The sequence below is a fragment of the Erigeron canadensis genome, chromosome 3 (genome assembly GCF_010389155.1).
Source record: "Erigeron canadensis isolate Cc75 chromosome 3, C_canadensis_v1, whole genome shotgun sequence".
In the NCBI taxonomy this organism is placed as follows: Eukaryota; Viridiplantae; Streptophyta; class Magnoliopsida; order Asterales; family Asteraceae; genus Erigeron; species Erigeron canadensis.
The window spans coordinates 21,078,326-21,222,504 of NC_057763.1; the positions used below are offsets into that span (position 1 = coordinate 21,078,326).

The 144,179-nt window shown below is 34.0% G+C and overlaps 6 protein-coding genes and 3 long non-coding RNA genes across 13 annotated transcripts; 8 read left to right on the forward strand and 1 right to left on the reverse strand.

The window, feature by feature from the left end:
* The first annotated feature begins 29,589 nt into the window (after nt 1–29,589).
* Nucleotides 29,590–40,239, forward strand: LOC122593609 (mRNA-capping enzyme). The gene is made up of 18 exons (XM_043766033.1): nt 29,590–29,753; nt 31,002–31,194; nt 31,825–31,966; nt 32,067–32,218; nt 32,312–32,395; nt 32,519–32,581; nt 32,768–32,899; nt 33,288–33,494; nt 33,582–33,701; nt 36,490–36,539; nt 36,903–37,065; nt 37,153–37,290; nt 38,000–38,122; nt 38,213–38,311; nt 38,531–38,620; nt 38,713–38,794; nt 39,103–39,233; nt 39,837–40,239. The coding sequence occupies exons 2-18, from the start codon at nt 31,039–31,041 to the stop codon at nt 39,963–39,965; spliced, it is 2,061 nt and encodes a 686-aa protein (XP_043621968.1). The 5' UTR covers nt 29,590–29,753; nt 31,002–31,038; the 3' UTR covers nt 39,966–40,239.
* Nucleotides 40,240–45,713: 5,474 nt separating this feature from the next.
* Nucleotides 45,714–54,194, forward strand: LOC122592385 (protein DEFECTIVE IN EXINE FORMATION 1). Its single transcript, XM_043764597.1, has 13 exons — nt 45,714–45,900; nt 47,047–47,157; nt 47,260–47,342; nt 47,519–47,636; nt 47,732–47,889; nt 48,839–49,365; nt 49,445–49,515; nt 50,142–50,398; nt 50,495–50,676; nt 51,059–51,342; nt 52,145–52,262; nt 52,358–52,540; nt 53,638–54,194. Exons 1-13 carry the CDS (start codon nt 45,773–45,775, stop codon nt 53,953–53,955), a joined length of 2,538 nt encoding a protein of 845 aa, XP_043620532.1. The 5' UTR covers nt 45,714–45,772; the 3' UTR covers nt 53,956–54,194.
* A 7,338-nt stretch (nt 54,195–61,532) lies between these two features.
* On the forward strand, nt 61,533–69,440 carry LOC122594004 (mitogen-activated protein kinase-binding protein 1). Its single transcript, XM_043766477.1, has 20 exons — nt 61,533–61,617; nt 61,714–61,941; nt 62,622–62,730; nt 62,863–63,237; nt 63,323–63,378; nt 63,593–63,803; nt 63,906–63,961; nt 64,101–64,344; nt 64,639–64,802; nt 64,882–65,003; nt 65,092–65,193; nt 65,328–65,466; nt 65,548–65,634; nt 65,707–65,872; nt 65,961–66,304; nt 66,393–66,529; nt 66,954–67,069; nt 67,305–67,582; nt 68,103–68,162; nt 68,897–69,440. The coding sequence occupies exons 1-20, from the start codon at nt 61,570–61,572 to the stop codon at nt 69,263–69,265; spliced, it is 3,411 nt and encodes a 1,136-aa protein (XP_043622412.1). The 5' UTR covers nt 61,533–61,569; the 3' UTR covers nt 69,266–69,440.
* A 6,192-nt stretch (nt 69,441–75,632) lies between these two features.
* Nucleotides 75,633–78,344, forward strand: LOC122594239 (protein OCTOPUS-like). 2 transcript variants are annotated; one of them, XM_043766710.1, is made up of 2 exons: nt 75,633–77,745; nt 77,973–78,344. In XM_043766710.1, the coding sequence occupies exon 1, from the start codon at nt 75,798–75,800 to the stop codon at nt 77,727–77,729; it is 1,932 nt and encodes a 643-aa protein (XP_043622645.1). In that variant the 5' UTR covers nt 75,633–75,797; the 3' UTR covers nt 77,730–77,745; nt 77,973–78,344. The 2 variants fall into 2 exon arrangements, with proteins under 2 accessions (XP_043622645.1, XP_043622646.1); XM_043766711.1 differs by having other exon boundaries at nt 77,978–78,344.
* Nucleotides 78,345–84,211: 5,867 nt separating this feature from the next.
* LOC122594365 lies at nt 84,212–85,764 on the forward strand. The gene is made up of 2 exons (XR_006322976.1): nt 84,212–84,911; nt 85,353–85,764. It is a non-coding gene; the product is annotated as an uncharacterized LOC122594365 (long non-coding RNA).
* A 2,416-nt stretch (nt 85,765–88,180) lies between these two features.
* On the reverse strand, nt 88,181–91,080 carry LOC122593268. Of its 4 annotated transcripts, XR_006322812.1 has the most exons (6): nt 90,902–91,080; nt 90,276–90,368; nt 89,153–89,226; nt 88,740–88,915; nt 88,352–88,645; nt 88,181–88,251 (listed from the first exon to the last, which is right to left on the reverse strand). It is a non-coding gene; the product is annotated as an uncharacterized LOC122593268 (long non-coding RNA). The 4 variants fall into 4 exon arrangements; XR_006322810.1 differs by lacking the exon at nt 90,276–90,368; XR_006322813.1 differs by lacking the exons at nt 90,276–90,368; nt 90,902–91,080 and adding an exon at nt 89,400–89,467.
* Nucleotides 91,081–110,880: 19,800 nt separating this feature from the next.
* LOC122594160 (protein NRT1/ PTR FAMILY 8.2-like) lies at nt 110,881–113,530 on the forward strand. The gene is made up of 4 exons (XM_043766632.1): nt 110,881–111,042; nt 111,146–111,363; nt 111,922–112,472; nt 112,677–113,530. The coding sequence occupies exons 1-4, from the start codon at nt 110,937–110,939 to the stop codon at nt 113,506–113,508; spliced, it is 1,707 nt and encodes a 568-aa protein (XP_043622567.1). The 5' UTR covers nt 110,881–110,936; the 3' UTR covers nt 113,509–113,530.
* A 3,033-nt stretch (nt 113,531–116,563) lies between these two features.
* Nucleotides 116,564–120,531, forward strand: LOC122594159 (protein NRT1/ PTR FAMILY 5.5-like). The gene is made up of 5 exons (XM_043766631.1): nt 116,564–116,659; nt 116,750–116,814; nt 117,966–118,180; nt 118,484–119,025; nt 119,452–120,531. The coding sequence occupies exons 2-5, from the start codon at nt 116,790–116,792 to the stop codon at nt 120,317–120,319; spliced, it is 1,650 nt and encodes a 549-aa protein (XP_043622566.1). The 5' UTR covers nt 116,564–116,659; nt 116,750–116,789; the 3' UTR covers nt 120,320–120,531.
* A 10,550-nt stretch (nt 120,532–131,081) lies between these two features.
* Nucleotides 131,082–133,091, forward strand: LOC122594477. Its single transcript, XR_006323018.1, has 2 exons — nt 131,082–131,277; nt 132,509–133,091. It is a non-coding gene; the product is annotated as an uncharacterized LOC122594477 (long non-coding RNA).
* The last annotated feature ends 11,088 nt before the right edge of the window (nt 133,092–144,179 follow it).

Below are 144,179 nucleotides of genomic sequence, written 5' to 3' on the forward strand. Positions count from 1 at the left end.
GAGTCTGATTCAGAGGCTTGAGACAAAAGACATGTACTCTCAATCTCAGGATTAGAGATACACAATGCCATAACATATATATCCCTTTTCCTTAGAGCCCTCAACAGAATCCACTCTTCTAGAATCACATATCTAGGTTTTAGGATAAGTGCTTCCTCTTTGGTGAAATGAACAGGATTTCCTTTGTCACAAATTTGAGACACACTCATTAAGTTGTGATTTAACTGTTCAACATAATTCACCTTCTCAAGCTTGATCTTCCCGTTAAAGACATCACCAACACCGGTAATTGAGCCACCCTTGGGACCAGGAAAGCTTACATATGCTCCCAGAATCTCAACAAAGTTTGACAGTAATGATTTATCTCCCGTCATATGTCTTGAACAACCACTATCGACATACCATATGCTTATGGCCTTTTTCAATAGCTCATGTTGTTCATCTGGAATATTCATTCTTGCCATGAAGCTAACCAGATCATCTAAGTCAGTCTCTGTTGACACCTCAGATGTCTTGACTTCAACTTTATTGGTACATACTACATCCTCACTACCAAGACTATCAACAACAGACCCCACACAATTTGTTTCAGCCAATAGAGCTTTATTAACATGTGTTCAGCCATTGTTTTTCTCTTGATGACGATTCATCACCCCTCTCGTGTTGTCATCATATTCAGTCTGATAGTTTCTTTGTCGTGTATTGGAAGCAATTTGTGCTATTCCTCCGTTTTTGAAACTTTGATAAGTTACATTATTCTTATCAATATCTCTAGGTTTCTGGCATTCCCTAGCAAAGTGTCCAAATCCCCCACAATTAAAACACTTTACTTTTGACTTATCAAAGCCAAGCTTCGAACCCACGACCTTTCGCCCTATTCTTAATAAGAACCGTTTAGCTCGAAGAGTTAGCATAGCCATTTGCCATTGCAGATCCATCTCTTCTAAGTCCAAAGGATCAATTTGCTCGTAGTCTTCCTCTATAAGACTAGGGTCTGAAACCTTTCCTTGAATAAACTGTTCATATGATGTCACGAATGACTCAAGAACGGATAAGTGACTTTCCGCACATTTGACACTTATAGGCATGGTGGAACTAGCACTGGAGGTAGGATATCCACGATTGCCTAAATTGTCGCTCTGACTCAAAACAAGACATATGTTCCCTTCAGAGTCAACAGAGATCCTTTGTAAGTCAACATCTTCACTCAGTTAAGCCTTTGTGCTTCCATCAGGGGAACCTGGACTTACATTGATCGAAGGCTTACCGTAATAAAGCTTGGGAATCTAAGCATTATTATATCCTGTTTCCCTCCTCTTTTGTTTCATTTCTTGTCCCCTAAACTTAGCAACTATTTGAGTTAGAGACATGCCGTCGAAATCTGCTTTCTCTTGCAAAGTGGTAATATAATGATTCCACTTTTCTGGCAAAGAGCTCAAAAATTTCTCGACCTTCTCTTCCTCAGAGTACGTAACCTCAAATGCTTGCAACTCTGCTAGCATATGATAATATCGTGTAACTAGTTGATCTAAGTTTTCACTTCTTAACCCATTAAATACATTATACTAATGCTTTAGAAGGTCTTTTCTATTCTTTTTAAGAGTTTCATCCCTTTCACAATGATTTTTTAATGCTAACCAAAGTTCTTTAGAAGTATTGAATCCGTTAAACAAATGTAGTATATCTTGTGGCAATAACATTTTTAAACATGAAAGTGCCTTTTTCTCTGCCTCATATAATTTCTTATTTGATTCAGTCATATCTTGATAAGCATATACTTTGGTAACACCACTGTCCTCATATGTTGGGGCTTTATATCCTTCAGTCATACAAGTCCACATTCTAATATCGGTGAATTGCATAAAGGATTCAAATCGACCGTTCCATGAAAGTATTGGTCTATGATCATTAGTTTGGGTGGTGAATTACCCTTACCAGTCTTATGGTCCATTAGTATTAATTGGTTAAGATAGTTTGCTGCATTGTGTATGTGGTTCAACTTATAAACACGTAAATGACACAAGAACACGCAAACTGGGAACACACAAATGAAACACGCAAAAGTGTAGGGACACGCAAAATCCAGGAACACGCAAAAAGTCCAGGAACGCGCAAAATCTGAGAACACGCAAATTGGAGAAACCCGCAAAATTCAAGAAACACACAAAGTCTCAAGAACAAGCAAAACATAAGAACACACAAATGCCTTGGTAATATCGAAACGTGCAAAAAAAGGTACTAGTGTTCAAGAACACGCATAGTACACTTTTCAAGAACATACAAACACCACTTTCACACAATTTCTTAGATCCCGAGCCCGATATTGCTCAAGGATAAACGAGATTATGAGAAAATGTTACTAGGATATAGATTAATCAATATTTGGCAACAAGTTTGAACCTTTCTTTCAAAAACATACCCAAAGATTAACTTTCACCTAAATCACGTAAATAAAGGGATACCACAAAACCGTTGACAATCTCTAACCAAGGTTATGAAAACTTGTCGCTCTGGATACCAGTTGTAAGTCCCTCGGGTCTTGTACTCTTATCTAGCCAAAGATCGACTTAAGGATATGTCGAGGTGCGGAAATTCCTCGAGATAACCCACGGTTTATATATCTACCTTTAGATGATATATATATATATATCACTATATATATATATATCTTTTACGTGATGATAAACACTCCGGGAACGGCTCTCCGGATGCACCTTACCAAACACGTGGTAATCTGCAGTCTACGAGCCATTTGGGGGCCGGGTGTGTGTTTGCGGTTCGTGCATGAGACGAGTATCACCAACAAGAAAAGCTTATGCATGTTCTTAAGTTTCTCTCTCCAGGATTTGCTCGTTCTCTCTCTACACTCTTGTTGGAACATGCATGACACACACCCTCTATTTATAGGCAAGTGACCAGGAACACGCAAATGGCATTTTGCGTGTTCTGAAACGCGCAGGCCCAATACTATATGCGTGTTTCTTATGGTCAAGGCCCATTAGGGTTTTGGCCTGTTTTGCGTGTTTCCCTGAACACACAAAACTTTTAAGTGTTTTTGTGGTCAAGCATACTTTTGCTTGTTTCCACAGAAACTCTCAAACCATTTAAGAGTGCATACTTTTGCTTGTTTCTTAGAAACTCTCAAATGACCATTTGAGTGTTCTTACTTTGAACAAGCAAATCTTTTGCTTTTTCCTAAGAACCCTCAAATAACACTTAGGATATGGTGAGTAAATGTCTTTACTGCTGTCAAGACGCAGAACCGACATTAACTCAACTAATTCTTTAACTGCTATAAATATACGCAGAACTAGCATTAGCCTTCGACAACATTTCAACTGCTGTAAATACGCAGAAACAATGTCGTCTATATTACCTATTGGAAGTGTGTATATAAGATAATGTTTATACTGTTGTAAATATGCAGAAACACAATTATCTTAACTTCCCTCTAGAAGTACATTAAGTTAATATCTCAACTGCTGTTAATACGCAGAAACAATATTAACTTAACGACTCTTTATATGTTTTGTCTAAAACCTGCAAAATACAAATAATAAACAAACATATAAACATAAGTTGGATCCCAATTGGCTCAACAAAGTATGCCAAGGCAATATTAAGACAAACGGTAATTACAAAATAATTACAAGACTTGAACTTATATATAAATATACTACACATATCTAGAATGCTCATGTCACTAAGAATCATGCACTAACAGACAAGGTAGCAATCATTAAAGAAAAGCTCAAAGCCGCAAAAGATCGACAAAAGAGTTATGTGGATAAAAGGAGAAAGCCGTTGTAACAACCCTCTCTTTTAATATTTCATAGGTGCTAGTTATGTTGTCTATGATCCCGTAAGCCATAGTTCTAATTAAAGTGATGAAAATGCAAACGAACAACAATCTTGTTGATTAATCAATCAATTTATATAAATAAAAATATAAGTCTCACAAGTTGAGATAACAATCAAGAATTCTTATAAATGCCCAACAATTTAATCACCAAGCCAATTGGAGCAGATATGGACATGAAAATAAAATGACTATCTCAAAAATATATTTATAAACTAATATGTACCTAAAAGTGCTTGAATAATAATAATAAGTATATATATATATATATATGCCTATTATAAGTACAAGTTTGTGACAAGAGTTAAGTAACAAAGTAAAAAATAAAAAAAATAAAAAAAATATATATACACACATATACATACGAAAAACCAACTGGGTTGGATTAGTGGTTGGAGCTCATGCCTTTGGAAACAGAGGTCATGGGTTCGATCCTCATGCCCAGCAAGGCTGGAGGTCCTTTTCTACCTATGGTAAAACCTGGAAGCAGCCTCTCTACCTTTGGTAGGGGTAAGGCTGTCTACATATCAACCTCCCTCATACACCGTCGAAGATGATATTGGGACCCAAAACCCGTGGAAGACGGCATTGGGAGTTACTTACTTACACACATATACATACGGTTATACATAAATAATGGGAACACATTTTGTACTTTAAAAAGCCTACAATCTAGTACCTTAAGTACTTATGCATGAACTTGTACATACATATATCACTTACATGTACGTGTAATAACTAACATAACCAAATATGCTTTTAATTTCTTAACAAAACTCACAGCCACATACATATATATGAATGGGATAAAATTGTACCATGAAAGCCTAAGTATAGTACATGTACAATTGCTTACAACATATACATACATGCATACCTATTATGTATAAAATTTAAACCAAAACCTCTTCCTTTTCCCTTGCATAACTGGCCCCAAACCCTTCCCCATGTCATTCAACCAATCAAATTACAACTAGCATTTTATTCTTGTAACTTCCCAATGCATGATCTCACATAACACTAAACATCATCCTTACACTCTCCAAAACACACACATAACTCTCTCTCTCTCTCTCAAAACTCTCATACTTCATCTTTTTCTTTCATTTTCAGATTAAAAAAAAGGGTAAGAAACAAGAACAAAAACTCAAGTTTAAGATCCAAGGATTTAACTAGTTTAAGACCCAAAAGTGTTATTACTTATCAAAGGCTTGTAAAGTGATTTATTCCTTGAAAGATTGAAATGATTTCATATGTTTTTGATGAATATATTTCTGGAAATTTTTATGACAAGAAAGTTTTTATATTGTTGAATGATGTATTGATAGAGATTTGTTGTTAAAATGATGAGATGATTACATGCATGCTAGAAATTAAAAAGGTTGGATCTTTTGTTGGATTGTGAGATGATTATAGGCTTGTTCTAAGTGAAAGTATGTTTAAAGTTACCATAATATTCTGGAAAAATTCATAAATTATCAAGGATGCAAAGATTGAGATGAAACAAGTTGATATAAGCTAGAAATGACAAACCGAAAGCATGCAAAAATGCATATTTAGCACACACTTGCACCAAACTCAAAAGATCATGAAAATGTCACAAAATTACTGTAAATAATTCATTTCAAATGAATAAAACTCAATTCATATGACTCATGACAATAACAAGCTCAAAAACCACCTTTTCGGGTCAAATAATCACTAACCGAAAGCTTTATAATGCACATATCACACCACCACCACTATCATGACTTGGACCATCAAAATATAATGAACTTTATGGAAATAATAAAACAAGGACAAAAATCCATTTTGAAGTACTCGAATTGCTTAAGAAATGAGGCTAAAATCACTATTTCGGTAAACGATTTTTAAGCTAAAAGTCCTCAAAATAAGCAAGACACAAGGGAAGTTGAAATTATATGAACTTGATATGATAAGGCCTGTGCTTATAAGGAGGATCTTCTTGGAACTTCTTCAGTGCCACATCAGCATCACATAATCCAGGACTCTCCTCAGGACACTCACTGTCTATAAGGACAGCTTATTCAGAACTTCTTCGCCACATCATCAATTCTTTTATATTTATTTTAATTAACAAAATATCATTCAAATATAATTAAAAAAAACATATTTTATTATTAAACAAACAAATTACATTACTTAAAAATAAAAGACAACACAAAATTTTAAAAAAAAAAAACATTACAACATTTATTTAAAAAACACCATTCAAATAAAAAAAAAACACATTACAACATCATTTCTTCAACGTTGACGGTAATTTTCTGGGAGGTTCTAAACATGTTCCACTAGGGCATTAAAATGAAATGAGAGGTTTGTTTGATAAATTGTTTGTGTGTTAAAATGAGAATAAGGTTAGTGTTTAAATAAGAAAAAAAAAAAAGTTACCATTAAAAGAAAAAAAAAATCAAACGACTAGATAGGGTCCCACTTGAACGTCTTCGAACTTCTTCACCAAGAACTGAAACAAGGACGCTGACTCGAGGACTCTCACGGCCTATAGCCGTCCGCGTCTTGGGCTTGCGAGGACGCTCGGGAGAAGGTGTTATAAGCACCAGCCTAAACGTTGCCTAGAAAGGCCTGGGATTTTTGGGGTAAAGGTTGTATGTTGATCCTTAAGAATTTTCATGAATTATTGGATTTAAATGGTAATTAAAGAGCATATAAATAAATAAAAAAATTATGTAAATCATGAATTTGGTAAAATCTCCATAACCAATGATGAAAATGGATAATATCTACTGGATTAAAATTATTAAAAACTAATAAGTATGTGTTACATAATTTAAAGGTAAATAATTAAGTAAAAATCACTAATTAATTTCTATTATCAAATTAATGAAAAAATTATGTAAATAAATATATATAATCATCATAATAAAAGTTAAAAAGCTTAAAAGTCAGAATATAATTCAATCAAAATTAATCATGGTTTATAAAGTCAAATATGACATTTAAAAGTAATTTTAAGGAATTATTTAATTAATAGATTAATAAAATGAATAAATATTTAATTAAATAATATTAAACGAAATAAATAATTATAAATCAGAAAAATATTCATAAATATCAATATTATAAGATTACTAATGTCAAATATTATGATTAAGCAAAGCACACAATGGACACCATATCAATCGAGGCCAAGTTACCGAAATTCCAATAAACGTACAAATAAGTATAATGAGAAAATGACTTTCTCCACCAAATCTCTTCTAACCAAATAATGTGAGCAACATAATGCACTTGAACTCCATAATTAAGCAACAACCAAAGATGGGCAAGTCTACTAGTTAGCATCTCATGATCTAGCGCACTAGTTCATGTCACACGAACTTACGTCGTGAATTTATATATTATGGTTTAGGCTTGTTCGGGGAGCAACATAACTAGGCAAAGGAATCACATTTGATCAGCCCCCTTCACTCTCGAATCAAGTGAGTCATAGCCCCCTTTCAACCCTCTTATGTGTTTTACTTTCGGGGTAAAAAGCATGATAAATAAAATTGTTTTCTTTTATGAAATGATACTTGAAAGGATGTGTATGATATGGAATTTATGGTGTATGTTCAATGTGATATTTGTTATATGATGAGCTTGAGTACTGTCAAAGTCTAGTTCCCACTATACTACTATTAACTCATAGAGGTCTGTAGTTAGAGAGTTGCGCAACTAGGATTCGTCCCCTCACTCACGAAAATGGTGACAGGTTGATTGGTCGCCTTCAACGGCTGCCAACCTAGGGGTGCTCTAATCTACTTTATATTTAATGGTCGTCTCCATGGCACGACCCAATTATGGTTAACACACATGATTGATAGCATGTGCTTTTATTGATATTATTTTGGTTTGGACGTGAAAGGGTCTTAGTAGTGGCTCAAGTTAAACTCATCGTTTATGTTGAATATAAAAGTTATAAATAATTATTTTGGGATATGTTTTGGACTTCATTATGGTTGTTGAACATACGTTTTGGGCAAGTAAATGGTTGGAAACTCTTGGAAGTATTATGACTTATGGTATAATGTTTTTTGGTTAAATGAATGTATGTTGTTAGTATAAAACCTATGAACTCACTCAAATCTCGTAGTTGACACTTTTTCTTCATGCTTTTTAGGTTTAAAGCAGCAAGTTAGCACTATGGACCGCCTTGTGAATGTTGTTGTAACACCCGAGGTTCGAATTCTTTAAGCATTCATGTAGTCGTAAGACATTTTATGCTAGTCATTCAATGAGAGTCAACTTGTGCTATTCGTTTAAGGCAATCGATAGTCATGTAACATTAAGAAATCAAGAAACACTTAGAATATGTCAATCCTATATGATACAGGTTTCCAAAAGTAATTTTTGAAAGTATATAAATATTGGTTTAATAATTTTCGAATTTAGAGTTTAAAGAAATAATTCATAGTATTCATTGTTGTATTTTTATTATTATTATAGATGCAATTTCTGAGCACCTTTTATTGTCCGTCGCAATGCAATTCTAAGGGCAGATTATGATGAAGAGAAGGCATCATCAAGGTCGTGATGACATCATCATCACCTCATGATGACGTCAACACGAGGCAACTAGTTCGTGTGAAGATGTGCGCAGCCCACGAACGAGATGGAAGCCCAGCCCATGTAGCAGCCTATATATACTAGAATTAGGTTACAATTTACGTTTAATGGTTTGAGTTGCAACAGAAACTATTCAACACGCACGGGGTAGAGATCTATACCCCGTGCCAGTCAGATGTATACTGATTTGGTGATTATAATCTTATGATTAATGATATTCACGAGTTTTACATCTGTTCTTATCTCTTATTCTATGAGTATTCGTGATTATATGTTCATATTTAATCAGAAACCTCAAAGACGAATCTAAGTGGATTCCGCACACTTAGATGTTGTTAGATCATGATTTAATCGATCCAAACCGCACTTTCAATTGGTATCAGAGCGGGAGAAGCGATTTTGCTTTCAATCACGATATTAATTGAGGATTTTTTGCTGAATTCGTGAAGATGATGAAATTCGTGTGTAACTTCGTGCTTACGTCAGCACGAAGTTAGTTTTGCTTAGTGCTTACATCAGCACGAACTTAGTTCTTCGCGTGAATTCACGACTTCGTGCTTACATCAACACGAAGTGAATCAAGTTCACGATGACGTCATGACGAAAGGATTTCAATTCGTGCTTACGTTACCACAAGTTCATGGACAAGTTATCAGGAATCTTGATTAAGTTCGTGTATACGTCATCACAATGGAGGTTTTCCTTCGTGCTGACATCACCACAAAGATAGTCACAAAGCTATCAAGTTCGTGTTTACGTCATGTCTTAGTATTCTTTACTACGAGTTGACGTCATGCTGAAGGTGATATATCGATCTGAAACAGGTTCGTGTTTACATTAATACGAAGATGTCTACTTCCTTGTTTGAATCTTATAACAAGAAACAGATCGAGTAAAGAGGTTCCAAGTTTGTGTGCAGACATATCTTATGAAGCACACAAGATAGGGTAGTAGAAAAGCCAAAAAAAATAAAAATAAAATAATAATAATAATAATTTTTGCTCATGGTCTTAAAATGTCATGATTCATGGAGATTTGAAGTTTGGTAGCAATCGAAAAATTTTCGGTCCGTTTTTGTGCGTTTTCGGCACGTTTTGGATGGAAATTTTCGGCAATTATCAAATTTTTCCCACAGCCTTTTTTTTAATAAAAATTTACGTGAATACCAATGTTTCACGTAAATGAGTTTTCCCAGAAAATTTGGAGGGAAAACGGGTATACCCTGTTTGGTGAAGAGCTTTATACGTCGTGAGCTCTAAGTATTTTGAAGAACCTCAATGAGAGATATTGTAACCTATTATAGGCTGATTTTCAGAGTATTTGCCGAGAAAAGGGGGGAATAAAAATTTCAAGAATGTTATTCGGTTTTCTCCGCAAAACTCTGATATACTCGAGACAAAGTGGTGATCAAAGTGTTATTCTTTTAGAATTAACAATTGACGGTGTTTACACTTTCGAAACTCTCGAGTAATGAAGATCATAGTGTTTTTAGTTTTGATTAACACTATTCAATAAATGATCTTCTATATAGCAGCTGTTGTCGAAGTATTGGAGCAATGAAGATACGAGACATAGCTGAAACTTTGTTGAAGTATTGAAATGATGAAGCTGGTTATTTGTTGTTTGAGTATTTGAAGATTGAACCTATCTATATTCCATGATGTAAGGATAATATTCAGGCGATATATAAGTTTCATTGCGAGATTAAGATCTTTATGTGATTGGCGGTTTATATAACTGAAGGGGAGATCCAATAAGAAAGACTTCAGGTGATTAGTAAAGTTGTGGAGATACAAAACGGAGTTTGATGCTGCTATAGTTGAGACAGGGTCCATGGTATTACATTTTGTGATGGAGGTTGTAGAGTTTCTTATCTTTGTGATAGCTGGTTGATTTGATGCTGATTGTTGGAAATTCAACTTCTCTATTCTATGCCGATTAGGCAAGGAGAGCGACAATCCTAAGTGGAAGGTGGCAATGCTTAATTCGGAGGTGGTTAACTTTTGAGGGGGAGAACTACAATGAGATGTGTTGGGTTAGTTGGTTGTCATAGAGGGACAGGGACTTTGCAGTTTGAAGATCAGGATGCGATATCAAAAAATCGAGTTTCAACAAGAAGACTTGATATCATCAGTTAAGGTAGAACCAGTGGATTCAGGTTGTTCGGTAGCTATTGATTATCGGAGTTCATTTAGAATTGATTGCAACGGAAAAAGGGGAGTCTGTAGATGCAATTTCTGAGCACCTTTTATTGTCCGTCGCAATGCAATTCCAAGGGCTGATTATGATGAAGAGAATGCATCATCAAGGTCGTGAAGATGTCATCGTCACCTCATGATGACGTCAACACGAGGCAACTAGTTCGTGTGAAGATGTCCGCAGCCCATGAACGAAATGGAAGCCCAGCCCATGTAGCAGCCTATATATACTAGAATTAGGTTACAATTTACGTTTAATGGTTTGAGTTGCAACAGAAACTATTCAACACGCACGGGGTAGAGATCTATACCCCGTGCCAGTCAGATGTATACTGATTTGGTGATTGTAATCTTATGATTAATGATATTCACGAGTTTTACATCTGTTCTTATCTCTTATTCTATGTGTATTCATGATTATATATTCATATTTAATCAGAAACCTCAAAGAAGAATCTAAGTGGATTCCGCACACTTAGATGTTTTTAGATCGTGATTTAAACGATCCAAACCACACTTTCAATTATTATTATTAATTAGGACCTAGGAAAATGCTAGTGATAATATACAAGGAAAAATCTAGTCAAGAACCACAAGAACACCCAAAATCTCACCCTATAAATACCCCCATAACCCTCACAAAAGAAACACACAAAACAAAACACCAAAAACAAACACACAAATCTTTTCTCTCTAGTTTCACCGATAACACATACATATCATCCCAACAAAAATCACTCACCAAATCATTATATTTTTATAGTTTTACACTTCTTAACAACAAAAACATATCTATCTTTGAGGTAATATATCAAAAACCCATACTTTTTATCTTTATATTTATGTCTTACGAAACATTTTTAAAAACAAACTTTATTTTTTGTAAGTCCCAACTACACGTAGATGGTACAACTGGAGACACCTCTATGTCAATAGTGGATTTCTTTGCAATACACTTATCAAATATGGACGAGACCAGTTAAGATGAGTGGTATACCAGGTATATCTGAAAGGTTTACTTATTAAGGTGACAATGCAAATAAGTAAATAACAATGCAACAAATAACTTAAGACATAAAGTAAATGGTGAGACAATATGTATTTTTCATATGTATTTTATTTATTGATGTATAAACAAAATACAAAGGTTGATGCGGAACCAAGATATTACAAGTATGTAAATATCCCAACAACCTATGAAATACAATTGACCTGAACATGAAAATCTCTAAAACAATCGAAACACTTAAAGTTGTGAAGTGATTCTTTTTGCGATTGAGAGAATTTGCACAAGAACACCAATATATATTGCAGAGAGAATTTTTGCAAAGATATATTTTGTGTGTGCAAATGGCTTGTATTTATAGGCAAAGGTTGACATTGGGATGTCAACTTTGCTGTACAAATATGGTTGAGATGCATTTAAGATTGTTATGGAAATCCTTAAAAGGCTATATAAAGTATGTCAGAGAACATACTTTATTTCAACCTGCTTTTGTACTTTATACAAGGATAATTGGTATTATCCGGATAATAGTACACAAAGCAATAAAGCCATTTTCCTCGTAATCAGTGTAAAGGTTTGTAACTCCTTTATACTTAATATCTCTCCAGTTGTTGATCTGGTTAAACTGGTCACTGGGCTTCGCTGCCATGGCCAGTTTCTATCTTCCATTTGATGTCTTTGACTTCAAATGGACGGTCTTCATTTCGTCAGATCTTCAACTAGAGGAAGTCACCAGTTGCATTAACTGTACGCTGCAACACGACTTCACATATTTATGGACAAATCAAATAGTCTCCATATGCAACTGGAGACTGGCCAGTTTTCACTATAACTGGTCCTAACAAATTCCCCCTATTTGTCCAAAAATATGCACAAGTCTTTTCAAGTTTGTATCTATACAAGTGTTAACTTGAAAGGACTTGGTTTGACAAAATCTATCTAAATTTTCCAAGGCATTTTATAGATCATTAAATGCCTTAGAAGTATTTTCTTTTATCTTGTTAGATTTTATCACTTATCTATCTTGTGGGTTACAATCTGGCAACTTGTATATACATAATGTAAAATATTACATAAGTTAAAAGAAAGTAAATAAAATTACAAGTAGATAAAAAATGAAAAGAAGGAAGAATTCAATCAGATGGCCCTTCGCCAGTTCTTCTCCTTTTCAACACCGATCCAATAGGCTGAGTGTCTTCAGTATCTATATGAAGTTTTTCTTCGAGTTGTTCCTTGTGCTCGATTTTATTCTTCAACAGATTCATCCAAACCTTCTCGAACCTATTTTTCGATGCCTTTTGTTCTAAAAAGCTGTGCATCTCCACCCACTCACTAAATCCATATCCAAGTACCTTTGTGTTGTCAGTTTTCACAACTGGTCCTCTTGTGTAACTGACTTCGACATGAAAGACTTTGGTACCTGGCCAGATATTCACATTTATACCATTTATCTTACCAACATGGTTTCTTTTACAAACAATCTGATCATAGAAGGCTCTTGCATTAGATTCATTTTCAATCTTTGGAGCACCAGTTCCAGCAGATTGCACAGCAGCCTTTATGTCTTCATTAGAAACCTCACCAGTTGGTTCGATCCATGTTCTCAGATTTGCATCCCTATGAACAGGCTTGGGCTTGGACTGGGTGGACTTCTTGGGAGGGTTCAATACTCTCTTGACAACCCTATTGACATGGTCAATTCTCTTCAGTATCCCCTAAGCCCGAATCTCTTTGATATTTTCAACTGTACTGTTCAAGGTTTTGGCATCAAATTCTGTTTCATTATCTGGATATACTTTATCAATTTGTATATCCAGCATTTCACTAAGTACACCTTGAATTCTCTGGTCCTGCTTGATCCTATGATATTGTGCCAGTGTGATGCCCAGAAGTGCAGCATCACTGGCATCTAAGGCACCCAAGTCAGAAATCTGGTCCCTTGCCTTTAATTGATTTTCCTTGGCAATTTTTCTCTGTTCCTTGAACTGCTCACCAATTCTAGCAAGTCTTTTGCTTTCAGAAGTAAACACTAGTGGCATTTTATCGATATTGCCAGTCTCAAGCAGACCTTCAGTACCAGTTTTCTTACCAGATTCTTCAATAATCTTACCTTTGCCTTTGTCCATATTCCCCCTGGGATCAACAACATCTTCGAACACCTCAAATTCCTGCTGACTGGCCTCAGTACCAGCAGCCTCAACCTTCTCAGATGCAACCACCATTTGCATTTGGCCAGATGAACTTTCAGGGATGATGGTTCTTGGTGCGACAACCACAGCCTTTTCCCCCTTGGCAACATCTAGACCCTTTCGGATTGCTTCCCAGTCAGACTGGTTAGATGGTAATCTGTCTAGAGGTTGCAACGACTAGTTGTCCTTGCATTCTTTGAAAATAGTGCACATCATCCTGAAAGACCTCCACAGATGATTGACTTCATTGGACTGGGTCAAGATATTAGCACTTGTTTGATTTTGCCCATCCTTTAAATCTTGTAATAGTTTCAAATCATCTGGTGAGAGACCAATATTCACCATTTCCTTCACAGTTTCCTTCTCTTTTTCCTTTTCCACTTCAGTTGTCAATTTTGAGATTGCTTCAGTATGGGATGACACCGTGGCAGCCAGATTATCGAGACTGCCCTTCAATAGATCAACCTAATTAGAGATGGGGGTCAGGTCAACTGAAGGAGGAACAATCTTGGTGATCTCAGACATCACCTTTTTAACCAACTCATCTTCCCTCTCTGCCAGTGTATCCTTTATTTTTTGACCTTTATTTTTTGACCAACTTAATCGGATAACTGCTGCCCAAGCTCAGTAACATCCAGGCCAGGTTTTTCAACCAACAATTTAACCTGCCTCTCCAGTTCCTTCAATTCTGCTTCAGATGACCTAACAGTTGTAGCCAGCAGACTGGAGATAGAGGATGAAACTTTTGTTTGAGTCAAGTCAAAGGAATCTTTCAATGTTGTTGCCAGTTGATTAGCCCCAGTGACCAACTCATTGAGCTTGTTAACAACCAAGTCCTCCTTAGCTGTAAACGTGTTGATAGCCAGATCAACCACCTTTACATTTGTTAGGTGTTCCTTGTGGTATCTGGAGAAGGACTTAGTATTTTTGTCAATCGCCTTTTGAACACCATCCACCCTAGTAATAAGGTTTTTGATGTCGGCAGTAAAGGAGACGAATTGACTGTCCAGTGACGGAGGAGAAGTTGTCACTGGACCAACAGTGTCCGCAATTGTAGTAACTGGTGGAGGCAAAGTAATCGAAGCCTCATCACCAGACTGCCCAGTTGCAGTAGGAATAGAAAAGGAAGAAAAAGGAGCAATGGAAATATTTTGTATAACATGCTGAGAATGCTCAGGTGTGTTATACGCTGGTGGTGGCATATGTCTATTTCTAGACAGAAAAGGATTTATTTGAGTATTTGGAGCAAAAGTAGGATTTATAAGTATTATGGGTGAAACTGAAATTGGAACATCTGGAAGTCTGACCTGATAAGATTGATCCAGTACAGTTGTATCAAGAGAATCAGGTTCAGATTCAATCTCCTCAGAATCTGAAGATTCTATAAGGATATCCCCGTCTTTAATATTCATGTCCAGATCCATGAATGTAACTGGGGGCTGATTAGAAGGGTCAGACTCCTGATGTACCGGGTCAGTTTCCTGAAGGGTAGCATCAGTTTGCGGATCATCAACTAATAAATTAGTTTCACCTTGGATTGAGGTCACTGGTGCCTCAACTACAGTTGCTCTATCCTCAACCATAGCATCACTGGCCGTAGAGTTGGGGATCTCGACCTCTGGTGGTGACTCACCAAAAGCTTCGTCGATCCGTGCGAGAGTGTCAGAATTTTGGCCAGAGACAACTTGTGCTGACACAGACTCTACAATGGGTTGGGTTGACCCAATAATTACTTCACCACTTCCCCCTACACAAGTTATGGAAGTGGTTGCCTGCGGTGTTCCCATTTGACTTTCTCCAGATACCTGTTGGGAGGCATCTGGAGGGCTAGTTGGGTTAGTTTGACCAGCGGCTTGTACTGATCTTGACCGACGAGTGGTTCTAGCCTTTTTGGAAACTGGGATACCTGTTGGGAGGTCCCCAGTTGGTTGAATGGAAACTGTTTGACTGGGGCTGGCTGGGATAGACTGTTGTTCAGGACCAACAACTGTCACAGTGCCAGAGGACGAACCGGTGGGTCCCTCATTGTTTTGAGGCCCGCCCAGTTGCCTTTCTGACTCACCTGGTATTGGTGCATCAGTTTTAGCGAATGCCAGTCGCATTCTTTCAGGAATTGGGACCTCAGTGTCAAGAGAGACAAGTGAGCCCAAGTTCCTTAGCATTTCGGGAAGAGAGAACTCAGAATTTGTATTTTTATATGCCTCTCTCCCCAAAATAAGTTTGAAGCATAAAGAAAGGTACCTGGAGAATGGTATACATAGACCCCTGGTGCCTGTCAGCTTCTTCACTAGACTTCTGAACAAGATGTCAGCAAAGTCTACCCTCAAACCATTCCACAAGCAGTAAGCCATCTCTGCTTGTGCGGAGTTAATCTGGTCAAGTCCACCAGAACTCCCACCCATACTCTCCACTAGATGGACCATGAAGTACTTCCAGGATGGTGTAAGTCCCTTCATGGTCATGGCTCCTTTCATCTTCAGGACGCCATTATCCAGACAGTCAGTATGCCCCATTTCATAGAGCGTCTGGCGAAAATTGATACTCTGGTGAGGGATGACTATAAAAGACTCTCCTTGTCTTAAATAGTTGAGATGTAGGGCATCCCTTATGGTTTCTGCCGTAATGATACATTGAACTGTTCCATTCTTCAATGTAAAAGTGATGGCCGAATTATCATCATTATTCGCCGCTGTGTACCAAAAGCCACAAAGATAATCGTGATACATCTTTGTTGGGTGAGCAGAAAATTGGGGTCCAATAGGACTATCCTTTAAAAATGCCTGGATACGTCCAATGAGGGTATTGGGCCCTTGGGTTCCTTGTAAACTAGCCATCGGATTATTGGGGTTAAGCTTGATGAGCGTAGTGTTACCAGGAGCACCAGATGCTTGTCTAACATCTGGTGAGGGGACATATGGTCCCTTCAAGAGATTTATGTCACGGGTTCTGGATGTTTTAGGTGCCATTGAGAATTAGATATGAAATTGAAATTGAAAGAAATTAGGGTTCTTGAATTTATTGAAGCAGAGAGAAAATGACTTAGAGAATTTTGATGATTGAGAGTAAATGAAGGAATGTGAAAAGAGAAGTAAATGTGTTTAGGAGTAAATATCGAAATGAATTCCAAAGGAAGATACCAAAAAGATTTTTTATAAACCAAATAAAAATTGATTTGACATATTAATGAAAAACATTTTGAATTTGAATAAACTAAATAATTCTACTGCGCAGCATTTAATGCTACGACGGCATAACTTACTGCGTGCCCACTAACTTTTCACAATCCCCATAAAAAGTGCAACTTTTTACCAATTTAACCTTGATACGTCAGCATGAGAGTACAACTTGATGGGAAGTACTCGAGTGCAAGACGTGTCTTCAATATTGACCAAGTAAAACATAACGTTATGAATTCTGGTTGACTACCAGTTTAAGACAGACCAAACAAGCAAACTGGAGAGTTTCCAAGTGCCAGTTTCATCTGGACAGATTCTCCAGATGCATTTTTCAAAATAAAATGAATTTTAATTAGAAAATTATTTTGAGTCTTTTCCCCCTAAAAACAAGATCCATCTAATCAATGACTGGTTTTCGAGTACATCAAGGCGTTCAATCTCCAACCAATCAAGGATCATCTGGACCATCCTCAACTGGAGGGCCTCTCCAATTTAATAAAGATTTAACATACCCAGTTCGCTGATGAGGTGTTTAAAAGTTTTCTCATCAAAAGGTTTTGTAAAAACATCAGCTAACTGTTTATTAGTGGGGATGAAATGAATTTCAATGTCTCCTTTCATAACATGATCACGAATGAAGTGATACCTGATGTCAATATGCTTGGTTTTCGAGTGCATCATCGGATTGTGAGATATGGCAATCGCACTGGTATTATCACAAAATATTGGAGTTCCTTTATACTTGAGATTATAATCAAGTAACTGATTTTTGATCCAGAGAATCTGGGCACAACAACTGGCCGCAGATATGTACTCAGCTTCTGCTGTAGACATAGAGACTAACGTCTACTTCTTGCTGGTCCAACTCACCAGTTTTCCTCCAAGAAAGTGACAACCACCAGTTGTAGACTTCCTATCTATCTTACAACCTGCATGATCTGAATCTGAATAACCCATTAGATCTAACCCTGAGCCCTTGGGATACCAAAGGCCAAGGCTGGGACACCCTTTCAGGTATCTGAAGATGCGCTTGACAGCGTGCAAATGTGATTCTTTTGGGTTAGCCTGAAATCTGGCACAGAGACATGTTGCAAACATTATATCTGGTCGATTGGCAGTTAGATACATTAAGGAACCTACCATGCCACGATATTCCTTTTGGTCAACAGATTTACCATTTGGGTCAGAGTCCAAGTTTAATGGTGCAGAAATAGGTGTGGTTTTCGAAGGGATTGAATCAAATTTATATTTTCTTAACAAATCTTTGACATATTTTTCTTGGTTAATAAAAATACCATCCATGGTTTGTTTAATTTGTATACCTAAGAAAAATGTTAATTCACCCATTAAACTCATCTCATATTCTTGAGACATAATTTTTGAAAACCTTTTGCACATTCCATCATCAGTTGAACCAAATATAATGTCATCAACATAAATTTGTACCAACAAGATATTACCTTTTTCCTTCAAAATAAATAAGGTATTATCTATTGCACCACGTTGAAAACCATTTTTAAGCAGGTGTTTGGTTAAAGTGTCATACCAGGCTCTTGGGACTTGTCGAAAACCATACAATGCTTTCTTCAGTCTATAGACTCAATGAGGATGTTTCTCATCAATGAAACCTGGTGTCTGTTGAACATACACTTCTTCTTCCAGTGTTCCATTCAGGAACGCACTCTTGACATCCATTTGAAAGACCTTGAACTGTAAATGAGCAGCATAAGCCAAAAATATTCTGATGGCCTCAAGTCTTGCAACTGAAGCAAAAGTCTCATCAAAGTCAATGCCTTCTGCTTGACAGTAACCTTTGGCAACCAATCTGGCTTTTTTTCTTTTAACATTGTCATCTTCATCCATCTTGTTGCGGTAGACCCATCTGGTTCCAATCGGTTCCTTTTTTAAACCGGGTGGACAAGGAACTAATTCCCAAACATTATTCCTTTCGAACTGGTTGAGCTCTTCTTGCATAGCCTCAACCCAGCTTGGATCTGCCATAGCCTCGTCAATCTTCTTCGGTTCTATCAGTGATAAGAAGGTGACGTTTAAACATTGTTCACTGGTGGCTCTTCTAGACTGAACCCCACTAGATGGATTTCCAATGATCTAGTCAATTGGATGTGCAGCTGTCCATCTGGTGTAATGTCTAGGATTGTAAGATACAATATCAGTGCAAGTTACCTGGGGATCCTCTTCAATTGTAGCAACTGGTGGAGGATCTGCCCAGACTACTTCAGCATCTTCATTAGAATCATTTAGATCACGATTTGCATCATGAAATACTTCATTTAAAGGCATTTCTTGAAGTATAGGTGAATTTGGAGGATTTTCTGCAGCAATCTGGATGTCTTCAGGTTCTGATATTGGAGTGGCACGAACATCTGATCCAATCAATAGTTTATGTGGTAAATTAAAACTGATGGAGGGATAAAATGAAATGTCACTTGAGGAATTCTTCCTCTCCTTGCTAACTGGTTCCAATCTTGGTTGATTGGAAACATCTTCTGGAGGGCTAACTGACTGATGAACTTGGTCAGATATTCCAAAATAAATCTGGGAAACTTGAGAATTATCAAAGTTTGGTTTTTTGTAAATTGCATCATTGGATTCGTCAAATGTAACATGAATTGTCTCATGAACTTTTAAAAGTCTATAATTATAAACTCTAAAAGCTTTTCTAATATCAGAATATCCAAGAAATACTCCTTCATCTTCTTTGGCATCGAACTTGCCAAGTTGACTTGAGTCATTTAAGATGAAAACTGGACAGCCAAATACATGAAAATAACCAATATTTGGTTTCCTCTTGCGAAGCACTTCATAGGCAGTCTTCCTATGTCTTTTGACATAAACAGATCGATTCTGGGTATCGCAAGCTGTTGACACTGCTTCTCCCCAGAAACTGGTTGGAAGACTAGATTCCGGTAGCATACTTCTGGCAGCTTCAATTAAAGTTCTATTTTTCCTCTCAACTACACCATTTTATTCAGGTGAGTGAGCTGAAGAGAAATTCTGAGAAATGCCAGTGTCATTACAAAAGGATTCAAGTACTTTATTTTGAAATTCTGTACCATTATCACTTCATAGCTGACAAACTTTATGAGAATATTTGAGTTCAATTCTTTTGATGAGTGAGATGATTTTAGCAGGTGCATCACTTTTGGATATGAGAAATACCACCCAGCAAAATCTGGTGTATTCATCCACAACAACCAAGGTATATTTCTTGCCAGTTTTGGTTTGAACATTCACTGGACCAAACAAATCCATGTGGAGCATGTGAAGAGGTTCAGTGATGCTAAAATTCTGCCTTGTCTTGAAACTGGCTCTTTTCTGCTTGCCCATCTCACAACCAGGACATGGCTTCTCCTTTTTAAAGGAAATCTGAGGAATCCCATCAACGAGTTGTTTTCTAGACAACTTATTAATATTTTTAAAATTTAGATGGGATAACCTCTTGTGCCACAGCCAGTTGGTGTCTTCATCAGCCTTGGTATAAAAACATTGCTCTTGAGGGGCAGTTTCCATATCCATGACGTATACATTTCCCTTCCTTGGTGCAGCCATAACCACTTTCCAATCTTTGTTAAATATGGTACCTTGAGCAATATCGAACAGTACCTTATATCCGTCGTCACACAGTTGACTGACACTTATCAGGTTGTATTTCAAACCATTGACAAAGGCAACTTTAGTGAACTGGATCTGTCCATTATTGATTATACCATATCCCTCAGTTTTCCCACTTCCATCATTTCCAAACGTCACCGCCGGTCCATCTTGGACGGTGAACTCTTCCAGCAGGGGCTTACATCCGGTCATCGTCCGTCCAGCTGCGCTGTCCAGATACCAGGTATTCTTTTTACGATCGCCCTGCACACCCACAAAAGAAATTAGTTTCCTTTGGGAACCCATCTCTCGATGGGTTCACTGGACTCACACTGGGAATCCACAGTTTCCTTCTGGGGTTGTGAACTGGAGGCTAAAGCTAGTGATTTTCCAACTTCAGGAGTAAAAGTTTTGGAAATAACAGGAGTTTTACCCTTTTTCTTCTCAGATTTTGTTCCAGATTGAACAATTTGTTTCTTATTTTTCTTTGAAAGGGGTTTTTCAATAACATTTTGTTTTGTAACTGGAGGGGTTGAAGTTCTTTCCAGGTTTTTGATTTTGGCAGTGCAACACTGAACCTGTCTAGACAAAAGTTGGAGTTGCTCTTCCATTCTTAACAAAATATTATTATTTTCATTAGGCAGCTGAGCCTTGGACTGGGGCTCGGCAGTGGTCTTGGTCTTTTGAGTCTTGGGCTCTTTAGACTTTTGAGGCAAAGGCTTTTCACTAGCAGCCTTCTTACCTGGAATTTTAGCCTTTTGGGCTCTAGATTTAACCTCAACAGGGGTGGTCTCAACCGATTCAGTTTTCTTGGAACACTCAGGTTGGTCATAAGGGGTCTCAATTCGGATGCTTTCCGGTAATTCATGAATATCAGGAATTGCAGCTGCCATCTCTTTATCTCCAGCACCAATTGCTCTAATTTGGGCAGAAATGGTCTTAGTGCAAGCATCATAGTTACTCTCAGATGCCCTTACCCAGGTTTTGATAACCATTTGTTCTTTTTCAAGGTCAGATTGCAATTTTTGGTTATCCAGTCCCAAAGCCTCATTCAAGGCAACTGACTCATTGAGAGCCAACTGGACACTTTGAAAATCATTTGCCATGGTTTTTAAATTGTTTAATTCATTTAAAACTGTTTCCAGATACATTTCACCATCAGTTCTAACAGTTTCAACAAATAATAAATCACCATTAAGTGATTCAGCAATGTCCAGTTTTGATTTTGTATCCTGTTCAATATCATAATCATATACCTTTTTCAGTATGATATCAACCCATCCTCCTGAGGCAACATCTTCCTTCACCAGATGTTGAGTTTGCTTATCTTCCAGTGTCATAAAACATACATCTCTGATCTCCTCTTCATCATCAGATGAGTCATCAGAGAGTTCCCATTTCTCTTCAACATTAGCCACTAAACATTTATTTTTCTCCTTTTCTTTTTCAAGAGAAAGGAGAGCAATTTGGGCCTTTAATTTCTTATATTTGTTCTTATAAGAATCATCAGATTTATGGTATGTAATGGCAGGGGGACCAGTTTGATTGTTCATCTGACTAGATCTGCATTCCTTCACAAAGTGACCTTTCTTACCACACTTATAGCAGGTAAGATTGGATTTATCCAGAGAGTTGGAGCTGGAAGCATTATTTGAGCCATTAAATCGATTAGATTTATGCTTAAACCTATTAAAAGTTTTAGCAATCATGACTACCAGATCATCATTGTCAGTTTCATCACAATCTTCACTGATTTCAGTGGTCAGTCCTGAGTTCAAGAAATTGTTCAACATCTCCTTCATCGAATGTGGCTGGACATTCTCAGCAGACATTAAAGCAGCACAAGGTTGGCCAGTCAAGCTAGCAACCTTTGAACTCTGGGCATGATTGATAGCATCCTGCTCAGCCACCAGTCTTGCAGCATTATCTTCAGTGAATCTGAAGCCTCCATAGAGAGATGCAAAAGTGTGACTGTGCAGGGTCTTACCTTGTCTAAGGACAAGAATCATGTGTGCCCACTTGGTTGGAAGAATATCACAAAATTTTTCAAGAAGAATATCTTTATCTTTTTCAACACCCAACCCTCTCAGCTGATTAATGAGGCTAGTAAATCTGGTGTATGTACCAGTTAAACTTTCATTGGGCTGGGCAAAGAAGGTTTCATACTTCTTGTTCAAAGCAACTTTTCTGGTGGACAAGGTGTCATTTCCTCCTTCAAACTGAAGAATTAATTCATCCACATAGACTTGGCACTGGGAAATAACACAAGTGTTGGAATTAAGTCTTCAGGGACAACGCCTAGGATCATGTTTTTCAGTCTGGTATCCAAGTCAACCAGTCTGCGATCCTCATCAGACCAATGGTCTTCAGGCTTCTCCCTAGTACCTCTTCTACCAGTAGGGTCAAGAAGAGGACTAACACCAGAGGACATAGGTATATATGGTCCATCTTTTAAGATTTTCAACATATACCTGTCTATCCCACCAAAATGCAAAAGCATTCTGGCCTTCCACGTGCCAAATTTGTCATTATCCCCATCGAATTTAGGGACAAGGGTGTTGGAATAATGCACGTGGACATGGCTGGGAGCAGGAGGGGTAGGAGGAGGAGGGTTATTGTTAACAACATACTCAGGATTAGTTTGAGTTGTTTGATTAATAGGTGGTGTTTGATTACAAGTTTTGAAATTAGGACCAGAACCATTTCCACTTCCAGTAGCAGCCATCTGAGCAGATCTAGGTTATAGAATATAAAATTCAACCTTTCTGCTTTGATACCACTTGTAAGTCCCAACTACACGTAGATGGTATAACTGGAGACACCTCTATGTCAATAGTGGATTTCTTTGCAATACACTTATCAAATATGGACGAGACCAGTTAAGATAAGTGGTATACCAGGTATATCTGGAAGGTATACTTATTAAGGTGACAATGCAAATAAGTAAATAATAATGCAACAAATAACTTAAGACATAAAGTAAATGGTGAGACAATATGTATTTTTCATATGTATTTTATTTATTGATGTATAAACAAAATACAAAGGTTGATGCGGAACCAAGATATTACAAGTATGTAAATATCCCAACAACCTATGAAATACAATTGATCTGAACTTGGAAATCTCTAAAACAATCGAAACACTTAAAGTTGTGAAGTGATTCTTTTTGCGATTGAGAGAATTTGCACAAGAACACCAATATATATTGCAGAGAGAATTTTTGCAAAGATATATTTTGTGTGTGCAAATGGCTTGTATTTATAGGCAAAGGTTGACATTGGGATGTCAACTTTGCCGTACAAATATGGTTGAGATGCATTTAAGATTGTTATGGAAATCCTTAAAAGGCTATATAAAGTATGTCAGAGAACATACTTTATTCAACCTGCTTTTGTACTTTATACAAGGATAATTGGTATTATCCGGGTAATAGTACACAAAGCAATAAAGCCATTTTCCTTGTAATCAGTGTAAAGGTTTGTTACTCCTTTATACTGAATATCTCTCCAGTTGTTGATCTGGTTAAACTGGTCACTGGGCTTCGCTGCCATGGCCAGTTTCTATGTTCCATTTGATGTCTTTGACTTCAAATGGACGGTCTTCATTTCGTCAGATCTTCAACTGGAGGAAGTCACCAGTTGCATTAACTGTACGCTGCAACACGACTTCACATATTTATGGACAAATCAAATAGTCTCCATATGCAACTGGAGACTGGTCAGTTTTCACTAAAACTGGTCCTAACATTTTTAATCATCAAGCTTGAAACTTTTTATGATCAAAAGTTATATAAACACTAGTTATAGCTAAATCTAAATTTTTGTGCGTTTTCACAAACAAAGTCTATGTCTTTTTAAGGATATTTGTAAATTTTGTTAAACTTATTTCCTTACCAAATGGGTCACGTATTTATAGTCCGTTTTAGAGCTCGTATGATTAATATTGTTTTCTAATAGTGATAAATAACGTAAAAGTGCAAGCTGATTACAAAAACGCTTAACGATTTTGAAGAAAAGTGATTTGAGAGTTATTCATAAAAACACACAAATCTAGATTTGAAGAAACACACATATCCATAAGAACTCTAAAATGGCCATAAACACACATATCCATAAGAACTCTCAAATGGCCAGCAACACACATATCCATAAGAACTCTCAAATGACGGAAACACGCAAATTGTCTGAAACACACAAAATGTCAGAAACACGCAAAATGATAGAAACACGCAAATTGTTTGAAACACGCAAAATGTCAGAAACACGCAAAATGTCAGAAACACGTAAACATTGAGTATGACAAGCTTGCAAACTATTAACCACATTAGTTAACATGACACGTTTTTCTAAAGTTAAAGCGAATGGGGATTCGTAAGACATAAACGGTTACACATACAATCGAAATATTCTATGATATAAATATGTGAATTCATTTTATGTGATTAGGTTGGCTATCAAGCATACATTCTTTTTATCCTTCGCATACTTGTATATTCTTTGTAGCAGGCTATCAGGTGAGTTTTTGTAGCCCCTTTTTACTTATGTTTTGGGGTGAAAGGAATACAAAATGTGTTTTCATATATGTCGTAACTGCTTTCATTGCTTATTCTATGGCTTTTAGACTACTTTATGATATTGATACATACTAGCCATGTCATGTTTATGACTGTAAGTGCACGATTGATACATATCGGCCATGTCATGTTTATGATTGTGAGTGCACGATTGATACATACTAGCCATGTCATGTTTATGACTGTAAGTGCACGATTGATACATACTAGCTAGATACCGTAAGTGCACGTTTATACACGTTCTCATACTTATGTATCGTAAGTAGTTCTAAAGCCACATCATACTACATTATTCATGTATTCACATTTAATGGCATAAAACTTACTCATTCAAACGATAGACGTTTTCAAGTGATTATTCAAGTATACAATCACGATTTCAAACCTACGAACTCACCAACCTTTGTGTTGACTTCTTTAAGTATTCCTTTTAGGTAATCAAGCGAATCGTGGCTAGGAATGGTAGCATGGGACTCATAGCAGACTTCAGGCTTAGGATTTGGAGTTTTGCATGCTTTTTCTTCGTGCTAGTTGGCATTATGTCTATCCGTTTCCCCTGCGTGGGAACTTATCTTATGTATTATTTGAAAGATTGTTGAAACATCTATGTGCACGTGTGCTTTATCTTGCACCCTGAGTTTTCCGCCTTAGTCGGGGTGTGACAGTTGTGTTTGCTTGTTGCGTGTTGGACTAGTAATGCAAACATTTGAAACTTACAAGAACACTGGTGGGAAGAAACAACCTATGAACATGGTGGATTTTTCTTGATTTCTCTTCATAATTCAAAAGAATTCCCCACAAATCAACCACAGAATCCTCTATCAACAAGTTGGGACATAAAGTTTCCAACGAAACTCGAACTGCAACTATTCCATCTTCTGATTTGAAAACAGTATCCCTGTCATAAAAAAGTAGTAATATAATTAAATGAATTTCAACAAAATCGCTAAAACATTATTCTTCTAATCAACATATAATTCAATAGAAGCAAAATGGAAATGAAAGATGTATCATAGAAACATACGTTCCATATCCAAAACATGCAAACAGATGGTTAGCAACAGCATACTCAGATCCTGAGAGACGCTCCGAGACAATACTTGTATGACTCACATATGGTGATTTAAGAACCATTGATGGCTTAATGGATCTCTTTACACAAGCTGCTTCAAAATTTTGAGAACTAGAGGAAATACCAGAAAGTTCATGAAACGATTCTGATATCTTTGGAGGACTTGGTGTTGGAATATCAAAACTCGGAACATCATCAATGGGAAAAAGTTTTTGCCTATTGTAACTGTTCTCTAGCTGCTGTTTCTTCAAATTTAACAATGACATGTCACATGTTCTAAATACCTCATCAACATTCTCAGTCCACCATTGACTACAACATTCTAGTTCTTGCTCTTTAGAAACTTCAAAATCAACAACTTGATCTCTATCATCTACTACAGCCCTGCCACCAACATCTTGAGTTTCCTTCGCATCATCAACTACCTCATTACCAGCAACATTATCAACAACAATTTTCTGTTTGTTACCCTGATCAACTTTATCTACAGCTTCATTCGTACAAACAGCCACCTGATTTTCATCATAAGTAATGTCGTTAAGATTGTTGACAATATCATCATCCACATTATTATCATTACAACCATCCACGACCTTCGGTAGCACATCAGATTTGTTGTTTGCAAATTCAGTGACAATCTGTGCTTCAGATCTTCTAGAACCATTATCACAAACAACATCATCATTTACAAAATCTTTGATACTACTCTTCATCCCATCAAAAGGAGACTTCTTTTCACAGCTTTGATACATCTCCTCCTCTGAATCAACGTTCAACTTCTTTCCTTCCTTGCCACATATCAAATTGACATCTACAACAGGACTAGCATAATAATCATCTGAATCTAGATTAACATGCAATGCGCCTGTGTTCTGATCAAAATCAACATAATCATCGCCATTCATACCTTCCAATCTACCATCATTAGATAAATCTTCCAACACACTCCCAAACTTCCTTTACATCATCTTTTTCATCCTCAAAAACTCCTTTCTTTGACAAAAATATCTCACATATCTTATTATGGTAACTTGTCAGGGTTACATCTCCAGGAAACTTCGATAAGGCATCCTTGATGCTACTAAACAGAAGATTTCTTATCTTGAATGCATCTTCAATCTTCAAACAATCTTCAAACTCAACAACTGATAATAATCATGCATTGTAATATACATATCCAATAAATAAAAAATGAATAATGAACAATCAATTAAGTGGATGAACCACATATAGAACTAATTTTTCACAAAAATAATACCTCTTTTGAATGACTACTGACATCCTTCACTTCATCATTTGCAAAAGATCCCTCAGCTTCTTCTTCCTTTACATCAACAATGGGAATAAGATCCAACTTCCCAAATGAACCCATTGCAACTTCTTTGTTTTCTCTAGCTTTCATTAAACCAACCCAATTCTTGAATATGGGACGCTCTCTAATAACAGGAAGAGAGTCAGATTTTGTGCAGTCTAGATACAACAGTTGTAAAATGGGATTGACACACAATCAACATAGGATCACTAAGAGATTATATAACCAACTAGGAAATAAATTTAAAAAATAATAATAATAAATAAGGAAAACTATATGTAGAATTGGTAAGAGTAAACTCACACAAAGAAAGGTTGCAGGTCCAAAATAAGGATTACTATCTGGAGAGTCTCGATTCCAGTGTTCCTTACTTAACTTCAAATAATGTAACAAAAAACCACACCAATCATAGGACCACGGATCAACATCAAGGTCAACATGATGCAACACATCAAGATTATATCCATTGACCGATGATAACACCATTGTATTCACGAAAAGCAAGAGCACATTCATTATAAAAACCTTGTCTGCCGGAAAATCCCCAGTTATCCTAGAAGATACCATCTTATTCCTAACACATTTGCTAATAACTTGAAATTGTTTCGACCATAAGGTAACAAAATCAGATTTCTTAAGTGATGGAGTATCGAGTATCACAGTCTCACCCTTTGGAATTCTAAAGACGTGTCTCTATCACAAGCACAAGCAATATCACCCCTAGTAGTCTTAATAACCATATTATCCGGATCAAAACTATCAACTACATAGTATACCAACCTTCTTGATAAAGAACTTATATTAAACCCCAATAAAGATCCAAATCCAACATCTCTTAGTGACTGCTGCTTAATTTGACTAAGACCGGTCATAGCAACATAGAGTTGATTTGGTGAACTCCTTACCTTCATTCTACGGAAACCATCTTCCTCATCCAACTCCTTCTTCAAACACAGCTTTTGTTCATTTTGTGACAACTTAAACCTCTTATTCGATGTAACAACAACTTTACAAACACCTGAATAAACAAAACAAAATCTAAGAAGATAATTCATAATCAACCAAAAACTTAACCTATAAAATGACATATTATAGTAACAAAATGACTAAGACACAGAACATCAATTAATACCTTCAATAATGAAATGACTAAGACACTATACATCCAATTTAATCGAATATAAACTACAATAATAATATAATGCTTCAAACCTAAACTACTCGCACTTGGATGTATCACTACATGTAAGAACTAATTAAAACACTACGTGATTATAGCATCTACCATCAGTTAATACATTAAATCAACATCACATTAAACAAATACCGATTATTATCAACAGGCGAACTGAATACATCAAATCAAACCCACTGAATTCATAGATAAAGTAAACAACTCAAAAAATAGAACGAAGTTGATTTAATAACCTGAATCCGTGGAAGATTTCAACGATATGACCTCGAGCTTCACAACTATGGAACGGTTACGTTTAAGGTCAGACATCATCAATAGCCGCTGGAAATTTCCAAAAACTTCGTCAGAAAAGGTTAAAACACAGATCTGATCGAAAAAATGTAAAAATTGAAATCAAAATTGTTCTCACGTATGCACTTAAAAGTCCATATGCAAATGAAAATCCCACTTCTTTTATAATATAGTAAGTATTGATATAAGTATATAAGTATAAGTTAAAGTTAATCTAAAAAATTTGAATATAATATAATATAAAATGTGGATATATAAACACATCATCAGAATAAAAAGATTCATCGAACCCTCAAAAAAATAGAAAAAATAAAATAAAAAAGAAAAATTGGAATCTTGTGATATAGCGCTCGCTCTTGCTCTCTCGCTCGCTCGCTCGCTCGCTCTTTTTTTATTTTTATTTTTTCTGTAGCAGTAGCAGCAACAGCTTCTTCTAACTCTTTTTTCTCCCTACAATCTCGCGATCTCTTTTTTCTTTCTTTTTTTTTTTTTAGCTTCTCTCTGTCTAGGGTTTAGGTGTCACCAAATCCTTCAATTTCTAATAAATAAAAATAATAAATAAATAATTAAAATAATAAATAAATAATAATTAGGAACTAGCTTTGTTACAACGATTGGTAGTGAGTGAGTGCATGCTTCATGGACTGAAATATTACAACAAATTTTGTTGATTTCTCCAGGTTTGTTTTGTATTTTTATTTTGTATATATTTAATATATATATATATATATACATAAAGTATGTGAATTTAGTGAGTTAGGTTATATTTTGGGGGGATAAAATATGACTGGAATGTGATTATTGATTAGAAAATTAGGTTTACAATTGATTTGAGAAGTGTTGTACGGATGGGTTTAGGTTATACTCTGTACGGATGGTTTTGCTGTACTGCCAACATTAACATTGTTATAACGGCGTTTCTAGGCGTAATTAGTCGATTCAAATACCGGGTTAGGGTTTTTTCCCGGGCAGCCTAAGTTACATATTTCTCGATTTACTCGTTTATATGAACACGAGTTATATGGAAAGATAGGATGGTTTTGTTATACTGGCAACTACGTCTGTTTCGTTATTCAGGTTAACCTAGATTAAGGGTAGGAATTTATGATACTAGATAGTTGAATGGAGCCGGTTTTACATTCAACGTCCAAGTGTGTGTGTATGTAGCCCTTTTTTTGTTTGTTTATAAGAAAAGGGGTAAATGGAGAGGGATTCCTGTTTCGGATACCTCGGGGAAGGTCGAGTCTTTGGCTTTTTTACATAGTGATGTTTGAACTTGGATCTCTTCTGTGACCTTCAGAACCCCCACGTTGCTAAGCTAATCCCTGAATGTTCTTTTTTTATTTGTTTATTTGTTTCCCCTAATTATTTTTGTTTTATAATTATTATAAATATGAGTGTGTTTGACTTTACTAGTTCAAATGTTAACTTAAGTAAGAACCTTTTATCGATATGAAGGGCGTTGCAGTTTTTTTGTATCCCTTGTGTGATGCGTTTCTTGGAGTGTATTGTAGTAAAATATCTATATGATTTTGTGGGTTTAGATCAAGTTGAATCTGATGCAAAATGCCCACTTTTTGGCTACAAGGCATAAGCTAGTCAATTTACCTGAATATACGTTTTGATTTGTTCTGTCACGTGACATATGGATTGTCTTGATGACCAAAATCTAGGATTGGAATCATTGTTTTGGGCTAATAACATGAACCGTTTGAACCACATATGATTGACTTCCTGGGTTTGTGAATCTGTTGAATTGTTTACCAAAAGACAATAGGGCTAGTCTCACTGATCTGACACTCATTTGAGATAGAACTTTCTGTTCGTACTAGTGGAGTCACATTGTGAAACTTCAAAATGTAATATCTTGATATTATCATGTTTGGTTGTTGGGGTCTCATACCAATGTGTTTTCTTTCCGTTATTAGGTACTATAGTTATTCTTGAGACCCTTAAAAAGTCATCATGGATCTAAATGCATCCCCAGAACCTGAAGAAGATGAAGAATTTTATGAACCAACTTTCAGCGAGGACAGTGCACCAGAAGAAAAACATAATCAACATTATAATCATCAACAACATGTAGAACATGTAGAGACAGCAGTCGATATTATGCGCCGGGTACTTCCACTCTGTCTATGACTTTTCATTATCAATACTAATTTGAGCATTCTCATTTTTAAATACTTGTGCTTAAATGTTTTAACTAAGGCATATCTTTCATTCTTTGTGGGCTAAGTGCATAAAATGTATCCAATTTATTGTGTGTAAACTAGTTTGTGCATACTTCCAAACTTTTTCTATGTGTGTATCGAAATTCAGATACTTGTTATTTTATGTATCTTACATCATATACCCTTAAGTCGGTTATTTGGCGCTGTTGTGAATGATGTGATAGCTTATATGACTGCCATGTTTGCAGGAAATCTTACAAAGTTTAAATAATTACTAGTTAATTGATGATGAGGTCACGAGATGCACACAATAGTTAGAATTCAAAGTTTAACTCACATTTAAGACGGTTTGAACTTTAAGGCATGATACACAAAGTGACAAATTCACAATAGCAATACATGATAAGCTGCATATGTTTTCATGCACGAAACCCTTCTTCGCTGGTACACATTTACTATGATATTCCTTGGGAACTATTGTTTCATGTAATGGGTCACAAATAACAGTTAATGATGCATGCAATATTGCAATTATAATGTCTTCATATTTATCTCATTTATATATTTTCTTGATTAGGAGCGTGAAGAAAGAAAGCAACGTCTGAAACGAGAACGCCCAGATGACAAACCAATACAACATCGGGCTTACCCATCTATGGAGGATAATTATTTTCATGCAAAAAATCAAAGAACTTATGATAAGAGTAGGCTTCCTCCAGGTAAATATGAGTTTTATAAACGTGAAGATTGAAATTGAGACTTTGTATTGTTGATACACTAATCGTTGAACATACTTTAAAATAATTTATTATATTGTAGGATGGTTGGATTGCCCAGCATATGGTCAGGAAATAGGTTGTATTGTCCCTTCTAAAGTTCCTCTTGGTGAATCCTTCAATGACTGTATTGTTCCCGGTAAAAGATACTCTTTTAGGCAAGTCATTCACCAACAAAGAGTTTTGGGTCGCAAGGTTAGTATGTACAAACCAGATAGATAGAAGATGCTAATTGTTAGAAGCCTGTCTTATATAAAGTGATGACATTTTTATTTGCTTTATTCTCAGCTTGGCTTAGTTATTGATCTTACTAATACAACTCGTTACTATTCCGTTAATGATTGGAAGAAAGAGGGCATCAAGTATGTTAAGGTTAGTTTTGAATACTTTGTCTATTTATAGAGCATGAAATAGTGATTTTTAAGGCTTTGTTTTCCTAATATAATATCATAAGTTAATTTTTTTTTATTCTTGTTTTTTTTTTATCTGATTCAGATTAACTGCAAGGGACGTGGCTCTGTACCAGAAAATGAGGCCGTAAATCAGTTTGTATACGAGGCAAGTTTCTCGTGCCTTCTCTAATCAAAATCTGCCAATCGTCTTCTAAAGGACATACTTTATAAGACTAATTAAAAGAAGTTAATGAAATAGCTTCTTTTAAATAAACAACCAGCTTTGTGAATAAATAAAAGAATTCTTTGAAACATAAGTTTCTACGAGTAACTTAATTTTGTATATAATCAGGTTTCTCAATTCTTAGCTCGACAGAAGAACTCGAAGAAGTATATTCTTGTTCATTGCACACATGGGCATAATCGTACAGGGTATATGATTATTCATTACCTCATGAGAACATTGCCAATATCCGTAACTCAGGTCAGTTACTTGGGTCAGCTGATTTTGTGTTGTGTAAATTGTAGAAGTGGCAATTTTGACTTATTTTCTTATGAACAATGTCTCAATTTGGGCTACAGTTTTTTCTTTGTGTGGTCAAACGGGTAAAAAGCAGCTCAGTTGGTAACAAATCAAAATTCTTCCAAAGTGTATTATAATTTTGAATGCATAAAACCTACCAAAACAATTAACCAACTGGTTATAAAAGGTAGATTATCACAAAAGTATATGTTGCATTTAAATCAGAAATGCTAGATGATAATTAAAGACAAGTACAACAAATTACCTGTTTTGATCCATTACCTATCTGTTCTGCCACCTCTAGTAATTGATATCATGTTATGAATATATCTAATTAGTTGTGTTACAGGCAATAAGGATATTCTCTGAGGCACGCCCACCAGGAATATATAAACCGGACTATATTGATGCATTATATGCCTTTTATCATGAAAGGAAGCCTGATATGGTCACTTGCCCTTCAACTCCTGAATGGAAAAGATCGTCTGAGTTTGATCTGAATGGAGAGGCATTACCGGATGAAGATGATGATGGAGTACCTGTGGAACCTTTCGATGTACATTCTTCTTGTTCACAGTTTATCTATATGTATATAGTATATAAAGGGCATAACATTAATCCAGATGATCTTCATTTATATCAGGAAAACCATGAGACAGAGGGAGTCATGACAAATGATGATGTTTTGGGTGACAGTATCCCTCAAGATCAGCAAGATGCATTCAGACAGTTCTGTTATCAAGTACTAAAACTAAGTGCCGGGGTAAATAAAATTCCTTTCACTATTTATCTTTCTTTATCTTTGTTATAATTATAGAACGTTACGATTCCCTATATTCAGATTGTTCACAAAGCTTCACGCACAAATTTGCTTTTATGGTTATCTTAAGATTTGCTTAAATCAAAATGAAGCTTAAAACATGTTCTTTGTTTGAATGTTTTAAGATATATTTAACATTTGAGCTTATCCAAATGCTGCTGTTAGATGGAAAAACAACTTTAATCTTATAAATATTGATTAGCAGAAGGCAGTCGTTCAACTTGTCTCCCATTGCTTTGAACTTTAATGTTTATTTATCATCGGACTGCTGGCATATAATTATTCTGTAAAACTATAATAGGTATAGCCTTCTTATGGTAAAAAAGGAATATTGAATGTTATTTTTATCTTCATGTTTTGCTATTGAGATCCTTAATGTAAAGAAATAGACTGCTTCTGGGCCTGACTGGAACTGGTTCGTAAAAAGTGTGCAGTTTGAAGTGTCCTAGAACTCAGTCTTTTAAAATACCCTAAAATCTGTGTACGGAAGAAACCCAATTCTTGTGGTTTTACAGAGTGTGAATTATGTAAAATACAATGTTGTTGGAAGGATTTTCCCTAAGAACCAGGATAACAATCTGCTTGTTCATATATCTGACGAGGACAATAGTTTTGGAAACTAAGAAAGCAAATGCCAGTATAAAGTTAGAGTGGCTTTATAAACAATAAGCAAAGTTCAGATAGAGTGAATGAGTGATTATTTATTCGAAACTTTGTTCTCAATGCAGTTATGTTTGGAGACTAGTAGGGCTTAAGTATTTTTCTCTGTTTCTCCCATGTCAGTGTTTTCCAAATTGTATCTCTTATGACACCCTTACTTTTAAAAGTTTGACACCTTGTGGTAACGTATATTTACCTGCTACGACACCACTCACTTGTGCACGAGCTACTTCAATTGAACAAAAAACTTCTGAAGACCCAACTAAGTCAGTATGATCTCGTAGGAGACTTTGTGGCTCTTTGATAACATGACCCTAATTTAGCAATAGCTGTGGAAATGTTGGAACATTTAAAGCAAGATGTCCAAGTTATTTTTGACAAGAATATTGTGAAGTATGCATATGATCATATCCCTATCTCTTGGTTGACCTTGTTATTCATAAGCATATAAATTGACGTGGATATGTGATTTTCCAATTAAGTGAGACTACTTTACTCTTTTTAAAATGACTCGTCAAGGCATGTATACCCATAGAGGGAGCCGGATATTGTTTTAAAGGTTCAGATATAATAGCTTCAAAGTGAGATCTGAACTTAATAAGAAAATGGACAGTTCGATCATTAAGATTGCTTGGAAGTGAAGTAGGATAAATAGGTATTGGATGAGGTTTTATCCCTTTTCGGGTTATCCATAGAGGGAGAGCCATTTTTTGACTCAGATGTAGTGGCCTAACCGTTTTTCCCGGTAGCTGGTTCCAACCACCTTCCTGGCCATCCCCAAGATACTAGGACAGGTTTCGAACCTGAGACCTCTTGTGAGGAAACAGGGCTCCTTGCCACTAGACCACTTGGTGATGCTTTGAGGTAGGATAAAAATATTTTTATATTCAGCACAAAGATTTATGAAGCAAGACTGCAAGAGTAGAAGTCAGAAATAGAAAGTAAATCCTGTAAATTAATGTTTTGGTTGAATCTGATTGGCTAATTAATTTAACAGCTATTGCCTTCAAAAGTTACCTACTCAGGTAGCTAGTATCAGTAATCCTCAAGTGCAACGCCTCAGCTGCTCATAGTCGTCATTGTTTCTTCTGTCAACCTTAGCATTAACAAATGGTAGGACCTTAAGCAATTCATGTTCTCTTTCGGTGGTTTTAATAAATCATAGTGCCTTCATTCATGTTATTAGTTGACCGATCTTTAAACCTTGCCACAACAATTCGTTCTCTGCTGACAATGTTGAAGCCGGTCTCATTTTGCCCTATATGTTCTGCTTCATATCATTATTACACACTCATCAGTTAACTCCTTAAGTTTGTAGGTACAACTTTGTGTGAGACGGCTGCTTCCATAAACAATTTGTGGCTTCATATGATTGTTTTATGTAGGGTTTTGTTCTAATCTAAAAGAAAGTGTCACTGATGGCGGTGGCTATTAAATTTCTTTCGTATTAAATGGATTAGTGGTGTTAGAGGTCAAGTACAAGTGGAGTATATCTCTATGGACTTACTGGACCATTTACCTGGTGGTTACCTAAACTTAGAAGGATGGTCTGTGGGAGGAGGTGGTGAGTTTCAAGAGTAGAGATAGTAAGATGGAGAGAATGGTGATTTTTGTTTATAGTTGTACGAGATCTATAGGCTTGAGATTTTCAAATGGATGTTCCAATGGCTGAAATTCCTAATTTATAATTGCAAGACCATTATCTTAATATTTGGTGTCCCCCTTGATAAATGCATTATATAATATTATTATTATAGCTCTACAGCTATCACAAATTTACCTGAATATCTGATCTAGTAAATAGTTTATTTTCGTGGTGTTGGCATGTATTTTCTGTTACCGCCATCATCAATAGTGTGATAATTACTTGATATTTGTAACCACCTAAATCTCCCTTGAGAGTGTTTTTTTACCATACTACCTTTTTAATATTATTAAAAGAACTACTGCACTAGTACCTTATTGGCATAAAAGCGCCAACTAATTCTGTTAAAGTAAGAGACTAAGTTCTTCTCTTTCACTTTATACGAACATCTCATTTATGGCGCATTTATCTACTCATGCTACTCAGGTAAGAGGGAATCATCAGTTTCCAGGTTCACATCCAGTTTCTCTAGACAGGTCTGATATCTTGACTCTTATTTAGAGGTGGCAAAATTGGTGGGTTGGGTCAATACATATATTGGTCATATTTTGTTATGTTAGTAGTTATTCTGTTACATACGATCACACAAACCCTAATGTTAAAAATCATGATCAGGAGACTGTAAGAAACAATTATATACTCTGTAACTTTAAATATGTTCGACCCATTATCTTTAATCTACTAGTTGGCGTGATCCTTTTTTGAGTCGCTAGTGATGAACTATAACTCGCATTGATCCATTTATAATTAAATAAATGGATCGAGATTAGCATCCCTACTTTTATTCTCATGCTAGTATCTTGTTGGCAATTTGATTGTGGTTATTGAATACTGTGCAGGGAAAACTTGCAGCTTCTTAGGCAGCGGTACTATTATGCTACATGGAAAGCTGATGGTACAAGATATATGATGTTAATTACTATGGATGGATGTTATCTAATTGACAGAAATTTTGCTTTCCGAAGGGTCCAGATGAGATTTCCCTGGAAAATAAATAATGAAGTATGTTTACACCGAGTTTACTTGAATGAAAACTCTGTATTTCATGTTTTGAGGTCCTCATGTGACAAAGATGAATTTTTTTGCAAGGGTTTAGCTGAGAAGGTTCACCACTTCACACTGCTTGATGGTGAGATGATAATTGATACTGTGCCAGACACACGGAAACAAGAAAGACGTTATCTCATATATGATTTGATGGCAATTAATCAAGTCTCAATCGTTGAGGTAAAGTCTAATGATTTGCTAAGCCAAGCACCTTATTGTGTAACTCTTCCTAGTGCTTGTTTCCTAGAAGGGGCCAAATGGCTGGGTTGGTTATGAGTTCGTTTATGCCTAATTCTCTTTTCTCTCTCTTTTTTTTTTCATTATAAATTTTCATGAATAACTAATCTAGTAATATGATGACAAAACGGCATTACTAATGTAACTGACCTTTCTTAAAAGTAGTGAACTGGTGTTTCTATGAATTTAATATTTGGATACACTTCATTGACTTTTAAGTTATCCTTTTTTTTAACCTGTTAGAGAGAATTATACCCAAGTTGACCCATGCTAGGTAAATGGGTTAAATTGCCACCTCTATTGTATCTCTAAAGTTTGATTGTATAACATTGCAGTCATGGCCATGATATGTTTACTTTAATGTACATGTTTGTGTGGAGAAGTATAACTGACTGGAACTTCATTTCTTCTAATAATGGCCACAATTTAACCTATATGTTTGTTACAAATGACAAAATCTTCTTTTGGTACGATTAGTATATGAAGTTATCAAAGGTTGGAATATATCAAAGGTGGGAGTCAATTGAATTTATGTACTATTTGTGTTCCTGCAGTTTATCTAAGACATCATCAGTCTTCTCATATTGTACCATAATAAATTTGGATTCAGTAAATGTTAATAAGTTTTATTTTAACACGAAACATGATACAGAGACCTTTTTATGAACGATGGAAAATGCTTGAGAAGGAAGTGGTCGAACCTCGGAACCGCGAACGCCATAATATATACAGATATGGAAACTCCATGTATAGATATGACTTGGAGCCATTCAGGGTATATACTCAGACTAATTAATTAAAGCTTATTCAGTTGACTTTCATTTTCTTATTTGAATTGGTTACTTATAATGTGAAGTTGTAACAGGTGAGGAGGAAAGACTTTTGGTTGCTTTCTACTGTCACCAAGCTGTTGAAGGAGTTTATTCCAAGGCTTTCGCATGATGCAGATGGCCTTGTTTTTCAGGTTCTAAATCCACACTTTGCTTTGATATACAAACTAATTACTCTCAGTTTTGTTGTATGTAATTGTAATCTGCTAAAAATTTTGTATTATTTATTTCAATACCTTGTCTATGTTACAATGGAAATATCATATAAGAGCATCCAATTGGGATCATTAATTATGTACTGAAATGACCACAATGTACACCTTATATAAGATTCTCAACTGTCTTTGTTGCAGGGATGGGATGATCCTTATGTTCCACGAACACATGAAGGACTTTTGAAGTGGAAATATGCATCAATGAATTCAGTGGATTTCCTTTTCGAGGTTTGATCCTCAAGTTTTATTTTTTCTCTTTACATATCTTTATTCTTTAGGCTAATAAAGGGTACTTAAATCTTCATGCTTGCATCTTTCAGATGGCTGAAGATCGCCAGCTACTTTTTCCTTTTGAACGAGGGAAGAAGAAGCTGATGGAAGGAAACAAAATTGCATTTGATGGTTAGTAAAAACTATATAAATGTGGCGACTTTGACCAATTTGCTAGTAAATGTGTCAATCCATATTATGTATTATTTCTAACAGGTCAAAGAGGTTAGAGCAGGTCAACAGTATATCTATTTAATAAATTATTGTTATAATATATAAAATATATAAATCAGTAATTAAATGTTTTATAGTCTTGACACGTTATAGATCAACCCACCCTACTTTGGCCCAGTACTAAACCCACTTGGCCCAGTACAAACTCTGTATGCTTGTATTTCTAAGTTTTGGGTTTCTTTATCTAGTTTCTTGGTGAACTGCAGATGACGTTGATCCTTCGTCATACTCGGGGAAGATTATCGAGTGTGTTTGGAATAAAGAGGAAGATGTATGGGTCTACCACCGAGTCCGAACAGATAAAGCTACACCAAATGAATTCAACACCTATAGAAAGGTCTCTTACTTAGTCTCTGTCTCTCCATATATCTCTATCTCCTTCTCTATTTCATGCTGTAAACCTTTTATTGAGGTTAGAAGTGGGTTGAAAATGGGTAAAAATGGTTTGATACGGGTTGGGTGACATGGGTAGACGTAAGACGCATTTTGTTTACAAACTTTGCAGCTCTTAAAAAAAAGCTAGTGGGTCAACTATTATAATAAAGATATTATTTCAATAATAATATTAAGAATAAAGTGATTTAAGAGGTTTTTTTGCTCTAGAGATAAACTTCAGGAAACTGTTAACCCAGGCTGATATTTTTTTATTTGACTCTTTAGAGAACATAACCTGATTCAGATGTCAACTTTACTTGAGAAAATGGGTCGAAGTGGTCACGTTTGCTTTCTTTGTCAATTCCGGGAGGCTTTGTTTGTGAGTGAAATAGAAGAACCAACAGGCCTCTGGGTTGAACATAAATTCTTGGATTGAACTAGAAACAACTAAGTTAGCTGAACAGTGGGTGTCTTGACTGTAACTAACAATTACACAATAGACTGTAATTACATAAGTGTAAGGACATATTCGTTTGTAATTTTTGTATGCCAACTGTAAATACAGGTGATGCGGAGCATAAAGGACAACATCACAGAGGAAGTATTGTTAGGTGAGATTAATCAGATAATTCAGTTGCCAATGTATGCAGATCGGATTAAACAGGACAGCAAAGGCCACCATCGTCCTAAATGAGAAAGTTTTATTGATCAAGAAGTTAGCATAGGAAAGGATAACGGGGAATGTTGTGTAATTAGGCAGGGGAGCGGGAGATTGAGTGACTTGATTAAAATTGTTGTAAATTGTGCTGTCTGGTGAGTTTGCATGATCCAGTTGGTGCACTTAATCTAGCTATCATATGATTATGAAGCCTTTTTTTTTAAGAAGTTGCATTTGAAGTATTAGCACAAGGATTAGTAAATGTATATTTTAGTTTTAGTCTTCATGACTAGTTTGCTTTCTTGCGGTATTTGACCCCTTCTTCCCTCTATCCAACTGAACTATGAACCTTGTTATCCTGAGTTGTAAAATGTTTTTATGCTCCTAAAAAAATATGAATTCAAAGGTGTAGTGTAATGCACAAATTGATTTGCGATATGCTCCAAAGCTGTTTAGTGCAACTGGTGCTATGCCAGTGTTTTTGCGTATATGCGAGTTGAATATCCATGCTTGGCAATTATATATATATATATATATATGGTTATCATAGCCAAGAAAAAAAAATAGATTTTAAGTTTGATCTTGACCATCGAAAATAAAAGAGAAAAACAATCTTAGCCATTCAAATACAAAGTCAAAATAAATTCAAATACAAAGTCAAACTAAATTTATATGTACATGGTAAGTGGTCAATTATATCAAAAATTTGAAACTTTTAACAATACAAAAAAGGAAAAAGAAAAAAACGTACAGCCCGTTAATACATGGTAAAACCTTTAATTAGAAAATGTCAAACACAATTTGAAGTCTTTCCAAAATCGAATTAATACGTACCTAACACACTTCGATTTCAAAGAATTTTTATAGTCTATTTCACTATAAAAGCCACAAACACATTCATGTTTCACCATTCATGCTTCTCATTTTATAATATCATCATTTACAAACAACAAGATGAAGAGGGCAAAGGGTATTGTTTGTTTATATTCATGTCTCAACATATTTTCTAAATCCAATTTTGTTTCTTTGTATAAATATGTTATTGTTCACATGATCTATATATCATCGAATTTACATTATTTTTTTAATGCTTTTTTAGGATTTTGAAGCTATCAATCAATCAAATATTTGCAATTGATTTAATTTACGGATATCACATCTGATAAGATTGTCTAAAGCATTAATGTATAGACGGATTGATCTATATATAATTATACATTTGATTGCAATTGATCTATATATATAATTCAGCTACACATTATTCCTTTTATTATGGATATTGGTGCTTTATTTAATTTTTATATCATGATGTAAACAGGATGGTCGTGGTAAGCATAAACTAATAGGCGAGTAATTTGTTCATCTGATTGTTTTTCAAATAAGGGGCTTTTATTGAGAGGGTTGTTGGTGGTTCAAGAACATCTTGCTACGGATGAGCAGGATTATGGCCGAAGAATGAGAGTTTTTGTATTTGTGTATGTGCTAGAGATATCTGCTTTTTTTTGTTGCTAAAAAATTGTTAGGAAATATAGATAGAAATCTAAAATTAAAATCAATGATGAGACACATTGTATGTTGTTGTCGATTTTTAAATAGTCTGTCGATTTCCATAATGATTATGGACCTTATTTTTTTTGTTAAGAGAATTGAGTTAAAACTTATTTTAAGAATCTCTCTATATAATTAGGAGATGATAGGTTTTTGATTATGTAGCAATTATGAAATAATGTCATGTAGGAATTTTTAAAGGTGTCATGCTTACATTAAATTCTTAATTTTAAGCATATCTTAAAAAATTATATTTTAGCCTAATCATCATTAAGTAATTAAAAAAAAAAGAAAAACAAGACGGCCAAAAGTGATTTTTACATGTCGGTTAACTCAAATGATACTATGTTACATGTCGGTTAACTTATGTATACTTATTATTATTATATTATAGTATATATATTCGGAAGAAGAAGATTTGGTTAAGTCATGACTAAGTCATGTGTATCTCTTAAAAAGTTAATTAATGGATGGATTTAGTATACACGGAAGAAAGATTCGGCTAAACATATTCTAATTTAATTTTAATTTAATTCTATGTATATCTCTTAACACTTAATGGATGAATTTCTTTTTCATCAAGATACAAATTTACGTCTTATAATCTCTTTATATATATTTATTATATACATTATTCTTATCATTTATTCAAAGTTTATTACTCTCATCTTTCAGTTTTTTCTATACTCTATGACATCAATCACCATGATTAAGGATATAACCCGTACCAAACGCAATACCATGTTGAAAGTATGTTTTCTTGTGTCATGGATACAACATGAAAACTATAAGAATAAGACTCCGCCAACATTGTTAGTTTTTTTTTTTAAGTTTTATTAAATAATGCTTATATTTTATTGCTCTCAATAGATATTGTTATATTAAGTTTATCAAGAGTATATTATATTGCACATAGTAATCATTCAATCGACATGAAGGGTATATTTGCTCTAAAATTTAATTCAATGGAATTAATTTACAACTTCCGATGCAAATTTTTTTGTTACTAGGATATAGATCATAACACAATTATTTATCTTGTTACTAGGCTAAAATGGAACTGGGTACAATTCACGTTGTGGTGCTGTTTTCAAAGGGGAGGGGATTTGTTCGAAAAATTAGTTTTAATGTGGAAAGATGAGGGCTGCCAGGTGGCAACTTTTTAAAACACTTTTTATTTTAGGATTCTCATTTATTAGGAAGAAAGATTTAGATTTCACTCTTAGATGGTTGATAGAAATTTAAGGGAATTCAATAGAATTAGAATTCAAATTCCATTCTTTGTCTTGTTTGGTTGGATTATGTAAGGAATTTGAATCTAAAACTTTCCTTTAAATTCCTTTAAACACAGAATATAGAATTCCTTCACATATGTAATGGAACGTTTTGAATTCCTTAAGAATTCATAACATAGACCATAGGAATTAACAACATAGACCAAAACACCCTTCCTTTCATCTTCATCATTACTAGTCACCACTTGCACTTTCTTCATCATCTTTACTGTCACACTTCCGTCATCACTCACATCATCTGGCGACCACACACCACTGTCATCATCGTATTACATTCACCGAGACACCACCCCCAGCAGCTCTTGTGGAACAATAGTGAACCTCATGAAAAAAAACACCTGATCAACAAACGATGGTCACCTAGAAGAGAGAGATATGTGACCCTTGCTTAGAATTTTCGGTTGCCGTCGTGCTTAAGATTTCTGGCAGCCCTATTCAAACTCCATGGGGTTTTGTGTTAAACAATAGTATACTTGTTAATCACATTTATTGGATTGGAAAATGAGATCTATATTAGATAGATTAAAGAAAGAAAAGTTAAAACAATAAAAAAGATTGAATAAGGAAGAAAGAAAGTTGTAGGGGAAGGAAAAGAGATTTTGGGAAAAGTGGAATCATGACTTTTGGTATATACATATGTATCCATCGATATATCTATATCCATGTTATTACATTATTATTATTTTTATTATTAGGTCAGCTAAAATGAAAAAATACTAAAGGGTAATTTTGTCATTAGATATGTTTAAATTTCAATTCATTCAGTTGAATTCCGTCAACCAAACACAAATATACTTTGAAAACTTTCAGATTTGAATTCCCTCAAATTCCAATCTTTTGAAAGATTCCAATTCCATTAAAAATATTTTACAAACCAAACACCCCCTTCGCTTCCTTCCCTTTTTATTGCTATAAAATTGAATAAATAGACACACTTAAATGATGATCCAAATCCCCAATCAGACTTACATATTCTCAATTATTCTTACTCTACTACATGTCATCTTCACATTTTTCTATTAATCCTTCAATGATCATGATCAAAAAGACATGTCCTATAATGATGATAATTAAAAAAAAAATCAAAATCAAACCGAACCGAAAAACTGACAATCCAAACCGAACCAAAACCGAATCCAACGGTTTCTGGTTTTCAAAAACCGAAAGTTTCAGTTTGGGTTTCGGTTTTATGCCAAAACCGACCCAATCTCAACCCTAGTGAAAACTATATGTAGTACTGAGCATCATCAAACATTCAAACTGATTGTAATTCAACTAATTATGTCGTTATGCTATACACAGATTACTTTGGTGTGTATATCTTTCACATATATATGCCTATGATACTTTACACTACACTTTTATATTATACTATTTTTACGAACTCTTCGTGTTAACCATTTCGAACATTTTTTTCGGGTAATCAAAATCTGCAAAGAGCGACATGAAGACCTTAACCAAACCTTTAAGTATATCCCATTTGAGATAAAATTATAACACTTCAGGATTATTTCAAAATGTATATTGGTTGTTGGATTATACTTGCTTACTTGATGGGAGTGCTTTGCCCTAGACTTGTCTAGAGTTGTGGGGTTCAATACTTTTTATATGCTAGTCGTGGAAATGATTAACCAGGACCACAAGTCTTCATTTGTGTTGGGCGATGCATGACACGCTGCTTGGTTTCACTTAGTGTTTTTCTATTTTATATCAGTATGTAGTGATAACTTAATGTGATAACTGATAATTCCGTTCGTTATATCTTGCATTTTCGTCTCACGCGAGGCGTGACAATATTTTATTATTTTACTAAATAAAGGCACGTTACTAAGCCAACCAAACCTATAAAACTACAATTCTAATCTTATAACAACAAAAAAGTCCGCAATTAACAAAATTACCAGTAAGTACTAAATAATTTGAACAATTCGTTTGCCTCTTGTAAATAACTATAAAAAGGACATGAGAGGTTTATATTCCTCCATATAGTTTGAACTTTGAACATGCATGTCACATGGTCTCACCAATATTTTAAATATTGGTATATACCGGTCAGTATTACTAGTAATACCGGTATCGGATGGTATTTTGGTATAACTATCCCGATATTTTGTCCGGTACTTTCATTATTCAATACCGACCAATATCTTCGGTATTTTTGGTATTTTTATTTTATTACTTTTTTTTTGGATTTTTTTCAAAATTATTTTTATGATACTTCAATTTTATTTTTTGTTATTTATGAACTTCAAAACTTATATTTTGTTACTAGTCATATGCACGCGCGATGCGGCGGTACGATGGTGATGGCAGCGGCAGTGGGTGCTGGTGACAGCAGCGACGAGTGGAGGTGGAGACGGCGGTAGTGACGTGATTATTAATATAAAAGTAATTGATATAAAAGAATGTATTGTTGTTATTTTAAGGGTTATGAGATGTATGTTGTTAATAAATGTATTTAGGGTATGATAGGTAGATATTTAAATTAATGAATAAATGAGATGGGTAATTTGAGAGGATCAAGTTCTTTTTTGAAAAATAGTAGGGTTAAATGCTTTATGAGGTAGTTAAGATAAGATTAAGATAAAATACCTATTTTCAATTATTTTTTAGTTGATTGTAATTATATTTTAACTATATTCGTTAAATTTTAAGATTTTTATAAAAAAAAACTAAATTAAACTAGCCGTATCGGCCGTTATTTCCGGTAATATCGAATACCGGTAATACCGGAAAAAACCACAACACCGGTACGACTAAAAATACCGGTTTTTAAAACAGAGGGACTAGAGATGGAATATTTGACAAACCAGGGACCATCCGTGTAATTAATTCTCAATTCAGCAGCTAGTAAATCTCTCCAAGAGCTTCTTCTTCAATTCTAATTGAGGTCAGGTCTTATTATTATCATACAAAACAGTCATCCATTCAGTGATTCAGCGAAAATCACGAAATATATATATGTATAACTTTATATAAATTAAATTAAAATCAAATCAAATGAAAATTAGGTTTTCATTATTATATATTGTATCATTTTTATTATTAGTAGTTGACATTCATGGAGAAGCTACTAATAAATTTCGTGATCGTGAAGCCACTGACGATAATTTAGGTTATCCTAATTTGTATGTTTTTTTCTCCTCTTTATTTTATGTATTTTTTATTTAATAATTATTTATTTTGTGATATTAATTATAATTTTTAGCTGATAATCTTTATGTGTATTTTATGCATTTTTACTGATTCTGATTTTCAATTTCAATTGTGTGTGTATGTGTATGTGTTTTTTTGGTTGAGATTGTTTTTGTGAAAGTTATTTTACGTTTTCGAAAAGCATGTCTCAATTTGCGTTTATAAACTCGTATTTTTACTAGCTAAGGGACCGATGATAATCAATTTTTTTTTTCCGCGCGCGCTTGAGTGTGATAGGCGGGTTTAGAAGTAAGTGATTGATTATACGGAAGTGTCGTTTCATAACAAGTCGATTATACTTTGGGTTCCAACAAAGAAATGAAAATCTTTTAAACGTTGTAGTCAAGTAAAAATGGATAAGTGACCCATTAGAGAAGTGAATTCCGTAACACTATGGTTAAAGGGACATGAAGCCGAGATTTGAAAATTTGAACCTTTGCTTCTATGACCAATAGGATACTGTCAAGGGGAAACCTTTAAGTTAAGTATTGGCTAACTAATATTACGTAACATAGTACGGAAAAAGTTTTAGTACATCTAGAATAGTTTTTTTTGATGTTCTAGTAAAGGCATAATCATCTACAGTTATCCATTTTTGAATACTAGTTTTTATATTAAAAGTCAAAATGGTTAGCTTTTGTTATTTCTTCTTTGGAATAAAAAAAAGGTTGTGCTAAGATTTTTGGTGCTAAGCATAATAAAGTGAGAAGCTGCAGGTGTGTTCCTGACTTCCTGCTACCTGGCAGGCAGGTATTGGGCCATGTCATGACATTTTGTTTTTTCTCTTGTCTATCAAAATTAGGATATTAGAATGGACAGAATGGCATTTACGGGAATTTCTAGTGTTTTAATGTTAGCTTATGTTTTTGAATACAAATAAGTACGCACCTTTAAATATAAAACATCTACCTTTTTGTTTCAAGTGAGACTTGTACCCACAGTGTCACCGTTAATAGGTTGTTATGCCAAAGCCCCTTTTGTTTAGTGTTTTAAAACTTAGTGTATTTGGAGTTATGATCAGTTAAGTATATCATTTTGTAAGGCATTATGAATAACATTATTGTTATTGATTTCTGCAGCGACGAGGATGAATTGTTGAATAAACAATGTCCTCAAAATTTGGAGCTAAGATGGCAGACGGAAGTTAGTTCTAGCATATATGCAACACCATTAATCGCTGACATTAACAGGTAAATGAGTATGAAGCACTCTTCTTAACATAGTTTATCACGTCCTATATGTTGCCATTTCTGTGTTGGTGTATGTTTATGTGGTGACTATCTTTATCTCAGTGATGGCAAGCTTGATGTTGTTGTTCCATCTTTTGTTCACTACCTAGAAGTTTTAGAAGGTTCTGATGGGGATAAAATGCCAGGTATATAATTCCTGATTGTTCATTTCACTGCAGTATGTTTGTAGGGGTTTATATATGTAAGCCATAAACAACCTGTTCAAAACTGTTTAGGGGTTTATGCTATGGCATGAACTTTAGGATCCTGCACATCATAGAAAAGCTATATCATAAATCTTATTATTTGTGTTATTTGTCAGGATGGCCTGCTTTTCATCAGTCTACTGTTCACGCCAGCCCACTCTTATATGATATTGACAAGGATGGTGTGAGAGAAATAGCATTGGCTACTTACAATGGCGAGGTGCTCTTCTTCCGGTACAACCCTTTTATAGGTTTTTACAGCATTTTTGGTCCTTTTCTTTTATAAGGGAACATCAGGGTTCAATGTTATTTTGTCTACACTTGTGCAGAGCTTCAGGTTATATGATGTCAGATAAATTAGAGGTCCCTAGGCTTAAAGCCAAGAGGGATTGGTATGTGGGGCTGCTTCCAGATCCAGTTGACCATTCTCACCCAGATGTTCATGATGAGCAGCTCATTCAAGAGGCTGTCATGCATTCCAAACCTAGTACGTAGTTATGTTTAATAGCAGAATGATGGAATAACATTCGTTTAATTTCTCTGAATGAGTACATTTTTTTGGACTCTGCTACAACCCTTCACACCAATTATACTTGTGAGAAATAGTAATTTAACTGATATGAAGTAATTTGTATTAAAGTGGTTAAATCACATATATTTTGTTCCAAATAGTTGCAGAAGGTACATTGGCCAAATATACATTTATATTATTAGTAAAGTTGCTAGAAGGGATTTTATGCAATAGCATAGGGCCAAACTAATATTTCTATGAAATGAAATGATGAATTAAGATATAGTCCTTGGAATGATTTATTCATAAAGCAAATTCAATGCAAAAATATATATCTTTATATTAATTTAATTTCGTTGCATACAGCTACTGGTTATCTTTGAAATGTAAGTGATTATAATATTTTTTTAGTGGTTTAATGAACAACATATAAAAGGCTGGCAAATGGGTACCTGTTAAGACCTGTTAAAGTACCTGTTAAGCAAAAAATGTACTATGCAACTTTTTCTATTTTTAAAAATAATTTTTTAATATTTTAAAGTTCAACATTTAAGTTTTTTGATACATAAAACGAATAATTGTCAAACTCAAATCATCAAAGGCAAGTGTTAAATGAGTCATTTTCGTGTTTTAAAGCTGAGAATTTTGTGCGCACCGAACCTGTTAAGACCTGTTAAGACACGATTTGCCAGCCTTCCGTATGGTTTCTACATCTTTGGTAACTCAAGCATAAGTAGAATTAATCTATAGCAGAGATTCATGGAAGGTTACCGTATAGCATTTCCTTTTAAGTAACTGACGATGTTCGATTGATTAATAAATCTTTATTACGGCCGTCGTTGAAATGTTAATTACATCGTGGAACTCAAAAAGTATAAAATGTCTTTATCTAACCAGCCTACCCTTGCATTAAAAATTCCTACAGACCCCAAAGAAGCTAACCATACATCTGGTGTGGAAGAGCACAAGGGGAAAGAGACTGAAATGCAACCGAAAACGGAAACACCAAATGATACAAAAGTTACGTCTCCGGAAGAACATGTTAGGAATCCACAGAATCAGAGTGATGCAAGTGTTGCACAAGATAAAACTAGTCCTCATATTGAGTTGCCAAAGGACATACATAACACCTCATCAACTACTGCACCAGATAATGTAGAAGGTACTAACAATGAAACAAAAACTGGAAGACGTCTACTTGAAGAGACAACACAGGACAATGATCATAAAGATGTTCCTGTTACAACTGTTGAAAATGAGGAAGGTCTTGAGGCCGATGCTGATTCGTCTTTTGAGTTATTTCGTGACAATGATGAGCTGGCTGATGAGTATAACTATGACTATGATGATTATGTTGATGAATCAATGTGGGGTGATGAAGAGTGGACTGAAGCTCAACACGAGGCATCTCAAAATTATGTGCATGTTGATTCACACATTTTGTGTACTCCTGTAAGTCTTCATGCCAAGGACCTTAGAAGTTTATCTTAGGTTATGTAAGGTTGGAGTGAATTTTTCTCCTCCTTTTCAGGTGATAGCGGACATAGACCGGGATGGGGTTTCGGAGATGATTGTTGCAGTCTCATATTTCTTTGACCACGAGTGAGTTGCCTACTAGTCTACTACTCTCTTAGTCTCTTATTCTATTAATTAATGGTCCTAATTTCAGTTTTTCAGTACAAGAGAAATTTGATAATCTGATACATAAATGTTAATGATATTAGTATTAGTACTTGATTATGCTTTAGTTAAACATTAATGGTCATCTAGAAAGTGGTTTATTGCTGGTAACTGCCACAAGCTTTGATATCGAGTTTGCAAAATCTGTAACTGGCTCAATAACAAGAGTTAGATATTTATCTAACATGCAGATGCTATATTTGCTGAGAAATTGCCCAATGTTAATGAAATTATAATAAGAGAAAACCCCAAGACTGTATAAACGGTACATGACGTGGGGTAAATATTTGTTGATGCTGTCCTATAAATATTATGTCTGCTGTATCACATATGGTCTTTGCGGGATATTGCACAAAAATCATTGAAACTATATATGCAGCATGTTAGTCTTTGGTGGCACAAGCCTTTATTGACCACTATTTAATTGAATCTAAACCTACAACCTTCATTTGCTAGATTATTATATATTTCTGGGCTTAAAGCCATGACATCTAATAGCATTGGCTTGTCATTCTTTTCAACCTTGGTATACTTTTGCTAATTTGCAGGTACTATGATAACCCGGAGCGTGTGAAGGAGCTTGGTGGTATTGACATTGGAAAATATGTTGGTGGTGCTATCGTCGTTTTTAACCTTGAGACCAAACAAGTTAAGTGGACTCAAGAATTGGATCTGAGTACAGAAACTGGGAAGTACCGTGCCTACATCTATTCTTCTCCGACAGTAGTTGATTTGGACGGTGATGGATACCTGGACATTCTTGTTGGAACTTCTTATGGCTTATTTTATGTCCTTGATCATAATGGTAATCAGAGAGATTAAAGTACAGTGCCTTCAATGATCATTTTTTATTGATGTGGTTATTCGTTGAATAATTGAAGTGATAAGTATTTGAATTCAGGCAAGGTAAGGGAGAAGTTCCCTCTTGAGATGGCTGAAATTCAGGGTGCTGTAATAGCTGCTGATATAAATGATGATGGGAAGATTGAATTGGTCACTACAGATACCCATGGCAATGTTGCGGCATGGACTCCTCAGGGTGTAGAAATCTGGGAAATCCATCTTAAGAGCTTAATTCCTCAGGTACAATCTTCTAGTGGGCGTGTGTTTTTAATGGGTCGAAATTTATTGGGTTGTCCTGAAACACTTTTTGTCCAAAACATATTTTTTGTTTCTAGATATTGACCTAGTGTGATGATTAGAATTACATCATTTCAGTGATAAGATAACCTAACCTTTCACATAAGATGATTTATGAGGTTCTATGTGCTGAAAAGATACTATCTTCCTAGCTATTGAATCATTTCAGCTGGTTTAAGTGTGTTTGACTCTTATATCTTGCAAACTTTTCAAACTTATATATTATTTAACCCATTTGTATGTAAGGCTCGACAACTGCCATCTCTGGTTTAAGTCATAAAATGATTCTGTTATTGATAATAATCAAATTTTTTGTTCTTGCTAGGGTCCCAGTGTTGGTGATGTGGATGGAGATGGGCACACTGATGTGGTGGTTCCAACTATATCCGGAAATATATATGTGCTTAGTGGAAAGGATGGGTCATTTGTACGTCCATATCCATACAGAACTCATGGCAGAGTGATGAATCAGGTTCTCCTGGTTGATTTGGCTAAACGCAATGAAAAGAAGAAAGGACTTACCATCGTTACCACATCATTTGATGGCTACTTGTATCTCATTGATGGACCTACTTCATGTGCTGATGTTGTAGATATCGGTGAAACATCGTATGTCCCTTTTTCTACTAATCCCTTGTTATATTATCAAATTGGATGCTCCACAATTGCAGTTTTTTGGGCATTTGTAAAGTTTACTTGTGGTTTGAATAGATATGTTATAATGGGCTGTTCAGGTAGTGATCAAGTTGACCTGAAACAATTTCTGTCTAATTTCTATAAGTTTTAAAATGTAAGTAGTCTGTACATCTGATTACAAAGTCATTATTTATATAATATTATAACTGTTTTGATTAAGATGATTTAGGATTTTTTTGTAAATATACTGTGGGAAAATATTTTGACCCGTTTAACATATTGTCTCAATAGCTAATTTTTTTTAACTCAACCAGTTAGGGATGAAACAAACCGCTAATCTACCCTCGTTAGTAAAGGAGTGCAAGGGCCATCATATGTGTGGCTTTAATTATGTCCCCGTATATTGTTGACCATGGATGCTTGGGGACAATCTTTTTTAATTTGTCTGAACAGTAGAGGTTAAACTTGTACGTAAGCTTGTGCATTTTGCCTGCAAGAGAAGGTTGGTTAAATGACACAGAAACGGTGTCTGTTTTGTTATCTATTATATATCAACTGAACTCAAATTATCAGTGTTGCTTTTTAATATAAAATCTACAAACAATGCATTAAGTTTAAGAGATGATTCTCTTATTGGTTTGATATGTTTGTGTTTGTATTTATAATTGCATAAATTTTTGAATCCATTGGTTCTCAAGTTACATTTGTACATGCTCATCTATGTCTTAATTTCTCATTAAGTTTACTCAAAACTGGTTAATTGTCTAATCCACAGGTATAGCATGGTCTTGGCAGACAATGTTGATGGTGGAGATGATCTTGATCTTATTGTGACAACCATGAATGGCAATGTCTTCTGTTTTTCAACCCCTGCTCCACATCATCCTCTCAAGGCATGACACGAATATTGCTACGATGAGCCATGCATACATCCATGTTACCCGCTTTACTTGTCAATTGTTAATACATATATTTTATGTTCTCTTAGGCATGGAGATCACATAATCAGGGACGCAACAACGTTGCAGCTCGTGTTGACCGTGAAGGAGTCTACGTTACCCCTTCATCCAGAGCATTCCGTGATGAAGAAGGAAAGAATTTTTGGGTTGAAATAGAGATTGTAGATAAACATAGGGTACCATCTGGCTCCCAAGGTCCTTATAATGTCACGGTAAGAACAGTGTTCCCAGTCTCTTTTGAATACTTGAAACTCAATCAACCTAGAACGAACGCAACTTTGACCTTTTACATAGGTGAACAAAAGTAGAGGTGACAATTTCGACCTCTAACGTGGGGTAGCTAAAATGTAACAATCTAACAGGCTAACTACATAGGAGTATAGGATCCCCTAATGATTTTAGTTGACTGAATGTTAATTGAAGTAAGGTATATGTTTAAAACATTAAATAGGTATGACGTTTAAGAAAGGAGGAGGAAAAGTGTTTACAGCCTGGCATCCTGGCCTGACCTGGTCCGTTTTGAACCGTAATGATAGTTGCCATTCTAATCAAAACTCATTCAACTTACCCCCTAATTGTGGGATCTGCACATTTTGCCACCTTTGAATTATAGAAGTTATATGGATTCTTAGATTACCATTTTACCTGAATTGTTGGATCCCCGCCTTCCCCAGAATAATCAATCATGAACTTCTAGGCCCTTATTTTATTTGTTTTCGAAAACAATGCTGTTTTTTAGATTCTTATAAGTTTATTCATATCAAATATCAATTCACATGATCTCTTCGATTTAATATTCTGTTTTGAGAGTTTAAAATCAGTTAATAATCAAAATGATATTAAGCACCTAGATCAAACAACTTGCTAGCAAGCATTGACATCTGTATGATCACGATGGACTGAAACACACTACATTAGCTGAAATTTCAAGTTTTCAACTCATAGAATGAATGGATCTGTTTGATTGTGTTGTATATCAAAGTTTACCATCTAAATTATTTCATGCCAAAAAAGTTAGATTAATGTTGTAATTATCTATCTTTGGTAATTTTAGGAAAAATAGGGTTCCTTCTCAAATCTCAATACAACCTGACTCGTTTCAATTCTAACCAAAATCACCCTTTGTCACCCACCCAGTTTAACAGTTCTGCCCATTGTTGGTTCGCTGGATACACGCATGTTAATCATATTTTGCATTAGCAGTTAGAAAAATCTAGAAACAAATATTTTGTTATTTAATATGCTTTACAGTTTACACTTCACCTAGTCGGCATGATCTTATCTGTTTCCATTCCTCCAAACATTGCAGACATCATTGCTGGTTCCTGGAAATTACCAAGGGAATAGAACAATCAAGAGTTACAATGTGTATGATAAACCTGGAAAATACAGGATGAAGCTCCCAACAGTAGGAGTAAGAACAACGGGAACAGTATTGGTGGAAATGACAGACAAGAACGGATTGCACTTTTCTGATGAATTCTCATTAACCTTCCATCTTCATTACTACAAGTTATTAAAATGGCTTCTTGTACTTCCGATGATGGGCATGTTTGCTGTGCTTGTCATCTTTCGTCCACAGGATTCCATGCCTTTGCCATCATTCTCACGCAACACAGAGTTATAAGTGAGGTATCATTAAAGAGAGAGATTTAGTATGAATGAAGTTGTGATTTGTGTTGACATTATCTAGAATCAGGTAATGTTTGATGGAGTTTTTGACTTTCGGAAGAGATGGTTCATATAGTCCATAGATGTGAGTTAGTGTTAAGGTTATCAAGACCTTTTTGTTTAGCAGCCAAAACATGGTTAATACTTGATAGATGATATGGTTTCTAACCTTTGAAAGCAAATATATTGTCTGTATCTGAGTTTCCATGTTTTTTTATATGGTTCCTAATCTTTTAAATCATATATGGGGGAAGGGAATATGAGGCTGTTAGGCATCCAAGTTGGGTGAAAAACCCCTCACATACCTTTTTTTAAAAGGTAAAAATCATGGGGGGCCATGTATTTATTTAAAATATTAAAATATTAATATGTGAGGGGTTTTTCACCCAAGTTGGGTGCATAACAGCCTCATACTCACTTTTCCCATCATATATTTACATTTTCAAACCATAATTAGTGTGTAGATGTCATCTAGTTATGCTGAAGTCTTAAGGTTGACAGTCAAAGATTTTTGGATGGGGTTACTGTTACAAGTTTAAGTGATCTTAGAGAATCAACGTGTTTCTTACATGGACTTTCTTATGAATGAGTGTTATTTTTACGGGGATCACAAAAGGAAATTTGACGAATTATCACTTTCCTGATCTTAATTAGTATCTAGTAGAGTTCACTAGTTCATCTGTAATAGAGAGGCGTTTCCATCCTTATACAACAACCCATGTACTCACATTCATGAACTTACATTATCAATACTATTTGGATACAAGTTAGAAAATATCTTCTTTTAGAATCTAATAAATTGTGTTTTTTTATTAACAAATATTTGGTTTGCCGTCATTAGGTAATTAGTAATTACCTGCCTAAAAAGCAGTTGTGATTTGTTGTTAAAAATATCGAAAAAGTTGGTGTTTTAGATATAAAGGATTGTTATTGTTATTTTAGTCAATTAACAACATATTACTATTTAGTAATAACTTCAAATTATCAAAATTTCATTAAATACCATTACGAACCATCTCCACTTAGGTGAGTTGGCTAGAGGTATCTTCTAAATCCACTATGTGAGCCCCGAAGGTAAGTTTTTTCCAAAGTATCGGGTTCGAGTCTTGGGTTTCTCATTCAAGGTGTTTTCTATGAGGAGAGAGTTGAAAGTGCAGCAAATCGCTGAGTAAAATTGTCTCCAGAATGTCTTAATCGAAACTAACTTTAAAAAAAAAAACATTACGCAAAATCGAAAAAAGAAAAAAACTTATCTAGATGATCAGAAACTTAAAAAGCATTTACAAAATTACAATGTTTATAAAATATAGATAAAATTGTGAAAGTTATTTTTTTATAAAAAAAAACGACAGTTAAAATATACACCATTAAATTTCATGGAAAAACCCAACAATACAACTGTTTTGAATCTCGTTTTATGAGTAAAAACATCATCCCTCCACACTAGTTCCTAGGGAATCATCAGACATTTTTTTTAACATTCAATCATTGGTTATCTTTGACAATTAATCTTCATCTTGAAAATTATTTTACTAAACAAAACCAATACTGTATCATAATTAATCTTCTAACAATCATCGAATTTGAGGTTTATTTATACAGATGTTAGATGAAAGATTAAAGACTAAAACACATATTAGTACCTTAGACTTGGTTAACCGGGTTTTTTATTACCCCAAACTATTAAAGGTATAGAATGGTACCTTAAACTTGTAAACTCGGTAAATTGGTGACCTTGAATCGGCTCGTTAAGGTACACGACTATGTTTCGTTAAAAACTTGATGAAGACAAACTAATCTTATCTAGAGTGTAAATTTCTAAATCTTCAAGCTACAAATAAAATTAATAAAAATAACAAACTGCTTTTTTTTTTTTATCGTTCAATCAAAAAACAAGCTAACGCTCCATATGATTTAAAAAAAACTGTCGTCATTTCCATTTCTTCAATTACTATTTTTTTCTTGAACGATGTTCAATTACTAGTATCTTATTCTCATTATACTTATATTAATGATCCCTTGGTTGTGGTGGACTTTGACTCATATTATGCAGCTCTTCATCATTGTTTTTTTCAAATAACTATTGAACTTGGAACTGAACAAACCATTTATAAGTGTATATACAGAAAGATGTAATAATAATCTTGGTTCGAATAAAATTTCAAAAGATCGTAGCAACATAACATAGTATCCAACCAAAAAAAAAACGTAACCACACAAGTGAATGCCAAAACTCAATTGTGAAATCATCAACTACTTCTATGCAGACTTGTCAATAGGCATGGAAGCATTTTTCTTGACTCTTTTCTTAATCTTTTTGCCAATTACATGTTCTGTAGTACCTGCATCATGTGAGGCCAAAGGCACCCTAAAAACAAGGTACAATTCATGAACATCAGAAAATTTATATATTCAAGATAGAAATGAATTAAGAGATGCAAAAGTGTACTTGTATTACGTACATCATTAAGACTGCATCCTCTTGCATTATGAGCCACAAAGTTGCAAATTCCACAATGCATGTCTCTTCCATGTCGAGAAAGCTTTGTCTTTAATTTTTTTGGCTCATACTTCCTTTTACGTCTTGCTTTCTTAGGCCTACCCGGCATTGCTTTTGGTAGAGGCGGCAACAATTCCCCACGACCACTGTTAGGCCAGAATGCTTCACTACCCACAACTTCAATTGGATGTCTGTATGCTGCTATAAACTTATCCTTTGAATAACATTTGTCTAGATAATCAGAGGGGTCTCTTGCTCTACTCCTGATGGCTGCAATAGCGTGAAAACATGGAATCCCAGAAAGCGCCCATGCCCCACAACTACAAGTCCTATCCCTGAGATGGACACAATGTTGAGTTCTTCCGTAATAAACCTGAAACCCCTCATCACCATTCCATTTAGTCTTCCATTTACATCCTGCTGCTGAATTTTCTATCAATATATCTCTAATGTTTGGTCCGCAATCAAACCTCCATTTACTCGCAAAACTAACCCTTTTAATCCTTCTATCCATAAGATATTCTCTAATATCCTCATTCATAGAAATTATAGGTTTACTTCTAGCAGATATAAGCACGAAATTCCAGGCTTCAGTACTATTATTGTCTACAGAATCACATTTCGTACCTGATCTAAAAAACGCCCTGCACCATTGTCTAATGTCTTTTTTCTCAAGAGACTGTTTTGCACCACTTTGAATATTTTCAATCTCATCAAGCCTTTGATTCAGTTGTGATTCATTTGCACACTTAGCAACGGCGTAGAATGCTACTTTTAGTTCTTCGCCACGAAAATCCAAATACCAATTTGCATATATGTGGCGTGCACACAATCTGTGTTCCGCTTGTGGGAAAATGGTTTCAAGTGCATTTAGTAATCCCTGAAAATGAAACACCCCATTATTAGGGGGGAAAATGCAAACTTTTATAGTAACGTAATGAATTGAAGTTGAGAAATAAAACAGACCTTTTGCTTATCAGACATGAATGTCCAATCTTGTCCATTTTGAGTTTTAATGTCAATTCTTAAGTGTGTTAAAAACCAACTCCATGAAGACTCTGACTCAATCTCAACGATTGCCCATGCCATTGGGAACATTTGGTTGTTTGCATCTTTACCAACAGCTGTAAGAAACCCCTCGCAAACAGCAGCCAAACATACATACATTCTCTTGAAATATGGAGTTATCCCTTGAGCTATATGCTCGACTTCTATGTGAACAGAACTTCCGGGATTTGTCTCTACTAAAGCTCTTGCATAATCATTCAACTTTCTATACTCACGTACCACATCCCTTTCTAACCGCTTTATAACCATTGCTTTTGCTCTTTTACATTGGTTACTTCTAACTCCAACTGTGCTTTAATAGTGTCTTGAATATGAGTGGATTTTATACCTGGGTGAGCATATATCATAGCCTCCCATTGCTCTGCAATCCATGGTGATTTGAGATGCGAAATCGTGAACACTTTAGAACAAGTGTGCGTGGCATTCAATGTTTTTACTAAGAAATACTTTTTGTTGCCGTGCTCTTCATTTGCAACATAAATCAACCAATTACAATGTTCATCTTTGCATTTTACTCTAACACGATAATTAGCATTTTTTCAACGCCTCCATCCATATAGCAATTACTAAGAAAAAATCACTTTGCATTTTTTCAACCAATTACAAGGTTGTTGGCACAAGGTACTTTTATATACTTCAACCTAGCTTCTATATATATATATATAATGCTCGATCTTTTACAGCAGTCACGCCATCATTCACTTCCGGGCGGATCTGAATTTGGATCAAGCGTCTCATCTATTAATTTCATTAAGTTCAACTTCAGAATCTTCTTGAAGATCATGTTCATCTTCTTCTATCATATGAGTCTCATCTTCCCCATATCCCTTATTTTCCTCATACCCTTCTTCTATGCTGTTATGAATAAGCATAGAGCCTTGGCCTGGTTGTTGAATGCTACTGGTATTCTCGTCATTCATTCTACATAATCATAAGCAAATAAAACTAATAGATTACGTAACTTATTAAACTTCCAAACAAAATAAAATAAAAAATCGTATACATTAACAATTACATCCCAACAATGACAACTTTACGTACAATAACTCCATTTGTTAAAGATAACAAAACCCTTTTTTAATTTATTTTCAATGGAGGACTACACTCTGATCAACAAAAAAAGATATAAAAGGCTATCAGTTAATTATGATAAAGAAACAATTCAATTACCTGATCGTTCTTTATGAACTTTACAATTTAACTGCACTTTTAATTTTAAGGAGACAACAATCTTAGATGGAGAAAGGACGTGAGAGTTTTGGGTATGAGTATGGGAGTTCTATTTTATGTTTTTGGCTTGAAGATTTGTATATTTGCACCTCGTATAGATTAGTTTGCTTCCGTCAATGAATTAACGGATTATTTTATTTTTTTAATACACCAGTATGTTTGTATTAATATTTTAATATGATATTTCTATTTAATATAATATGTTTTAATTAAGATAATGTGTTTTTTAATTTAATATGAATGATGATGTGGTATGAAAAATTAAGTTTCATTGTGTTGGGTTGGAGACAATGAGTTTAGTTTGTTGGTTCAGTATGCTGAAACAGTTTGCTGGCGTGTTGCTGAGGTGGTCGGTGTGCCTAAGCAAACTGTTCTTTCCATTGGAGTTGGCCTAAGGATTGAAGATATATGTTTTCAATTATTTTACTAAACCTATTATAAGTATATCAGGGGAAGATGTTTAAATTATTAGTGAATAAAGATAAGAGGTAATATGATCATTTCAAAGCCTGAATTACTTAGGAGATGGGGTTGTTTTTTAAAAAATCAAGAAAAAAAATAGGACACACGAGTTGACCAAACTACTTTTAATAAATTAAATCAATATTAACCGTTAGTATTAAATTCGACCATCAATCTCTTATATACTACTCGTATAATATATCTCTAGTAACTCACTTAAATGAAACACCTTTACATCAATAATCTACATTATATAATGCGTCACCATTATTACCATCTGTCGCTATCATCACCAACATAGCATGAGTACCTTTAAAAAATAAATAAAAATAAGAGTAAAGATTTGATGAAATGTTTTTAAATTTCAATTACAGTCATTCTTTTTAATCAAACATAAAAAAAATGAAATTCAAATTTCAATTCTAAAATTTTCTTAAAATGATATAAACCAAACACCCCTTAATTTATTTAAAGAAACCCATCCATTTTTTTTTATTTTTGTAGGTAAAAAGAAAAAAAAAATCAAACCGTTTTCATTCTTGAGATTTTTTTAAAAGAAAATAAGGGAAAACATTGGAGAGGAGAGGAGAGGAAAGGATATAAAATTAAATAAAAAAAATTTATTCTCAAGTTGAAAAGGAAATTAAAAGAAACTTGTCATGTCCAACACCCCTTCCACTACCTGCCGCTGATGAACCACCCCTTCCACCACTTGCCACCTATCATAATCAATATATATATATATATACTAGGATTTTTTTATCCGCACGATGTGTGGCTGCTTTAAAAAGATGTTCAATAAAGTGAGATTTTAGTTAAACTTGCTTAAAAAAAATTTAATGAAACGCTTAATATGTGAACAAATGAGTTAATGGAATGGATCAATAATGATCGTAAAAAAAACATATGGACGAACAATCTATTTAGTTTCACTTGATTAAATTAGCAATAACGTATTCATTATCCAATCATTAAACTAATTGTTATATACACTTGTTTTGAACTAACTCTTCATCTGCCATCATAATATTTTTCTCATCATCACAATGAAAAGTTGTATTGTTAAAAAACAAAAGAAAAAAGAGATTATATTAACCATTATCATAAAATTCAAAAAAAGATAAAAGAATTAAACCAAAAATTGTACATAATTTCCATGGTGGTATGAACGAAATAATTAACATAACTCTTTCAGAAAGTTATGATATTATACAAAACTCTTAACTCATATAAGATGAATATAATTTAGTGGTGATAAAAAAGCTTAAAAACTTTAATATTGCCACTAATGATTAATGCGATGAGAGTTTCAACTAACTAACGACCTGAGCAAACTTTCATATAATCACCATTAAAAAAACGAAAGGAACCTCATATAAATGTTGAATAAAAAAGATAATGAAATATCATTAGGTATAGACGTGATTTTTTAAACTAAAGAGAAGATATCATTTTATCTAATGAAAATATCTTAGATTCTTACAATATATATATATATATATATTTATTTATTTTAACATATATAGGTTCATTTGTTTTCTAAATATATAGTTTATTTAAAGAAAAATATGGAGTTGACACATAGTTTAAAATCTTATGTGACAATTTTTTCAAATTAGTTTTAGATTGCAAGAAGACTTTAAAATGCTTGGTTAACTATTGTTTTATAAGAGTTATATATATATATATATAGCAGTGACAGTTTCACAAACCCACCACCTGCCGCCACTGATGAATCACCCCTTCCACCACCTGCCGCCGATCATAATCAATATATGTATATATATATATATAGCAGTGGCAGTTTCACAAACCCACCACCTGCCATGTTCTTTTTCACAAACCCACTTTTCCATATCAACAAACCTTAACTTTTTGGATGAAAAGATCCGATGATTAAGAAACAAGACCTAATACCGATGATTAAGATTGAAGAAAGAGTAGAGAGTAAGGAGATAATTATACGCACACACTTTTCCATCTAAATCAGGTGGAAAGTTTTTGGAAGAAAAAACCCAAACTTTTCCTTTCTTATGCTTTCTTTTCTTATGGGAGAAAAACTCAAGAATATAAAAAGGTAGAATTTCTTATCTTTCTCTTTCTTTTCTTTTGAAAAAAAATCTCAAAAAATGCAGTGTTAATCTCTCTTTATAAAGTATAAATGATGTAAATCCTAATCTTAAATACTAAAAATGATACTTAAAAAATTTGATTTCAATTTGCATTTCCTTCCCGCTTCATTCAGAATCCTCCTCCCTCAATTCAATCAAAACCCTAAAATCAATACTTTTTTCTTTCACTCTTCAATACATGAAGACAAATCGAAAATTCAGAAAGCCACAACCTTCTTATTCCAAGGTAATACAAATACAAATTACAAATTATTATTTATTTAATAATAGTAATAATAAAGTCGGTTTTACTTTCACTTAACCAAAATGTATGTAATTGCAGTTGGAATTAGAAGAGATTATCGGATTAACGGTGTCGAATCGCAACGCGTTAGCTTCCTCCAGCGTTTTCTCCAACGATTCTAAGCTCGTGTACACTGCAGGTTGTGTTGTGGTGATTTATGATGTTGATTTGGGGACGCAATCGCACCTTATGGTGTCTAATCGTTCGCCTAAACCGTTGGGTTGTGTTGCGGTTTCACAAGACGGAAGTTACATCGCGGCTGGAGAGGTTTCGGTTTTATTGTTTTCCTTTAGTTTTTTAAACAATGTTATTAAGTTTTCGTGTTCTGTTATATTGTTTTTTTATGTATTTGTAGTACTTATAATGATTCCGTTGATAAGTTATTTCCGTTGTATGTGTTTGGTGGTATTTTTGGTGACGTGACAACTTATATGAATGACACGTGTGAACAAATTTGGGTGTAAACAATAGTGATTGAAATTTTGGATAAAGACAATAGAATCGTTTTTAGTTGGATACATCCAATAGATTTTCGGTTATTGTTGAATACATTTTCAAGTACTTGTTAAAGTATGATGTAGTTATCAGAAATGTATCGGTCTTTCTTTTCTTCATTTGGGTCAATGTGCTTTTTTTTGTTAATTTTAAAACTAGTGATGGAACTATTTAAAGTCATATATTTGGATTAGTATCAAAACTCATAAGTTCATACACAAATATCACTTGTTTTTGTCAAAGCGACTTCAATGAACAAAGAAAACTACATGCCATGAAAATATGAAATCATAAATTTCTGACAGACTGATAGTATATTATACTTGGGTGAATTCAAGACTTTGTCATCTACGTTACTAATTTCCTATGCAACATCTGCCTGTGATCTTTTCTGATTTTATATGTTAACTGTCGCTTATACTTTGTTTTGTGCTGTGTTGCAATATTCACAGTCAGGACATCAGCCTGCCATAGTAGTATGGAGCTCTGCAACTTTGGCCCCTATTGCCGAACTGAAAGGTCATCGATATGGAGTAGCTTGCACTGCTTTTTCACCCGATGGTTAGTTGAAACAAGTCAGTTATCGCTCTAATATCTTTTTCTTCAATGCCCTGGAACATATTGTGTTTGTCCTTTTATTGTAGGTTCTTCTGTTTTATTGTAGCTTCTTCTGTTTTATCTTATAAATTTCAGGTAAACATCTAGTATCAGTAGGAACCCCTCAAGATGGTAACCTCTGTCTTTGGGATTGGCGAAGTGGGTCACTATTCAAAAAGCTGAAAACATGCTCGCCCTTCTCTGATGTCTCCTCAGTTAGTTTTTCAGCAGATGCAAGTTCCATCTTGACTGCCGGAAAGAGGCATATAAAGATATGGGCCGTTGGATTAAGTACAAAATCTCGAGCCAAAAATGAGGCAGTATCACTAACAATGCATGGAAAACACGTAAATCTTGGTCAATATAAAGGTTGTACGTTTGTAGATATTACATCTCCCTTTAAGATTAATGGGAATGTGGTTGATGAAAAGGGTGGTGATTCTGTACTTGTGTATGCCCTGACAAGTTCAGGTAGATGGTCTGCTTCTTTTTTTCTTTCCCTTAGCAAGTATTTCAATATCTAAATAATATTTATCTTTTTTGTTATAACTTATAGGTGTTCTGTGTGTCTTGCATGGTGGGTTGACAATCACACATTCAGTGAATCTAAAGGTAAATCTACATCCTCTACTGTACTCCGAAGAATATAAACATGCATATCCAAACAAGTTGACACTTCTTGAGCATTCTTGTCCTGTTTTTTATATTTTATTTTCTGCTCTAACATCAAGAGTAAACCACCACAAGTCTGCTAATCAGATGCATGTGGTTGTCGATCTTTTCCTTTGTATAATCTGTCATGTTACATCTACTTTTTAATTATTAGGTTGAGAAGGCTTATGCACTATCCGCATCACAAGAGTTCATTTCATGTGCATGCAACAATGGAATTGTAAAGTTGTACACTGTTTGTTCCCTTGAATATGCTGGAGAATTACCATATAGTGAAGACAAACAAAATAACAATACAACCAACACCCAACTGGCTACTTTTCCAGATGCAATAGCTTGTCACTTTTCTACATCAGAAAAGCTTGGTAAGCAACTGTAGGATACATTTTTAGATTCGTTCCTTATTTTTATTTCATACAGTTTTCCTGTAAGAAATTAAAAATCATTTAAAACTTCCTCTCTTGCAGTGGTGGTTTACAGAGATTGCAGTCTCTATATTTGGAATATTCATGGAAAATTCCAGGTAATTTTTAATACATTATCGATTATATTCAAAAACCTTACTTTGGAAACCTTTTCAAAATGTATTTACATGTTTCTGACTACGTAAATTCTATGTATGCTGACAAACCAGGGTAATAAACAATTGCTGTTTTGTTCAGGCTACCAAATGTTGTGTGCTTGTTTCACATGGTGGCTGTATATGGGATATCAAGAATCTTTCATGTGAAAACATGCATGATTCATCTCTCGCATGTGTTGCTAGAGGTTGCACTGGTGGAGTTTCCTTTGCAACATGTTCAGCCGATGGGACTATTAGGTTATGGGATATGACCCTGCAATCTGTATCAATAGAAAGAAGGTCAACTCTATCCACAGGTCAACATCATGCCACTACTGAACCACGTGACACTTTGTTTGTAGGTAATTTTTGCTTTCCTTCTCACTTTAGAATATCCGATCCAATCGCATATGAATGGGATGATTTGGGTTCTGCTTTATCTCAAATGGGTCAAATATTAAAAATACAAAATGGTGATGTGTTTATCAGGCTAAAAGTCTGACCAAAGATTTTTTTTTCTTTCATGATAGATCTTATTTTGTAATCTCTTTTGACTGGTTACCCAACCCACTAATCATGCCACTTGTAATTGTGCTGTTTATCTTTATCCATTGATCAATTCATGTTTCTTTCTGCAGCAAGTGTTGGAACTTTTGAACATGAATCGGCTGTGTCAGGTGTTATCTCTAAAGGGTATCGAGCTATCGCAGCTAGTTCAGACGGAAAGTACCTTGCTGCTGGTGATTCTGATGGAAACCTACATATCTTTGACTTATTTACATCCGACTATAAAAGGATACAGGTGTGAAATCATAAATTTGATTCCCAGTTTTCTGCTATGCCTTCGTGTACTTAATCATACATATCTGCCATGCTTGTAGGATTCTCATAAAGGAGAAGTTCTTTCTTTAAGTTTCAGCTTACCTGTCAATGACTCAGAAAACTACTACTTTCTAGCTTCAGGTGGATATGATAAAATGATACATCTTTTTGATGTAAAAAGGTTTGATTTATTTTACTGTTACCACCTTGCTCGAAACTTTCAGAGTTCCATCATTCATGTTTGGGTATTTATATGCACTGTCCCTCAGGAATTTTGATCTGGTTGCAAGTATTGATGAGCATTTGGCTCCTGCGTCTTCAGTAAAGCTCACCGGAAATGGGCGCAGAATTATCACTTGTGGTTCTGATAAGTTAGTCTCATTTATGCAGTGATTTAACATATGTTTTATGGCTTCAGATAGGCTAGATATCGTGTGCTAATTAGAAGTCCATCTCTAATTCCGCTACATTGCTCAGTGATTTAATTTATCTTTTGTTTATGTAGGTCTTTAATCTTTTGTGATGTTGCTGGAAGAAATGATGATTATAATATTTCTCTTTCACATCAGCAAAAAACATGTCATGGAACTATAAATGATATAGCCATTGATCCAAGTACACGAATTGCTGTTACAGTGGGACAGGCAAGTGCAGTTGAACTGTTCTAATTCCCTTAATATGTTAGCATGACCCAAAAAATTGAATTCTTTTGTGTGCTACTATAGGATAAGAAGATTAATATGATCGACATCGCCTCTGGGAAAGTAATTAAATCATTTAAGCAGGGTGGAGATTTTGGGGACCCAATAAAAGTAAGTGTTCTTATATGTTGAACTAGGTATCAGTATCACTTGAACTCATTTACTTACAGATTCAATCGTCAGGTTTCTTTGGACGCGAGTTGTAGCTATGTGGCGTGCTCTTACTCTGATAAGTCTATTTGTGTGTATGATTTTGTGAGTGGCGAGATGGCTGCACGTGCAATGGGGCATGGTGAAGGCATCAATGGAATCATCTTTTTACCTGACTGCAAACACCTTGTTTCTGTGAGTTTTATATTCTAGAATGTAAGATAAGCTATAGCCTTGTTTCCTTTATACTTTGTGCTTACAAATAATATAACGGTGTTTTCAGGTAGGTAGTGATGGTTGCATATTTGTTTGGAAAGTACCAGCAGTTTTTACGTCAAGGATGTTGCAGAGGATCAAGGACAGTTCTTGTCCATTGTCTCTAAATGCTATTGTTGAGTCCACATCTATGAAGTCTCTAGCTGCTATTGCTCAGTCCACATCTATGAATGGAAACAAATGCTATGAAGAAAATTATGTCAGACCGCGATTCACACGGACACCTATGCATCGTGAACCTAAAGGCCTAAAAGAGACGCCAACATTTAAATTTAGCATATCCAGGCTTCCACAGTGGGCAAAATCTAAAGTCACAAGTCCTTTTGTTATCCCCTTGGGTCCTATATCATCCGAGGTGCACACACATACATATCTATGACATACATATGCAAAACATTTGAAATATCTTAGCTTTACATACTTTTATTGTACTTTGGTACCAGGTAGTTGGACTAGAAGAACACTCTCCCTTAAAACTGATAGATGAGATAAATGATCCTGATAACCTAGCACTTCATACTCCATCCAACCACAATGATCTCAGTAACAGCAAAGGTTCAACCACCCTTGGAAGTTGCAGGTATTAACACACGGAGAAAAGTATCCAGTGGATCTACAGTTGGCATTTGTGGGTAGGGGTGTCAATTATAATCCATTAACTTATAAATGGGTTGGTTGTTTTTTCTCTAATTGTTAAAAAGAAATAGCTTAAAAGGAAACAAGTCAAATATGCGAATTGGGTGAAAGTCTTCATACTTGTAGTTTTTATGCAACATAATTTTTTTGAAAAAAGTAGATTAGTGTTGAAATAATATATCTTTTATAATAACATTTGCCAGGCTAGCTGTTTATAATGAATTTCAATCTTTTGGACAAAGTCTTTTGGGTCAACACTCAACATATGCCGCCTGTACCAAAATTTAAGCAGTTGAACCATTATTAGACCGTTTTGCCTTCTGATTATATCTCCTCTAATTGTTGCATAATATTTAAATCTGCTTCAGGAGTTTTGCATTGGACAGGCGCTGGCTCACCATTCATACTGTATGCTTAGATCTTTCACATTCTCCTGAGGTTTTCAACACGAGGAAACAAATGATGCCCTTCACTTCAAATTCTTGTGAGGCCATACTAAATTCATACTCTACCTAGTGCTGTATGATGAGCAAATAATTGGAGTCTGTTTCATTTTTTATCCTTTTTTGATTTTTGACATCAAAAATTTATCATGAGTTCATGACCCTCTGTATTCTTTAATTTATTGCTATGACATCAAAGGTTATAATGTGCCTTATTCTAATACAGAGGACCTACTATTTCCCCTACATAAGATTTGTTGGGTTTTTTTTTTGCAGCACAATGTGATGCTTTAGAGGCAACAGACAATGAGTCCGTGAAGCATCCTGAGATCAATATTTCATTAAACCACATGTCTTCCAATAGCAATTGTAAGCTTGGACAGGCTGGATGCGTAAATGTTCATATCGGATTAAATGATTCTGGCTGTTTGAGCCATCAGTATCAGTCGAGTAATGCATGTGTTTCGGGGGAAGAATATGGCAATGAAAATTTAGATCAGCTGCAACTCTCTGCACCGGATAACCAAGTCATTAATAATTCAGAAATTTCAAAGGTGCTCAGTCTCCATTTTAAACTTTTGCATTCTTCAAATAAAAGAATATAATGCCTTGTGAAAATCTTAATGTTTGATCAGGGTAAGGAATTTATAAATTTGTTAACTACTAGTCAGAAACCTTAAATGGTCTCCATTGGTGGCAAAATAGGGAAATTGTGGGCCCAGAATGACAGACTGAGTAGCATCAAGTTGTTACTTTAAGTATTATGTAGAAGGAAATTTTATATCAATCATGTCATCCCAAATTTAAAATTTTGTCAGTTTTTCTCAAGTTTGCTTTATAGAAGACTTTGACCAAGTATCATGTTGTAAAGCATCACGATACTCACTTGTACTCTTGCATGCTTTTAGGTTGCAGTTAGTCGATTAAAATATCACTCCTAGACTTGAAAAGAACCAAAGTTAGTCACAAATTGGTGAAAGTATAAAACTAAATTAATTTTTACACACTGGTACATATACTGTTTCAGTTATGCTAATAGTTTGATAAACTCAGCTTGTATTTCTGCCATCTCAGATAGAGTACCCGTCTTTGACAGAACAAGTAGATTCAGAACTGGGAAGTAGTTACCAACAGGTATATGAGTATATCAACAAATTTTACTCCTCTTTTCCACAAAGTTACCACAATGTTTCAACTTAATTTAGATTTGGTAAAATGGATGTGTTGGATAACAAGTTCAAACTGGAAATTGTTGGTGAGTTGGATCTGAACCCAAAACAATGTGGTTTAAAAAATCTGCTCTGTTTGTAAATAATTAGTGTGTCAAATTGATTCACTGAAATATTTATTCTGATAGCAATCTAATTTTTATGTAAAATGGTTTAGGAGGTTTTATACATTTGAGCAAGGGCAGCCACTTTGTGATATTCTGCCAATTCCAGATTTGAACTACCCCAGACTTGTATAGTGTACCCATCTTGACCCATTTGACTGGTGCGTTCTAAGGGAGTTTTTTTTACCCATTAGAGATGAAAACGTAACCCATATCAGCCATTCTTAAGTAGGCTCAAATGGTCACCAACTCAGCCACTCCACAAAAATCTGATACTTTTTATTATCTGACCTTTATAGTAAGCTAAAGTATACCTAATTGCCTGCTACTAATGAATACTTTTGGTTCAGACATTTTGGTTTTAAGATTCCACTGTAATGTCATTATTTAGTTGCTTTTGACTAACTTAACTAATAGTCCAATGTACTTTTAATCTGATTGTCAATCCAAATGCTTCATTTTCGATTAAAGATAGCTAGCTTGTTGAGTTTCGGTAGCAATTTCGTTAACATTTGTCAATCCTATCATATGGCAGGGTATGATGGGCCCAAACTCACCAAAGAACTTACTAACCAAGAACGACATTGCCTCCCAAAAGAATTCATGTTCTTCCTCGTCAATGTCATTAAAAGTCAAAACAGCGAAGATCAGTGGACAACAAGAGTGTGAGATCACAAGAGATGAAAAGCAAATGTCATTCGACGCTTGTAAGGAAGCATTAAGAAATTTAGATACCTCAAGCAAGATCGCCCTTGAGGCATTTTCCAAACTAAGAGACATACAATCAAAATACAAGAATTCAGAAGGACCGGATTCTTTGTTTTGTTCAGAGGCAGCTGAATTGCTTCCATCAATCGCCAAAAATGTGCAGGAAATTGCCAAGTTTGCAAATTCTTGTGGATAAAGAGGATATCCCATATTTGAACCGTTAGGAAAGTTAGCAGATAGTTTATGACAAAAAGATGTATAAAGGAATGGTGACATTGTGCCTTTCAAATAAAGAAAAGGAAGGGTGACGTTGTTGTTGGGTATTAGCAAATGGCAATTTGGGTGCTAGTTATTAATAAAGATGCAGTTTACCAAAAGATTTTTGGGCTTACTTTTTTGATATCAATACATTGTCTACTGTCGTATGCTTGTGAGGGCAAACAATAGTCATGGGCAGTGGGTTATTTCCCTCTTATTTTTGTTCAAATATAGACTAATTTTGATTAAAAATTAAAAGTTCAATGCATTATATTCAAACTTGAAAATATGTATGTTTTTCTAAGAGTTAATGTCATCAACATGTACGTAATTCTAAGAGTTAATGTCATCAACATGTATTTAACTTTATCAAAATTGTCATCGTATATAATGTATTTTCCAAAAGTATATAGTGTAGTGAGACAATATATCGTTTTCTTTTTTTTTTTTTTATCAAAAGTTACCTATAATTGCTAGAAAACTTATGACATTTTGACCTCATATAGGGGGTGTTTTTATCAAGTTGTGGTATGTCACCTTATCTAAGTTTTGGATATATCATGTTAATTATATTTATAGTAATTAACTTAACGAGTTATTAAATTATCGAGTGTCAATTTATAATATTTTTCTTCAATTAGTATCAGACAAATTATTAATTTTAACGAGGCATTCATTTATTGAGTATTATCGGTGTTTTACGGTAGTAATATTTATTACATTAGGATAGTGTAACTATAGAAAGATATTCTTTTATGATATAGTAAAGGAAAATGATAATGACAGCTCTGTTATTAGTACTTTATTACATGCATAAAAAGTAATATTTTATACATAAAAAGCCATCCCTGAATTTAAGCCATCCCTGAATTTTCGCATGACAAAGTTTAACTTTTAATGCATTCATAAGGGTTGTCATTAACAAAACCCTATAGTAAATTTAGTTTGTCTTAGGTTTAGCCGAATTAGGCTAGATCTTGTTCGAGCGCTCATATTGAAAACTTTATTTGTTTGTCTAGTATAAACAGTTTAAAAACTACACCTACAAATTTTATATAAATTGTAGCTTAGTCTGTTGGCCACGGTTAAAAGTTTGGCTTGTGTTTGTTCAATTAGGCCATAAATCATTTGTTGGGCTAACAACTTGTTTTTTTTTCTTCAAACACAACTTATACTAAAAAAATGGGCTTTAAAAACCCAAATGAAAATAAAAAATGTTAGTGTGAAATCCAATCTCGAAAGTCAAAAGTCACTATAATTTCTTCAATAATTACGCACTTTTATTTACTATTTTAAAAGGTATGAAATTTATTCACAAAATTTTCACATTTATAGTTGTCTCTAACATGAAGAAAAGCAAAAGGCAGCATGATTATCATTAGCTTTTTACTTTTGAAATTTCTTTCTTTTATATATATTTTTTGCATACCTCTTAAGGATGATTTTGATGCATTTTCTACAATATTATATCTAGAAAAAAAAACCTGTTTTCAATTTCATTTTCTACATTATTGTTATTACTTTCCTATAATGCATCCCTACCCTTACTTTTAAGGAGATTTTGATAACTCTTATAATTATTAAAGATTTTAAGTATCACTAACTTAAAACTCAATATTACGCTCCCAAATCAAAACCTTTCTTCCAAAAGATATTCAACATATACACCCATACATGCCGTCGTCATCATTCTCACCATCACCACTCACCACCACCGTCACTTACCAACATAAATTATTGTCGTCACGTCATTTCCCGTGCTGTAAACTGTCGTTGATGCATCGTACTGGACTATTGGTACCACATATGCTAGTTATTATATATTGGCTAATCTTATAGTTCATTAATATTATATATTTAGAGGGTAATAATGAAGAATAATATGTATGAAACATAATAATTTGTTATAATTACAAATGCATTGACAAAATTCCTAGTATATAAGCGTGCGTGTTTGATTGTCTTCCATTATTTCACCTCATCATCATCATCAATCATAAAATTCACTATTCAAATAATTTTATAATCTCATAAAGTAAATGGTCATATTCATCTTTAATAATAAAAAAATAAAAATACAAATAAGAATATAAGGATTCAACTGAATCAGCTAATTATGCATCATATTAAACGCTTATATATGGATATTTCATTTTATCTTGCAATAAAAATTCTGATAGGTATCGTTTAATTCAAAAAAGCATTTTCAGCTAACAATTATGTACGACGCTAGAAATGATGTACGTATACTATTCGAAATATCATAAATATATCAAGCATAATTATCTACCTGCCTACAAACATTTTAATAAAACGCATAACTAACAAGCTTTAACTTAAAACAATCCTTAGAGAAATATTGGTAACCCGTATTAGTGTGTATGAGCAGTTTTTTCTTGGAAGAGGTTTTTGGTTTCAGTCTTTCAGTATCCACAAAGGTCTTTGGTTTATAAACTTATCGCCACTTAAAATCAATAAAACTCTCAATAATATGGAAAAGCAAACACGCAATGGCATCTTTTATGAGTTTTGATCTTAATACCACGACAATGTATGCAGGTTGATGCTTCCCGGTTCTATCTAAATATCAAACATACTTATCTACTTCCCTACAAACATTTTAATAAAACGCATGACAACACGCTTTAACTTTGAATCAATCTTTCCAAAAAGATTTCTCACCCATTTATTGTAGTGTGGAGGAGCAGTTATTTTTTGGGAGAGGTCTTTGGTATCGGTCTTTGAGAGTGGTATCGACAAAGGTATTTGGTTTATAAACTTATAGCCATTTAAGATTAATAAAACTCTTAATAATATGGAAAAGTAGTAAACACCCAATACCGTCTTTTACAAGTTTTGATCTTAATACCACGACAGTGTATGCGGGAGGTTGAAATGTAGACAATCTTACCTCTTTAGGTTGGGAGGTTACTTCCAGATTTTATGTAAATGATTAAAAGAAAAAAGACATGCAGCCTTTACATGGTATGAAAATCGAACCTTTGACCTCTCAATAATACGAGTATCAATGTAAAAAATAGGAATTGGGTAACCTAAAGTAATTGATAGAATTTCAAAAGTTGTATTTATAACGACATGTCAAATTGTCAATAACTAGTCAATCTAAAAACTTGCTTTAAACCTCTCAATACCTTAATACGATCCTGATTATGATCACAGTAATGTTACCATTGTGTAAAACATGATCAACAATGATTCAAATCTGAGTAATCTTGTCGTCGTTTTTATGTTTTCGAATATATATCGATGTACACTAACATACCAATCAACAAGATGTATTAACCTTGTCACATTTTGGTATTATATGTATTAAGCTTTCAAAATATCATTTATAATAAATTTTGACTTTGATATTGTATGTATGTGACCTCTCATAGCTCATAAAGTGATGACGTGATCTTAATATTGATGACGGGTCAAATAACATGACAACTTCTAGGTAGTGTAAACATAATACTACTTGTGAATATAGATGCCGTTAGAAAAAAAAACAAAACACGTGTGAATATAGATAACCGAATACTCTGACACTGACATGGGCTCGCTGATTTCTTTGTCAGGTTTACTATTGCAGACATGGGGGACCCGCAGTATTAGCAGCGACGTCGCCGCTAATACTTTTCATGGTGGTGTTACCCTTTTTGACCTGGTGGTGTTACACTCCTCGGTATATAAATGCATATGAGTTGAAAACGTTGAATCCAGGATTGAAGAATTCGATACATACATATAATAGCAAACCATAGTAAGTTTTATTCATTATTATATAAGCATTCCTAATATAGATATAAATGTTGTGCTTTGTTGCAAAGAAATATATATCCCCTGCAATTTACACTCATCAAACAATATTTTTTTTTTATAAATATAACCAACATATCCAAAATAACAAGACATATATATGTAGTAGATATTGTTAAGATGACGATGAACCGTATAACACATTTTTTTTTAATTATACACTAATAAACGTATTTTAAGATGTTATAATGTATAATATTATCAAGAATATTTGTGATGTATGGCTTAAGAAAAATAATATATGGATCACCTCTGGTGTTATCAAGGAACCTTACGAGTACGATATAATTGAAAACGACACGGTAGGCATTTGGGAAGACACAAAAACAACAAAAAGCTAACATACAAAAACAACTGAAAGCTAATATTCAAAACAAAAACAAAATCCCCTTTAAAACAAAATCTTAAAAAGAAAAAATAAAAAAGATTAAGAAAGCGAAATGAGAGAAACTGGCGTGAATTGCTTTTGCTTTTTCTTCTCTACAGGAATCTTTGAAATTTCTTGTTTCTTTTTTCGTAAGAATAATTCACCGATTAACCTTTATTTTGTTAATAATAAAATCTATTTTACAAACTTTTTTCAACTTTTAAAATAAATTTTCGACTGTTTATATATTATTGGTGTAAAGCATAACAGAGAAAGTATGAAATGACCCAAAAATCACGCCTACGCATGTGTTAACAAATGTGCCTAATTCTTTTTAAAAACTGAAGACAAAGAAATTACATGATATAATTTTGTACACCCTGTTTTTGTTATATTGAAATGCTAATTCAAAGAAAATCTTGTCTAAAGTGGTATAGTAATTGGCATCGAGCTTACCAATGTTTTAAATACAGTCGATATTACCAATATCGAAAGGTACTCTATTACAATTATCCCGATATTTTGTTCGATATTTTTCACTATTCATGGCCTCCAGTATTTTCCGTATGTCCTGGTATTTTCAGAATTGTGAAACTGGTTTTTTGATTTTTTAAAACCATTTTTTATTCTTTTATATGTTTTGAATTTTTAAGAATTATTATTATGATGCTTTAAATTTACTTTTTGGTGTTTGTAAACTTTAAAACTTATACTTGGTGTTTATAAAATTTAAAACTTGTATTTTTACTAGTTTTGAGTGGATTGTAAGTGTATTTTCACTATTTTTTTTATATGTTTTGAATTTTTTAAGAATTGTTATTACAATGCTTTAAATTTACTTTTTGGTGTTTGTAAACTTTAAAACTTATATTTTGTTATGAAATATCTATTTGATATTATTTCCTTGTTGGGGAAATTCAGTGTACAAACAAACACAATGGATATATTGAAATCTCTGAAGGCACGTAATCGCATTTAGATTTGATCAATTTTGCAGTTTACCCAGGCTATTGAATCAGATACAATTAAATTGAGAATTATTGGTATGTTGGGTTTGAGAGAATACAAGAAAAAGAAAAGAAAGTGACCAAATATATAGAAAATACGTATTAGGGTTGTAGAAACCGTCTTTTGCAGTTATTTCAAACTTTTCCGATTATCAAAATTCACCCTTCAAGTTCCAAAAATATAATTTTCAACCTAGCCATGGGCACTGTTGCTTGGTCTCCGTTGCTGTCGCCCATTGGATCCCAATCCTAAAGGCACTACCCAGCCCCTAGTCCTCAAGGGATCGTCATAATAAATTCTGATAGGCATACTATCCGCATCTCCAAACTTATCTGATATCTTATTGTGACGATATCAGTCAACCAGGTTGATTTAATTACAGTAAAATATCCGACAATTGTTTAGTAATATAGATTCAGTTACAACGATGTATCGATTATGATATGTACAAATGAATAAAAAATACTCCTCTTCACGGACCATTGGAAAAGAAAAACCTTATTTGTTTTGTATGTAAATTTGAATAATTAAATGCTAACATAAAGCATACAAAATGTAATGAAAGTAAAAGATATTGAAGGTATGTTAAAATACGTGACTTGTCACTTAGTATCTTAGTAAAACTGCTCTTAAGAGCCATTCCATCCAACATATATAGCTTTTGACGCGTCACTTTACAAGCATGAAGCGTGTTAGAACAAATTTGTAGCCATAAGAGAAGGTTTGGGCGTGTTAAATCTTTAATTACATATATTTTTATTTGTTTTTCAATAATATAATAATATGCTTTCATCAAATTATTAAGTTTTTACTATGATATGGGTAAAGTGATTCAATATATTGGATCACCTTATTATTAGTTTATCTAGTATTAACATGACGATTACAAATAGATTGAGTATTCATTAATGATTTAATGTTAAGAAAAACCGGTCTAATTTGTGAAAACCCATGGGTAGAATTGTCAATATATAAAAAATTAAAAACACATTAAGTAAAGAAAGAGTGCTTTGATTTCCACTTTCACAATCCTCGAATTTGTGTCCCATTCTTGACAGTATCCGTGTTGGTTTACTGTTAAACACCAACACCACCCCTCCTCTTTTCTTTCTTTCTCTTTCACACACATTCACATTCACATTTTAACGTTAACTTTTTTTCCTTTTTCTTTCTCACATTCATTCTTTCATTTCATTAATGCTAATAACATGAACACACTCCGCATCATTTCACTTTTCTCACATTATTCAAACCACCACCACCACCGCCGGTTATGAATCCCACCACCACCGACCAACTACCACCGCCGCCGCCGTTACAACAACCTCCTCGTTCTTCTTTCAGCTGCGACCGTCACCCAAATGAATCTTTCAACGGCTTCTGTCCTTTGTGTCTCTGCGAACGTCTCACCACTTTAGATAACAATAATCCGTCGTCCGCCACCACTTCCACCTCTCGCCGGAACTCCACTTCTTCCGCCACCGCCGCCATCAAATCAATCTTCAAACACAAATCATCATCAACAACATTTGTTCCCAATAATAATAATAACAGTACTAAAACATCTTCTTTTTTTCCAGAGCTTCGTCGCACGAAGTCATTTTCCGCGGCTCGAAACGCGGAGTTAATTAGTTGCGGTTACGAGCCGCAGCGAAAATCGTGCGACGTTCGTAACACATTGTACTCGTTGTTTTCGGTCGAAAACAACGAATACAAATATAATAATAATAAACAAAAACAATTGGGTCAAAATACAAACAGCACCACGACCAGCAGCACCGACATTATTATAGACGACCAACAACAAAAACGAGTGGATACGAATGATTGTGAAATCCGCAACATTGTTGATGAGATTGAGGAAATAAGTGAAGAAATTGCTGAACAAGAAAAATCCTTACAAAAAGAAGAAGAAAATAAGTTTGAAGGTGATGTTGAAGAGATTGTTTTACAAGAATTGAAAACAATGAAAGATCATATACATATAGATCTAGATTCAAATGCTAAAAAGTCAACTACCAGGTCAAACTTCTGGTCAGCTGCGTCGGTGTTAAGTAAGAAATGGCAAAAATGGAGGCGAAAACAGAAGAAAAGTAGTCCTGAAAACGACGTCGTTTCGTCGTCTACATTGCCGGTTAAAAAACCGGTTTCACGGCAGTACCGTGAAACGCAGTCAGAAATAGCTGATTATGGGTTTGGAAGGCGGTCTTGTGATGTTGACCCGAGGTTTTCGTTGGATGCGGGTCGGGTTTCTTTTGATGACCCGAGGTATTCGTTTGATGAGCCTCGGGCATCTTGGGATGGGTATTTGATTGGGAGGACATTTCCTAGGCTTCCGCCTATGGTTGAGGATGTACCTGTTGTTGTACATGTTCCTCGGTCCGATATGCAGATATCGGTTGAGGAACATGTGGTGAAAAATGATGAATCTGTGCCCGGTGGGTCTGTACAGACCCGCGAGTATTACACAGATTCTTCGTCTAAGAGACGAAAAAGCCTTGACAGGTCAAATTCCATTAGGAAAATGGCCGCGGCTGTGGTCGCGGAAATGGACCAAACAAAGGAAAAAACTGTCACAGCCTCAGCAGCTGCAGCTGCGGCCGTGGCAGTATCAAATGCAAAAGTAACGCCTGCTAGTATTGATTATGGGTATCCTAATAGAGGGTTAAGGTTTCCAAGTATTGGTGGTGAGAGGGAATTAGGAAGAGATTCGAATTCGAATTCGTTGAGAGATGATTGTTCAGAAACATTTGAGTTAGGGATAAATGGGGGAGAGAAAAAAGAAGGGAAGAAATCGAGGCGTTGGAGGTGGAAAATTTGGGGGTTTATTCAACGTCGTGGAAGTAACAAAGACGACGACTACGAGGGGTTTAGCAGAGTGAATGGCGTGGAGAGATCATTCTCGGAATCTTGGCAAGAAACCGGGATTAACAAGAAAGTGTTTAGAAGTAATAGTAGTGTGAGTTGGAGGAACTCATCCAAAAAATCAAGTTCTGAAATCAATGGATTTGGAAATGGGAAGAGCAGGAGATCAGTTGGAGGCGACGAATTTGTTCTTGAAAGGAATCGTAGTGCACGATATTCACCTAAACATACTGATAGCGGTTTGCTAAGATTTTACTTGACTCCATTGAGGGGAAGTCGCAGAAGTAGATCAACTAGTAACTCGAATTCCGTTGGCAAGAACATTCTTCGTCCATACTAATCGAGTCGCGCCCAAGGTTGTTATTACTATACTACATTTTGTTTATCTTGCTCTTAAATTTGTTAATTTGAGTTAATAACATTGAACTTATGTCATAATTGTTTGTTACATTTGATCTTGTTCTTAGTATTGTCAATTTGTCATAGTCTTTTGTGGTCATTTTCCTAATTAACCAATGCCCCTATGATTTTATCTACAACAAAGTGTTATTAGCATTTTTTTGAATTTTGGTTTGTTTGGCAGAGTAGGTTGGAAGCTTAAGGCCGGGTTAAAGTCATCCCAAACGTTACAAGCAAATAAAAGATTCGTCGTCAAGATGTCTTTTCCTCACAAACGTAATAAACTGATAATCATCGAGGTCGTCGATAAGAAAACACACAACTTTTGGATAAAAAAGATAAAGCGCAATTGCGAATTGGGAAAGTTAAAGGGGTATGATCAAAGAAAAAAAAGGAAGAGTGGTAAATTGGGACACTTTGTAAAAAGACGGGTTCTTTCAACTGTATCTTTGCTGTGTGTATGCGACCAAAAGTTTCACTTACTCGAATGTAATTTTTTCCTTTTTTCCAAATGGTTTGTAACTTTGTATCTTATACAAGATTCGAAATTATAACCTTTTGCTTTTGAAATCACTAACACTAACAATTATTTTCCATTTTACTTTTATTATTCACGTTTGGTTGTCGATAATATATGGTTTAAGCGATCAGTCATTCAGATTTTACCGATGAGGCAAATATTCTATTATTTGTTAATCTTAGTTGCGGTTTTTCTTTAGATGTTTCGGCCTAGTTTAGAAAACCGACTACACTGATATGAGCAGATGGTGAGATAGATTGTATTCAACAGTTGCCGTTAAAAAAAAAAAAAATTTCATATATTGATAGATTTGTTAAGAAATGATGAATAAGTGACAAGACACAGCATAGTGGTGTTTTTTCTGAGAGAGCAAATTTATCATGTATCTGGGTCCTTTGTTGCTTTTCAGTTTGTCACTTTGGGTAAAAAATTTTATCTCATTCTATGTGGATTATATTTGGTGCAAGTAAACTTGTATTTCATGCTGTGAAACATGTATCTGTACATTGTTCCTTTTGGTGAAATTTTATCTCTGGATAAAGTTATGTTTCAGTCTTTAAATGTTGGGCTCTGAAAGCTGTAGATGTTCCAATAACTTGAGATTTACACATCTTCCCTTCCCGATAATTACTACTTTTTGACCTTCTCCTATTCAAAATACTACATGACTTCTATAAAAACTGATAAATTGTCCTCGTTGTAATAAGAAGAGAGGTTTTTTTTCTTTTTTTTTTTGAATTTAAAACCAAATATTAACGTTTATTTATTTGTTTGTCGAACACATGCTTCTAGCATCAAACTTCTAAATATGTAGAGAATGTGTGAAATTTGGTGTGGAAAAAAAAAATTTAATTAAAAAAAAGGGCTAAACAGTTAGATTTAACGGTTAGATGACCGTTGTCACCCTCTCTCTTTTATCGATAACGGGCATTATACCCGAAATATTGGAACCCGGCGAGAACACGTAAGACACAGAGTGGTGTTTCTGGATGATCACTCCGCCCACCCTCAATGAACTTTATAGAGCATGCATCTTTTATACATACAATTTTAGTTTTATGTTTAGCTACTAAATAGATAAGTGAACTATGTCAATTTGATATGATAAATACTGACGCATTATATTTGTTACTATATTTTTGTGTTAAACCAAAAATTTGTACAAGTTTTTTGTTTAGAGAATATTTCTAACCAAATTTTCAATATTTTGGTTTTTGCTGTATTAATCTTAGGATATATGCCAGACTAGTAAATGAGTAGTAGTAAATGAGTTGTAAATTCGACAGAGACATTTAAACGGATTAGTTGTATTAATAAAAGACTACATTGGGTCAACAATTTGTAAAAGTTTTTTTTTTTTTTTTAAAGGTGAATTTCGTTGAAAACTTCGTGTCGCGATTCGATAGTGAGAGGTCTAGCATACGTTGTCTTAACCAGATCCGCGCTAGAGAGCTCCCTCGAAGTAGAAATACCTATTTCAAATACCCGATAGGGGGAAAACCCCTACTAATCCGCCCGAAGGCACGACGATTAATAGGGGTAAACCCTGCCCTATCAGACTTGAAGCTGGGTAAACCAAGCCAAGCCCTCATAAAGGGACTTCCTTATGTCCTCCCAAGGCTTGAACTCAAGACTTCATGAACGGGGGATGGTCTTTCAACCATTGAGCTAATTATGTAAATAATTTTTGAAACTAAATGATAAAGAAATCTCTATAGTGATAAGGTCTTAGATTTGGGGAGTACAGTACTGAAGGGGTTTTCTAGTATACTAGTCTAGACCATTTGTTGTTTATTTTTGATGGAAATTCTTTTAAAATTGGGAACCTATCGGCCTTTTAAGATTTTCAATACCCATACATGTTAAAAACTGTAAATAATATCCAGAATCATAAAAAGGACCCAATCTAAATCCTCTCATTCGTTTTCACTATTTTATGATAATAGAGATCAAAAGTTTGATTTTAATTTCCAGTAAAATGATTACGAAGTGAAAACCGGTGATTCAACTTTGTTGGTGAGGTTTTTCTTATGTTTTATAGTTTATCGGTAATTGGCATAATTTTTCAAACAATTTTATAAGTTTAGCCGTTAAAGTTTCGGATAGGGTCTAATTTGTGTAATTTCATTTATCTCTATATTGTACTAGATTTTAGACCCGTGTCCGACACTGGACACGGGGTTTACGATATTATCAATATTAGATATTCATACATTTAATTCATAAAAACTTATAATTTTGAAAATATACGGTTCTAAGTGTTATACTTTGCAAGTTGTAGTACAATAACCACATGTTCATCATTGTCATTATTAGCTGATATATATTGATGGGATTGTTTGTCGTTGTCAATCCACAAGGCAAATGCTATAATAATTTCTCTATTATATAATTTTTTGAAACCAATTGAACTCATAATGTGATATTATTATGAAAGATTATTAAGAATTAAAATATAAACATACTTGTGATCCTGTACTTGACATTTAAGTATATGTGTTTGATCATGATACGACCCATAACATGAATATGTTTATTTTCAATCACTCTCCTATGATAATTAGATAACAATTAGGATTGTTTTCATATTGTTTGATAACAATTAAGACTTTTGATTTGAGTGACAATTGTAACTTTAAATAATTAAATATAAATACTTTTTGTAACGTTTTTAAAAAATTTAAGAAAAAAAATTCTCAAATTGATGGCTAAAAATAAATATAAACTTAATATTTAGGGTTAAAAAGTGTAAATTATTGATGAAATACAAAAAATTGTAAATTAATGAGACTTTTTTTACAAAATAATATAAATACCAATATAATAATATATTTGGATAATGATTATTAGGATTTTTAGTATATAGTTAATCTAAATGATGACATAAGCGAGAGTCAATTTGATAAAATTGAGCGATTTGATTGGTTAATAAGTTATTAGTTCAACTGTCTTATAGTATATATTAAGATTAAGATTAAGATTAAGATTAAGATTGTGAACTCTAGCATTTTACTAGGGATTTTTACTTAAATAAAGTTTAATTGCAAGTTAAAAACAAAAAATACCGTCGTATACGTACCCAACTTATACAAAAGTGTTTAATAATACACACAAGAAAAAAGACAAGTATGAATAAGGGAGGAAAAAAGAAGGGCGATTAATCAGTAGACCCAAATCCCATGACAAAATGATTACATTGAGATCTCTCATCTTAAAATCGAAAGATTCAAACACAATAATTCTTTGGCGAGTGAATAAAGTCAAAAGTTCACTCCAACATGCTCCTGCTCCTCTTTGGGAGAAGAAAAAGAAACACACTACCAATCAATATCAAAAACAGAACGAATATTTCAAAAAAATAATAATAAGGTTATACAAATAAAACAACCTTGATATTTTTTGGTGAGCCCAAACTTATTGTACTATTACTCTTATGTGTATTTGAGAATGTCGAGTATATGCATGCGGGTGCGGCGTTAATTCATGATACATAAATGTATAACTATGGAGAATTGGGAAAAATTGCTAAACTTTTCAAATCAAAACATGTTTAACTAACTTTATTTTACATTGAGATGTATGAAAAACACATAATACCTATATAGAATGTCGTGCATATGAATTATTATGATAACTTGACACACTACGTGTGTTGTTATCTTTTTTTTTGTTGTGGTATAAAATAAGGGTATCTCATTGGTGCATTTGATCACAAAATGTTTTTGAAAGATATGTAATCTTTCAAAGTAATTGAAATTCGGAGGAATGAAATTTGACATAATGTTTTTTATTTTTGAAAATTTCAAGTAAAATAAGGAATAAAATTTCTTCATCTATCCTCAAGTAATGAAGATTCCATCAAGTGATAGAATGTTTATATTCCTACGAAATGAGATTTTTTCTTTTCTAAACAACCAAACACACTCAAAAATAAAATTCAATTATATCAAATTCTGTAAACTAAATATAACCATAGTGTTCATATAATATTATAATGGGACAAAAATGAAATTTTTTTTATTGATATCATCAAACAACTTTTATGATATGTAAACTTATAAACATACGTAAATTTTGTGTAAATTTATGTAAGCCGAATACAATTTATTTTATTTGAAAATACATGTGGTAAATACAAAAAAATTAAGAATAGTTATTTAAAAAGAAGAAAAGTACTAAAAAAGAAAAGGAAAAGAACCAAAGCTCAATGTCCAATGCCACCAAGTCACCAAATATGCTTTTTTATTTCTTTGGTTATATAACATTTTAGAAAATAAAAATTTTAATTTGATTGGAACTAATAATTGATGTAATAAAGGTTTGAATTTTGAAAGTTAACGACAATAGGTACAAATTTCATTAGACCAAATCGTCTTTATTAAAAAATCATTGTCGATATCTTTGACTTATATACTCATTAAGCGTAAATACAATGCAAGTTGCAAAGCAAAACTACTTGTGAACCCGATTATAGTTTCATAAGTAATGACTTGTCATGGTATCACCTTTAATCGTCACAAAATGTTAACATCTTTGGAAACAACACAAGAAAATAATGTGAAAATTTGCTTATATTGATCACATTATTGCGCGTGTTGATCTTAAAAACAAAAACTAAATTGAGTTCAAAAGAATAAACTTGAATTAATATTTTAATATATTAATAACTCAAATAACTAGAACAGACATTTTTTATAAAATTAATCTCGCCAAATAATATTATTATTCAAATTTACTAATTAAAAGAGGTATACCGTATACATATGATAGCGATTCTGGATATTGAAGATGACAAATCATGTGTGCATGCTATCAGTCGTATCTCCTTCTTGGGATTAGGAGGATATCAAAACAAAGTAGATGGTGATATGCCATACAAAACCACTTTTTTAAAATACATACATAGATTATTTCGATTTCACATATAACATTTGTAAATTATATTCTTTGTCGTTTCATTGTTTGTACCCTAAAGTCTAATTAAGGCTTTTTTTTTAATGACGAATTCTATTAATCCAAAAAATACACAATTGTTTGAATATGCAAATGAACAGAAATTACATGAAATTAAAAATTTTGCAACCCCCCATTCAACCTCGAGTTTAGGTACCCAATTTTAACCCATAAAATCCAATGGACTGAACGTCTTTAAAATTTGTACTCTATAGGATATTACGTAAACCCAATAAAAAGTATGTGGTGGAACTTGAGATTGAGAAGTTTATGTTAAAATTTTGGTGTTAGCAAAATATTCTTAGAAATGGAGACAAAGGGTTTTCATATTATGGGTTTTCTCTTAAATTTGAGTTGGGTATATGAAAAGAAATGCCGCTGAACCCAAATTTATCGGTAAAAAAAAAAAACTCAATAATTCTAACAAACGGCGAGTATTGTTAAATTAAAAACTCTTTTGAGAGTTGACCCCAACAGCGTTAAAGAATAGATTTCTAACAAGTCTTAAGTAGGCTATAAATAAACCGAACGAACACAAACATAAATGAACAAATGTTCACGAACATAAACGAACGAACGTTCACAAACAAATTATTGAACGTTCATAAACATAAATGAACGAACGACAGCTTTGTTTATCTTCGTTAATATAACTAAACAAACATATTTTTGTGTTCATATTCTTACGTTTAACAAAACCTACAGACACGAATGAATTTTTTGCTAAACGCTTAATGAACTGTAACACCCCAAGTTTTTAAGGTAAAGCAATTAACCCATTTTTATAGTTTTGACATTAAATTAATTTTTTAGTATTTCATTTTTGGTTATGGGTTAATTTAGTTAGAACTTTAATGGATAGTAGATATTTTACCCACAAATGTTGAAAGGGGTCGTGGCATCTCAAGAAAGTGTCAGGCACCCACCTCTTTTCCTTAGTCATCCTTCACTACATCTTCTATCTTCTTCTTCTACCTTCTTCATCCATTGTTTTAATCAAATCTCATCCCTAATTCAATTAAAGAGTTCTTCCAATATCAAAGAATAATAATCTTTCTTTATCTTAGAAATTAAAAGTGAAGGTTTGGTGTGTGTGGGGTGGCTGAAAATTACAAGAAGAAAAGGTGGAGGAGGAGAAATTTCCACTTAAAGTCTTGGAATTTGTTCTTGAATCCTTAAGCTATTAAACCCTTAACCTAGTTTTGTGTTATATTGAAAATTAGGGTTCTTGGTGCCCAAATTTGGGGGTTTTGCTATAAATTGAGATTTTGTATAAAATTTCCCCAAATTCTAGTTTATTATAGTTTGTTATTGAGTTGCTTAATGTATTTAACTATAAATATGTGTGTTGACATGAAAGTATTGATTTTGAGAAAGTGATAATTATCACTAGTTAAATTATTTGGTGATGAAAGTAATGATGTTGATGATGAATGGAATTGAATAAACAAATTTTGAATGAAAAAGCAACTCAATGACAAAGTTAGATGATTATGGGTTGAGAATGCTAGTGAAATGTTAGAATGACTAAGTTGAGTTAGTCGAGATTGCGAATATTAGCTTATATGCATATTATGATGTGATTATAGGTTGAAAGCTTGTATTTGTGCATTGCCATTATATTGAGTTGTTGTTCGAGTCGCGGAGGAGGTGAGTATATTTGCATACCTTTATGTATATGTTGGGTTGATTTTCCATATGATGATGGATTTCATGTATGAAAAATCGATTTGGCGTTAAAGCCCATGTGGGGCAATATGATTAATGGGGCCTAAGAATCCCTTGTGTATGAGGCCTAAGAACCTCTTATTATGTGATTTATGGGGTGTAAGAATCCCTTGTGTATGAGGCCTAAGAACCTCATACGAATGAGGCCTAAGAATCCCAAATATGTGATATTGTTGTGTTGATTTGCTTATAAGGATCCATGTATAGCGTTAAAGTACAAATGTGAGTATGTAAGTATGGCACGACGGTGTCATAAGTTACATATAATAGTCCTTTGTGCGTTGCCCTCCTTCGTGTTCATAAATGTATGCAAGTATATTCACTAAGAATTCGCTTACCCTTTAGATGTTTACCATTTTATAGGTGGTTCCGAAAGAAGGAATTAAAATCTTATTGATTGGAAGTTGGATAGAAGAAAGTTGCTTTTGAAAGATTTGAAAGTTTTGCTATTCTTAGAAGAATGGAGTTTTGGTAGATACTTAGATATCCCTCCTCATTATGGCTCTTGACACACTTGGATATTTGGTAATCTTGTTCTTGACTCTTGGTACATATCCACAAATTATTGTCATGGTTTGGTCTTTTGATTTTAAAAACAAGTATGGTTATTTTGTATAAACGTTAACTTAGGTAAATGACCCGTATGGGTGTGTAAATGATGTTTGGTCAAATAGGTACTTGAGTTATGTTTTAAATTATGTCATGTAATGGTTTGTAATCAGCTTTGATGTGTTATAGAATTTTGTATTGGAGTTTGAAAAAGGTTGTATGTTGATTTTGGTGTCAAAATGCTTTTACTAGCCCACTTTGACGACTTATGTTTTAAAATGGGTCAAGCCTCGATGAAAGTTAATATTTTCGTTTGAAAGTAGACATCTTTAGCTTCAAATCGGTATAAGATATGTCTAGTTTTGAAAAAGGGAAAGTCGTTAAAAAGGGTGGTCAAAAACTGAGTTTAAGCGCAAGAAAAGCGGAATTTTTGCACTGGTGTCAGATCATCCGCAGATTGTGCACATCGTCTGCAGTTTTTGACTCATCATCCGCCAAAATTTGTTTTCGATAAATCATCTTTAAATTTTGTCGAGGCTTCGTTAGAGCTTTCCGTGACTTGAAACTTCTACCGTAACCTCAAATTAACATATTATGAAGATTGTATTTGCTACTTTTCAAAAATAACAACTTTGGTTTTTGGGTGAAAATTTAACCGAAATTTTTCTAAGTATAAAAAAAAAATAAAAAAAAATTTGTCTTATATTTTGGGTCGAGTCGTTTCATGAACTGTCCAGTTCATTTACACGAGTAGTCCCAAGTAGAGAAAATGTATATTGGTGGAACATTACACTAGATCCCAGCCTTGTGTTAAATCTTAATAGCAAGTTGAATGATGTTAATAAGTGGTCAATAGACTCAGGTGTGCACCATGGCACATCGGAAAATGATTACAAGGCACCAACACAGTTCTTTTCGTCAAATTATGGTTACTCAGAAGCCCCCTAATTGTTCCATCGATACTTATAGTAGTTTTGACCAGTAAACCTATGAAGATTTTCACTATATAACTAGGTGAAACTCGTGCGTTGCACCGGGCTATATAGTTGTCTACGTGATTCATAGTAAATGGAATGCAACAAAAACAAACATATTTGATCCAACTTACATAAGATACACTACGCATGCATTGTAATTTCTGCTTGTATTTTTTGTGATGCATGTTATATTTATGTATCCATACGCTCAGTTGACCTTCAACATCTCTATCTAAATGTCAGATGGATTTTTTAATCTAAAAGATACATCCTCTTTCAAAAAGTAAATGCTGTTAAGTTTCAAGTGCCGCCATCATTCAAAAATATATACCTACACACCGTATCTAGTAACCTGCATTGCCTATAACCTTTTAATTTGGAAAAAAGGCAAAAAAGAGGACAAAGTCATCAATATCTATTGCATATTGCACTATATTGACTTCAACATTACGAAACTTCATAACAATATTCAAGAAGCAAATTTAAAACCCAGGAGTTTTATTTTGTTCAAGCACATAAAACGATAGTGAAAAGCCTCAACAGAAAGCAAGTATCAAGTGTCAAAACTTAACATCACATTCGAGGCCATTAAAAACCAAAATCCAAGTTAAATGGAAAACAAATTGCATAATTTAATAAGCTAAGTACTTCAGGGCTGCTTACTACTCCTTTTTTACTACTTTTCATCACACTGGATAATTATGTGGACTATTCCCAGAGTCAGGATGGGGGCGCTTACCATGTGGACGCCGTGCTTACAGTGTCATCCATTACGGACATAGAATCCTAAGACAAAATGTAATAACAAAGTTATAATATGTATTAATAGCATATAAATCGTGCCATTTTTGTGTGTTGATTAATAAGAAGCTTATAAGTAGCACATTCAAACATGCAAAAAAAAAGACATTAGAACTGCATAAAGAGGGAGTAAACATTCTTTTTTACTCAATTGAAGTCATCTTCAAGTTCCCATTCTTAAATGTTATACCCACATTTCAAAAAAACGACCTTATTCGTGATCATGATCAGAGTTGCAATGACAACTACTTATTTATTGACCATGTCAAAAACTGTTAGGCCAATATCAGTTTGATTATAATAAAAAAAGAGATATGTTTGAAACTATCATAGCATTCTCGATGGGGGGATATTTAACTTTGGAGAATGTTAAAAGTAGTTTAGATTGACCAACTATAATAGTCGCCCATCTTATAAAGCTCTTTAATATTTGGTCCATTTTTTTTTCAAGGCATCAAGGTATAGCATGCATAAAAAATCAGCCAAGAAAGATGCTACAAATGATTTTCTAATAGATAATAATGATGTTGATCGATAATACTATTTAGATGATCATCAGCTTCAGACTCTACAAATAATTCACTTAAGATTTTAACTATATATAAACTATGATTATAAGCACAGTTATTCTTCGTCTATCTTATAAAGGCGATAATGATCAACTACATGTTATACTGGTCTGAAATCCTCATAGGTGGTTTCTAGTTAACACCTAAATACATAAGACATCCGTAAGTACACATATGCATATATCAGCTTGAGGTATCGACTTGAATTTATTTTTTTTATATGATATACACACACCATATATATGCATAACTATAGGATCACACTTAGAAGAAATAAATATAGGGAAAATAAACCATGCCTGAATTGCATTTAGATGTAATGTAGGTAGCATTCTGGGCCAGTATATATGTGTCGGCTTTAGCTTCCTAGAAGATAGAGTATAGACCAAAACTCAGCAATAGAATCCTAAAAAATAAATAATGGAACACTATTTATAACATTATCATGTTGGAAGAATGCTTATACCGTGTCAACATTAAAGCCTTCGTGAAAGCCACAATGGTCTGACTATCGTTGGTGAGAGCGGCGACGGTATAGTAATGAAATTCTCCGTTCCTATTATAAGCATTTATTAGGAACTCGAACAAATAAGATCTACCCACAATTTCATTGAGCTCATCGGGGATAATATCAGGATCATCTATATATCATTTCCTAAGATCATGTGTGCTCATCCCAATTAATGTTCCGACATGATTGTCAAATAACGTGAAGGATGTCGACCCGCTGTCATTCACAACCCGAATACAGACTTTGAACCTAATAGAATATGATTGCAAAACATTTTAGGTAGCTCGAATAGTAAGTGTTAGGTAATACAAAATATAATATCATAATATTTAGTGTAACATACTTTGGAATTAGTGATTTGGGGTTATCTCCACATTCTAGGCACCTTAATCCATTACCAGTGTTGCCCCCATTTTTCACCTGAATCACTTTCTTGTTGCAAGACTTGCAAGCAAAGTACCACCATGGTTTATCAACGTCAATACTGTCAATTATTGCGTATATAGCATATTGGCCATCCTAATAAACATGAAAAGCGACTAATTATAAGAAAACTTCACAATAATATTTCATAGGTACAAATTACAAAGATGAACAAAAGTCATATATTTTATCGTTTATGTCAAAGTTACAGCTTATTTGTTTATTGGAACACAACTTATAAGTTACAACTTATATGTTTATTCTGAATAATTGAAATGATATGATGAACTATCAACCATTTAGAATATTATTGCAGATAAATTGATTAGATACCTAAAAATCATGATCGTTTCATTTAGTAATTTACGTCGCGCATCTAAAGGCCATCTTGCTGGAAAAATGAAAACCTGAATATAATATTGAATAAAAAACTCAAATTTCATATTCAAACTATTATACTCCAAGAAAAATATAGATATGTCAAATATATGTTGAAAACAGATCGTACTTTTATATGTATACATGTATATATATATATATATATATGCAAAGAAGCAGAGTATCTCTATATAAATGGTACTTGCTGTTAATTGTCGGATTTTCATATTCTACTAATAAGACACCCAAATTCCATATTCAAACTACTATCCTTCAAAAAAAAAAAGGAAAAAAAAAAACCTTTACATTATGTACTCATATCAAGTCACAAATCACATTAATCCATAAACGATATGCAACAATGATGATGATGCTTTACGACTTCATAAGTGACAAACGCTATGGTCAGCCATACTGCCATAGTTTCAACAAAATGAATTTTGTACCGTTCTTACAATCACCATTAATCTCTATACATAGATATACATCGATCCTGTAAAAAAATTAAAATACATACATACAATATTGACATAATAAAATTTAATCTCTCGTCATCTTATACCAAATGAGATACAAATCTAATTCATCTTCATCAATCTTACTATTGAATTAACAACACCTACATTGAACCAAAATGTAATCCTGAAAAAATTACTTTAAAATGAATAAAAACATTAATCAAAATAAGGTTCATGAAAAATAAGATGTTATTAGGCATCCATGAATGCACTGAATTTTATTAAAGATCATTACTTTGACAACCTTTAGAATCAAACATCATTTAAAAATAAAATTCATGAAATGGGTTTTTCTAACTACAGCCCTTTAGGCTGTTTTTAACAATTAATTACTTCCTAACATAATTTATAATTTAACATAAATGCAGATTTCTTTAAATAACTAATGAGTCCGTTTCTTTTGTTACTTGTCAAAGTTAACATATATCATACGAAATATGCATCTGAACATATCACATGTCGTATGAATATATATATATAAACAATAAAAAACAAGCATGAAAAGTTACGAATGAATCATATACACAAACAAGTAAAGCTAACAATAACGGATGATTTACCAATAAACTAAGACAGGATTAAGATGTTTCTTTAAATGACACGTGGTGTAAAATCTGTATAGCTTCCGTATATCGTACGCGTATTAGCTAGGGCTAGTGTATATCAAAACAAAACATACTTTAATTGAAAAATATAAAAAAGAAGAGTTTTGAAGATACAATACACAAATATATGAATACAGAGATCATATAAAACAAACTGATGGAGAAAGTAAGTTTTATTTTGATAAATAAAAGGTATAGAAAAGTTTTGAGTTTTGATAAAAATAATTAGGAACAAAATGTTGACGAAGAATTATCATGTTTTGAGTTTTTGTGTAAGAATGAAACAAAACGGACTCATCATTTATTAATTTGGGGGAGTTTGCATTAAAATAAAATTATGTTTAGGAAGTAATTAATTGTTAAAAACAGCCTAAAGGGCTGTAGTTTAAAAATCCCAATCATTTAAATGAAAAATCACAAAAATGAGACAAATATATCTTGATGTAGATAGGTTCTCTTATCAATATAAAAATCAATGAACTTCTGTATTAAAAAAAATAGATTACAAATCCATAACTAAAAAAAAAAAAAAGAAACATTGAATTAAAATCTATGATGAAAAAAATGACTTATAAACATACCGTGATTTGTGATAGCAGTATGGAGTTTGTGGGATTATGTTGGTAATGTGAATGATAGCCATTTAAATCAAACACCCAAATCCTAAGTTTTAGGAATTTGATGATATTGTTATCGATTCAAACGCGTTTATATCCGTATATATTGCAAAAATGAAATTTGATTGTGTGAAAATATAATTGAAATAAATCTGAGATGATTCCCTTTCCTTATATCTATTGTGATTCGTAAATGTAGTATATCATTTGCGGTTTTCAAGAAAACAAACAAAAGTTATATTGGCTCAGGTGGTTATAAAGATTACTTCTTAATGTGGTGATCGCGGGTTCGATCCTAGCTACCAAAATTTTTTATTAAAAGATTATTAGTGGTTTATATATATTTAAGTGGACACTCCACATCATCGGATAAGTTGCCTATGTGGTTGCTGACGTGTCACTTGGATCGTTCTGGTGACGCCATGTAGGAAAATGCTGAGGTGGCGGGCTCAGAGAGTGTCGCGTGAGCACTTTCTGATAGCCTTTTATCTATACTATATTATAAAGTAGATTTTCCTTAAATTTTCAACATTGAACTTGAAATTTTCAATATTGATTTTAAGTACTTCTCCAAAATGTCTCTCCTATCTATTCTATATTTATCTAAAATAACTATAATACCCTTTCTCTCTTCTCAAATCTTAACCAATCATCTTTTTTCTCTCTTCTCCATAAATCATTTATTCCTCTAATTCATTCAAAATCTTTCATCTCAAAAACCGTACATCGATAAATTATAAAAATTGCATGGGTGTTCTTAAAATTTCATGTTCTTTCATTAGAGATGTCATTCGATATACTTTCGACAAATTTTTAAATCCGAGGGCGGAGACCGTACGGCTAAGGCATTTGACTATCATACTCTATGACATTTTAATTCCTATAACCTATCATACACTATGACCTAAGTATCACTACACCATCTCACCGTCACAACACGCGGATATTTGCTCTCGTATATATATATATATTATATATATATATATATATATAAGCTACATAGAGCACCCTATTGCATGTAACACCAAATAAAATTTAAAAAAAAAAAAAAAAAAACTGACAACACCCCTTAAAATTGGCATGCTCAGTGGCTCCACTCCGAGTTCAAATATTGATGGATGTAAACCCATGATCCTTGAGATGAAACCCCTTAGAGGAAAACACCGTAACAATTGGACCAGGAGTCCAATGGCACCTAATCACTTGCCTTCATGAACTAGATGGCTCGGTGTGGAGTCGCCATAACCATTTGATCAGCAAGTTAAGAGTAATATCAGTGAGCGAAGCAATACCAACAACCCCCACCCTTTCCTATGATACCAAATGGATCTTTATGTTTCAATCTTTCATATAAAAAGTATGGCTAATGGCGGCCTATTCCTATAACCTAACTATACTATTAAATTTGTTATGTTTTGATTTTAGTATCTGTAAATATAAAACATAAATATATATTTTGACTCTTACACTGTTTTCTTGAGTTATTTTTTAAAGGAAGGGGAAAGAAGAGAAGAGAGGTGGATGGGAGAGAAGGAGTGTATTTCCCTTCCTTTTAAATCATCCCAAAAGTGGAAGGTATAAATTGTAACCAAAATGTATTGAATTCTCCTTCCAACTCTTTTCCTTTCTCTTCTTCTCTTTAATAAAACTTAAGAACACAAATATTTTAAAAATCTTTCATATTCTCTTCATTTCTCTTTAGAAAAAAACTAAAGAACACAAGGTTAGGGGGTGTTTGGTATTGTGATTACAAAACAAAATCTGCGTTTTCAAAACAAATTATGCGTTTTCAAAACTGCGTTTTGAAAAAGCATGTAGGTATATGCTTCCCTAAAACTGCGTTTTCATAGCCAATAATCACTTTTTCATTCAAATATTTTTTAAAATTATTTGTGTTTTACAGACGTAATAATAAGTATGGTTCGAATACTAGGTATGTCATTAAACTGACAGTTATCACATAAAGTGTTGTCATTAGTTTGTAAGATATTTAATTGATGTTACTAGCGAATTTATCTGGGTTCAACCCGGGTGTTTTAATCAAAATTATAAAAATATCAAATATGCATGTAATTATTAATATATTATAAATCGATATGAAGATGATGAATTGAATAACATAATAATTATAAAAAAATAAAATTTTTTTTGTAATAAAAGAGTAGGAACTTTAAATAAGTATTTATTGAGCTATTTTTAATTAAAAGTATTAAAAATTATTTATAACATCATAATTAAAATAAAGACCCTTTAAAAAAAAATGTAGACTTGCCACATCATAATTTTTTTAAAAATACGTTTAAAAGACAATTGTCTTTTTAATTTAGTATAGAGAATAGAGATTAAATGATACTTTTTAAAAAAAAAGGCTTATGTGAAAGTTTTGTCATTAATTTGTAAGATATTTAATTAATGTTATTAAATGATATTTAAAAAAAAAAAAAAAGGCTTATGTGTTATATAAAAATCTAATGATAACATAAATAAATATATGATACTCTAACAGAAAAAAGTAAATGTTTTAGCATTATATTAACTAATCTTTTGAGTCTAGTAAAACCAAGTAATTTGTTGGGTTTTCTATGGATCTTATACAAATATTTGCTTTTGGACCCATAATTCAGTGGAAGTTAACCGATTGAATGTTAGGCCCAACTTTCAAAACTCAAACAACTCAGATAGTAAAACATAGTATCAAACAACGAAACATGAGCCCATGATGTAACATTGCAATATATTACTCTTAATTTGACTATATTTTGTTTACACCACTAAACTATTATTATATCATTGACAATGTATTAGGTTGTAAAACCATCCCCATCGGATATTAATTTCTTGTTCGGTCGGATGTAAAACTAAATATAAAAGTGTTTAATTGGTTTCAGCCAACCGACTGAGTCGGTTAACCGACTGTTGTTTGGGAACGAATATGAATACTACTCGTATATTATGTAGGGCTGAGTATGGATCGGTTTTGGCCCAAAACCAAAACCCAAACCGATTAATTCAGCTTTTCATTTTTTGAAACCGATGGATTTGGTTTTTCAACGGTTCGGTTTTTCAGTTTGGTTTTGGTTTGGTTTCGATTTTTTTTCGGTTTTTATCAATTCAGCTCATTACAATACTTCTACAAACTTATTTAAGTAAAGAGAAAATTTCATTACATACCCCTAAGGTATGTCATAATATTAAATTTCGCCCCTCTCGTTTTTTTTATCATTACATACCCCTATGGTGATTTTTCGTATCATTACATACCTCTCAGCCTAACGTCCGTTTGTGAGTTTCGTTATCAGGGTATTTTAGTCTATTTCACTATAAAAATAATTTCCACAGCAGTCTGTCTTCTTTCTTCCCAGCCCATTTCTTTCTATACAAATCTTCCCAAAACAATCTATATCAATATACATATACACAAGATCCATCAATTTATCTATGTCCCAAATCTATATCAATACACATACACATTATATCCATATACATATATATGTACCAGACCTCTTTCTAATCTCTGTCTTTCTCCTTTGTGACTGAACTCCGGGAAATCACCACCACCGATCGTTACCACCATCTGCAACATCCTTGGGTACAACGAAAACCCCATCCCAACGAAACCCACAACCAGCCACCACCACGCGCATACACCTACCCACCGGGAACCACCAACTCCCAACCAAAAACGAAGCAAAAGGAAGACAGGCAAACGAATCATCTGGATTTCATGTCCGGTTTAAGATGAAGAGGATAAAGATATAGAGAGATATAAATCTCATGGAAGTAACTCCGGTGATGGTGGTAAGTAACTCTTGGTCTTTTTATTTCTTCGCCCATGACTTCCCTCGATCTTTAGGTGGTTTGAGATGGATCACCGACGGATTTGACCGGTGGAGAAATTTGCAGGCGCATAGAGAGACAAAAATCTCCCCTACATAAGTGTTTATTTGATACGATATCTTATAACTTCAATTTGTATGATATCTAGCTATTGGGGATAAATTTCCTTTGTTCGGTTGGGTATAGTGGGCTGGGCCCACTGAAATTCTTCATTTTCTTGCGATTTGTTTGAGTGGCCGAACTGATCGTTGGTTTTTTTTATTTATTATTCTAATGATTATTTTATAATAAAAATAATATTTTAATGATTTTTAATGAATTTAATTTTATTTGGTGGATTATAAAGTTGAGTTTATTTATATAAAAATAAAGTTTGGTTGGGTTGTTAATGGGGAGGTGAAAATTAGTTTTAGTTGGATTGGGTAATATGTAAGAGAGAGAAATTAATATTTAAATGAATAGTATTGTTTGATTGGGTTGTGGATATGGATGGTCTTATAATAACAATGATGTGAGGTGGCGATCAAGTCAGAAAAAGGTATGATACAAAGGTTGGAGGCAACGAATTGGGATATGCATATTAGTTTTTGGGTATTTAAGAGATATAGCCATAGGAATATATTAGATTTTGGATTTTTGTATCTACTTTTTGGGTGTTTTAAGATTATTTTTTTTTTAAACTGATATATGATTTGAAAAGGCGTCTGGTATCCCGACCATTATTTTGGTAACCCGACCAGATTATTAATGACAGAGGGCCCGCTTTTTACTCTATCATATATATCATTATAGACATGGGGACCCACACTTTTTGGTTGGGATACCAAAAAGTGTGGTTGGGATACTAGGGGTGTTTGAAAATCTGGGACAAATATTGGGTTGTGAAAGAGATACGAGTAATAATGATGTTTTGGATATGAAGAAGGAGAAGGTAAGAAGGTGGGTGTTTTACAGAATAAAAGACTAAAATACCCTCATGTGAAATACACATGACAAGGCTACAGCTACCGGAGACTCACAAACGGACGTTAGGGTGAGAGATATGTAATGATACGAAAAATCACTACAAGGGTATGTAATGATTAAAAAAAACGAGAGAGACGAAACTTAATAATATGACATACCACATGGGTGTGTAATATAATTTTCTCTTAAGTAAAAGAACAATATGGAGTTGCATAGAAAGTAGGAGTTGTAGGTGATGAAGAAGTATAGAAGATGATTTCGATCTAAAATCTTTTTAACATCATACAGTTTTAATCAAAATACATAATCAACATCTTTATATATTAAGTATATTACTCGTAACTATATAAAATCTGAAATAGATGTAATGTTTTGCCTATTAGTTGCAGATTTAGAAGTCATGGCGGCTGAAATAGATGTGATCTTATTGGGTGTATTCTTATATTCGGAAGTTACAAGAATCACCCCTGAAATAACATTATATTATTTTTTTCTACACCTTAGTTTAAGACTCCCTCAACATGTCGACCAAACTATTGCACTCTGAATTTTTTTAAGACTTAGACCAATAATGTGCTCTAGTTTATCTAATCATACTTCATTATAATGAATGTAAATTTGGTGAAAAGCTTTGAGAGTATTATTATAAAACTTTCGGTTCGGTTTTCTTGGTCGGTTTTTACATATAAAACCAAACCGAACCATTAAAGTCGGTTTTTAGAAAAATTAAAACCGAAACCAATGGTTTCTTCTTTTGTTCGGTTTCTCGGTTCGGTTTTTCTCATTTTTTTCGGTTTTCAGTTTTCCGGTTCGGTTTTTCTCATTTTTTCGGTTTTCGGTTTTCCGGTTCGGTTTTTCTCACCCCTAATATTATGTCAAGTGGGAGCGCAGACCACATACGTATTTTCATGTTTCTTTTTTTTACATTAAATTTACATTTAAAGTATCATGTACGTATACTCTAGTTTAATTTATATTTTTCATTTTAATTAAGATAATAAATTAAAATATTTTACTTTATTAAATGATGGTGTATCCACCGTCACCCAGGATAAAGCCTCACCCTGAGAAGGCTAAGAGGTCACGCAGGGTATTACGCAGCCTGGGTTAAAGAAGATAAACATAAAAAAGATACGATCATATCACTTCCTTAAATATGGGAAATCGTTGCCAAAGATAAAAAACGCGTATGGAGACTTACCCTCCACGAAAAACCACTATAAAAGGGGGAAAACCCTAAATCATAGGGGAGGACTCTCATTACGAAAAAACCCTAAAAAACATATACTAGATCTCTGGAAAAACCCTAAGAGATCTAAACATATCCAAACCGGCGTACAAGGGAGAAAAACTCCTACCAACAGGGAATAGCCGTTCAATCCACCAAAACACCTCCAACCCCTTTGACCTAATCGGCTGTACAAACAATTGGAGCCATCCTCGGGACAACCGCTACTCATCGCCACAACCTACACCAGAAAAGGTTAAAATCCGGAAAATTTTTCTCAAAAAAAAAATCATAAAAGAACGTTCTGATTCCCTGTTTCGACACTCAAACCCCAGTAATGTATGCCAGCAGAGATTTTGGCAAAGCAAGTACGAAACGGAAAGATCCAGAGGACTCACAAATCCAATCAAGAGATCTATGTTTTCCCGCTTTGGGAGACAAAAAAGCCAACAAAGATCCATTAATAATACAAGCACAGATATTCGATATTTCGGTACAAAGAGTATATATTGATAATGGAAGCGAATGCGACATTATATATGAACACTGCTTCCTGCAATTACCAGAGGCGATAAAGGCAAGAATGACAAACCCCACAGGCCCACTCGCAGGATTTGCCGGAAACAGCGTGTGGCCCCTAGGGGAAATAGATCTTGATGTCACCCTGGGGAACCCTCCGTTTGCACAAACATAAACCCTAGATTTCACTGTAGTACGAGCACCCTTACCATACAACCTTCTCCTGGGAAGACCAACAATTCAACGAATGGAGATGGTACCTTCCACAGTCCATGCCATGGTATTGTTCCAACGAAATCAGGCGTGGGAATGATAAAATCAAGCTATGACCACACAAAGCAAATTAGCGTGGTCAAAAAGTCAAAGGAGGAACCAGAAGAAACGAAGATACCTAGCCTGAACGATCAAGCTCAAGACAATGACAAGGTACTCTTGAACCCAACCTTTCCTGATCAACTAATTACCATAGGGAAGGGGCTGCCAGAAAATTTCAAAAAGAAGTTACAAAAATTGTTACAACAAAACATCGATATATTCGCATGTGAATACACGGATATGACAGGGGTCCCTAGGGTACTCACCCTGGGGGAACAAACCTTTGTTACGGAGCACAGGCTGAATGAACGGAAAAGCATGGAACCCGTACGACAAAAGAAAAGAAGTCTATCAAACGATAGAGATGAGGCAGCATGTAAAGAAGTAGATGAGCTGGTAAAAGCATGAATCATAAAAGAAGCCACGCATCCTACGTGAATTGCAAATCCAGTAATGGTGAAAAAGGGAGACGGAGGCTGGAGAATGTGTGTAGATTTCACAGATATAAATAAGGCATGCCCAAAAGACTGTTACCCGTTACCAGAAATAGATTGGAAAGTCGAATCTTTAGCAGAACATAAATGGAAGTGTTTCCTCGATGCCTATAAAGGATATCATCAAATACAAATGGCTAAGGAGGATGAAGAAAAGACATCTTTTCATATACGCAAAAGAACATTCTTTAAAGAACATTCTTTCATACACGCAAAGGAACATTCTTTACACAAGGATGCCATTTGGATTAAAGAACTGTAACACCCGTCGTTTAAAAATATGGATTTCCAAAAATTTTCGCCCAACGGCGTCAAAGAAAGCGGAATAAAACTTTAAAGACGAAACCAACAAAATCTTTTTGGTTCATTCTTTAAATGGTGTTACTAGCCATATCATCAAAATAAGTTCAATTGGAAACCCATCGGTTGCCCAACATTAAACAACCGATCACAATATCAATTCAATACATAAACATCTTAACGTTCAACAAATGTCTAAAATAAGTATCCACTATGGGTAAACTACAGCCAACTTTAAGATCATCTACCCATGCCTCACATCTTCTCACATCTACCTGCTCACTAATGTTGGACCTGGGGGCACAACACATTTTAAAAGAGCAAGTGTTAGCTAAAGAATTAGCTAAGTAAGATAACATGTCATAAATAAAACATTTGTCCCTTTAAAACTTTATAAAAAAGTCATATAAATCATTAAGGCACAAGCCACATCATACAATACATCTCACATACATATCATCACATGAAACATCTTCATATAGGACGGGTCATCCTAAATGTGCCTACTCATCTTTTTGCATCTTCACATATAACATCTAATCATCTTTATAGTTGTGACATAAGTCACGCATCTCATATAACATATACATCTTTATAAATGTGACATAAGTCACACTCGACTAGATGAACAAACCTTACGGTTGTACATCAATGTCGTTTAGGAATGGCAAGCCAATCCCTGAGTAATCCGTATGTTCAAGACAAGTGGGGCGGGTCAGACCTCCCGTATTACTCTTCACATCTTTGACCATGTTGCAAGCAGCCACCCAAGCAACCACATCTACGCACCCGCCAGGCAAGGGCAAGTACGGGTTAAGCTTAACACTTTCACATCTAAATTACGAGCTCGATTTTCACATCTCATATAGTTTAGGTGTCCACGTTACCTAAACATCATCACATAATCATCTTTTACGTTTGGGCCCTTAAACGTGCATGTGTCATGGCAACTTAATAAGTCTAGTGAACTAGATGAACAAGCCATGTAATCATGCACATATCACATATCATCAACACATATCACATTTCAATTCATCTCAAAACATTACATATCATTTCATATCATATCATTACATCTCATATCATTGCATAACATCTCATAGCATATCATTACATCTCATATCATTGCATAACATCTCATAGCATATCATTACATATCATCTTTCATTGCATAACATAGTTCATCACATAACGTATTTCATAATAACTTAAAGCATTTCATATCATATCATAACATCACATATCTTTGGGGTAGCATTTCAGGCTTCAATATGCATATATATAGCCCATATCACCTCCCGTATAATCCCGATTAACCATAAGTAAACAGGATATCAATTGGGAAGTTATTATATGAAAACTATGTTTTTGTTGAACCCTCATCGTGTCAAAGTAGTGTATCTTACCTCGGAGAAGCACACAACAAATGATAACGTAAGTTACCGAGCTTTGTAAGTATTCCCGACTACCTATAATCATTAAACGACATAATGAGCTAATAAGTACCCACTAACCTATGATCATTACTCAAGTCTAAATACCTATAAACATGACTCATGACAATGCTTGATGCATCGGAGGTTCGTTTAATACTTAAGGCTTACATAACTCGACGAAACTCGACATTCACTCACTAAGTTAACCTTTCTGGAAACTTGACCTCATCATCATCTTTTAAAAGTATTACCAATATAAAGTAAACTCTCTCACGATTCTGTGGATAGCTTATTTGTCAAAAACGGAAAAACGGAGTTACGATTCAAAAGTTATGGCCATTTGAAAATTATGTCGCTATTGCGTCGCAATGAGCAAATTGCGTCGCAACTTAAGTTACTGTTTTTGGGTTGCGCCGCAACTAGCCCCGATTCTGCACAAACCTCATTGTTTAACCTCCAAAACTTAACCAAACACACCCCAAACGACCCTAAACCTTATGAACGACTTTTGCACCTCAAAATTCACTATTTTAAGACCATAATGATGCAATGAAAACATTGATTAACCCCTACTTTATTTGCATCACAATAACAAACATTTTAGGTTATCGAATCGATCAAAACACTCGTTTATGACATCAATTGATCCTCTAATGACCTGGATCAGTTATGGATCTGATATATGATTGAAATGATATAAAATCAATGTTATTATACCTCTACTACCTGTAGATTGCAAGAAGGATGCAAAAGACTTGATCAACACACCCGAAAATGTATGAAATCGCACAAGAATTGATCAAGAAGGGGATGGGGCGGCCTAGGGCTTGGAGAATGTTTTTTGGAACTGAATAATCAAAAGGATTAGGGTTTAATCACCCCTAAATCTGTTGGACACACTTCCCTAAGCTTGCACTTAGGCCCCTCAACTTTACATCTTCACATCTAAGGCTTAAATGACTTGACGGAAATACTTATTGACACATTTAACACATCTTGATCATCTTTGACACATTAAACACATTAACATATACATCATTAAGGCTTTAAAACCCTACACATAATGAAAATTAATCACACATAAACAATAAATCTCCTAAAGACTTAACGGACACGTTGTGTTGACTTAATGACTTAAGTCAACCGTTAAATAAAAGTTCGGGATGTTACAAGAACGCAGGAGCAGCCTACCAGCGACTCGTAGACAAAGCATTCCACAAGCAAATTGGGCGCAATCTAGAGGTCTACGTAGATGACATGGTCATGAAAAGCAGAACGGAGGAAGAACTACTCGTAGACATCCAAGAAACCTTCGACACACTACGGAAGATAAAAATGAAGCTCAACCCCAAAAAATGCTTTTTTGGAATGGAAGCTGGGAAGTTCCTAGGGTATTATATCTTAGATAAGGGAATCCAAGCAAACCCATCTAAGGTAAACAAGATACTTGAGTTACCAACTCCAAAGATAGTAAAAGAGGTGCAAAGCCTAAACGACAAACTCGCAGCATTAAGTCGTTTTCTCTCAAGAGGAGCGGATAGGCAACTGCCATTTTTCAAGACGCTAAAGAACTGCGGGGCAAAAAAGGGATTCGAATGGACAAAGGAAGCTGACGAAGCATTCGAACAAATGAAAAGGCACATAGCAGAACTCCCCACCTTGACATCCCCAAAGAAAGGAGAAACCTTATTCATATACCTCGCAGCCTCCGCAGAATGTGTTAGCGCGGTTCTACTAACAGAAAGGGACAGGAAACAAATGCCAATCTACTTTGTAAGCAGGATACTGCAAGGAGCAGAAGCAAACTACCTAGAGATGGAGAAACTTGTGTTAGCACTTGTTCATGCAGCAAGAAGACTAAGCAGGTACTTTCAAGGGCATCCAATTGTGGTGCTCTCAGACAAACCGCTGCGACAAAATTTAACAAAACCAGAAAAATCTGGAAGGATGGCAAAATGGGCAATCGAGCTAGGAGCATATGATATCGAGTATAGGGCAAGGCACTCAGTCAAAGGACAGATACTAGCAAACTTCATTACCGAACTAAAAGAAACAGGAAATTCAGTAACCCACTCCACTACACTCACAGTCACTGGAGAAGCAGATTCTGAAACCTGGGAATTATATACGGACGGGGCGTCAAGTTCAGAGGGCTGCGGGGCCGGAATACGTTTAGTAAGCCCAATCAAGCAAGAATACACATATGACCTAAGATTCGAGTTTGAAACAACGAACAATGAAGCAGAATACGAGGCACTGATAGCAGGATTGGACCTGGCCAAAGATATGAAAAACAGGAGCATCAAAGCATTCGTGGACTCCCAGCTGGTAGCCAAACAAGTAAAAGGAGAATACGAGGCCAAAGGAGAAATCATAAGGCTATACTTAGGAAAAACAAAGGATCTAATCGAGCAATTCTGAAAGCTTCGACATCGAGCACATACGAATAAATCAAAACAAAAAAGTCGATGCCCTAAGCAAGCTCGCCTCATTAACATTGGAGCACCTGGGAAAGAAAGATCCATATACGAGAAGCAGGTGCACGATTTTAAAGAAGAAGCAAAAAACTGGATGACCCCGATAATCGAATATTTGGTGAGCGGGATACTACTAGAGGACGAAAACGAAGCAAGGAAAATAAGAATTAAAGCTCCACAATACAAGTTGGTGGATGGAAACCTTTATAAGAAGGCATTTTTGACCCCATGGTTACGCTGTGTGGGACCCAAACAGGCAGAAACAATAATTTTTGAAATCCATGAAGGAATCTGCGGACTACATGCAGGACCCAGATCAGTAGCAACAAAAGCACTACGCCTAGGGTATTTTTAGCCACCAATGCATAGAGACGCAACCAAGTTTTTGCAAAATTGTGAAGCATGTCAACTGCACGCAAACATCCCCAGGCTACCAAAACAGGACATGACGTTGGCTATTTACAAAGTGGGGAATTGACATAGTAGGGCCACTACCAAAAGCATCAGGAAAGGTAAAGTTTCTAATTGTGGCTATTGATTATTTCACAAAATGGGTAGAAGCCAAGCCGGTGGCAACAATAAACGGAAAGACAATTGAGAATTTTGTCTGGGAATATATAATATATCGCTTCGGGATACCACAAATGATTGTCTTGGACAATGGGAAACAATTTGCGGAGGGTACGTTCACAGAAATGTGTCAAAGGCTAAACATAAAGCAATCCTTCACATCAGTATATCACCCACAAGGTAATGGGCAAGTAGAAGCAATCAACAAGCAGATTGTGAAAGGAATGGAAAAAAGGCTGTGCCGTAGCTACAGTGGCTGGGTGGATAAACTACCACTGGTACTTTGGGCACATCGTACGACACCCAAACAAAGCAATGGGGAAACCCCATTCTCCCTAGCCTTTGGATCAGAAGCAGTCTTACTTGCAAAAATACAGGTCTCCACATGTAGAACGACAAACGTAAATGAAGAAGATAATAATACAGAAATGCGTATAAACCTCGACCTTTTGGAAGAAAGAAGGTAAATTGCTTCAATCAGGGAGGCTGCGTATAAGCAAAGGATTGAGAGATATTACAACAAAAGAGTTCACCCAAATAGCTTCAAAGTCGGTGATTACGTCCTTCGACTTAACAACGCAAGCCAAGTAGAATACTTGGGGAAAATGGGACTAACGTGGGAATGACCATATAAAGTTGATACAATCATCAGAAATGGCGCCTACAAGCTTTCAACAACATATGGCAACCCCGTCAGCAGGACATGGAACGCAACAAACCTGCATAAGTTTTATTGCTAAAAAAGAGAAAATATATATATATATATATATACATATATATATAAATAAATATATATATATATATATGTATAAATAAATATATATAGAGAAAAAAAAAGAAGACCTTCAACTCTTATGAGCGAATAAAATAAACGTTCTATTTCAATTAAAGTGCACTACTTAAAAATTACAGGCTTGAAAAATTAAAGAACGGTGGGGATGCCTACCGGACTAATACAAGGATAGGTTACAAACCCTCCAGTATGCAAAAAAAAAAAAAAACCACGACTACAGTCTTCGGAATAATAGCCTGGACAAAAAATATAAGAGCTAGAGTTACAAATCGGGTAACAAAAACCCGATAACTAACTTTAAACCGGATAAAGAGTCCGAGTATATAAATATGACCCGACCAACGAATCCAGACATATCTTATAAATATCAAAATCTTCACAAGCAGCTTGGTCGACGAGAGACTTCCCGGAAAGTGGATTCACCTTGGCCAAGTGATGCACAAAAGGAATTACTTTTGTCATTACCTTCTTATACTTAACCTGCAGAGCGGACAGTTCAGAACGAAGAAGTTGAAGTTGATTTTCTTTATTCACCATCCCATCTCGAGCGATCTGCAGCTGGACATCTTTCATATCAAGAGCGCGCTTCAGATTTTGAGCATCGGAGGAACGATCATCGGTAGAAACAGAAACAAAACCATGGGACGCGCCACCATCTTCAGAACGTCGCTTCAGGATTTTCAGATCCGACTTCAATCAGCGAATTTTTATCATATCAATATACGACCTCGCACCAAGCTTAAACTTTTCGCCAATAGTTTTTATCTGGCCATGCTTGCAGAAAACACTTCTCTTTTTTCGGTAACCCCACTTCATTTATTTAAGGAACCTACCAGCAAAAGTGAAACAATAAACCAGATCCAACTGCTCACCTTATATTGGGATACGAGACGCACTACCACAGATTTACAAAAAGGCCCATTAAAGATTCACTTTCGTCCAAAATTGCCCTCTTAAAAGCCTTCTAGAAGACAACGGACTCCTAGGATTAACTCTTCAGCAAAGACTAACAACACGATCTTGGCACATCATATTATTAGTCTGGGGGCTTGATGGTGTATCCACCGTCACCCAGGATAAAGCCTCACCTTGAGAAGGCTAAGAGGTCACCCAGGGTATTACGCAGCCCGGGTTAAAGAAGATAAATATAAAAAAGATACGATCATATCACTTTCTTAAATAAGGGAAATCGTTTCCAAAGATAAAAAACGCGTATGAAGAGTTACCCTCCACGAAAAACCACTATAAAAGGGGGAAAACCTTAAATCATAGGGGATGACTCTCATTACGAAAAAACCCTAAAAAACATATACTAGATCTCCGAAAAAACCCTAAGAGATCTAAACACATCTAAACCGGCGTACAAGAGAGAAAAACTCCTACCAACAGGGAATCGTCGTTCAATCCACCAAAACACCTCCAACCCCTTTGACCTAATCGGCTGTACAAACATTAAATATACTTAATAATCACAAAATACTTTTTAGTTAATTGATGATTTAGTTTCAACTTTAATGATAAATATAATTTTTTAGAAATAAAAAGTATTTTAGATTTATTTTATATAATTTTAAATAAAAGAATTGTTAGTTATAAAAAAACCTGTATTTAATGCTTGGTTGGGTTGTTAATGGGAGAGTAAAAATTATGTTTAGTTGGATTGGATAGATGAAAGAGAGAGAAAATATATTTTTTAATGAAATAATATTATTGGGTTGGATTGTGAATGGATATGGTCTAAATATACTTTCAATTGGTTACATTATATTATATACTCCGTAATCCACTAAACTGATTTGAGCACCAACTTTACGTGCTGCAGGGAGTTCGAGACATTAGAAAGACATTTAAAAGGAATTTCACAAAAAGTTCTCCAGTGAAGCAGGTTTGAGTCCTGTAGATGGGGCAGGGTTTTACCTCAATTAAATGTCGTGCTTTCGAGCGGTTTAGTTGGGGGTTACCCCTCCTATTAGGTATTGAGGGTGAGGGGCTCTCTAGCGCGGACCCGATTAAGACAACGTAAGCTAGATCTCCTATTGCGAGCAAGTATATGATCCACACTTTTCAAAAAAACAAAAACAAAAAAAACAAAAAACAAAAAAAACAAAATATCCTATTAAACTATAAGTTTTTGTCTCATTAATTAAGAATTCTACATATTGATTCTAAATTCTTCAAAGTTGTATGGTAGCTAACTAAGATAATTTAGCAAATTATGATAAAGTTATACAGGGTTGTATTCATATGGAAACAATGGTGGAAACCAAGGGACTAATCTAAGCACTTGGATCAACCATCATCAAAATTCAATCAAACATGATTGGTTACTCCGGTGAATTACTCCGTCGATTGTGCAATCATATTTGATTGGTCAAGCCAATCAAGCTTGATTGGTTACTCCGGCGGATTACTCCGGCAACTGTGCAATCATATTTGATTGGCCAAGCCAATCAAGTTTGATTGGTTACTCCGACGACATTTTCTAATCATCTTTGATTGGTCAAGCCAAATCAAGCTTGATTGGTAATCACTAAGACACTAACGCCGTCGAATCTTCTCCGGCTAATCAATTTCGTTTTCGGGTGGATACAGAACGGGCCAGAGGCCCTTATCCGTTCTAAACTGACCGTCAAGGGACGCATATGGGAATGGTATGAATTTGATGGGCAGCGATCCAAGAGATGGTGGATTGTGATTTTTCCGGCGAGCTCAAAAATAGTGTTTATTGGCTAGGGTTTGTGCAGAATGTGTTTCTGAGTGATTTGGTACAAGTTTCATGCATTAATTCGAAGAAACAACAAAGCTATAGTGTTTTTTTAATTTTTCTGGTGAGTTTTTCAAGTTTTCCGACGAGTATAGATCAGATTAATTCCTGGTCAGGGTTTGTTCGCGGTGTGATGTTCTAATTCGAAGGAACGAAGATTTTATCGACGTTTGAAGGTTTCCAGCGAAGTTGTTGCATTTTCCGGCGATTGTATCGCGGGAGAAGGAGGAGGAGGAATTGGTCGCCGTCACCGGTCAGAGATAAAGGTGGAAATCGCGATGGTTCAAGATCCCGTCGCCGGAAAAACGGGGGATCAGATTGTATGTGTGTGTGTGCTTGGTGGGGGGAAAGAGACGAGAGGAAGGGGAAGGGAGGGAAATCAAGGGTAGGGATTTATTTTTAAAGGGATAATCCAATGGCCAAAATTTGTCCCCTAGTTTCCAGGGAAATTTTAAGCCTCAAATGAACAAAACTCAAGTTATACATACTAACTGTAAATATATAAAAAAAAACACATGTTTATAATGTAACATAGTAAGTGGGTCTACAGATCAATATATTGTCTCTTTAATTATATCATACAGGAAAATTCATATAATTATATATTGTATAGTGTATAACTATATATCATATGTTTAAATTACAAAATGTTTGCAACTTAATATCTCTATCTCTATTATAACATTTGACCCATCCTCAAATCATGAATCCATCTCTCTAATATATACCTTTATTGAATCAACACATTTAACGACTAACAAAAAAACATTGTATAATAAAAAATAGAATTAACTTTCAATATATATTTGTTAACTAATTTTCAATAAATTAGACAAACAAACATTGTTTAATTTTTTTTTCCAATTATTAACTCCTAAAATAATTAACTTTCCCATTATATATCAATTATCAATTACATAGATTAATTGCCACCGCCACCACCTATTGTTGTCACCACCACACTGCCCATTGACGTTGCATTGCTTGAACATTCATTTACCTCATACTCAAAATTAAAAGCCTTTTAAGTCGATCTAATCTATATTTTAGCAACAAGTTGACGAATTAATTTGGTATGGTTTGCCCAATGGTCTATGTGGTTGATTTATTATCTGGATACATACGTATTTACTGTAGTATATTTCGCATAAAAAGAAACATGTTTCCTAAAACATATGAAAGTGGCCATTTAACATAAAACTAAAAATAGAAGTAATTTCAAACCAGAAGAATTCATTTAATATATATATATACACGCACATGAATATCGACATAATCTACACATCTCAACCACTTTAGAAGTTCTCTCTTTTAAGGTCAGTTAATAACTATAAATCGCTACAAGAATTAATTATTAATTTTTTCTTTTTCTTTTTGAGTTTTCCGAATGGTTAATTATCTTTTTTCTTTGTATGTATGTGTGTTACCATGCAAATGTGTATGTATATATATGATCACAATCTCACATATACTGATGCATTTTGTGGGGGGTGATTTGCTATATACATATATGATGTATTTTAGTTTTCTAATTAATCTATTGCAATGATTTAAAGAGATCTAAAAACTAATATTTGTCTATGGAAATATATATAGGTCTAGATATTCTGGTAGAAATGACAAACTGGATTTGTTATTTATTTATTTGTTAATTTTAAAGAAGATCGATATACAAATTCTGTATGCATTCTTAGTTATTCAAAAATTCATTTTATTCATAGTTATTTGGCAAATTTAATTGAGATTTTATGATGTTACCATTTGAGTTTTACAAATTCATTCATTAAGTATTGTAGTAACTGCTATATATGTCAGTTTAATGCACGTAAATCTTTTCGAATATTATTATTATGTCGAACACTCATAGTCACTCATATATACATCATGTCCTAGCTATCAATTTATATGTTTTAATTTGATGTTCTGCTACTTACATTATTAGAAGTGAAAAAAGAAAAAAACTAAATTATATTGGTTGCATGTGTTTGTAAGAGTTTGTGTACATGATTCAAATCTTTGTTTAAAGTTCATATCTGAATCTTCTAATTTGATTCGAGTTTTTGATATTTTTGTATTATATGCGACTCTAGCCAACATCAGGATATAGGTGGTCATGTTATTAACTTTTAAATTTTGGTTATTGGATATATCCGGTATATGCAGTGGCGAAGCTAGAAATTTTTGAGTGGGGTTAGGATCTAAATTTTTTTTTCCTAACGTTATTTTTCAGGTAATATGTTCGGGTCAGTGATTCGATTCGGGTCGGGTAAAAAATTAGATACTATTATTATAAAAGAAAAGTTTTCAATCACGGCAAAACTAAACATTTGTCCAAGACAAGTAAACATTAAAAAGGAGACAAACGGTTGGTACCTGGTTCGATTCACTGAAAAAATTAGAATTCAGTCTTTCGACCTTTAAGAACCTTGAATTCAGTGGGCTAAGTTTTTATTTAAGTAATGAGTTTTAGTTTGGGCTAAGTAATTTTGTTGGCTTATGTAAAATGTAATGGATCAATTTTATTGCTTAGTATATAAAAAAAATTTCACAATTAAGATGGGGGGTCGAAACCGAGTATATTGAAATTTTTCTACACGAAAACAATATGCCCCTACATCGCAAAAAAAATTTCGGGGGGTCGGGCGCCCCTCCCGCCCCTATGTAGCTACGCCCTTGGGTATATGTGACAAACATATAAACTGATACGACGAATGTCACGTTGTGGGTTTGCAACTTTTGATCGTTTGGGTACATTTAATAATCAAGATTTTTGAATTCATTTGATACAATGAATAACCGAATAGCTCATTACACAACATAACTATTTTTGTATAGTTAGTTATATTTTGGTGTCATTATTCCATTTTGATGTATTTAAGTAGTTCACAATAGGTCTCATACTCTCTTTTTTCGAACATTCAGTCGGCACACGACATCGGGGAAACCTCACCATATAATGATGAAACCTTGCATGTACCCTAGACAACGAGATGTTGATCATCGGCCATTACAAGTATTCAGAGGGAAAAACCCCAAGGTTTTGTCATCCCTAAAGATCGAACTCAAAACCTTGGGTAAAACCGAGAGTACCTCTAACCAGTTGGACTGACCCTCATTGGCGGTCTCATACTCTCATGTTTGAGTCCTATCTTAGGCATATTTAAGGATGATCACTCTCATTTAATTTTCACCTATGGTGGGTCCGGGTGAGTATTCCCCTCTAGCTCTCTGGTTGACAAAAGTTTCTTATCAAAGAGTTTAATCTAGGGATCTATTAGGCGAGAAGCTCTCTAGCATAAACTCGGTTAATGGAAACTTTCTTAAACCTCTCAATATCCACGAATAATTTATAAAATAAGAAATAAAAAACTTATAAGGTTAACTAAAAAATTAATAGTACCAATTGATATAACACAAATAGACTCTAAGGTAAACGTCAATATTTAAAACACACTTTTAAAAGGGCTTAATAACTTGAAAAGTATTTTAACTTGGAACATAAAGTTATAATCGACTCCAAAAAAAGTATTTTCGGGGGATGGGGGTTGATACTTCTGTATGTACACCATACAAATTTTGGGAAATTAAGAATTAATAAATTAAACAGTGGAAATGTGGAATTGGCATTTTTTTTTATAAGTTGTTGGATATTTGACAGAGAACTTTTTAGCCTTTTTCTTCCTTTACGAATAAAGTTTTCTTTCGTTGTAGCCTCACTAAAGTATTATGGTCCAAATTGAAATACTTTCGAGGCAATCAGCCAATATAAATAGTAGTGATGATATAGTTAGCGTTACTCCAATGACCAAAATTAGATAATGTATGTCTTTTCTCATGATATAAGTAGATTTCTTTTGCAATTATAAAACGTAAAACAAGATATTTTCATGTATTTGTATGAACACACAGGAAACATGAGTTTTGCAATTGTAAGGAAAAACCATACAGGAAATACGTATAATGAATTAGAAAAATGTATATATATATATATCTTGGGATTATGTCGAATAACAATTAGAAAAAAATGGTATTTATAACAAAATGTGCGATATGCCGATATAGCATACGTTTCTTATACTTTCTTTGGATGTTACTATACATGTTGTGAGGCATTTATATCATTACTAGCTAGTTATAGACATATATGAAGTTCGTCGATATGATTTTCTTATAAAATCTTCGTCGCGTAATGGGAACTTTAGCTATATATATCAACTAAAGTATATGATAAAACAATTACAAGTACATTTTTTATAGCCAATTTATTTTAGTGTTGTTTTTGCGAGAAAACAAAGATTCAATGACAGACGAGGATATCTATACCGGTGATGGGAGTGTTACTCTTGATAACGAACGTGCTGTTAAGAGCAAAACCGGAAACTGGAGGGCTTGTCCATTCATTCTTGGTATGTTTCAACTAGAATCAGTTATATTTGGTTAGATGTTTTTTTTTTTTTTTTTTGTAAGTTTCAATAGCTAGATGTATAACATTTGTTGTATTATCTATAGGTAATGAATGTTGTGAAAGGTTGGCATACTATGGAATGAGTACTAATTTGGTGAATTATCTTGAGGATCGACTTAACCAAGGAAACGTACGTGCGTCGACGAACGTTTCAAATTGGTCAGGAACGTGTTACGCTACACCGTTGCTTGGGGCTTTCATAGCCGATGCATACTTGGGACGATACTGGACTATTGCTTGTTTTTCCATTATCTACTTCTTTGTAAGTTTTTCTTGTTTTTGAAGTATCATAGTAATCATAATAGTTCATTGAATTTCTTTGAATTTCGAATCACGATTGTAGTTAATTAAGAGTATAGTATAGGTAATCTTTATATAATAAAAAATTTTATATATAAGGTTAACAACTGGGCTAAATCAAGTGGTTGGAACCATTGTCTATGAAAATAGTTGTCAAGGGTTAGATCTTCATGCCCAACAAGGCTGAGGTCCTTTTCTACTATTGTTAGAATCTGGAAGCAGGGTTCAGATACATAGGTGACATGAAATTTATACTAAGTCACACGAAAATTATGAAGAGGAAATGTTCTAACGGATTTAATTGCATCTTCTCTCGTATGTATATAGCTGCTCTGCTGAAAATAGTAATGTTTGGCCAATAAAGTTGAGACGTAGGAAATTTTAGTGAAGAATTTATTTTGAAGTGGTTCAATTGAACTTCTTGCTATCATGTATTTCTGCCAAATTTGGAACTATTTTCGTTCAGTTGGAAGGAATTCAAAAATAGCCAAGAATAGTGACATAACATGACTTTGTGCAGGGAATGACACTTTTGACCCTATCCGCCTGCGTGAAAGGACTGGAGCCACGGTGTGACGACGATGGTTGCCACCCAACCTCAACGCAAACTACGGTCACTTTTGTTGCCCTATACTTGATCGCATTAGGAACTGGGGGGATCAAACCTTGTGTATCATCTTTCGGGGCTGACCAATTTGATGAAACTGATGTAAAAGAGAGGAAAAGGAAAAGTTCATTCTTCAACTGGTTCTATCTTTCCATCAACGTAGGTGCACTATTCGCGTCATCCATTTTGGTTTGGATACAAATGAATGTAGGTTGGGGGTGGGGGTTTGGTGTCCCGGCTGTTGCAATGGCAATTGCTGTTGCGTTTTTCTTCTCGGGTAGTCCTTTGTATCGGATTCAAAAGCCTTCAGGTAGTCCTTTGGTTAGGCTTTGCCAAGTGGTGGTCGCGTCGTTTAGAAAGTATAATGTTAAAGTGCCCCGAGATGAATCGCTTCTTTATGAGACTTCTGATAGTGAATCCCAGATTGTTGGTAGCCGCAAGCTTGAACACACTGATAAATTCAGGTACTAGATCGTGATCCTATTATAAATAGGAGGTTATATTCCTACCACTACTTTTGATAAATCTACCACAATGTACAACTTATATACAGGTTATTAATAAACCAGTGTGGTAGATGTATCAAAAATTGTAGTACAAATATCACCTCCCATTATAAATACTCATATAACTTGATTTTTTCACATATTTATACATTCATGATTCAGGTTTTTGGACAAGGCAGCAGTGGAGACAGAGTCTGATAGAAGGAAAAGCACAAGCAATCCATGGAAACTATGCACAGTGACACAAGTCGAAGAACTCAAATCAATCATTCGGGTTCTTCCCATTTGGGCATCTGGAATCATATTTGCAGCCGTGTACAGCCAAATGAGCACAATGTTCGTCCTACAGGGCAACACAATGGACCAACATATCGGTCCCAACTTCAAAATCCCATCAGCTTCTCTTTCAATCTTTGACACAATTAGTGTCATCTTTTGGACTCCTGTATACGAACGTATCATCATCCCCATTGCTAGAAAACGCACACACCATGAACGAGGCTTCACAACGCTCCAACGAATGGGTATTGGTCTGGTGATCTCCTTATTCGCCATGATGGCTGCAGCAACCTTAGAAGTGGTCAGACTAGACTATGTTCGTAAACAGAACCTCTACGACGAAGAAACAATCCCCATGTCCATTTTCTGGCAAGTCCCGCAGTATTTCTTGATCGGTTGTGCTGAGGTGTTTACATTTATCGGACAACTTGAGTTCTTTTACGACCAGGCACCAGACGCAATGAGGAGTTTGTGTTCGGCGTTGTCATTAACGACGATTGCGTTGGGGAATTACTTGAGCACAGTGCTAGTGACAGTGGTGGCTAAGGTGACAACTAAAGATGGTAAGGCAGGATGGATTGCTAATAATTTGAATGAAGGACATCTTGATTATTTCTATGGGTTATTGGCAGTTTTGAGCTTGGTGAATTTGTTGGTTTATGTGGGTATTGCTAAATGGTACACTTACAAGAAGGTAAGTGTGTACCCAAGTTGATTTACTAGTAATGCGGAGTTTAAACAAGTGTTTTTTTTTTCTAGAACTAGGAAGGATGGGTTATTTGTTTCTTCTTGTAGTTTGCTAAGTTTATGTCTAAGAGATTTTTATTTTTTTTTGGTTTATGGATCATTTTAAATCTATATTGTTTTTTTATTGGTTGATGGATTATGTGACAAGGGGAGGTTATAAGATCATGAGTAGAGATGCAGGTGGAGTTGATGTTCTTATGCTTAGTTTTCTTAATGATCTCTAACACATTCGAGAAGAAATCCTAATTATTACAAAACTCTACTCATGAGTTCAAGTTCTGTGACTTCCATCATAAGCATTTATATGATTTATCGACTAATATGTAAGAAAAACTTGTTTTTTTAAAAAAAAGTTGTTACAGTGTTATCCCTCAAAAGACAACAAAACGTACTTGTAAAACGAGCAGTGTTATTCCTCAAAAAAAAGTTGTTACAGTGTTATCCCTCAAAAAAAGTTGTTACAGTGTTATCCCTCAAAAGACAACAAAAGACTAACCCCATCGGTGAGCTACAAGCGAGATCGTCAAATATAATATTATAAAAAGTACAAACAAGCCTCAATCCCTTTCAATCCGAGCCTTGCAGACAAACTAGTTCGTTTCAATTTGCATGACATACGGGTGCTTTTGATTGGTTGACATTCTTTCAATATTTTAATACCTATAATTAATTATAAACATCATCCGTTTTTATTTAATATCTTCATTTTAGGACTCTTTGTAAAACTATAAATATATGGTATTATTTATTTTTCTTTTATGATATTTTGACATAAGTTTTATTAAAAATGAAGCTATCTTAAAAAATATTTTTTAATAAAGAAAATGGTTTGAGTTGAGTTGTGGATGTGAGTGAAAATCTAAGTTTGGTTGGGTTGTATATGACTATAGGTGGAAGAGAGAGAAATCAATTTTTAATTTAAGATCGGGTTGGGTTGGATCACTGATAAGGATAGTCTAAGTTGTTGAAAGCCTTTTCACATGTTAACTTTTTTAATAAGGTAAATTACACTTTTAGTCCCTGAAGTTGACACGTTTTTAACGTTTAGTCATCGAACTCAAAAAATTAAAAAAATATACTAAACTTGCCACATTTTTTTTTTACTTTGATCACTACTTCAAACTTCGTTGTTTTTTGTCCATTAACTTGCCCAAGTTCTTTAGCTTTTTTTTTTTTTACTTTTCATTCTTCTCATTAATTACATAATTAAAAATATAAGAGGGGAAGGAGTGGTTTTTGACTTGGGTAAAATACCCAAATGTTTATTCAATCAATACCCTCCAACTCACCACTACCCAATTTAACCCAATTCTTACCCAAAACACTTGAAATACATACCCAATTCATTAAACTTACCCAAATTCATTTTCTTTTTCTTTTTATTTTATTCCACCAATAATTTAACTAAACATTTTATTAAAAACTGAAGTGCGTTATGCAGGAACATACCATCGGATTCGGATGATGAATCCGATCCGACAACGACACAACGAGATTCCGATGAACTAGACATTTGAGGAGAAAGGGTGTTTTTTTTTGTGTGTTAAAATGATATTTGTGTTTGGTGTGTGTTAAAATGAATGTAAGTAGACATGTATATATGGGGAGAAAGGTTTTTTTTTTTAACAATTAAAGGGGTATGTAGCCGTTGGGGGGGGGGGGGGGGGGTCCACATGTTCCAACGTTCAAATCAACACCACGAGGCTTCACAAACCAATCTAATACCCGAAATCTACCTACCCGAGTCCTAGCCGAACCCTGGAAACGGTGTAGCCGATCGTGGTCGGTGAACCCGAGTGGTAGCCGACTCCCACTCCTTCCCCCCTAAAATGAGTCAAGTTAGTTGTGTGACAACACCATCCTTACTTTGGGTGAGGATTCTCACAAGTTGCCTAATATGAAATCTTGACCGGATCATTTTTCAAAGATGATTTTTGAATCTTAGCCACCAAGATTCAACTACCTTACCACTGTCACAACCAAGATCCGTCACCTTTGTCGCCATATTTTGATTCTCCCGCTGCCACTACCACCATCAAGATCACTCATATTTTTTAAAATCTCTTAGTTTGTTATTTTTTAGTTTGTATGATATTACAAGAATACTCGAACTTGAAGCCTGAATATTTTATTAATCATTAGTTGTATAAATGGTTTGAATGGGATATTGATGTTGGACAAAGCCAGTGAATTTTTGTGAATATCACGTGACCTTATCCAATTTGTAGCACTTTTTAGTTTCTACTCCGTAAATATCATTCCTGCCACCAAGACTATAAATGGCTATCATTACTTACCTTTTTCTTTATGATTTTGATTTTGTTTGTTGGATTTGAATGAGTTTTGAATAGTTTTTATTTTGATAATTTTATTATGTATCGATATACTTATACTAATTTTGTTATGTATATAAGATTTTATTTTATGGTGAAGGAGACAAATAAGATAAATATATATATATGGATCTAACAAAAGACTTATATATAGTTGATGATTTATGTTTGTGATTCTATTTTGTTATTTATGTATATATGTGGGTATGTATAGATTGGAATGGTAATAGATTTGTTGTACTCTTGATTTTGATAATGTAATTGTTGTAGAGGATGGAAATGGTGATAACAAATAAAACTTGCGAATGGTCCCTGTCTTGCATAAAAAGACGTCATTTCCCCTGCACATGCTAAACACGTGCATACATAACGGCACCTTCTAACGGATTCGTCAAAAAAAGACCAAGTTTGTGAAAAATTCTCAAAATGGGGACCCACAATGAAACTTGAAAAGAACCCCTATTGAAAAAAGATACAAACTACATGGACCAATCTTGCAATTAACTTTTATAATTAATACTTTGTTATAATATAAAAATAAAAAAAGGAAGCTACCAATAGAGGAGGTTGGTTGCTTCATGAGACTTGGGTCAATGTCAAATATATATGGTCTTTGTTTATGATTATATATGACATAACTATTCTTCCATAATACATTACAGATAGAGACAGCTTGTTTATATATCATTTACAAATTCAAAATGTCTCTTAAGTTTCCATTTCCAACTGACCAGACTCCACCACAGAGCAAAACAAAAGCTTAAATTGCTTATCCTCAATCCAAGTTTGTTTGTTTGTTTCTAAATATTCCTTTTTCTCAGAGGTCAAAGTTACATATTTCATCATTTTATTGAACTTTAAAATCTATGTGCGGGCCTGGAGGATACATTCATTGATCTAAAGAGTCAACGCATAAATGGCTTCCTTTGTTAGGATTTCAGGTGATTCATACAAACCCATTTTACACTTTTGTTCAATTATTGTTGTAGATATAGATATAGATGTCTTTTTTGTAATGTAGAATTACTAATCTAGTTATTTGCGGTTAGCGCATTTGGCAGAGGCTCTTGTCTCTTGTGTGAAGTGCACGGTTCAATCCTGGCATGAGTGATTTTAGGATTTTAGTTGGGGTGGTTTAAGGTAGAGTAAATTTGCTGTTAATAAAAAAACTAGTCTAGTAATTTTCTTGTTTCTGTTTATCTGTTCTTTATTATTATTATTTTTTTTTTGAACAAGTATGGTATCTGATGCTTTGGTTATAAATTTGAAAAGAACAATTAGATTTTTACAATTATAGATATTATTCTATAACTTTAAATAGTTTGTTACATTCCGACGCACTTAACCCAAGTCAGGTTAACGTTTTGAAGTTATCATACAGTAATGTATGTAGTTAGTGGCAGAAAATGATTTATTTTTACATTAGATGCTTTGTTTTATAGGAAAAATGTCATTTAACTAACCTACATTTTTTGGCCATAAAAGCTTTAGCTGGATGGTAATTGGTACAAACTCTCGTCTCTTTAGGAGTGCTCATGGTTTAATTCCTGACATTGATGCATTTAGGAATTTCTTGGGTAGTTTAGAAGCTGTAGATGTAGTAAATAAAAAACTAGCCTACATTATTCCTATAGCCGGAACAAATTTGTTCATACAGACCCCAGTTGGCTAATTTGTTCTCATTGTAACAATCAATACTGACTTTTGAGACAAATTATCCTTCACATGAACGATTGGGGAAAAACTTAATACTCCGTATTGTTTCGATGGGGACAAATAATCAACCGTGGTCGGGCTTTTGTAAAATAAAGTTGTAAATTGATTATCTATCTATACAATCACATAAAGTATTTATTGGTTTCCGATTTTAAATTCTTCCGTGTAACCCTTTTACCAAACGTCCTTCTCCTCATTAGTCTATGTATCCACGTTACCAAACACATTCTCTTAAACCCCATCACTATTGGAAACTATTCACTGCCTACATTTTACACCTAAATGTCATGGATTCCTTGTCCATATTTCATACTGTAATAGTGTGATTGTGATCGCTTTTTTTGATCCTTTTTGTGTCATCTTTTTTGAATCACAGTACTGACATGGGCGGATCTACTAGCTGCATTTGCAATGTATGTGATGATGACCTACTTAACAAATGTTTGGAATTTAAGTACAACACATGCTGCTGGTATCATTAATATCTGGAATGGGATCACACCAGTGTTGGCCATTATATTTGCCTTCTTTGTTGACGAATTCATTGGCAACTTTAATATGCTTGTGCTCTCTAGCATTTCCTACACTGTTGTAAGCTTTCTCTATGTATAGTTGTTGTGTACACAGAGGCGGTTAAATGTTGGACCAACATAGGTCCATGGGCCTAGGTTAGATTGACGTTTTTTTTACCAAGCATATGGAAAATTATGTTTGGACAAATGTTATCCATAGATTTGACCTAGGGTAATTATAAAGTAAGCATTTTGAAGCATTTGAAATGGATGAATTATAATTGGATACATGTGATTTTTGTTTCTGGATCCGCCACTGTGTGTACAACATATATTTCAATAGCATAGTGAAAACCATGAAACTAAACATAAGTGTATGCAGGGGTTAGGATTATTGGCAATGTCAACACCCCCTGTGTTTGGCCCATGTAGTGACTACAAGGAGCAATGTATTGGGCATTCACAAAAGGTCTTGTTTTATACTGCCTTACCATTGATAGCAGTCGGGATGGCTGGTCATTTAGTCTCTTTACCACCCTTTTTGGATTTACAAACAAAACGTGAAGGTGAAGAAAACCCCCAAACTAAACAGGGAACTGAAGAGGGCGCCGACGAGGATACTAAAATATTTTGGCAAATACCGGGTTTAATGATGGTGGTGGTTGTACTGATAGCTGGAGGTGTTGCACTTCCATATATAAAACCATGGTCAATCCGGTTTGGTATTCCAGCCATATGTACTTTGGTAGCAACAATTCTATTCTTGTCAGGATGTTGCAAGTACCAACGTATAAATCCAGGGGGAAGCCCTTTAAAAACCACCTTGAGAGTTTTTGTGGTTACTGCTCGTAATATTTCTCGACCAAATCCTAATCTTGATCAACTCAACAATGAAGAAGCTGCTCGTTTGACCAGCAGCCTCAGGTCGTATGATTATTTTTGTTTGTCTATTACATTCAAAGCAGAACACTGATATTTTTATTGAAATCTTTAAACTGGGAAAATAGGCTGGCTGGACGAGTTGGGTAATGAGTCAAGACGGGTTTGGGAAGAATTGAGTCATTTTCGAGCATAAAGTTGAAACAGACTAGACTGGTTTGACCTACTAACACTTTTTTCTTCAGTTTTTATGAATCTTGTTACATATATAATGCTTTTTTATTACAAAAAAAATCACTATTTGAATAAACTAAATTTATTTGGGGAATTGCATGCTTAATAGTAGCTGATGGGTGACTTTGATGTCATTAGCTGCTATATTTTAAGATAAAAGATAACCCATTAAGCCTTTGGTTTGGTCAGCTTTAAACATGTAAGCTAATTCTCTTACGGATTTGTGATGAAACACAGCTGCTTAAATAAGGCTGCTATTAAGTTACCAGAAGAACAACAATCAGAAAAGTGGAAGGGATGTAGCCTGCGTGAAGTTGAAGAGACCAAGATTGGTATCCGTATGCTCCCAATGTGGCTAACCTTCATTGTGATTGGTATCGTGCTCTCTATTGGAAACACTTACTTTCTTGAGCAAGCTAACCACATGGACCGTAAACTTGGAAAAATAAAGGTCACAATTCCAATATTCCTTTTGTTCTATACTTGCGCAAGTTCAATATCTGCACACATTTATTCCTTTTTCACAAAGTGTTTGCCAAACAAGAAATACGCTCCACCAGTTGGGATTGCCACAGGTATGGTTTTCTCTGTATTATGTTGCATTACTGCTGCAAAAGTGGAAACCCGAAGACTAGATCGCATTAGGGATAATGGCTTACTAGACAAACCTGATGAGACGATCCCAATGAGTATATTTGCTCTCCTTCCACAGTTTATGCTTCTTGCAGCCGTTGACGGGATTGGTAATAGTAGCATCAATGGTTTCTTCAGGCACCAAACCCCTGAATCCATGCATAAGTATTTGACTTTTCTCACGAAGGGTGTGCTAGGATTAGGAAGCATGGCTAGTGTTTTATCAGTCCATATTGTAGGTAAGGTGAGTGAGAGAAACCAAAAGCCAAATTGGTTTCAGTTTTCGTTAAATAAGAGCCATTTAGATCGATATTATTGGGTGCTAGCTGCGCTAAGTGCGGCTAATCTACTGGTTTATATCATCGTTGCACTTTTCTATAAGTATAAGGAATCACCAGATGAAGAAGATGAAGCAGAAGGTGGACAAATGGATCAAGGTTTTCAGGAGGACAATGCGAAATGTTGCTGTTAAGATTTGGTGTTAGAGATTTGAGTTATTTGTTGTGTGATTAATGATTATTTTTGAGCTGGCTTAAATTCACATAACAATCTACTTCATGCCTCACGCAATTAAATTCTTTGTACAAGTGATTCTTCTAATGTTGTGTGTATTTCTTTGTAATGTAAGGGATTCTATCCATTGTATATGACAATTTTATGGATATGAGTTAGTTGGTTTTTCCATTTGAACTGGTCCAGTCGAGTGGGTCGGATCAAGCTGAATGCTATATGTTGTAATACAGAGCGCTATTTGTCTTAAATTATAGTCAAGTAAATGAGTTTATATACCTTGAATTCAACTCATGTGATGTACGGATAAATTTAATTGGCCCAAAAGTGACGGGTCCTTCTTGGGTAGGAAAATCATGATCATAGATAGAAAGTCAACAAAAAATGGTAGCAATCCCGGCCCCCATTTGAGAGTTGCTACATTTCCTATCATCGATAAAATTAGATGGCCCAAAAGAGAGAGACGATGGAAAATCATGATCGCACCCTAGGGATGGACATGAACCAAGAGGAAGCAAAAAAAAAAAAAAAATCTATGAAAAAAAATAATTCAAAAAGAGACCTAAGTTAAAAAAATCCATAAGAGATAAGTAATGAAAAGTTTAAAGTCAATAAAAAAAAAGGTATTAATCCGAGTCCTATTTGGAATTTGGTACCATTTTTAGGTACCATATCCCGATACCAATTATGGGAACCAAAAAAAATTGTCTATTCTAGTGACGATAGATCATTTAAGACAATTCGAGGAAATATTTAGAAGGTGGCTGACAGTGAAATTTGAAAGTGAATATGTTTCAGCTGAGAAAGATAAGCCCGTTAGAAAAATTGAAGAAAAGAGTATTGAATAACTGATGAAAGAGTTTGTGATATCTGATGGCATTACGACTAAAGATTTTGTTGCTTACATGGCTGACTGTCAGGGTGGTGATCAAAAGGTGAGTTGTTAATTACTCTCTGTTAAGGTCTGTAAATTAGTTTCACTAATGAATATTATGATTTCTAGCCCTAGCAATACTATAGATAGTTTAACTTTTGAAAATGAAAACTTTAGGAAAGAAAATGACTTTTATTTTGCTAAGATTTCAGGTTTAGTTAAACAAGAAAGCCTTTACAAAGATAAAATTTGAACTTTAGAAATGAATATTTTTGCTTTAAAAGAGAAACTTAGGGAGTCGGTTCTTATGGAGAAAGTAGGAAATGAATAGTATGTTAAACTGACTACAGATATTGCTCAAAAGGAAGAGGGGTTAGTTGATGCTAAGGTTGAAATAGTTAAATTGAATACTAGACTTGAACAGATTAAGGGGACTGGATTAATTTGGTCTATAAAATTGCTAGTACACTTTACTCCTAAGGATAAAAAGAGTAGATTATAAGGAAGTTAGCGGTCCTATTAATGATAATTATAGTAAAACTTTGGGCATCCGACTGAGAAGGAAGATATCTTTACTTGTCAACCTTTATCATCTCAAATAGAAGCTTTCACCATGCTTTCTAAATTGTTTGAAAATTCAGTTAGCCGACTGTTAATACGAAAGTTGAGTCGGTTAAACATTTTGTTTGACCATCGGATCCCAAGGATGCGACTTATAATGCTAGTATATGTAATTAACACGATTTCATCTCCAAATTCACAGATTCAAAGGTGGATTTTGTGTGTGTGTTCTTGGTGTTTTAGTGTGTGTTTCTAGAGAGAGAGAGAGAGAGAGAGAGGAAAGATTGAGATTAAGTGTGTGTAAATTTGTTACAGGAATGAAAGTTGTTGTTGTTAAAGTTATGATTTCTAAGGTGTTAAGGATCTATTTATAGTCTAACTATACAATTAAGCTAATTAACACATCTAGTCCCTCATCCTTAGAAATCATTTATCTATGACTTAACAACAAGTAAGTCCACTAACTTAAATTACAATTTATCACTATTTTTGGATTTCTAACATTCTCCCCCCTTAGTGATATCTTGTAATGAATGAAGTACGTGTTAATCTTGTCTTGTAGGAATGAATTTGATGAGCCCGATGGTGAAGACAATTGGTTTGTTGAAACAAGTGTTTGGAGAACTTGATTCAATCTTGGTCTTGGACTTCTTGAAGTTAAATCATGAAGAGATTCTCAATGTTCTTTTTGAACAGAGAACAAGTGTGTGTTCTTTCTTGATTCTTTGAAGATTGTTGAACCATGAATCAGAGTTGTCTTTTGAGGTGCGGAAGGTATAAACTTGGCTTTGGTTCTTCAATCTTCGATTCTTGAGTGAAATTCATCTTCTTGGAATGAAGTATCATGAACTTGTACTACTCTCCTCGATGTATACATTGGAGCTTCTTGAACGAGTATAATTGTATGACTTGAAGATCTTGAATGGAATATGTTGATGAAGACTCTTTTGAAGCTTTACTTCTATGTCTAGAATCTTCCAATCAATCTTTCAACTTTTTGTAGCTTTGATCTTTGTCACATTAACTTGAACACTTTGGAGAGTAAACATTTGAATGAAGTTTGGATAGGTTTCTTATGAAGTGATCATGCTCCCCCTCAATCCATGAGTATAAACATTTTGGAGCATCTTTGAACATTTGTTCCATCTTGAGATAATATCCTTTCATCTTCGGTCTCATTCTTATCTTTGTGATCAATGTAGATTTCCTCCTTTTTCAAAATCAAAAACTCAATCAACTAAAATCTAGTGAAAATCTGAGCTCAATTGACTGAAATGTTTTGAAAATCTTTGACAAGTTAATCTGAAGAAACTAGATTTGAAAATAATCATTTTAATTCACTCTAATTAGTTTAATGATAAAGGGGATATTGGACAACATAGGTCAAATGTATAAATATCCTTCTCCACCCATCTTCAACTGCCATACACCCAATCAATACAACCTTTTCTCCTTGCTATCTTATTTCTTATTTCTTCCCCAATTAATCAATCATAATCTTTTCTCTCCCTCATAATGACAAAGTTGGGAACCAATGTCATTATGCAAACATTGATTGAGAAAATGTCACAAGAAATATGACAAACTAAAACGAGATTCACATGGAGAAATATCAACCATCAACGTATCAACCCAAACCATTAGCCCAACCCAAAGAATCCTAAGGGTAACTAAAATGTAAGGTTGAAGTTGTTGATACAAATGTTATAGAATGGTGTTGGTGGTTTTTGTGTTTGTGAGATGAGAAATGAAAACCGGATAAGAATGATCCGTTAACATATTCAAAAATCAAAAGGATTAATGAAATGACCGATATAAATGTGTTATATTTTTCGGATTTCCTATGTATCATTAAGACATGCACAAAGCAATGTTCTAACATAGTTCGGTCTGCGACTTTTCAACCACTAGATTGCTCCAAAGAATATAAATCATGGTTAGTACAGCCAAAACGTTCGATAACCACAATCTATTATCCTTAAAGACTTTTAGGTAAAATCCGAGGTCACTGTTAGACTTCTCGTTCACTCAATAATCACATAAATGTAATTATGAGACCTACGTTCAACGTTGGAAAAGATGTTAGCATTGGTAGGATTTCCATTTGATCATCGTGGAATACCAATTAAGATATCACTACAAATGTTCCGGCTATATCACATAGATAAGAAATAATATCACAAAGATATAACTCAAATGTGTCTTAAAGAAATGAATAATAATCAAATTAATGATCAATCAAGATAGCTCTAGACACAACGTGATCAAATGAAGTCGGGGACTGGAGCAGAATGTCGCCCTTTTTCAATATCAACATCTTCCAAATGAAGAGTCAATAGAAATGTGAAAATCTCCGTGAGAAATGAAACAAGTATTTGTTAAGAAACACTTGAGTGGTTAGGTAAAGATGTGCATCGCTTCACTGGGTCCATGAAGTCTTTATCAAGATATCAACAAATGACATCCGATAGAAATTTGTTTCACTCGGCGATTTGAGAATTTAGGGAAGGGTATCATTTCTTTTAACCCTTTTCTCACAACATATCACCGTAACCTCTCACTTTTCGACTTTACTCCCTCCATCCTATTTGCACGAAACCATCATCACTCAAAATACCCTTACTATCTAATGAAAGAATTGAATACTCCGGGGTTAGAACTCATCGGCGATGATGAAGTTCATGGAGTGAACGAATCGCTCAAGTGCAAACTAATCACCGAACTTCAATTGATGAAAAGTAATTTTGAAAAACATCAAACGTGCGTATGAAAAGATTTAAAACACATTTGAAGTTTTGAAATCACAAACTCTCCCTTAATCTATGCAAGAATAGATCAAAATGTTTTTCATAGAAAGGTAGGCAAAAATTGGTTTTTGTGAAATCAAAAAGAGTAAAATCTTGGTTGTGATATATACAGAAAAATTTGAGAGTCTAACGTGAACAAGATTTTTCAATTGAGAAACACAAAGTTTTGCTTCATCAACAATGTTAATAATAAGAATACTAAGGAGTACACAAAGGCGTTCGATCCTTTGCATCTTATATCAACAAGTTGGATGCATTAAAACATTTAAGCAAATTTGTTTTGTAAGCAATCAACTGCTAAGACACATACATTTTAATATAAGATCACTTGGAAGTACACAAAGGGGTTCGATTCCTTGTTTTCTTATATCAATCTATATGTATAACAACAGAATCTTAAAAATGAAAAATTCATGAAGATTTAAAATTTGATAATTTTAAATAAAGTATTTGAAGAGCGGGTTACATTTGGACTGTTAGTAGTAAAACTTCTGAAAGTCAAATCATGTTATGAAGAAAACGTTGTCAAATATTTTACAATGAAGGGATGTGACACTGTTTTTACATCTTCTAAAATTGTTTTTGAAAAGATTAATCATGATAAAATTGACAAAGTTTGGGTCTACTTTCAGTGGGGTTACTTTGAAACCGTTTTCTACACTCCCACGGATTAAAGCGAAAGTTAACTTTTCTGAAAATGAGAATGATGAGTCAAAAGTTTTGTTAGAAGAAGAGTCTACTACTATGAAATTGAAAGAGTGGCTAGGTGTGCCATCAGAATAGTCTAGCAATAATGTTAAGTAGAAGCTTCTAAGAAAGTAGGTTGTGTATCTATTGTTATGAACAGGAATATGTTCATAGTTGTTGTCCACTTAGGAAGAAACGTTATGTTAAAGAAAGTTCTCCTAGTAAATCAATGGATACTTAACTATGTCTAATGATAAAACTAAGATTCCTATTCTTACTACTTTTGAACCTAGATCTAAGACTCCTCAAAGACTTGGACAATGAAGGAGTGCTTCATCTAGAAGCCACTCCGGTGGTAGTCCGATTTGGTTTCATTCACCTCATAGAGTTTCTAATAACTCATCGAGTGGGATTCAGCTTAGAAATCATCATGTGATTAATAACCGATCTTCTCTGAACAAGAATGACCATACCAATAATTATCATCATCGATTACTGTTGAATATTTATCTATTTAGTTTTTGGATATCGATTCTATGAATATTTGTGCCCGAATCTAATAAAATATGGACTCTACATAACATCCATGACGCGTGTACATTTTGTTGCATCCCGAGTTTTCCGCCTTAGTCGGGGTGTGACAGAAAGACTAGGGTTTTGTGTGTGAAATTTTGAAAGGGTTTTGATCTGATCATATGGCATATGAAATGTGATTTGTGCCCTGTTTATGTTGGAACAACTTTCAAAACTTGACATTCTAATCCCTTACACTTTCTTACAACTCGTATTGTCACTTAATTGCCCGTTTAACGCATATAGAGACACTTAGCCACTCTTAAATCTTATTGGGAACACTTAATGATTTAATTTATCATTATTAAACATTATTTTTATTACTTTAATCACTTTAGCACATATCCCACATTAATCATTCAATCATGTAAAAACACATATAAAGCACACATTAACTAACGGTGTAACTCCCGTCACTTTGACTGGTTAACGCTAGTGAACTCGTGTTTGATGTAATGGTAAATGTGGGAAAGTAGCCGGAAAGGGACTACTTACTTGGGGTAATAGTCTAAATGTATAAAACTGACCAAAAGAGACTACTTACATACTATAATAGTTTTAAGGTATAAAACTGGCCAAAAGAGACTACTTACCTACTATAATAGTCTAAAAGTATAAAACTGACCAAAAAGAGACTACTTACCTACCATAATAGTCTAAAAGTATAAAACTGACTAAAACAGACTATTTACCTATTATAATAGTCTTAAAGTATAAAACTGACCAAAAGAGATTACTTACCTACTATAATAGCCTAAAAGTATAAAACTGTCCAAAAGAGACTACTTAACTACTGTAATAGTCTAAAAGAATTGGGGACAAAAAGAAAATAGTTAGAGACAAAGAAAGACTAATTACATGAGGTAATGATGTAACATTTGTCATAATTATATATTTGTTAAACTTGGATAAATTTATGTTTTGGAATTGAATATTTGGAACCTTAGGGGGTGTTTTTTTGTTGAAAGGTGAATTTCGCTTGAGAACTTCGTGTCTCGATTCGACAGCGGGAGGTCTAACATACGTTGTCTTGACCGAGTCCACGTTAGAGAGCTCCCTCGAAGTAGAAATGCTTATTTCAAATACCCGATGGGGGGAAAACCCCCTACTAATCCGTCCGAAGGCACGACGATCAATAGGGGTAAACCCTGTCTCCTCAGACTTGAACCTGGGTATACCTAAGCCAAGCCTTCATAGAAAGACTTCCTATGTACTTCCCAAGTCTTGAACCCAAGACCTCCACACAATTATAAACTTCAAAATTACACATAAGTTATTCAGAAAACAATCAAAAAACAATTTTCATGTAAAGAATAATCATCGGTTGGGCTTGATTTGAAAAGTTCTCAAAGGTTCTCGCCAAAAAAAGAGTTCTCAAAATAACCTTTCCCTGTATATATATATATATATATGATGATGTTCGATATGCCGCCACCAACCACCACCGGCGATTAAAGTCAGTCGATGACCAGCATATCTGTTGGAATAACACCACAACCAACCACCACCAACAACAACCAACATTCATGGTTCGACTACACCACCACCAACTACCATCCTACTAACACCGCCACCAACCACCTTCAACAAATCACTTGATCCAGTAACTTACTAAGAGTATAGTAATTTTTATTGGAAATGGTTGTTGATGTAAATGAAAATGGTTGTTGAGTAATAAATTTGGAAGACAACGATGGGGGAATCACGGAGGACATGTGGTGAAAAAGAAAACCAGTTTGTGTGGTAATATTGGGGTGAGAAAATGAGAGACTGGGTGTGTTTGGCAATGAGCTTTTTGGAGCTTCAAGCTTCAAGCTTTTAAGCAAAAGCTGTTACCTAATAAAAAGATTCGCTTGGTTAAAAGAGCTTCAAGCTTTTATCTTATTGAAAAAGCTCGTAATCTAAACGCTTGTATATGTAGCGTTGGTGAAAAGCTCCTAACTTTTAGGATGCATATTTACTTCAGTGACATCCATAATTAATAATGATACGTAGTATAAAATAAGATATATATATAATATATTACAACGCATATATATATATATATTGAAAAGTTAATTTGAGAACCTTTTTTTTTTGCGAGAACCTTTGAGAACTTTTCAAATCAAGCCCAACCGATAATTATTCTTTACATGAAAATTTTTTTTTGATTGTTTCTTTGAATAACTTATGTGTAATTTTAAAGTTTATAATTGTGTGGAGGCATAGATTATCATCCGTTATATAATTATATGGAGATTTGGATTTCAGATTATATGTGCACGAATATTGCTATGATTATATGTGATCGACTTGCATACATGTGATCATAGCAATATACGTACACATGTGATCAAGAATCCAAATCTCCACATATATGTATAACGGATGATAATCAATGCCTCCACACAATTATAAACTTTAAAATTACACATAAGTTATTGAGAAAACAATCAAAAAATAATTTTCATGTAAAGAACAATATTCCGTTGGACTTGATTTGAAAAGTTCTCAAAGGTTCTCGCAAAAAAAAAAGGTTCTCAAAATAACTTTACCCTATATATATATATATATATATATAGGGGAAAGATAATTTGAGAACAACTAAAAAAAGTCCAAAAAAGGACCATTGATTTTCGTAAGTTACACACCACCATTGATTTTTGTACACCATCATGATCTACTACGATATACAAGACTTTTTTGTAAAAACACGAAGACTTTCTGGCGACGGGCCCACAGAAAAATCATGTGTAAGTTAACTTACACATTAAGTTAACTTACACATGATTTTTCTGTGGGCCCGTCGCCAGAAAGTCTTCGTGTTTTTACAAAAAAGTCTTGTATATCGTAGTAGATCATGATGGTGTACAAAAATCAATGGTCCTAGTTGGTCCTAAAATAAGAGGTGGTCTCAAAATATATCACCCTTATATATATATATATATATATATTACACCATTTGTAAGGTAATTTAAAATATAAAACACAACATACTACTATTTTTGCCTCGTAATATAAAAAATTAATATCATACCACTTTTTTTTTTAAAAGGCACACAACATATTATTACGTGAAACTTAAATATATATATATATATATATAGGTTTTAATTTTGAGAAAAACAAATATTAAATTAAATTAAATAATCAATAATATAACTAAAAGAGGAGATTGGGGTACACTTGGCACCCCTAATCCCCTTCCTTTCGTCTAATTCTTCATCCTTATTAAACTTCTAATTTTTTAGGAGTGGAACAACCAGAAGAAAATCAAAACATTCAAGATAGTCTTTGTTGATAAATTTGTATGTATTCTCCAAATTATATAGTTTACACTTTTAGATATGTAAATTTTTTATTTAACTAAAATTGGAAAAAAGAAAAAAAGGTAAACTGAAATCAATATTTATATGGAATTAATTTTCGTATATTTCTTCTTTAGCTTTCGTATTGATTAAGTTGTGATATATGAATTAACTAATCTAAATATATTAAATTTTGTATTTGTAATCTATATTAACTCTTGGAATTTACGATTATATCTTTCTATAACCTTTTAGATATAAAGTCTAAATTTGGTATGAATAAGTTTCTGGTTACTTTAATTTATCGACTTTGATTATTTTGATATCGTTTTGAAAGTAGCTCATTAATGGTGTATGCTTAATATGTAAGATTATATCTTTTTATAAGCTTTTAGATAAAAAGTCAAATTTTGCTATGAGTAAGATTATGATTATTTTAATATATCGACTATGATTATTTTGAATCTGTTTTGAAACTATCTCATTTTTTAGCCGTTGTAATTCTATCAGGGGAAAATGCTACATATTGAACTGATGTTGAATGTTTTAGTACGATTATTTAGCATGGTGGAACAATTCATCATTTTAGTTTGTGTATGACAGATATACTTTGGATCTTATGGAAAAGTATGATATCAATTTTAAATAACACCTTTAGATAAAACCCTTTAATCCATGTTATGTTTAGGATTTAACATAACAGGATATGGCTTTGCAAGGTTTTTGGCTCGACTCTTTTTTTTTTTATCAACAAATTGTTTCCCTATCTTTCTTGCATTAGCCGATAAAATCATTTGATCGATGTTTGGAATGTCCTTGGTTGGGTTCCCTTTTTATCCTGAATAATTTTCCTAGATGCAAAGATGTTTATTCGATTCTTATGGTTAATTTATTTGGAGTTTATTTTTTAAAATTGGATTAAATACATAGACACACACTAACAGAACTTACCAGTTTTTTCCATGTGTTTTTTGCTATTTGCAGGGCACTATTATACATGGCTAAGTCAATGGTGAATGGACGAAAAATTTTAGGAGTATTTTGACTGATGGAGTGGCTATTCAGCTAGCAAATTTCCAAAATGATTTCGGTATATCCATTTAATATATTTGAATTCCAATTTTTTTATCTTTGATTAATATATTTTGAGACTATCCGTCCATTGGACGGGCCTGAACACTAGTTATATATATTATTATGTTTAGTATTAAGTAATATTTCTTTAATATGTCTATTTTTGTCGTGTTGTGCATTTTATTGAAAGTTATAGCTACTTTGCCAAATACTTAAATATATCCAAAAAGCTTTTAACTACAGCTACTAGCTACAGCTAACAGCTTTCAGCTCCAACTACCAACTATGTTTGCCAAACATACCCTATATGTGAAGTTGGGTCAGTATATCATTATCTCTATCTTATTATTATTATTATTATTATTATTATTATATTATTATTATTATTATTATTATTATTATATAGTTTAATGAACTATCGTATGTTAATAAAAAGAAAAAAGAGTTATTTATATCATAAAATGGTAATAAGGTTAATTTTGTCATTTACAAAGTTTGAATTCCAATTCCTTTAACCGAATTCCATCGATTTTCGTCAACCAAACAAAAGATAGATTTTGAAACTTTAAAATTTAGTTCCTGCATATTTCACTTCTTTTAAAAAATTCCAATTCCCTTAAAAATATTTAGCGAACCATTAGTGTAATTTATGCTTTTAGGCAACATTATACCCGTATTGGGGTAACTAACTATTTGTGAGACATTAGTGAAGTGAAAACTCACATATATTACTTTCCCAAACCGGGCCCCACACCTTCCTCTTATCTTAGATAATTCTCTTCCACCCATTCATTCCTTATCTTGGATAATTCTCTCACACCCATTCATTCCTTATCTTTTTTTCTCTCTCTATATTGTCATCCAAAACACACATACACATACCATATCTCTCTCCCCCTCTAGAATTCTTACATAATTATCATGATTATAAGCAAATTATTAATAGATGTTAGTGTTATCATCTACATCATCATCTAGCAAAGATTTAGGTGTCTTCAAGTGAAAGAACTTCTCCTGTAGGTCTCAAATTTGGAATTGGTGTTTTAAAGAAGTTGTGGTAAGTGAAATTACTCCCAAAAGGTTTAATTTATGTTATTATAAGAATTTGTTAACTAGATCTTGGTGTCCTTTAATTAAAATTTTTGGGTTTGGTCTTGGTTTAATTGATTCTATACTTGGAAGGATGGATCGAATGATTTTTGAAGTGGGTTTTTATATAAAATTACTTTTCATGTAAGATTATATATAAAAATTATAACCTAATGTTGAAAAGTTTACATATTTGAGACACGTAAAATTACCATTTTACCCTTAATGAATTAACATGTACAATCATTATTACATTATCTTTTAAAAGATATACACTACTCTTTTAAATCAAATATCTTTATATCAAATACCTACACCATTTGATGCATCTGCCTCCACTAACTGTACCATCATCGTCGCCGCATTGCGCGTGTACCATGCTCGTGTAAGATTATATTTGTTTTTGGGTGTGTCAAAGTTTGGTAACTCAATGTCACTTATAGGATAGTCGATTTGAGGTTAAAACCCGTTTTCCTTTGACGGACTTAATTAACGACCTGTCGAGCTTCATAGATTTGACCACAAGGGGACTCAATATAAATAAATACTTTTTGGAACTGAAAAGGGAGGCCGGCAGCATTACTCATGTTAGTTCCCTCCCTCAACCTAGCCACTTTCAAATTTTATATTAAAACTTACTACATGTTTGCGCCACTGCCATTTGAACTCATACAAAATTGAGTCTGACTACCATCTTGACCATGATGAATTCACCGAGGCAGTCGATGTGATTTTATCGAATCTAAACATGCTAGACGAATATATATCTCGCTTGGTAAGGCTAACCGGAGTGAGGCAACCTCCCAAGGAGGGGACTTCCGCCATGTGGCACCACGTCACCAAGTGGGTAACCCCTTAAAAATGGGGGAGTGGGGCTATGTAGGAGTCTTAAGCGATTTCCGACAAGTGTATTAAGGTAATTGGTTAGGAGGGATAAAGAGAGAGAGAGAAAGTTACCTGCATTGATCTTTGTTGGAGAAGAAGAATTGAAGTTTGGGCAACCAAATCCTATCGCCAACTTCGGTTTTTTTGCTCCATATATCGCCACCTGGGGGTGGTGTTCTGGGCGACATGAGAGGCGAACAAGGAGGGAGATCGCCTCACCCCGTTCAGCCTAAGATTTTCATCATAGTGATTTCTCGTCATTTTTGCTTTCACCCTATAAGTAAATTCCTATGAACCATTTACCTCCTGTACAGGGCTTCCAGATATCATTAGTCTTCTGCGCTACACAAGTTAACAAGAGTAGTCAAGTCAACTTCTTTTTCCAGAATACTGAAGATGTAAAGAAGTCTGACCCGTTTTAGTATTTAAAGACAATTCTATGTATGTCAATTCAAAGACAAACGGCGTTTTAAATTATTACATTATGTATCGTTTATTTGTTGTTAAGATTAAGAATCCTCTTGCTTTTGTTTTGTCCTACCTCACCAATCACCATGTGCCGAATAGGCGTTGGATGTACTACACTTTTGGGGCTCGGAATTTCAGTTCTTTCCGTGTGGCTTCTTCGTGATAGTAGACTACTCTCAGGCATCATCAACAACTGGGCTCTCCAGACAAAAGATTCAACAGTTCGGTTTTGGAGTGACGCTATAGAGCAACCGGTATTCTGCATGCTTTTAACTTACGGCAGTAATATTGAAACTCTTGTAATATAGTGCTTACAATCTCGGAAAACATGTTTGAACTTTTTCGTTAAGTTATTTAGGAAGTAATCTACATATAAGCAAACTAAACTATGTGACTTTAGGTTTAGGTGATTATTGCTTATCTTTCAAACACATTTCTTCATCGTCCTCTACACTTTACTGCACTTGCATATATAGACATGCACACCTTTATTGTCATTCTATTTTCGCACTTATCGTTCTATTGATGACATCAATTTCAGCTTTACAATCATGAGAGATGGACTTCTCAAGACGTACGTACATGAACGGTAAAACTAACAAGGGAGTGATAGAATCCGAACGTATGCAAGCAACTTCTGATTTAACGTGCATAAAAAAACTTGTACCTTCCATATTAAAAGTCCGCCCCTGATTTTCATGATAAATGTACAAACAATTTAACATCTTAAATACAGTCATAAGAACTATATTTAACAAACCCCTAATAATTATTACAGGATATCAACTAGGTTTATATTAGAAAAGATATATCAATACAGATAATCAAAAAAGTAAAAGATAGATAGTAGGGGAAAAAATATTGTATATGTTATCAAAATTCCAACCTATATACTAAAAGTTAAATACGAATAATATATCTAACAAAATTTCAATCATAGTTATACTTTGAATGTTAAAAAATATCAGGAAACAACTTGACAAAAAGATTGTCTTTTTTTGCTTACATGATTTTCCTATATCCGAACTTGAATATAACTGTATTCCAAACTCTTGCATGGAAGTGTACACTAAAGAAAAGAGTGGCCCCCTCTATGTATACATTTACACAACAATGACTTCACATTACCAACAATATTGTTTCTATAAACTATTACTCGATACATCATTTAATAATATTATAATTGTTTTTATTACTCTCTCCGTCCCACCAAATATGTCCACTTTTAAGTTTTCAAAGTCAATTCTTTCTAACTTTGACTTTGATTATCTTTGTTTATGTTACATAATACTCGATGAAAGTTATACCGATGTAAACATATGTAGAACTCAATTAATTCATATAATTTTCATCAAATATTATACAACATAAACAAAAATATTCATGGTCAAAGTTGTAAAAAATTGACTTTGAAAATTTAAAAGTGGACAAATCTAATGGACGGAGAGAGTATTTTTCTAAAACTATTACTTCATTTTTGATGTTCCCTTCAAGGTTCGGATGATACGGAATCCAAGACGGAAGAAATATTATGTTAAGTGGTATGGCGTTTGATTGCTAACAATATCTTTTTTTTATTCTGGCTGTACAAATATGGAATATGCGGGTATTATTTGGAGGGGATCTCAACTTAACTAGTGAAAAATCCGAGTCTTTTGAAATCTTAGATCTATTTTAAATTAAACCATTTTATTTACAAATTGTTAAATATCAAAATATTTTTGGTGAAAGTATGAGGCGAGTTTTTGCATACGTTGAGAGAAAATAAAAATGACACCGAAGCAACTTTGTTTGTTAAAAGAGAGCTCTTCCATAGGTAAGGTGAATTTTTTTCACAAAACTAGGCCATAAGGTCCAAATGGTATGATGCAACTATTTTCTGTGCAGGATGCTTATAGAATTTTGAAGTCCAGTACGGGTGAAAAACTAATAAACAAATCTGAACCGGAGATGGTAGATTTGTCTATGAGAAGGTAACTTGACTTTCATGTAGATTCAAAAAATTACTTGAGAATTGGGTGAAGAACATAGTTTTAGGTAGTATTATAAAAGGGGTTTTTGTGCGAGTAACAAACTACAAACCACGTAACAAACTACAAACCACTGCTTTTCTTTGCATTTGTTTTTCTTCAATAATGATCCACTTTAATTTGTCACATTGTTTGCCTTTGCCATTTGCAGCTCCAGGGATTAAAAGTTCATTTTGTAAGGTTAGTTAAAATAGTGTATATACTCTTATATAATACATTTAACCCACGACACTACACTTTAAAAGTTTATAAATGGATATAATATATATTCCTTAATCGTGTACCAACCACTCATTATTCAGACGTCTTATAACTTTTTGATATCAACAACTCATCTTTTATAAACCCATTGGTTTTGATCATAGTTACTTAATGCATCGAATATTAGTACTCTCAACTTTATATTTTATACATTAATTAGTAATATTAAAGCTATAAATAAACCGAGTTGCAAAGCAAACACAAAATGTTCATTTCCACTTCATTCTGTAGGTAATAATTTAAATCATTTAACTCCTTACTAATGCGTTATTTTTTTGTGAAATAGAGAGAAGTCTACACTAGGCACAATACTTGATGCCAATGGACATAATTTTGCCTTTCTTTATGAGTTTCCATTGATGTTATTCACTCTCTTTTGTCTTGTTGGAGTAGGTTATGTTGTCCTTCATAAGCTATTATCTTCTGTCCAGAAAGAGTGAATAACATCAATGAAAACTCAGAAAGAAAGACAAAATTATGCCCATGGCATCAAGTATTATGTCTAGTGGAGACTTTCATCTGATTCACCACAAAAATAACGCATTACTAAGAGGTTAATTGATTTAAATTGTTACATGCAGAATGTAGTGGAAACGAACATTTCATGTTTGCTTTGCAACTTGTTTTATTTACTGGTTTAATATTACTAATTAATGTATACAATATAAAGTTAGAGATTACTAATATTCGATAAACTAAGTAATTGTGATCAAAACCAATAGGTTTATAGAATATCAGTGGTTGATATTAAAAAGTTATAAGGCGTTTGAATAATGAGTGGTTGGTACGATTAAGGAATGTATATTATATCTATATATAAACTTTTAAAGTGTAGGTGTCGTGGGTTAAATGTATTTTATAAGAGTATAGATACTATTTTAACTAACCTTACAAAATGAAACTTTTAATCCCTGCAAACAATGTGACAATTTAAAGTGGATCTTTATTAAAGAAAAGCAAATGCAAAGAAAAGCAGTTGTTTGTAGTTTGTTATCTGCACAAAAACCCCCATCTTGTTAAGACAATCTAAAACTATGTTCTTCACCGGGTTTTTAAGTAATTTCTCTAGTCTACATGAATGTCAACCTACCTTCTCATAGATAAATCTACCATCTCCGGTTCAGATTTGTTTACGAGCTTTTCACCCGTACTGGACTTCAAAAACTCTATAAGCATCCCGCACAGAAAATAGTTGCATCATACCATTTGGAACTTATGGCCTAGTTTTGTGAAAAAAATCCACCTTACCTATGGAAGGATTCTCTTTCAACAAGACATAATTGCTTCGGTGTCATTTTTATCTTCTCTCAACGTATGCAAAAACTCACCTCCTAGTTTCTCCTAAAACATTTTGATATTTAACAATCTGTAATGGTTTAATTTAAAATAGATCTAAGATTTTGAAAGACTCACCTTTTTCACTAGATAAGTTGAGATCCCCTCTAGATAATACTCGCATGTTCCATATTTGTATAGCCAGAATAAAAAAGGAGATATTGTTAGCAATCCAATGCCATACCATTTAACATAAAATTTCTTCCGTCTTGGATTCTGTAACATCTGAACTTTGAAAGAAACATCAAAAATGAAGTAATAGTTTTAGAAAAATAATAAAAACAATTATAATTAAATGATGTATTGAGTAATAGTTTTATAGAAATATTGTTAGTAATGTTATTGTAGTATTATGATCGCTACATAGTTATGCAAATAGTTAATTAAAAGACTTATGAAGTACTCGTATGATGTTAGACTTATATTCTAAGACCGCATATGATAAAATGTTAAAATACTAGAGGGACTAAGGGGATGATACCCACCTATTAAATATATATCAATTATATACACATACAATGACTTCTCGAGAACAAGATAGGAGAAAAAAAAAAAGCTGGTCATTCTAGTGTGTGAGTGCGAACCGATTCAAACATTGGGAGAAGAAAAAATTTCTCAATAATAAGCTATAATTCATCAAAGAAAAGTAAAATGAGAACCATAAGCTCTACCTAATCATAAAGTATTTATCTTTTCTAATTCTCTTGACCTAGAATTCAAATATGAAGGTGATTATCAAGATTAGTGATGAAATTTATCAAAATAAAAGATAGGCTGGCATTCTAAGATGCTAGAGATTCTATATATCTATCAATTGAACATTTTATTATGATTGATCATTTTTGTGAACAATATTATTGATGAAATTCTGAAATTATTAGTTACTATGATAAATGAACCAAGGTTATGGGAAAGTATTGGATTTTAGAAAAGTAAGATGATATTTGTTAAGAAGAAGGCTTACTGTAAGGATCATTATATGATAAAATGAAGTTATGGTTAATGGAAGGCAAGTAAAAGATGTAAAAGATGCCTTATGGATCCACATACGTTTAGGTAGTCTTATCAATGGGGTTTTGTGCAGGTAACAAACTAATAAACTACTGCTTAACCTTGCATATGTTTTTCTCTAATAATGATCCAACTTAAACTATCACATTGGTTGCTTTTGCCATTTGCAGCTCCTAGGATTAAAAGTTCATTTTGTAAGGTTAGTTACAATAGTGTCTATACTCTTATATAATGCATTTAACCCACGACACCTACACTTTAAAAGTTTATAAATAAATATAATATATATTCCTTAATCGTACCAACCACTCATTATTCAAACGCCTTATAACTTTTTAATATCAGCCACTCATCTTTTATAAACCCATTGGTTTTGATCATAGTTACTTAATTCATCGAATATTAGTACTCTTAACTTTATATTTTATACATTAATTAGTAATATTAAACCTATAAATAAAACGAGTTGCAAAGCAAACACGAAATGTTCGTTTCCATTCTACACAGAAGGTAACAATTTAAATCATTTAACCCCTTACTAATGCGTTATTTTTTGTGGTGAAACATAGGAAAGTCTACACTAGGCACAATACTTGATGCCAATGGACATAATTTTGCTTTTTTTTTTATGAGTTTCCATTGATGTTATTCACTTTCTTCTGTCCTGGTAACTTATGTTGGCCTTTGGGAACTGGTAAGTATTCTTATGTGTGATTTTGGACTAAATCATATACACCTCTTTTTAAATTTACGATCCTCCATGTCAATGCATATACTACGTATAATAATGATACTATACAACACAAATATCCTTGTTGAGTCTCTACTTTCTCTTAACTATTTCTTGTAATATGTGTCTATGATTCTTATTTTAGCGCTCCGTGAGAGGAAGCAAATACAATAGTGACAGAAGTGCTGTCAAATGTAGCCTTAGGGTAGCAGAGAAAAGAATTAAAGTTTATCTTTTGTTAATAATTCATGTTTAATTGGATTACTAGTCTGGGTGTCTACACGGGAGGCATTAGATATCTGTCTCTTTTGTAGTTTTATTCAACGTTGTGTCCTAATTAATATTGTTTATCACATGAATTTGTTAGATTCTTCTGATAATGAACTAAGTCGTATATCCTTTATAGTAGGGTGAAATGGGTTGTACCGGTCAAAAAGGTAGAAAATTGCAAAAGCCTTATAAGCGTACCTAATCTCATTAATTTATCGTTGTAATGTGAAAGGTTTTCATGAACTTGTCATGACACAACTTTTACTACTGAATTACCCATTTTAGCCCATTACCCAACTTGTTTGACCCACCCATTTTACCACATGAAGTCGAGAAACCTTATGGCTTCGGTGCTTGTAGCACCATGGTTAACTTTTGATGCTAGCTTTAAGTAGGAATTATCATCAAAAGTAGGAGCATACATAGAAAGATTTAATGGTTGGAACTCAAGTTGGGATTGAATGAAAGAAAGAATTTGTTGTAGTTTACTGGATTAATTTTATCATAATTCATAGCTGCCAATACAATTACTGATTGATTTTTCCTTACAGGAAGAAGTATTCTCGTATTTGAAGGGACTTGCGTTGTATACTCTGGACAGATTTTACAGAAGAGTACGGTTTTATGCTCAAGAACGACAAGTGTGGGCATGGTTAGTTATAATACCATTTATTGATTTCAAAACAAAAAGTGACTTAAAAAAGTTAATCGGGCTACAGGATGAGATCTTCTATCATTTCTCTCACAGATTGCTTTGATAAAGGCATTGTTGTTAAAGGAGAGCGCCCAGGCCGCCTAGGCGCAAGGTGATGGCGAGGCAACACTTTGCCGCCTGAAAACCTAGGCCCAGGACCACCAACAATTTAGGCGGCAATTTACTATTTTCCATAAACCCTTTGGCGCCTGAAAACCCTTGAGTTATCCAAGAAGTATTAATAGCATGTTAGAGAGTAAATCACGTTTATATATTGTTCCAAATATCAACCCAAATCATCAATTAGAAATTTAGAATAGTATCAACATCAAATCATCCTTCATCAAAATATTCTCCCTTCAACTAATTTTTCTTTTTTCTTACTCAAAAAATTTTTGCAACTGAAACTTTCCTTCATATCATTTGTTAGAGTCAATGAATCATGGTGGTAATTTGAATGGCATTTGGTTTGGTTTTTACTTTGTGTTTTTTTCCGAGCGTGCGCTTTCTTTGCGCCTCTCGCCTTCTCCCCATTTAGAGTCTTTGCGCTTTGAGATCGCCATCGCTTTTGACAACTATGTTTAAAGGAGAAGCTGAAGTTAATTATCATGTATCTTGCATACTTAATGATATGGGATGCCTAAAGAATTGAGATACTATTTGGTTAAACACAAGGAATGGAGGGAACATCATTTTTGTTTTTAAAAAATTGGATTCATAAGGTATCGTAATACTTAGATGTTGGTCATCGATGACTGTATAAACGTGATTATCCTATCGGGAGGTAATTTTTATAATCAAGATGTTACTTTGCCTACAAACAATTTGTTGTGACCATTTTGCCTTTACACTATATTTTTGAGTTTAAAATACAAGAAAATAAGAAAATAAAGGATAAGAATTGATAAGATAGGAAAAGAAAAAAAATTACATCTAAAAAAAACATTTTTGAGTTATAATAAACTCATATGAAAAGAAAGGATAAAAAAAATACTATATTTACAATAGTATCCTTATTATGTCCAATTAAAATAAAGATATGCCAATTAAAATAAAGATGTGACAGATAAGAGAGCATAATAAATTCATAATATGAAAAGGAAATTAAAGCTCTACTTGTATCTATTTTTCTTTTTTGGTAAACTCAGTGTCAACGTCTCTTCTTTACCACCAGAGACAACAAAAAATCTACATCCTTTTTTCTAAATCCTTCTATTCATTGTTCATATTTTTCCTACTTTCCCTACAATACTCGCTCTAGACGAGACTACTGGAGCCCTCTGAAGATTTGTCCAGAAATTATGAGAAGACCAGTAAACTTTTTACTTGTACATGAATCTGGATTCCACTAGATTGGTTCACTGGACTTCACTCAAGTCAAGATCTCTCCACTGAAGAACATTCTCACTGAAGTCGAAGACTGAAGTCTGAAGAAAGAAGACTGACAAATGGCGGAGCCCACTGGCAGTTTTACCAGATCTCCTGACTGGAGTCCTTGTCAGTGTTCTAGACCTTAAAAGTCTGAACACTGATTACGAGGATTTGACTTTATGCCTTTACACGCTTTTATCCGGACAACTCAATTGTCCTTTGTTAAAAGCCTTACACGCGTGTGAAGGTCGTTGGTTAAATAGATGACAAGTCACTGTCAAGTGACTTTATTCTTGTACATTAACCAATGCATTTAAGGAATTAAAGTTGTTTCCTTAAATGCATGTAACCATATTTGTACGCCAAAAAGAATATTATATTATTCTTTTTGCCTATAAATACCAAGTCATTTCCCTCGTCCAAATCACTTTTGCAATTTAGTGTATTTGCCTAAATACTCTCGATCTTAACAGTTATACTTCACAACTTTAAGTATCTCAATCAAGGAGTTTATTTAGCAAATATAGATCACTTGTAGTTCATAAGGTTGTTTAGATACTTACTTTGTAATATCTTGGTTCCGCAACAACCTTGTATTTTATTTAGGGATAAAGGCATGAGAGTGTAACCAACTATGACCAAAAGGCTATGTAATGTACCCATCTACTCGACTTGCTATCTAGTGTAACCAACTATGTTTTTTGGGTTATGCAATGTAAGCAACCTGCTACAACAGGTTTCCATCCGGTTTCCATCATTATCATCATCATCATCATCATCATCATCATCATCCTCACTAGTACAACACTCGCCGGAAAAATTAAAATTGCAATAACTTTGTTGTTTCTTCGAATTAAGACTTGAAACTACCACCAATCGACTCAAAAATTGATCCCGCACAAACCCTGACCAAAATTTTTCGAATCCAACACTCGCCGGAAAAAATGGTGATTCACTGGAAAAATTAAAATCGCGATAACTTTGTTGTTTCTTTGAATTAAGACTTAAAACCACCACCAATCGACTCAAAAATTGATCCCGCACAAACCCTGACCAAAAGCTTTTGAATCCAACACTCGCCGGCAAATATGGCGATTCGTCGGAAAAAATGGTGATTCACCGGAACAATGTGTCGTTGACTATATACTCATAAGCTAGTAAAGGAACATCTGTTTCGAGACAGCAGCCCACCAGCTTTACAATGTTAGGATGGTTGATTTGTGATAAAAGTACCACCTCATTAACAAACTGTCCTATTTGGTTTGGATCAATCACTTTTGACTTCTTGATTGCCACCACCGTATTATCTATCAAAAGTCATTTATTATCTATCAAAAGTCCTTTATAAACCGCCCCAAAACCTCCTTTGACCAACAACATTTTTTGGACTGAAGTTGTTTGTTGCCTTCTTGAGCTCCTCTTCGGTGAAAATTTTGAGAATCTGTGTCGATCCATCAGACTCGGAAAGAATCTCGTCCCTCCATTTCTCTTGAATATCATTTCTTTTTGTTTGGCAATACATCTTTCTTTCATCAACATCATACCTTGAATTGGTAATTGAGATCCATTGTAGTTTGTCATGCCCAAGTTACATACTTGCTTCAGGTAACCATATTTTTAATGAAAAAGAAATAAAAAATGTAAGTGGTAACCTGCTACTTGTTGTCTATCCGGTTGCTTGCATTGAATAACCCAAAAAATGTAGTTGGTTACACTGAATAGCAAGTTAAGTAGTAGGGCACATTACATAGTCTTTTTGTCATAGTTGGGTACATTCACATGCCTTTATCCCTTTTATTTAACATCAATAAATAAAATATACTTGAAAATTACATTTGTGTTCCACCATTTACATACTTGTTTACTTATTAATTGCTTAAGTCTTTATTGCTTTATTTATATACTTGCATTTATATTATAAGCAATGCTAGTCCAATCTAGTGCATACTTGACCTTGTTATTCTACACTTGTGGGTTAAACCACCAAGTGAGGGACTTCACAATTGGTATCAGAGCAGAAGGCTAATATACTTGCCTAGATATGCTTTTCTTGATAGCCAACCCAAAGAATACATAAGGAAACCCTTTAAATGTTGAACCTCCTCCTATTTTTAATGAAGCTAATGAACCTCCTATTAACAATAATTCCCCACCACCACCTCCTATTCCTGCTTCTCCACATGTGCATGTGCATTACTCAAACACTCCCGTTCCCAAATTCAGTGGGAATGGTGATGAATTTGACACGTGGAAAGCTAGGATGATATTACATATTACTAGAATTGAGAGGAATATGATAAATATTTTAAATGAAGGACCCTATATTCCTAGAAGTCCTCTCAATCCACTTCTTGACCCTCTTGGAGCAAGATCTGAAAGGGAAAAGAGAGAGGAACACTGGTCTGAAAAGGATAAAGAACTTGTTAATATTGATACTGTTTTAAAAAATATAATCGTCAGGGCCATTTCTGAATCTCTTATTCCCACACTAGTTCTTTATCCTAGTGCTAAAAGCATGTGGGATGAACTAGTAAAGTAGTATGAAGGTGGTGATGACACTATTGTTACCAGAAAAGTCTCCCTGAACAAGAAGTATGAGTCATTTTTTGCTCTGCCCAATGAATCTCTAACGGGTACTTACACCAGATGTATGAGCATCATAAACCAGTTAAGTGGACTGGGAGTAGAAAAAGACAAGGATATACTTTTGGAGAAATTTTGTGATATTCTTCCTTCAAAATGGTCTCATATGATTGTGGTCTTGAGGTAAGGCAAAACCTTGCATTCTCATACTTTATCAACATTGTATGGAGCCTTTAGATTCACTGAAGAAAATCAAGCCCAAAGAATTGAGGCTGAAAAAGATGCTTTAAATCATGCTTTCAGTAGTTTCCCTGTGGTTAGTCATACTGAACCACCCTGTGGTGCATTAATGTCTTCCGAGAATGTTATGAATAAGATGATGTCTGAATTAATGGAATCTGGAGTCACTAATAATATTTCTCATGACTGTGACAAAACTGATAGTGATGATCTGGTGGCTATGATTGCAAAAACGTTCAACCGTTTTAAAGCAAGAGCCAACAGACCCACTGGACAACACGCACCCAGTTCCTCTACTGACAAGGCTAATCTGACATGCTTTAAGTGTGGCAGAAAAGGTCATTTCATGAACGAGTGCAAGTCCAATTAGTTTGTATCCAAATCTGGTCCATCTACTTCTTATAACAAGCCTGATGATAGCTACAAGTTAAAATACAAAAAGCTTAGGGCTCAAATTGCTCTCTTGTCTGCAAAAAATGATAAAAATCAATGCATGGTTGATGAAGAGAAATGGGTTCCCTCTGATGACTCATCAGCTGGTGATGAAGAGGAAAGAAATTGTTGTTATATGGCTCTGGCTGATCAGGAGCATATGGTGAAAGAAAATGTCACATCTGGAAGATGGGTGGACATTGTCATCAAAAAGGTAATTCATTATGATAAGGAGGTTGATCCTGAACTAAAATTGGACATTGTTGAAGCTCTAAACTCTGATTTAATTTTTGTTGAAACTGTTCGATCAGAAATGACAAATAATTTTGAAACAGATTTCTCTGGAATATCAAATTTACAATCAAAATTAAAAGAACTTCAAGATATTGAATTAGCCTTTAAAGCACAAGTTTTAGTCACTGAACAACTGGTACAGGAAAAACAAGACCTGTAAATAATCTTAGAAAAAGAAAAACGGGTAATTAAATCATGGTGTGAAACTAGAAAGCCATATGATGCTGGAGTTAATCAATTTCCATCTCAAAAACGTGCCTATGTGG

Bases quoted from the DNA above. Each gene is read 5' to 3' on its own strand.
- LOC122593609 (XM_043766033.1), top strand. From the start codon at position 31,039: ATGGATCTAAATGCATCCCCAGAACCTGAAGAAGATGAAGAATTTTAT. The intron at 38,123-38,212 runs GTATATACTCAG...AAGTTGTAACAG, and splicing joins ATGACTTGGAGCCATTCAGG to GTGAGGAGGAAAGACTTTTG. The intron at 39,234-39,836 runs GTCTCTTACTTA...CTGTAAATACAG, and splicing joins AATTCAACACCTATAGAAAG to GTGATGCGGAGCATAAAGGA.
- LOC122592385 (XM_043764597.1), top strand. From the start codon at position 45,773: ATGAAAATTAGGTTTTCATTATTATATATTGTATCATTTTTATTATTA. The intron at 47,343-47,518 runs GTATATAATTCC...GTTATTTGTCAG, and splicing joins TGATGGGGATAAAATGCCAG to GATGGCCTGCTTTTCATCAG. The intron at 49,366-49,444 runs GTAAGTCTTCAT...CCTCCTTTTCAG, and splicing joins CACACATTTTGTGTACTCCT to GTGATAGCGGACATAGACCG.
- LOC122594004 (XM_043766477.1), top strand. From the start codon at position 61,570: ATGAAGACAAATCGAAAATTCAGAAAGCCACAACCTTCTTATTCCAAG. The intron at 64,345-64,638 runs GTGACACTTTGT...TTCTTTCTGCAG, and splicing joins TCATGCCACTACTGAACCAC to CAAGTGTTGGAACTTTTGAA. The intron at 64,803-64,881 runs GTGTGAAATCAT...CCATGCTTGTAG, and splicing joins CCGACTATAAAAGGATACAG to GATTCTCATAAAGGAGAAGT.
- LOC122594239 (XM_043766710.1), top strand. From the start codon at position 75,798: ATGAATCCCACCACCACCGACCAACTACCACCGCCGCCGCCGTTACAA.
- LOC122594160 (XM_043766632.1), top strand. From the start codon at position 110,937: ATGACAGACGAGGATATCTATACCGGTGATGGGAGTGTTACTCTTGAT. The intron at 111,043-111,145 runs GTATGTTTCAAC...TATTATCTATAG, and splicing joins GGCTTGTCCATTCATTCTTG to GTAATGAATGTTGTGAAAGG. The intron at 111,364-111,921 runs GTAAGTTTTTCT...GACTTTGTGCAG, and splicing joins TTTCCATTATCTACTTCTTT to GGAATGACACTTTTGACCCT.
- LOC122594159 (XM_043766631.1), top strand. From the start codon at position 116,790: ATGGCTTCCTTTGTTAGGATTTCAG. The intron at 116,815-117,965 runs GTGATTCATACA...TTTGAATCACAG, and splicing joins TTCCTTTGTTAGGATTTCAG to TACTGACATGGGCGGATCTA. The intron at 119,026-119,451 runs GTCGTATGATTA...GATGAAACACAG, and splicing joins CGTTTGACCAGCAGCCTCAG to CTGCTTAAATAAGGCTGCTA.